This window comes from Colius striatus, chromosome 9 (genome assembly GCF_028858725.1).
Source record: "Colius striatus isolate bColStr4 chromosome 9, bColStr4.1.hap1, whole genome shotgun sequence".
NCBI lineage: Eukaryota > Metazoa > Chordata > Aves > Coliiformes > Coliidae > Colius > Colius striatus.
In genome coordinates this window covers 30322521-30465335 of record NC_084767.1, presented here as the reverse complement: position 1 = coordinate 30465335, position 142815 = coordinate 30322521, and the positions used below count along the sequence as shown (strand labels likewise).

The 142815-nt window shown below is 39.5% G+C and overlaps 1 protein-coding gene across 4 annotated transcripts; it reads right to left on the bottom strand.

Moving 5' to 3' along the window:
- Window positions 1-24376: 24376 nt before the first annotated feature.
- Window positions 24377-137795, bottom strand: MYO1B (myosin IB). Of its 4 annotated transcripts, XM_062002197.1 has the most exons (31): window positions 137712-137795; window positions 121756-121896; window positions 107503-107618; window positions 88345-88439; window positions 85058-85162; window positions 82670-82716; window positions 79644-79707; window positions 71257-71355; window positions 69698-69801; window positions 68689-68836; window positions 67955-68073; window positions 67080-67166; window positions 66693-66758; window positions 53419-53523; window positions 51919-51981; window positions 50959-51159; window positions 48695-48921; window positions 48326-48526; window positions 47027-47120; window positions 46443-46592; window positions 44266-44334; window positions 42914-43000; window positions 42546-42632; window positions 39784-39870; window positions 36670-36744; window positions 36161-36295; window positions 35183-35289; window positions 32433-32565; window positions 30828-30980; window positions 29807-29934; window positions 24377-27322 (listed from the first exon to the last, which is right to left on the bottom strand). In XM_062002197.1, exons 2-31 carry the CDS (start codon window positions 121888-121890, stop codon window positions 27199-27201), a joined length of 3411 nt encoding a protein of 1136 aa, XP_061858181.1. In that variant the 5' UTR covers window positions 121891-121896; window positions 137712-137795; the 3' UTR covers window positions 24377-27198. The 4 variants fall into 4 exon arrangements, with proteins under 4 accessions (XP_061858181.1, XP_061858182.1, XP_061858183.1 ...); XM_062002198.1 differs by lacking the exon at window positions 42546-42632; XM_062002199.1 differs by lacking the exon at window positions 46443-46592.
- Between the last annotated feature and the right edge of the window lie 5020 nt (window positions 137796-142815).

Below are 142815 nucleotides of genomic sequence, written 5' to 3'. Positions count from 1 at the left end.
CACCATGGTTGCTTTTCCTCTAGAGCTCACAAAGGCTCTAAGGTTATTTTTTTTCCCCTTGGGAATGAAAATAAATCACTCCAATTTTTTCTCTTGAGGTGCTACAAAACAAGCTACAGTGGAAATGTTATCATTGGTAACAGATTTAGCCTGCAGGACCATGTATTCTTTTAAATTGCAACTTTAAAAATAGTTTCCCATGGCACTATATAAATGCAAGGTATGGGCAGCACAAGCAGATACAAATTGAGTGAAGTTACATTGCTTGAAGTTATCTCTGCATTTGACAGCTACTGATGAAAGCTTTGCCTCATTACTCCTCTGTGCCCCCTATGTGTTCAGGACACTGGAGTAACTGAGAGAAGGAAGAGCATGCAGGAGATATTACCATCTTAATGATTACACTGATGCCTTTATCACACCGATGCCTTTATCACACCTACCTGCCACCTAAAAATCTGGGAGGAATAAACCATTTAATATTTTGACAAACTGACTGTGCAAGATTCACACTGCTGCCAGAATTATAGCAGTCCCTGTGAGCCCAGAGATGGCATCGTTACACTCCTGCTTACCATGCTAGTACTACATCTGCTGATTGATGGGACAGCAAATGGTTCCAAATCCACTATATTCTCAAAAATAAATCAAGCTTTTTCTATGAAATCTGTGAGCTGAAAGGGGGAACCTGAAATATTTTGTATCATTCCCCCCAAAAAACTTTAAATGCATCTGCTCAGTTGTACAAATTAACCGGTTCGGGGAGATCATGAAGATGAGCAGGAAAGACTCCAAATGGAATGCTCGCTCCTTGGTGGACAGCCTGCATGCTGGAGGCTGAGGCACTCCAAGCAGCAAACCTCCTGCTTTACCTTCCCAGGGCCACAGCAGCAGCCAGCTGATCTGGATCAGTGCTGCAGGAGGAGATCCTATTCATGCTCACCCCACTTCCTGAGCCTGGAACCACTGCCTGCAGGGCATCGGCTGGCCTCCACTAATCACATGCTCTTAAGGCTGCCAGGCTGGCCAAAACAGACCAGATCGAAGCCACATCCCTAGTAGAAGGTATCATTCCTCCAGATGCCAAGGCTTTGCCCTTTAAAACCATCACGGCTTTTCAAATAATAGGTTTTTCCTCCTCTTCCCTTGTCCACAAAAACGATACTTTCCTAAAATACAGTCACTTTTCTAAAATTCTCGGCCTCAGTCCTGCCTGGAACAAACCAGCTCAGGCCATAGGTTAATCTTGCCCAACTTAGAACAAACTTAAAGCAGGATCCAGAAAGCAGCAGCCAAACAATTTGTCCCCTTAAATTGAAGCCACTAAATAGCAAAAGGAAAGCGGTCTATGCCTTTGTACAAGCTGAGGACAAGCAAGAGCCAAGGAAATAAAGACAACACATAAGAGGTGCTGCATCCTACTTCAAGAGAGCTTAGAAAGTAATGCAAGGAGTTGGAGATGCCAAAGGCTTCAGTGCACAAAGCACAGTGCACTCAGAGGAATTTCTCCCCCCTCCCAGTTTAACAAAGGGGTGACTGATCTAGGAAAACAGGAGGAGATCTATGCTAGCATCTCCCAGCTACACCTAGTTGGATAGGTGTTCCTCATGGCATGATTTTTTTGCCCATGCTGCATCTTCCCAACCAGTCATGCTACCTAGTGTAGCCAAATGATATCCAAGGGCTGCTGTCCCGTAACAGCATCATTGTCTTTAGGGAAATAATGACACAGGAAGGGAGGAAGTAGCAACATGGAAGACCAACCGTCAGAGCCCAGAAAAAATTTTCAGGCCTGGCATTTAGGAAAACTATTTCTGAAGTAAACTAGATCTAGAAAAAGAAAATATACAGAAGCCCTCTGGCTTTTCAGAGAAACCAGCTTTTAGGGCCATGAACTAGTCTGCCAGGCGGCACACCTTTTTCAACTGAACCCTTACCACAGATGAGATTTTAGCTGAATTTTTTACAAAACCCCAACCAAACCAAAAACCAAACTCCCAAACCACACGTGCAGTCCCATGTGTGTACTGCTGAAAAAACTGTCCCAAAATGTTAATGGCTTGCCATTTCATATCTTCCTTAAAACAGAGTTTCTTTCATTAATAATCAGGGAAATGACAGGTCTGTATTACAAAAGTTTCTGTTACTTTGCCTATTTTCATGAGTCAGAGCAGCTACTAAAAACAGGCAAGGTATTTGGCTTTACATATCTTTCATTCAGAGCATTAACAGCAACAGTAGGACATCAAGAGCCATATTAGCTGTGATGTAGTTAATGCTTCCATAGAATCATCCCAAATACTTGCTGGAAGTTGTGCTTTTATTCATGTTTTATTTATTTATAACATTTAATAAAAGATGGTACTGAAGAAGCTGGAGAAGAAGAGACACCAGTCATCTCCTCTAGAGGCTGTTCCTGCAGTTGGCAGGTAATTACCATACTTACCCGCGTCCTTATTTAACGCTTCAGTCATTCTTCACACTCCTTTGCAGGAGACTGGGGCTTTGAGACAGGTCTGCTAGTGGGTGCATGAGGACTCAAGTGTGCTGTGAAGGAATACAAACACCAGCTAATTAAATCTATTGTTAAAACAATTTGTTTTCACAGGGGCTGAGTCATCTTAAAGCCTTTAAACAAGACAGGATTCATTTTTGAGGGCAGACTGCCATCTTCACACAGGAGTTCCCCATCCTTCTCACTTCTTTTAGATTTAAAGTACAGATCAGCAGCAGGGAAAGGATTTACGTTGAAATAATAATAAAATAAAAAAATCCAAGGCCAAACATCCAAACTCCCCCTAGAAAGGGCAGTGTTTGGTGGGAAAACCCATATGTAACAAGGCAGCATGAGCTCCTAGAATAAACCACAGCAGCGAGCAGTAAAATCTCCAGCGCACAAATCCGAAGTGTCTATTTCCAAGGAACACCTGCCCCAAGAGGGCACTGTGATATTGCAGATCCTTCGTGGCTTGAGAGCACCCACTGCCTGAGCAGCAGGGTGCAGGCATGCCCATCCCTCCAGCCCAACCCAAGCTGCCCTGCTCGGCCCCCGCACTCGGTAAATCAAGGGGAAGGTCTCATTTATGCTTTCCAATTAATTATTCCCTTTTAGGGAAACACACAAGCAGGAAAGCAGCAAAAAGTTCGTTTTTCTGGAAAGCAAAGTAACAAACATAATGCAAGGTCTTGTGCTATTCATGTGAGCACGTCAGTCCAGATTCACTGCTCACCAACAGTGCCCATCCTTGTGTCTCTGCCTGTGATAAGCTTCAATTTGCTTTGTCAGTTTTCCTTGCAGGGTTATGGCTAGTTTCTTGCTTGGTTTCTCAGGTAGTTTCTTCAAATCCCACAAAAGCCTGTCCAGTTAGATGTTGGATGAAGCAGATAGAGGCTGTTCACAGAGACCTTTAGACCCTGTTGTCTGCCCCCAGCCTTCATTTGCCCAAGTTCCTGCCTGCTTCCCTCTTTGATATGTGCTTACCCACACCAACTGTCTGGTCCCAGATTACCTCCTTCTGCTACTTCAAACAGGTCTTTACTGTTCCCAGATCTCAGTCTAAACTTTGTAATCAGTCTTGACAGCTCTGGAGCTTTTTGGGTTGTATGTCTAGTCTGTTCTCTCCTTTAACTCCAGCCCTGACAGGCTCTCAGACAGGACTGGCTCATCCAGGACTAACCAGATCTGGGAGAAAAGCCATCTCAGTAATTAGTTGAGCACCTTCAGAAGTGTTTTAGTATATGACTCTAGAGCAACTCATGAAATCAGCCTCTGACAAAATCAATGTCATTTAAAGGCATTTAAGTATCAGTCCCATAGCCATAACACTTTGCCATCAGCTTTCCAACTGTGTGGCATAGGCTGTCATATCCTAATTACAGGCCAACTTCTGCAGTACCTAATTGGACATAAATTAATTATGATAGGTGCCAGACAACTAAATCTCTTTCTGAATGCATAAGGCTCTGAGATGAGGTTCTTCACAGACAGGTAAGTAAATCAGCGTAAGGAAGAAATTTAAGTATCCTTCATTTGGGATAGTTAACCATAAAATGCTTATCTGTTTTTCTAACTCAATGGTGTTTGGATTTAATGGACATAACTTGATGTGGTGTGAAAAACTTCTGATTTCCCAACTTTTATCTTGACTCTGGTCATCATCCAATTCCAACTCCATTTCCACTAATCCAAGAGGCACTTGCTCTAGCTTTTGAATTCTCTGCCTTGCTTAAAGCTTCACCTGAAGCCTCTCTCAGGAGCCAATCATGATAAAACACCAGCTAGCTCTGCCTACAGACAGAGATAAGAGGCACACAGATAGAATAAGCAAGACAACAGCTGTGGTCATCCACAAAACTTTCCATCTGGTGTTCCTCTCCTCCTGCTGAATTTCTAGGACATCTCTTACTAGACCCACAAGCAGCTTCACTAGCTTATTCTGTGTGATCAAGAGGCTAAGGGAAAGATATGATGGCAAGTGGCTGTGGGGATCAAGGCTACTTCTGAACACCAGCAATCTCCTTGTTTGCTGAAGGGTTAAAAACCTAACATAGCCAAAGTAGTTTAAACAAATGCCAGTCCTTGAAACATGAGAGGAAAGGAAAGAAAACAAAAAGCAGATTACCAAGCACAGCTTTCTGACTACCTGCTGCAACTATGGTTTTCCCCATTGCCAGCGCTGCTGTTGCTGCCATGAGTCCACAGCCAAGTGTAGGCTGCAGTTGTATACACACATGCGGAGCTGGCATCAAATACTCAGAGACATGGCTTTGCAAGTAGGGTTGTACTTTTGACTTCCCACGCTTGTTTAACACCAGGGCCTAAAACACCAGGCACACTGGCTATGCCCTATCTAATGAGTGGCTGTGGCTGTTAAAAGTTAGCCCTAACTTGGCTTCCTTGCTTTGGCACTGACACCCACAGATCATGGTACAGTTCCGTGGGACTGCAGGACAGTTCTTGTCTGCAACACATTCACCAGCCTTCAGCACCTGCAGCATCCAGATAGATGAAAAATAGTGCTATGTGCAGCTAGTTTCTTTTCAGGACAGTGTTCTCTGTGAAAGTAAACCAGCCATATTTTTAAAAAAATACAGTACAGGATAAAACATGGAAAGCTTCTGTTTGAAGAGCTTTCATTGCCCATTGCTGGCAAAAAGATCTTGATAACTTCAGTACCTGCTAGGAAAAATTGTGGCTACTTTTTGTTCTACCTATAAGCAGGTATTCAACAAAAATATCAACGTGAGTTATTTTTACTTCTTGTGCAGCTGTTTGCCCATGGTCACATTCACAGGATGCTAAGCAATAAGTTCTGGCCTTAGATTGGGAACACTGAGGAATTACTTGTCTAATCTTGAAAGTTACAACCCCTGGGCAAAATATTCCTGCTTGTACAGACATAGAGGGATTCAAAGAAATCTCAAGGGCTCCATGCAAGTACAGAGGTCGCCCTACACATTGTAATTTCTGGCCTCAGGGCATGAGGTAGAAAACTATGGTTTGTTTTGGTTCCTAGGACGAGGAAGAGGATGAAGAGGAGTCATATTTGGGTATGCTTGTGCCAGCAAGACCCACATTACACTCAGCAGCATTGGTTCATATGCAAAATCTCTGTGCCAGAGGCGGCAGTCTGTCAGTGGATCACTGGCAGGCATCCTGAGCACAAGCAGCCACTCTGTCCCCTCCATGCCAGCAGGACTCCCACAGCCCTGCCCCAATGAGCTACGTCAGGGAATGGGTGGCTTCAGGGACAAGGGGATCCCAGCGAAGAGGGAGAAGTTTCCAAAGTGCATATGCCTTAATGGCCCTCTTGTTTGCTCAGTTGTTTCCCATACGGCTCGGTAGCTGGTGTCTTACTGGTAAATGCGCTGGTGTAGCAGTGCCTCTTTGAGGTTTGGCAAGAGGGCAGACACACAAAAAGACACCATACAGGCATGTTTGATTAACCCCGATGTTCGGATAACAGGCTGGTGATTCCCCAGCTATCACCTGTAGCACAGTCAGGACTTTCCTGCAGAAAAAGACAATTATTAGCGCAAAAAAAAAGTGGATAGCACAGAAAGCTCATGTTACAGCTCATGGATGGTTTGTTCTTCTCTGGTCAAAGCTAGCTGTATGCAGGTTGGAGACCTCCAGCTGTGTTAGGTCCTCAGCCAGAATGAGCTGTCTCCAGGGAACCATGTTATGCAATTGTAGTGCAGTCAGGACCCAGGCAAGACTAACTCAGAGCTCCTTCTGGTTGTGGTGTGAAGCAATGCCCAGTACACCTTGGTCCAGCCCTTGGGGATGAAGGGCTCACCCTGGTTGAACTTACCCGGGGAGGTACATTAGCTTATGCTGTTTGAGACAGCTGAGTGGATTCTGGGACACCTGGTAGCTCTCTGGTGTCCCTGTGTGGATGGTCCTTCCCAAATTGATCAGCCCTTTAGCAGAGGAACAAATTGCATGTCAGGCTGAAGCACAATCATGCTGCCAGGAAACACCTCAATAATGAAAACTCTGACAGTGAGCTCCAGTAATTTTGTACCTCTGCAGACCAACTCCTGTTCATATACCAGATTTAACAAACCAGTACTTGCTGCCTGATTTCTTATCACTCTCATTTACAAGAACAATGGAATAAGACAGTCCTACAAATGTGGTTTTGATGCAAAAAAACAATATACCAGAAAGCTCAGAAGCTCAGAATTCTTTTATATGTTGGTATTGAGTATCCTACCAAAGTATACTAATACAACCTAAACATTTATACCACAGATAACAATACTTGAGGTGGAGGAGTTGGAAGCAAAACAGATTGTTTTGGTGCAGTTTTTTACTAAGAAATCTGTTTCTGTGAGATCTAAGCACAGGTTAAAAAAAGCTGAGCTCAGATCTCTTTCCTTCTTTTCTGCCATACAGTGTTCTGCCAAACTGAAACCTGTCATTGATCCTCTTGCTGCCTGTCTGGAGTGTTTTCCAGCAGTCTCAGACCACACTGCGAACTGTGGGTCAGGAGTGTGGAAATGCAGGGTGATGATGTCTGCATCCCTAGGAGCAAAGCTAACTCACAGAGGTTTAGCCTGGAGTGTAAGAGGGGAGGTGTATGTTTCTATGATGGTTTTCCTGGGCTTGGAGGAGGACTTACTGAGTCTGAAACTTTCCACCTCAGCCAAGCTTGCTGAAAACCTCTCCCAAGAGACAAGCTCCCTTGAGCAGATGGGGAGCTACCTGAAATGCAGAACTCCACACCGCTACTTCTTACTATCGCAATGTGGTTTTGCTTTGGTTTTTCCACAGCAGTTTGGACACCACCTCTTCTGCTTGCATAGTTACAGCGTGCTTAAAAGAGGTTACCCATAAATGAGAATTTTACCTCTGGACTTAAGGAATGTGTATATAACAGGCTCCTGTCCTTGTTGCAAAAACATCTTTCTCATTGTCAGAGCATGGGATAATGGCATTTTCAGGGGTGCTCTGATAGAAGAAGAGATGCCTCATCTAATAATTTTCTCTTGTAAAAAAGCCCACATTGGTTCAGTTATGTTTAGTCACTCCAAAGTTCCTGGCTGCTGTGAAAAGTCCTGCTCAGAACTCTGCTGAACTCACTGTGGTTATGACTCACAGGCTAAATAGAAGTGCCAGGAAATCTTACTCGACCAGCAAAATGGTGTTCTGCAGCTGGCCTACTGACTGCTAGGTGGGATTTTTTTGGTATTTAAATAACACCACTTAAGTTACTGAACGGGAACACCTCGAAACGGCTTCTTTCTGGTCTGCTTCAAAAGAGAGAAAACTGGGGGAATTTCTTTGACAGCCCAAACAGAAAGGGAGCACTGGCTGGGCCACATCCTACACATCTGTGTGGGTGAGGGATTTCCTCCGCTTGATCTCCATGCAGACATCAGCCCAAGCAAAGTCCTGGCCATCAAACAGAGCCTCTGCTCTGTGCAGAGGAGATAAAGATGGACCAAGGACATTCCTCAGTGGCCATTGTAGAATCACGGAAGGTTGGGTTCAACGGGACCTTTACAGGTCCTCTAGTCTGACCTCTTGCCGTGAGTAAGGATATCTTTGTTCTGGTTTAGCAAGGAGCAGCTTTTGCGTGGTAACAGGGGGAGCGGGTTGCAGTGAAGACCCGGTAAAGAGTTTGCGGACTCTCCCCCGGCTCCTGGGTTCACACCCACCTCCGGCCCGGCTGGGCCGATCTGGTGCCTCTGCCAGCACTATCTAGGGGACGGGAATTTGAAATACGAGGCAGGAGGTGTAAGAGTGATACAAGATAGAGGCGACCACGCGGACCCTTCAGCCAGAGAAGGAGGAAGGAAGGAGAAGCAATAGACCAGAGACCCTTCTGCAAGCCGTGGCGAGAATGCAGCTGTGCCCCTGCAGCCTATGGAGACCCATGGCAGGACTGAGAGTTACCCGCAGCTCCGTGTGAGTGAGCCCGGACGGGCGAGGGACTGTGTGGGGAGACGGCCATGGCCCAGGCCGTGTTGGAGAGCCTGCACGCAGCAGAGCAGCCCCACACGAGAGGCAGAGAGGAGCTGCAGCCTTTGGAATAAGTGCGCGTCGGAGCAGCCCGTGCAGGGCTGCCATGCGTGTGAGTTACCCCATGGACTCGCAGGGAGGACTGGTGTGGAGTTCACCCGTCCTGAGGAGGGACAAACGGCAGAAGCTATCGGGAACAGACTAACTGAAACCCCCACTGCCTGCCCCCCTGAACCGTTCAGGGGAGGACAGGGTAAAAACCCCGGGATCAGGGCTCTGAGCCCGGGAAGAGGGGAGGGGTGGCAAGAAGGTGTTCTTAAAAAGGCTGGTTGGACTCTTCATTGATGTATTACTCTGTGTTGTTTCATTTTGGTTATGTTTTGGGTTTTGGGGGTATGTTTTAGTTGATGTTGCATTAAATTATTTTCTGTTTTCTTCCCCAAGCCGAGTGGCCTGGTCTGTTTTGTCCTGAACCTTAAGCGGCAATTAAGCTCTCCCTGCTCTTGAGCAATTCTCAGCCACTTCGGTACTGGTACTCGAGGCTAATCGTGGCCTTTGTTCCCTGATGGGCCTAAACCACGACAGTGTTTCTGAGGTTTAGTGGTCCTTTTAATCCCTGGGCTGCCTGTCCATGGAGCAGATTTAACTTAAAGCACTGGCAAGACCCTCTGTTCTTGGAAGGGGGTCAGATCCCTCCACAAAGGGGATATGTGAGCCTGGGAGCTCATGGTAAGAGCAAAGCATGAGACTACTTGCACCAGCAGCAGCTGCCTGATCACAACAGGGGACCAGCATCTCATGCCAGGCAGGTTGGGGCTCTTCCATGGAAGGTCCAGGCAGGGTGATGAGGGAGAATATGGAGCAGCACAGTCCTTTGTGTTTTCTGCTCCGTAGAACATTCATGAGGACCCATACTCCCCTGCAGCCACCCCTCTCTGGCACAGCTCACACAGGGCACTGCCCAGAGCTGCTGAAGGAAAGCTGTTCTAGGTGGCTCTTGTTTTGTCCTCTACTTTGGCCAGCACCAAAATGCATTTGAAATGGTGGGAGAGAAGTATTGATGCTCCATAACACTGCTTCAGAGAAAATGTCCCATTTTTTGTACACCACCATGTAGATCATACAGTCATATTCACAGCCCAAATTCACAACAGGGTCTTTGTAGGCAATTGATGGCTTTATTGAGCCCAAAGTTTTTGTGTGGGTTTGAGATCTACACCTCACATCCAGCTACATCTTTCAGACATTGATTCTTACCAACAGTTGATGTTTCTGCCAAAAGATAATTGATGAAAAAGAAATACCATTAGCAAAGGAGGACCTGAAATGGGGAAGATCAAAACAGATAAAGAAGGACTGCTTCACTAACACTATGCTGAAGCTGTTGAAGCCACCAGCTTCAACATAGAAAGTTACCAATTACTCTGAATACAGCCCATAAAATCTAGATCCCTACCGGCAAACCTTATTTTCAAAGGTTAATCAATGGTAGGAACTGGCATCTGAAGTGTGCTTCGGGAGATATTTCAAATCCCTTTTGTACAATCTCCAACCTAGCTTCCACCAAAACTGCAGTCAAAGAGCAGCTTTCCAGCAGAGTGGCCTGCCAGGCCTCATGCTGCAGGGCCACAGGAGCTCACGTGGCACAGCCCTGGCTGCAGCTCCTACAGTCAGGCTGCCTCTTACACGAACAACCCAACACACATGGTTCTGCTGAAAGAGGAGGAAACATCTTTGGCAGGGTAAACATTTAGGTTCTATTAAAAGCAGCAGTTTAAGTAGAACAAGATGTGGCAGCAGAGCCAGCCCACGGCTTTTCAGCATGCAGGCTACAGTAAATTTTGCCACTCCCTAAAATGAAGATTTATTTTATTCTCCTCCTTGCAGCTGCAAAAGAAAACTTTATAAGAGGCAGCAGCAAAGTCCAAAGTAGACAAGGGAAAGAAAGGGTGTCCTGAGGCCACCTGTGGCTGGGGAAACAGGCTTGGGAAGGATCAGGAGGATACTGGAGGTGGAAAAGGAGGAGAGAAGTCATAAGGATGTGGGAAGCAAGGAGGTGGATTTCAGGGTAGTGAGATTTTCAGCAAGGCTCGACTCTTTTTCCTATTTGCCTTCCAACAACCCTGTCAGCCTCATACCTTTCCAAAGGCATAATTTCCCTTTGGGAGAGCTTCCTAATCCATACCCCAGGATATCCAGGTAATTTCTCATCTCCATTCTCTACCTCACCCCAGCCCTTGCATACCTCCAAGTACCTCCCCACAGCCTGGGAACCAGCAACCTTATGTCAAACCTGGTGCTACCATATTGCCTCTCTTTTTGCTTTCTTTTAATTTTATTTCATTAAAGATAAAGCTAATATAAAATGAGTTGTTCTAAAGCCCAGCCCCTATTAATCTTCCCTCAGCACCATGTTCTCCTAAACAATAGCATCTGTTGAGGACACAGGTTGAGATGGGAGACTAATGTTTGTCAATGATGTCTCCCCTTGAGTGGCTTGGGCAAGCAGCTGGGGTTCAAGCGGTGTGAGTCTGAAGGAGGCCAGGGAGGCCGCCTCGCAGCCCTCCTCTGCTCCATGCAGATGGTGGTCTCACAGGGTCCAGCACTAGTGACCTCAGAGTAGGCTCAAGGCTGTGAAAATAGCCCATTACAAGTCTAATGGCACAGATTTAAAAAAGAACAAATCATAATTAAAAGCTCTGTACAGGAAATCAGTTTTGGAGGTGAGTGGGCCCAGAGGTGTGGAGAAGGCTGGGGAGGTCACCGTGCCCCAGCAGCAGGGCCATGCTCCACTAGCATCCCTCACTCTGCTCCAGACTCCTGAGACCTCTGCCCATGCTAACCCTGCTGCTTCCCTTGGCTTATTTTCTCCTCAGGAGAGTTAAAAAGGTGCACAGACAATGGAAGTGCACAGTCCCTGACTTCTGGCAGATGAGCCCCAACTCTCCTGGTCATGAATCACAGCACACTGCATTTGTGGGAGAGCTGTTGAATTTTGAAGGAGTGCCCAAGGGAGGCATAAACAGCCATGCTGGATTATCAATATCCTGATCAGTCCCACCGGTGTCGTTCTGCAACGCAGCTCTGTCCTCGTCAGGCTGTTTGTAACATACTGTTGCAGTACAACCTGGAAATGAAGGGTCCTGTCTAACATAGCAGCAAATAAATGACTTTCAATGGAGGAGCTGATCACCATGTAAGTTACACAATAAATCTCTTTAATCCTTCTTCAAGGACAAGAAGGAAAACATTCAGAGACCATATAAGGCAGCTGTGTGGTATGCCACCATCTAGGCCTCATTGGCTTACTACACGGTCTGAGCATTACCCCATCATTTGTCTGTCATCAGCCGTTGTCATGCTCTATGACACCTGACAAGCTCACTGGAGAGTCTTCTAGATTTTTATATCCGTGTCTTGAAATCAGTTGGTGGGACTTTCCAAATGATATTCAGCATAATAGAGAGCTTAGTATTTTATAAAGATATTTTCTAAGCATCTTGAAATAATTTTACACCATTTAATCTGAAAAGAGAGTTAATAATTTCAAAGGCATCTTCTGGAATTTTAGTATAGCTTTTCTCCTACTGCTCTTTTGTCTAAATTCAGCATCACCTTGCCTGAAATAGACTGTATTTCAGTAGACTGTATGTCCATTAAAGCACCCTTTTCAGCTAAACAAAATTTGTTTTCAATATTTTAGGTCATAGCTGAAGTGTTTGATAAGCTTTAGGACTCAGCTGTTTAAAAGCCTACGTTACCCAACTTGGGAGAAAAGTATATTCATGAGTTGTGGGAAAATGCAGTTGAGTAACCAAAACTCTCACAAATTCCTGTATTAACTGTGGAGCTGGCTCTCTCAGGGTTGTACCCTTCCGCCTGCAGCAAAGTTGGGATGCCCAGCCCACAGCTAATGACCAGCTTCCATCGCCCTTGGCTGAGCCCGTATGGGCAGGTTGGGAGAGACAGACCTGGGTGACCCTCTCTCATTGTGAAGGCACAGCTTCCAACAGGCAATTTAGCAAACAAATGTATCTCACTATGCTTGAATGTATTAACCTTTCCATAATTGCAGCCTTCAGTGTTGGCAGTCTGTAATCCAGCTACCAAGAGTCCTCCTCCCTCTATTCAGACCCCATGTTATACTCAGTTATGGTTCCCCATACTTTTGTGTGCATCTTGACTCTTCTTCAGTGTAAGATCTCCTTTTCTCCTTTCATAGTCTATCGCTGTGCTGGTCTCCACACTTGTCCAATGGAAGAGATGGGGAGGGAGAAAGTAGACAAGGGCCATTTGATGCTATTAAACATAATTTAAAAAAAAAAAAAAGCTAACAAGAGGCTGTTGCCAAAGGACAGGATCCAGAGCTTTTTGTGCACGTAATTTTCCTTGCAGATGTGAGGCTTTTTGTGAATAACATTTCCATTTTCACAGCACCTAGCAAACATTAGTCCTCGCATCAGCACCAAGTCTTAAATATTATTCTCCCCGTGTTGCAGTGAGCAGACTAAGTGGCTCACCTCAAGCCAAAAGGATTTCATTCGACATGACAGTTCAAAACTTCCTTGGCCCCCAGTCTTCTGGTCAGATCATGTCTCTGGCTCGAAGTGATAATAAATTCAGTAATATTTGACAATCTGGAAAGGCATGTGAATTTCCTCTCCCCAAACTGTTTCCAAATCAATTTCATTTTATCTCATAAAAGAGTGAAAGGAAGCATGCTGCAAAAGCAGACAGCTGGAGTTTCTTTTCCATGCTCTGAATAAGGGATCTGAATTTCTTAACTGCATTTAACACCACTTACCAGCAGTCAAGGTGGCACACATCCTCCAGGATGTTTTATGAGCCCAGGTTCCCAGAGAGGTTGTGTGATCTCCATCCTTGGAGGCTTTCAAGGGCCAACCAGACAAAGTCCCAGACAGCCTGGTCTAACCTCAGAGCTGACCTTGCCTTGAGCAGGACGTTGGACTGGAAACCTCTGAAGACCCCTCCTGCAAGCTACCCCATGATCTCACAAACCCAGCATTCTACCACGATTCTTTCTCTCACCGATGCACAGACTTCTCAATGATCTTGACTGCAAGGGTGATAAATAACTGTATTTTCTACAGCTTTTTGTGGAACAGCAAGTGGTGTCTGCATCTGCCAGTTATGGTTTGGTTCTTATTGACTTCTCTTATACGTGGCAACATGACATAAGCACCTAAAAGACAGAGCACAGAGATGAGCATGGTTGTTAGATGTTTCTCTGTGGAGCTAAAGAGCTGCACAGTGGCGGGTGGGATGTCTGTTCTCCTTCTTCCCACGTTATTATCAGCCACAGATGTAACCAGCAGATTCCTTGAGAGCCATACATGGCATTATTTCTTTCTCTCAGCTGAGATATTCATTATTCAGATAGCATCTAAATGTCATAAGAGCCCTGTTGGGAGATGACCTGTGTACTGATGTTGTTGTTGACCACCCCTACCTCAGAAGATCTTACTTCTTAAATGAGACACACCTTGGCCACAGCAGAGGACCTTCTCTTGGACCATGCAATCTACAGGTGGCCTTACAAAGAACAGATGATAGAACACCACAGTGAATTACTTGCCTTATGCTTTAAGACCAGAGAAGCATTTCTAAGCAGCATGGCTCACAGCATGCATTACCATACAAGAGATTTCTGGTGAAAAAAAAAAGGAAACTAACTAATTAAATGCCTCCTAGCAAACCCATTTAACACCAATAGTGAGACAAGGTATCACCTCAGCATCAAAGTCAGCATGGTAGCTAACAGGCTCACAGCTCACCTTCTACCCTTGCAGGAATGTATTTAGAAAGGGGCCAGAGCCCACCAGGTGCTGAGAGCTCTCAAGTCCTACAAAATGGTTTTAAAGTAAACAGTAGCTGTGGGAACAGAGCAAGCCTTTAAGAAATCCCTGATCACTCCTCCTCCACATGGTCATGTTCCTTATCCTCCATGTACTGTATTGACCCACTGGAAGTGTAACTGGCAGCATTGATTTTTTTTTCCTAATGCTCTGCACAGCACGGCCATATCAGTATGTCCTCCAGAGGGGGCCAAAGGCACCATTTCCATTAAAACCTTCATTAAAAATACAGCCGGAGCATTTACTGTAGACTTTAGCTTACACATCGACATTGGCATCCCTAGCCTGAGGGCTGGTGAGATAGTAGGCGTCCACCCCAAGTACAATGTAGGGCCAGGAGGGAGGAGGCAAAAGGCAGTCTGCAAAAAGGAGCCACAGGATTTGCACAGCAACCAACCAACCTCACCCAGGGGACGCCAGCGAGCCAGACAACATTCTCATTCATTACAAGCAAAAAAACCCCAAACTAGGCATTATTTTCTCAAATATAATGATAATCCTTGGCTCCTCATTTGCTTGTTCATTAGCTTATTAATAGGATACCTATTATGGAAGACCTAAAGCACACAGTCATGCACATATGCACCCAGTCATTTATTATAACAGTAGTTTCCTCTCTTTCTACTTGAGATATTTTTCCTCTGTTCAGAAAATGGTTCAAACTATAATTGATGAATAAATCTTGAGGAAAGCAATTTTACTTTCTGTGCATTGTACAGCCAATTATCTTTTCCAATGCTGTTACGTTTATTTACTAGTACTGGATCCAGGGAACTACTGGAGGAGGGAACCATGGGAGAGTTAGACCTACTAGTAACCTTCAAATAAATCCACACAGCCTTCAAACAAATGCATATATTCATATAAATAGGGGGAGAAATATCAAAAGCAAGTCCTCACAAACAACAGGTCTTCAAACCACTGTGTCAGAGAAGGAAATTACTACCAGTGAAGGAAGCCCCTGTTGTGCAGAGCGGTGGCCCAGGCCCAGGTGAGGACAGAGCTCTTGAGTCTGAGTGGGGAGGACAGGGAGCAATGCACCTGGGGAAGCAGTGTGGCAGCAGGCAACACAGCAGCAGTGGCACTGGTGGAGCTGGGATAGGGAGACAGGGCTCAGCCAGCCTGGGTAAGCAGGACATCTCGGACATCTTGAGCTCATTGTGTGTTTCTGATTCAGCAGCTTGGTTGCTATGAAGATGTGAGAGACATTATTCATGGCAGAAAAATACCCAGGCCGTTCCCTGGAGAATAATTCACATTGGAGACCATATCTTTTCCTGTAGCCACCATGTATTTCATTTAATCTAAACAGCAGAAAAAGTGACTTTGGTTTTCTATCTTTTGTTAGACCATTTCAGGCAGTGCCTGGCAGAAACACATTCATGGAGATAACTGTGCTGGTGGTTTGGGGATGGAACATCAGTCTGTCAGCAGATTAAATCTATTACAAATGCTATCTTCCAGACATCATGCAGGATCTAAACTTCAAACCAACAGCTCAGCACAAACTCAGTGTTCATTATAAAACTGAAGCCTTTTCATATTTTGCCTATAACACTTCCAAAGCATTTGCGTTTTTCATTGCACACTGCTCCATTTCTTTGGTTTTACTCTGCCCCTAAATTTGCTGCGTGCTTCAGATTTTTGTATGGGCGAGGAACAGCTGTCCCTCAGACGCTTGGCTAGCAAAGCTCCACAGCCACACAGCAGTCAGAGAGAACACAAAAACGGGCATCAGCTGATGACCTACCTGACAGCGGGGCAGCCACAGAGGTTTAGGTAAGTGGGTCGGTGGCATGTGGAATTTCTTATCAAACAAAAAGTGTCAGAGGAGACTTTGGCATGTAGGACCAGGGCTTTAACTGAGTGCACGTGTTAAAATACTGACAACCTCAATTACTGACTCTGCTGAAAGTTTAAATATTGCATTCATTGCAGAATGGTCAGAAAATACAAATTGCTATATTGAGTTGTGGTTGAAATCATTACTCGCAAAAAGATGATCGCAATGCGTCCCTGAAGTTGAGCTCATGTTTCCGAGATCTTCCCCTAAATTTATTGGCAAGGAAATTGTAAATGAGTATACAATGCAATTTGTGCCAGGATAGGACAGAATCTATAGGTAATTCCAGGATCAAAGGAAGACAGAAAATAGTACACAGAAAGGCATACGCAGTCTCACTCTGGGCAGGCCAAACAATTCCACCACTTGTCATTGCCCATGGATTTTATCATCTCTGCACCAGATGTGCAATTCATTACTGCTACGTAAGCAGACTGTAGCAAACCACCTCTAACCACCAAAAAACCCACTTCCACTCAGTAAACTGTGAAGTTCCCAAATGGGACCTGACCTCACCAAGCATGGCAGGGGAGAACAGTCTTGGGACACTCAAGCCTTCTGCCTAGGGGACAGCACACAAAGTAGAGTACCAAACCCTTGCATGGTGGTTGCCCAGGCCGTGAACAGAGAGCATTGGAAAGGAGTCCACAGTGACATAGGCTGGGCATGGTCAGTAAAGGACTGCTGCTCTTAAGAGTGGAAAAGGTCTCCTAGTGTTATTGCTATGTGTCCTGTGAGCTAGCTTTCCCCACACCTTAAAAAAAAAAACGTTCTACAAACTTGCAACAACCAGCCACTAGGAAGTTCAAGGAGTGCAGGAGACTGTTTTTCACACTGATGGCTAATGGGCAGTTCAGCACCTGCTGCTGGGGCTGGAGAAGCTGGAAACATGGTTGCTTGGAGCTGACAGGAGGAGCAAGGGTCATAAGAAAAAAGCCCAGAGACCAGTGGAAGGTTGAAGAACACACACACAAAAAAGGAGCACGTTGTGTCCAAAGAAAGTTCAACAATTTTCCCAGCTCACTGGATTGTGGGAACTTTGCATTTCCAGTGAATAACTATGCTATTTTTAGCATTTTTATTATACAGTTTGTCATGAGCCGTCTCAGGAGACTGTTAGCAATCAGTTTCAGGCAGCATCTGACCACAAACACTTCTCCACATGTGATTTAGAACATCTGGAGCAAAGGAGTCGGCTTTCAAAGCATGCCTGCACTGTGCTGCCTCTCCACATTTCTTCTCTCTCCTTCCTTCCTTCCACTTTCCCATCTGTTGCCAGACAGTGCCCAAAAAGCGGGCTGTTGAGGGGCCAGCTCAGATGCTGCAGCAGCACACCAACACACCGTGTTTGCCATCAGGGCGTGGGGCAGGCGGCCACCCCTCGCTTTGAAGAGAAGTGTTGTGAGGGATGGCTGGTGGCACATTCTCCGCATTGCTGGGCCGCACTGATTTAAAAGTCCTGTCCCCAAAGGACGGGAGATGCAATTCTTGGCCTAGAACTATCTCAGTGTGAGGTCTCTTGCCAGAGTGCCACTTTATGTCGTATCCGAAGACCCGAGGAGGTGGTGCATGCTTTGCTCTGCACCAGCTGCAGGCACTGGCTATTTGGTGCACGGATTTCTCCAGCAACCCAGGGAAACCTTTTCACCAGAGTTATCTGGAAGGTAAATTGTAAATTCAGAATGCAGTTCTTCAGCATGCCTGAGGAGAGGATGAGAAGATATGAAGAAGGAATCTAGGCAAATAGCAGAGGAAATGACATTATGATCCCAGCTGGGAGCTTTGTAATGATCTGCTTGATGTCTCTGCAGAAACCTGCCTGAGAACAGGGAGGGGTTCTGGCCCCCATGGAGCCAAGGAAAATTTTATCAATAGCTAGAGGGGGGTGGAGGTTTCACACAGTCATTAATTTTGTGTTCATCTTTAATTTCTCTGAATGATCCACACAGATGTGGTGCAATCATACAGTGATCTGCATTCACACCACTGCCTTGCACATCTGGCTTCCCCACGCAGCTTCCAAAAGATGTGCTCATTAGGGCATATGCTGTGGCACTACCAGTGCTGACCAACCAAGGCCCACACAGATCTTATTTGTAATCCTAAAGTCAGCACCAAGGGAGAGAGAAATATGGACCTGCACTTTGTAAAGAGCTGGTGACATTGCAGCAGGATCTGTATCTACTTCTTGTTTTTTATACATTCTCAAATAACAGCTGAAAAATTTGGGGCTATTTGTCTTAGTTAGAAGACCTGTGATTTTGGCACACAATGACCTTCAAAAGAGATCACAAAGTCCTTGAAACCTGTTATGACTTTTATGAAAACACAACCACTATCTCAGAAAGTGGGTTTGTATCACACCTGAGCTGGAGTCACAGCTCTTCACGTCCTCTCCTGGGTACCTGCCTCTCCTCAGGGAGCTCCTGTCACACAGCACCCTGGCTCAGTTCAAGGTCAGGGTAGCGTGGCTAGGGATGTAGGCAGGGGACACGAGCTGGAGACACAGGCAGGAAGGACCAGACCACATGCTGTGGTGGCAGGAACCACACTGGTTCAGATCATGCTGAAACCAAAGACCGTTTTTCCAACCACTCTTAGGAAAGAAATAGTTATAAACACAGGTCTTGATTGTAGTTGCTGGGATCCATATAGTTTCTCTTTTTTTCCATAAATGCAAAAGAATCCCAAAACCAAAAAAACCCCTCTGTAAAATCACGTATTTTCATGGGGACAAAGATACATTCATAAAGCCACAACAACCTTTACGTCATAATCCAAAAAAAAAAGAAGAAAGGAAAAACTCCACTTCACCTAATTAAGGCTTCCACAAGAAACTAGGCACTGTCTCAAAGAAACAAAGGGACCAAATCCATTCAACAATGAGGAATTGCATCCAGCGGACATGCCAGGCTGAAGCTGTTCACTCACCACGAACATTTTCATTTCTTTGAAGTATGTACGTTTGCACACCCTGGTTAAAGACACCAAAAGCGGGTTTTGAGGTGCCACAGTGAGAACAATGTTTCCTCAGTGCTGTCCTGCCACATACCTGCAAACAGACTTTTCCGCTGATTAAAGTTGTCACTATGGACTGGGATTAGACAGCTAACGCAAAAAAAGAGATGAAATCTATGACAGGCTTTGCTCCACCCTGCCTGAAGGAAGACACAGGCCCCCAGCCACGACATCCTAGGGTCTGGCAGCTGGAGAAGATGCTCTGCTCTCTTTGGGAAGACTTTCCTTGCCCCTTGGTATAGAAGAGACTGAAGATGGGACTGAAACTTGAAGCATGGATCTGGCTCACAGTCTTCCTTCCTTTTCCAGTTTGTTGTTTGATTGTTCCACCCTTAGAAATCCCACCTGCACCTAATAGAGGGGAGAAAATGACCCAGGTAGTGAAGACCACATCCCAGATCTGAGCAGTGTGTGGTAGCCAAGCACATGTGGGACACCACATGATGTCAACATATGATCGCTTCCCAAGAACAGGGTGCTCAGGGAGAACCTCTGTGCCAGTAACAGGTTGGCTGGGAGATGGAAACAATCCTACATTCACGTTGCAATGAGCTTTCTGTTGGTTTAAGATAAATGCCTTTTTCCTGTACCAGAAACAGCTGAATTTTTAATTTTTTTTCTTGCATTACCCACTGAACAGCTCATGAAAACTCAGAAATCTGTCATCACAAGGCCACAAACCCCACGTAATATTAAGTTTAGGATGCCATCAACATTTAGGACCTTCCACTGTGAGTTCATCCGTACTCTGGGACTTCACCATTAAATATTAATCATTAGCTTATGGTGATTTTGGTCACACAGCATTGCTTTAAACACCTCCAATTGGAATCCTTATCTTTAAATTTACACCAAGGATCCTTCTTATAGCTATGGCAGCATACAAGCAACTAAAAGCACATGTGTTTACAGCTATTTAATTCCCCTTTGCATCTGAATATAAATGAGTTCCCTCCTTTTGGCACCACAGGAGGAGCAATCCTGAAAGCTGTGTGCAGTGAATCAAGCCAGCAGGGACTTACTTCAAGTGGATTTCTCTGCCAACAGGAAAAGACAGAGCACATAACACATCAGCTTTTCATGTTTCAGGCTTGCTTCTTGCCAGAGTTTTGGGAAACACTGGTGATACTGATAGAGCTAGCAAGTAAATTCGGAAGGGAACAAAGCATCTTTCATTAGAAACAGCTCTTAGTTAGAAGGGAAATAAAACATTTCCTGTATGTTCAGTTGAAACCAAGGTGCCAAGATGCAATGGTAGATAATGGAAGAAAACAATCTAAAGAATGCACTGCTGCTTTACCCCAGAGACATATGTCTCCCTTTATCACAGCAGAGAACACCAGAAACAGGAGGGAACAGGGCAGGAGGAAACAGAACGTGAAGAGAGCCTAAGTGGGAAATGGCACCCAGCATCTCTGAGACCACCTCAGCACTAAGATACTTGGTGAGGAAAGGATTTTTAACAGCCACAAGGGATCACAGAATAGTACGGGTTGGAGGGGACTTTTAGAGTTCACCCAGTCCAATCCCCCTGTCGAAGCAGGTCCACCTAGACCAGGTCACACAGGAACATGTCCAGGTGGGTTTCAAAAACCTACAGAGGAGACTCCACCCCCTCCCTGGGCAGCCTGTGCCAGGGCTCCCTCACCCTCACAGTAAAATAGTTTTTTCTTATGTTTAAATGGAACTTTTTGTGTTCCAGCTTCATCCCATTACCCTTTGTTCTGTCAATAGATACAACAGAAAAAAGGGATGCCCAACATCCTGACACCCATCATTTAGATTTGTAAATATTAATGCGATCCTCCCTCAGTCTCCTCTAGACTAAACAGCCCCAGTTCACTTTTCATTGTGGTAAAAAGCATTGTCTCCTACTTTCAGAGAAGAGCCTAAAAGGCACTCAGTGTTTCAGAGACCAGGCAGCAAAGTCCTGGGGCTCTGGGCAAGGACTCCTACAGAAGGACTCCCTGCAGATCCCCAGAACTTTGCCATGTTTCCAGGGAAGTAGACTTCTTGGCCAGAGGAACATGTAGTTTTCTCTAAAGACCACAAATAGCAGAACGTTATACAGCAATGAGATCCTTACCCAGAGTTAAGTGCAGGGTGCAGTTTTGGAAATCAGTTGAATTCTTGTGCTTTGTACTTCAAAATTTTGCCTAGTCAGATGTCAAAGTTTTAAGAAGGAGAAAGGGAATTGTTTTTTAGAAATCTTTTACCACTCAATTTCATCAATTGATCATAATCAAAGTTATGGCCTCAAACCGCCCTAGCTTCATTTTAAGTTAAGCCCAAACACCCAAATCATCCATGTGTGCAAGGGAACAGGAGCAGAACTGGTTCTAGACAGTATCTAGATTAAGTTGATATTCCTCCCACAGACCCAGTCCTTTAAACAGCACTACTTTTCTGTGGACAAATACAGCCAGACAAGAAACAGTGATGCATTTCATGAAAAGCAACTAATTTGTAGGAGCACTTCTTTCCTCTTTGTATTCCACTTGACTCTTTTGAGACTGGCCAATCTGTCCCAACCCACGTCAACACATTCTTACAAGAATTATTAACAGCCACTGTAATTTCACCACAATCCTCTATATTCCACCTCAAAAGTGCAGAACTGAGGGATCCAGTGCTGCTGGCCAAGGACCCCACATTGAAGAACGTGGAATTTTGATAACTTTGGGGGGGGGGTGTTTACAAACATGGCAAAAGGTTGTACCTCCCATTCACAGTCTTATATCTGTATAAGCAACAAAATACTCCCATAAGGATGGAAGCTCAATAGTAGGAAAGTCAGAACTCATCCGTTAGTGATGCTAGAGAGTCCTTAAAACTCACTCTTATCTGTAATGTTCTAAGTTGTCAGCATCCCCATAAACCACTTTTAATTCTGTCTTGGAAATGCCCATTTGCTGAGAAGTTCTTGTCTCCAAAGAAGCACAGACATGTGTATCCATCATTTTAGAACAATCATGGAGGACAGGTGAGGTGCCTGAGGACTGGAGGAAGGCCAATGTCACACCAGTCTTCAAAAAAGGCAGGAAAGACATCCCAGGAAACTACAGGCTGGCCAGCCTCACCTCCATCCCTGGAAAGGTGATGGAACAACTCATCCTGAATGTTATCGCTGAACATATGAAGAATAAGATGGTTATCAGGGGGAGTCAACACAGATTCACCAGGGGAAATCCTGTTTGACCAACCTGATAGCCTTCTATGAGTGCATAACTGGCTGGCTAGATGAGGGGAGAGCAGCAGATGTCATCTACCTTGACTTCAGCAAGGCTTTTGACACTGTCTCCCATAACATCCTCATCAGAAAGCTCTGGCAGTGTGGCTTGGATGAGTGGACAGTGTGGTGGATCGAGAGCTGGCCGAATGACAGAGCCCAGAGGGTGGTGATCAATGGCACAGAGTCGAGTTGGAGGCCTGTGGCCAGTGGAGTTCCACAGGGATTGGTTCTGGGGCCAGTCTTGTTCAACATCTTCATCAACGACCTGGATGAGGGGACAGAGTGTACCCTCAGCAAGTTGGCTGATGACACCAAACTGGGAGGACTGGTTGATTCCCCAGAAGGCTGTGCTGCCATTCAGCGGGATCTCGACTGGCTTGAGAGTTGGGCAGAGAGGAACCTGATGAGGTTCAACAAGGACAAGTGCAGAGTCCTGCACCTGGGAAGGAACAACCCCATGCACCAGTACAGGCTGGGGATTGACCTGCTGGAGAGCAGCTCTGTAGAGACAGATCTGGGAGTCCTGGTTGATAATAAACTAAATATGAGCCAGCAATGTGTCCTCATGGCCAAGAAGGCCAATGGCATCCTGGGATGCACCAAGAAGAGTGTGGCCAGCAGTTCAAGGGAAGTTCTTCTCCCCCTCTACTCTGCCCTGGTGAGGCCTCATCTGGAGTCCTGTGTCCAGTTCTGGGCTCCTCAGCTCAAGAGGAACAGGGAACTTCTGGAGAGAGTCCAGCACAGAGCCACCAAGATAATCAGGGAACTGGAGCATCTTCCTTATGAGGAAAGGCTGCAGGAACTGGGGCTGTTTAGTCTGGAGAAGAGGAGATTGAGGGGAGATCTTATTAACATTTATAAATATCTAAAGGGTGGATGTCAGGAGGTTGGGACATCCCCTTTTTCTGTTGTATCTAGCAACAGAACAAGGGGTAATGGGGTGAAGCTGGAACACAAAAAGTTCCACTTAAACATAAGAAAAAACTATTTCACTGTGAGGGTGAGGGAGCAGTGGCACAGACTGCCCAGAGGGCTTGTGGAGTCTCCTTCCTTGGAGGTCTTCAAGACCCATCTGGACACGTTCCTGTGCGACTTGATCTAGGTGAACCTGCTTTTGCAGAGGGGTTGGGCTAGATGATCTCTAAAGGTCCCTTCCAACCCCTACCATTCTATGATTCTATGATCTCTCTCCTGCCAATCACCAACAAACTACAGTGCAGTCTTCCAAAATAACCATGATCACATCCTACAGAATATGGAAGATATGTTGTTCTTCAAGATGAAGGATCTGAAAGCCTAAGACTTAACAGTCAAACTTACATTGACTAGGGAAATGATCTCATTTCCTATCAAAATTTGCATTAATTCTTCCCCCCCCTCCATGTGACAAGTTTAGACAAGGTCTCTCATTTTGTCTACAAAATCAAACCTGGATTAAAACTGAAGATGCTTTTTCTGCTTTTATATTTTAGTTTCTATCTTCCATAATTTGTACAGTGAACAAAAATATCTATAAATCAGCATAAAATTGTTAAGGATAAAAAGAGGAAAAGCATCATAAGACAAAACTTGTAATATGATGCTATGATTCTATGAATACCATAGGTGTGGGGCTCAAAACAATTCTTAAAAAAATCAAGGTATTTTGGCTAGTAATACTGCTCTTAGGGAACTGGTCAAAATCTTAATATCAGCAAAGCTGAGTTCACAGAATTTTCAGAGAAAACCATGTCAATGAAAGGATTTGTACTGAAAAAGTGTAATGTGAACCACTGAGGAAGACATTCTGCCTCTTATAGAATCACACACAAAACACAAATTTCTTCTCTCTCCAAGTCACACACAAGCATTACATACATCTTCCCTTAACACCCAGTCACCTGGTATTTTTGGATTTGGCAGCAGTAAGGAAGATACAGATATAGAGAAAGTACAGGTCTAGGAAAAGAATTTTATTTGATTCTGGAAAGTATTATGCAACACATGTAATTTTTCAAAATGATCCTTGCCCAGTTTTCAGATGACAGATTAAAAATTACAAGTATGTGTAAGGTTAGCACCACAGAAGGAATAGTCTTGTCTTTACAACTTTTTTCCCCTCAGAAAACTGAGGGAAAAAAACCACCAAACCTTGGGTGACCTCACATTTTTATTTTCAACATCCTAGATACTTAAATCTAAACATCAAGATACCATGATTATCCTGGCGTATCTAAACAAGTCATGTTCAGCAAAACTTGCTCTGTACACTGAGAAATATTTAAGTGTCAAATGGTAACTAGGACAAAGTAAAAATTGTAAAGGACTAGAAAAAGAAGTGAAACAACAAAAATTAAAGTCAGGAATTTGTCCTTCTTCCAGTCTTTTACAGGTATGGCTATCATGACCTGCTGCAAAGACCAAAAAAAAAAGATGTGCACTGGGTCTGTCTAGAGTGGATCAAATACCTTAACGTTATCCTGCAATAACCTCATTTCACAGGCCAAACATTCAGTTGTACTTAATCTACATTCTCCCATTTCCTACCTGCAAGCAACTACAGGATTCCATCAGACTTGAAATATACTCCTTGTGGTTCTTACTGTAAGGTTTACCAGATGGTGGATAGTTTTACCAACCCTCCAATCTTTACCAAGCAGGAACTCTAGTACAGGATTTAGGAGTCTTAAATGCTGTTATTATGTGCTGTCTTCTTAAGGCAACAGATTAATTCCTTTGAAGTATCCTAGTTTTGCATTACAAATGAATGCTAAGACTTCCTTCATAAGTATCTCCAATTACAACACATGTAAAATTATTTAAACTTTTTAAGCTATAAACCAAACTCAATTATTAAAAAAGGTCCAAACTAAGATCATAAAGAAGAACTTTTTGTCATAGTTTGGGAAATAATATTTTGATTATTCCCACCTTGCAAGGTCATGCACAGGGACAATTAACAGCAATATTAAAGCAACCCGTCAAACAAGGGCTTTGTATCCAAACCACAGCAGGAGCATTGACTTTAATCCAAAAGCAAGATGCAATATAACCCCAATGAGCTGTTTTTTTCAGAATGATAACCACCAGCACCAGAACATCTCTTGCAGTAAATAGCATTCCTCCAGCCACAGAGAACCAATGTCAATGCTGAACTACTCAGAGGAGCCTTTGCAGCCATGAGCACTACAGCACTTTACCATCAGGAGAGTAACAAGTCTCTGAGCTTTTCTTTATCTTTCCTTTATTTATGATTGGACTTCCAGCACTGCACATCAGACACTCCCAGGGTCTTAATCTGTCCTCTATCAGCCTGCAAAAATACAATGCTTTCTCAGCTCTCCTTGCATCAACAAATCAAACAGTCACATCCAACAAACCCTTCACTTGAGTAGTTACCTCTATCTAAAAATGCATTTCTCCTCATAAGGATTCCAAATAATGCTTCTGTCTTATAAGAGTTTAAGTGCACTCAAGTTTATAATGCAACTTTTGATTGTATTTTCTGTGCACACATTTACATCAGGCACACAAGTTATATAAAATAGTTTGGAGTACAAAAATATGGTTATAACACGGGAGTACCAAACAGCACAGAATTAGAACAGTTTATTACCAAAAGATCAATTTATATACAGACCCCCAAATTAAGTAAGGACTCTCTAAGTATTCTTTCCAAATTGACAACTGTAGTGTACACTCTAAAAAACTGCAAATTAACAACACAAATCCATGTTAATCCCTACATTGTCTATGCAGTCTGCATCAATCCTCTCTCTTGCACACAGAAAGGTATAAATATTTTTTTCACAAAATGTCACGTATGTTTTATTGCACATTGTACATGCCAATATCTAAAAGAAAGGCTCAGATCTTTCACTTGATAGCTAACTGTTTAAATACCTAGCATTTACTTGTGTTATGAATACTGTTGCATTTTTCAGGCTCTAATCTTAACTGGTAACTTAAAAGAAAAAATGCAGAACAGAGAATGCGCCTTGAACTGTATAGCTTTTGTGAAAGAGACAAGCTATTTTAATATGACTGATTCCTGCTGTATAAAGTCATTAAAAAAATCTGACCCAATTAAAAGCCTTGCTTCAAAATTTCTGCATTTTTACTATAGAATTATGCATATTATGCTTGTGTAATCCTATATTCTTCGTGTTTTTCAGAATTAGATGTTTCTGTGCTGTATTGACTAGAAGATACACATACATAGTTTCTAGTGTCAACTAGAGGAGTCAGCCTGTCAGTCTCTTTTCTGCCAGTCTCTCCAGCAGGGCAAGTCAAGATCCTGTCAGAACAAGGGGTTATAAAAAGACACTGGGCATGAGCGGGCCACCAAGCATCAAGGCCACATACTGTTCCTGTTAAGCAGATCTCTAGACTAAGGAATACGAGTAATTGATCATTAATATGTAGGCTTAAGGTATGATGCACTAAGGACCTGCTTCTGCAGAAGGGTTGGACTAGATCTCTAAAGGTCCCTTCCAATCCCAACCCTTTTATGATTCTATGATTCTATGAATGACCTGTGTAAGACAGATATGTGCCAGCAAGTAAAAATGCCTCACTGGGTAAAATTCTACAGTTTGAGGATTAAAGCTCTGGCATGAATAGAAAGATTAAGAAGTCAATTGATTGAATCTTTGCCAGGGGTTTCTAAAGCTATTAGTCATCAACAGCTCCATAAAATAACAGAACCATCAAAACCAAACACATAAAATTGCACCATTACAAAGAAACAAGTCCATAAAGTGAGAGCCACCAGCTGCAGTTAAGGGACAGCCACTTCAAGAAGCCGATTGTTTTTTCGCTTGCAAGTTGGGATGTTCCCATTTTTCTGGCTGCCTTGGATGAACTTCACACACACTTTGTCTTGTCTGAACTGCACCAGAAACCTAGGAGAGGGAATATGACACATTTTAGTTAAAGGTGGAAAAAATCCACATGAGGAGCAGAAGTCTTTTCCTGTTGGTTCCGAGCACCACTCCAAAATATGTCATTTTCAGCTCTGCATTAACACTAAGAGCAGGGAATGAAAAAACCCCACAGGCTTGAGTCTCTTTCAGGTAGTATTTCTGAACTATTGCCTTTTGTCTGTAGCTGTGGACCTTTTACAATAGCAAGTTTGCTGTTCCTTCAGAAAGAAGGCAGTTTAAAACGGAATTTCTAATGTACCAGAAATACAGTAAAGACTATTTCCAACTGCTTCACCATCATCTAGAGGGACATTTCTGTGTTAAAGTTAAATACTTCTATAGCAACATTGGAAGTGCTGCTGTTCTTTATGCTTAATCTAGCAGCTCTCATATTTCTAATCCTTAGCTGGCCTTTACAGCTCCCTGCTCTGCAACAGGGAAAATTCCCTTCCTTCCCAGAAGTCTCCAAATTTAGATATTTTCTACAGTCCAGGATATATTAATCTGAATTTGGCTCTTCATCTGTTAGTGGAAGACAAACTTTCATTGCATGTGGAGAACTGCCTTAAAAAATCCCAACACAACAGGCTCCTGTGGAGTCTCAAACTTCTCACCGATTTGGATAGCAATATTAAGAGCAATAAACAGGGCAGACTTTTGGATTATTTGCAGCGGTTGCTGACCTAAGAAGTTCTTTGTAATGCAACAGATTTTCCCTTTTAGCATCCTTAAAATGTCCTCCAGCAGAGGCCAAAAACTTCAAAGAATTTGTCCTCTTGCCGGAAACCACAAATCAAGCTGACGGCAGAGCTCAGGGGAGGAAGTGGCCTCTGCTGTGTGCTGCCCTTGGGTCCCGCTTTCCTGCGGCACAGCCCAGACACTCAAAGATTAACTCGTTCAGTGCTCCTGGCCATGCAAGCATACAGAAAATGGGAGTAGGTCTGACAGCCACCATCTCAAGAAACGTTGCACTTTCCTAGGCCCATTGTTCCCATACGAAATATGTATATAAATACACACACACACATACACTCGTACTAGATATACCCCTGGGTCAACAGCATTTTTCCTTATATCAGTCTTCTTCCCCAAAAGTAGTGCACAATGATTAAAATAAGGCCAGATTTTCTCTTCAGTCTCTAGTTGTGCTGGTATCTAAACTCTTAGCAGTCAGAAGACAGTACTGATTCACCATCAACACAGATGGAACTGCTAACAACTTAAAATTACTTAGTCTGGATAAACTCAATAGCAATACACACTTCAATGTTTTCAATCTGAAAGACAAGAAACAAAACCATATCCCAAAATGCAAGACTCCCAGACTTTTCCAGACCTAGGGCAGGCAGCCAGTCCAGACTAGTGCAATGCATGTTGAAACTGTTTTAGTAGTTTTTTGCTTTGTAGCCATCATTAAAGTAGAAACTTACTAGGGACAGACGCTGAACATCCTTGAGCAAATTAAATCACATTTGGTTACAGAACAAAAGGAAAATGGAAGACTTAATTTTCAAGCAAAGAGCAAAATTGGATTTCAAATAAACCCTCAAATCCAAACTGTACTTGCCATCATGACTCTAGAATACAAGCAGTGTGGTGCAGCCAGATAAAAGGTTCAATTTTTGCCTACAGAAAATTTCACTACTGTTAAAGGGTCCCAGATTTTTCTTCTTTATTCAAAATGAATAAACGCACCCACCAAATCAACACTACTGAAATCAGGGGCACTTCACACAATAAACAGTGCATAACAATGAATGAGGGACTCTTACTCAGCAGCCTTTGGGAGTTCAGCATACTAGCATTTTTTTCCCCATAAACACTGCAAGTGCAGTCCTTACATAAGGCCAAAATACAAAACTGCACTGAGCAGAAATAAATGGCAATTAGAGATACAAGTTTTTTATCAAACAAAGATTTTTAACAACCAGAAATCCAAAACAACAGGTGGCTCAAACATTTTAAAAACACATTTTTTACCTTCACAAAAGATAAGGTACAGCTTTATACACCTACGATATTAGCATCATCATTATGTGTATTTGGGGAAAAGCTTTTAATTCCATTTTGGTTTTTCTTCACTAGAACTTGGCACCTATTGTCCATTTCAATCAATAAACATCTCTTAGGAATATGCAAACTTTTCAGTCACACACAAAGGAGTGTCTTAAATGTTGTGTCTCTTCATTATTTCTACAGCAGCAATTCTGCTTCATAGCCTTATTTGAAATTGCCTCAAGAAAAGCAAATTTTCTGTAATAATTTTCACGGATTTAAGAGCCAAAATGAATACTAGAAATAAGTACACATTGAAAATTGGATCATTGTTTACAAGTATTCTGTCAAGAGAAAAGAAGTATTAGTTATACAACAGCGTTTTGTTTTTCTAACATTACATACTTGACTTTTTAGCATGTTGCACTGAAAGAAATGAATGCACTTTTAAGCCAACAAGAAACATACTCATCAGATATCTCAATGTTGAGCTTCTGTTTGGTCTGGCTGAGAGTAGTGCGGTAAAGTTTAGTGGCCATTTCAATAAGGTGATCACTGCTGAGCAGGAAATCTCCTTTACCAGCTGCTCCGGAACCCTGAAACAGGAAGGAAAGCAGTTAGGGCTACCCAAACCTAGAATATGAAAAAATATTAAATAGCAGCTAAGCAGAAGGTTTTACAAGGAGACTTCTTTTCCATGCAAAGAAAGAACTCAACAAGTCTTTTGGCTCAGAAATTAAATAGGAATGCAGTGCAGTGTGTAGGATCAAAATGCAATTCATTCTCAAATAAAATACAAACCTGTTGAGAAAATCCCCTCCTGACCCTAAAGAAGAGTCACCTTTACTTGTCCTACAAAACTGTTGTGTTCCTGTATCCCTCTTCTGGCTACACTGCAGCAAACTCACAATATTTTCGGAAAGTAAGAGAAACCAAATACCAACACCAGTATTAGGATGACATTGTTCAGTATGAAAAGACACTTTATATGATGTCATTCAAATCCATTAAACCTAGAATACAAATATCGGCTTAAAGAATTTGGTAGAGCAATGCTGACAGTGTAATGAAGCAAAACCAATACCAAACTGAGTTCTTTAGAACTGAGGAACCAAATTAACTGTGTGATAACATGGATTTCTTGGCATCTCATAAAGGAGAGAGGAATATTCTGCCAGTGTGCCAGGAAGCAGCTAAAAGGAACACGTTGCCACATAGTATCCAAACCAGATTAAAGACAAACGGAAAACTCCAGTCCTGAAGAGACTACAGTGAAATATGAAATCTGATGTTTACAAGTAAATGATTGTTCATGGTGTAATAACTCTTCTCCTTTGGCTTCGGTAGTTTCAAATCAAAGGGTTTGCAGATATGTCAAAGTTCAATAAACTTTGATTTAATGCCACAAGATAGTCAATAATCTTTTTTTTTATATATATCACTGCGTTGTAAAATGGTCATGTTATTATATTCCAAAATTGTAATCAACCTCCTTGAGGTGCACCGCAAAGAAGCCATCATTTTGGGAGCTCATGGACACTTTGGTAACATCTCCCAGTGGAACCTCTGACTTGATGTTCCCAGATTTTTGATCCGCAAGAAGAACATTATTTTTGGTTAACAAGAAAATCCTGGATGTCGCCTGTGAAAACAGAGAAATGCAAATCGTTACTTAACAAGAGAACTGGTCTTTATTGGGCATCTACTAAGATGCTAAGAGGCAGTTCACAGAGTTCATAAGCTTGTCTCATATTAGTAAACATGAACATTTGATGTTCAGTAAAAGCTGCAGATCAAATCAGGTCAAATTTATTTATGTGTCTAATTATAGATTGAGAAGCTTAGCTCATTTTGGCACAAATGCTTAGGTATAAACTGTTCCTTTAATTACTAGCTTACAGTTATAAAATTCAGAAGCTGAAACTCAGAAGCTATACAAATCAGGATAACCTCCTTTCTCATGCTCTGTCAGTCTCCAGGAAAACAAAAGTGCTAGTTAATTTGGGACTAAACCTCACTATTTACTGTTATTTACTAAAACTATAAATGCACGTCGGATAAACGCACGTCAGAGCAGCGTGTCTGTGTGATACCCCAAAATTATTTTCTGTTTCTTCCCCAATCCAGTAGCCTGGTCTGTTTTGTCCTGGACCTTAAGGGGCAATTAAACTCTCCCTGCCCTTTGGCAATCCTCAGGTCTTTGGTACTTGAGGCTAATTGTGGTCTTTTGTTCCCTGATGGGCCGAAACCAGGATAATTATTTTAATTTTTTTTTAAAGTCTTGAGAGCTGTAGACTATGCCAAGTACAGGAAAGATACTGTCTCCATTTAATTATTTCTTCTAAACCTGAAAATTAACTTGGCATCAACAACAGGCAACCTAATTCCACTCCTACAAATACATAAATGACATCCACTACTTCTAATATTTAGACAGATATGGTGAAAACAATTACATTTAGTAAGAGAGGATAATACTTCCTGTTTTAATAAGTATAATTTAAATGCAAAACAAATTCTGTGTTGGCAGAATAAAAAGTACCCAGCATATTTAACAACTTTATTCAAATGACACAAGAGACTTGCCTTTTCATTTCAAAAAGCTCAATCAGAAGACAGGCAAAAGCAGCAGTGTTTGTCACTCAAAATTTCAAGACATAATGAAATGCGCTAATCAGGAGCTTGAATGGCAGTGTGAACCTCTAAAAGGCTAAGTTTTCTAAATACTTGCAAAATATTCTCCAAACAGTTATTTTCTTCAATCGGCAACTAGAAGATCTAAGTGTGGTACACGGACTACCTTTAGTTGTGAATCAATACAGTCTGTTATCAGTAGATGAGACTCCTTTTTTTTTTCTGGAAAAGTCACTGAAAACTACAAATCCAACCAAGATCTTAGTAATCTTTATGTAAATTTAAAACAGGTGCTTAAAATCATCAATTTACAGAAATCCAACATTTCCAGTGTTGACCTTAAAAAAGGACATTTAAAAAATTCCTCAAACTATTACACAACAGAAACAAAGTTTCCCTTCTCAGGTTACCTATAACAAAAATTATCTACCTTCTGGACATAGCAATTCAATTTTATTACCTTCCCATTAGCTCTATTGATCTTATTCACAACTTCCGCAATTATGATCTTTTCATCCACAGCATCTTTCAGCTTTTTATACTTAGGGTTCTTGCTGATTTCCAAGTAAGCCCCTTGGAACGGCTGCCCAACACTGCCCAACAAAAAGACAAGGGAACACGAGTTAAATATTCATCTTGAGGAAGAAGCAAACCTCCTGAAACCATCATGTTCTGCTTCAAGCTTCATGGAGCCAGGAGATGCACCAAACATCGTTTTTTTCTAAGATTCTATATTGCCAGCAGCTTCCTTATGATTTGATACAGTCTCTGACAGAGAATGTCTTTTACTGCTTTGTTTTTAGTGAAACTACCCAGAAACTTGTATTCACAATTTTTACCTGTATAAACAACAGCAACACAAAATAACTTGCTACTGTCTAACAGTGGAATTAGAACAATACATAACTTAATACAAATAGAGCTCTTAATGTGTTCATTTAGGCAGTATAGTTGTCAGTCCTTCTGAGAGGCTGAGAATCACAGCACTCTGCCCCAAGACTCTCCAGGTAGGTGTCACCACTCACAGTAGTATGTGCCATGCAGGCATACTATAACTTGGGAGTTGCTACAGAGTAGTGTGGATGTATCTCGCAGTACCGTATTCCAGTGGGGAGGACAAAGGAGGAGGAGGAAGGGTAAGAAATATTATGTGTATTAGATACAAACTCTAGTATATATTAAGAGCATAATGATGGTGAATATTGAGAAAATTATCATCAAAGACAGTAATAGGATTTCTTTTCTTGCTCTGGAAACATTTTCCAACAAAATGGGAGAAATGGCTATGGATATTTGGACACAAGTACATCCTTGTTTACACAATCAATTTTGATTTACCATCACACAGTTAAGGTCTCTCTGAAAACAAGAAATAAAACTGCTACCTCTGCTCTTTCACAGTACTTCAGAGTGACAGACAAGAACTTGCCTTTAAGATCTACTGTTGTTTGTGTGTCAATTCTTCCACAACCTTAGATGCACTTCCAAATCACCTCATCTTTATCCAATAAGAGCTTCATTATCAGTTAAGAATTGGTGAATATAGCTGTAGCTTGCTTTGCTTGGAAGTCACTTTAAGGGATCTCTTTGATTACATCACAGTCAAAGTACTAAATGCAAAGTTTTGCCAAGACTAGAACCCAAGAGGAACCAATATATTATGTGGAAAAGCAGATTACCTTTGCAATTGCACCTCTGGCACAAAGGGAGATGGGAGAGAGGTTACTAGTAGCTTAGTACTCTCACAAATGCCTTCTGTTCTTAAATAATTATATTAATCAGAGAAAATTAGCCACATCCCATGAATCATTACCACCCTAACTAATCAGAAACTATATAGTTATTTCCTTTATCCCTAGGCAAATAAAACCCCATCAGGAGCTAATCAACACAATACAAGACAAAAAGAGAAGGAAATGTTTCTCAATGAGTGCAGGGTGGGAAAAGCATTCAAACTTTCCAGCACATTGGAGCTTTTAGGATTTTTTTTGTTTGTTTTATTAATTAGCATTGGGAAACCACAGCCACCCAAACAGTAGCTTTTCTGTGAACTTTGTCCCTAATCAAATGATGACTTACAAGCTAAAACTGAAGTGAATCAGCAGTTACTCACTATCACATACACCACTTGAAAATGTCTTGGATAAAGGTAACTCATTTATATATTTTGCTGCATAATATTTCATTGTTCAGTCTGGTCTAAAAAGTATCAAACCACAGATATAAATAAAATGTCTTCCTTCCCAAGGAGCTCTCTGGTGATCAGATATACAATGAGTCAAAGCAGAAAAAAAACCTGCTTACTTCTAGAAAAGCCCAAAGGCAGCACTTTCTCTTTTCCCAGCAGCATAAAAAGACATCCCAAAGCAAATAAGGAATGAACCACAAGCTAACATACACAGTTATTAAAAGCAATCTACTGAAGGGAAGAAACACTGAGCCCACATCCAGAAGGAAAAAAAGGAAATGTCTCAATAAAACATTTTCAAGGACATCAGATCTCTATTGTGTCACTTTTATTGCATGCAAAAAAGAAAAAAAGCAGTGCATTCCTTAAGTGAGATACTACTTCACTTTCTTAGTAACGTTAGCTCTGCAGATAGCATGGACAGGGATTTGTCAGTTTCTAAGAACTCAATAATTTGAGAAACTAAAAAACTTATTTGGAGAGATTATTTTTTTTTAAAGTCTCCAATTAAAAAAAATATTCTAAAATGGAAATGAATTTCTCAGCACTTGTTTTTAAAGTATCATTTCAAAAAGGATATACTGATGTATCTAACTGTTAAATTACCTAGTCTTCCCATTAGAGTATTATGCTGAATGCACTAAGTTTAAACATGAGAGATCTCTGGCACATCTCATCTGTGAGTGACATTATCACAGTCTCTCAGTTCACTCTGCATTTATTAGTTGCAGGAACCAGCGTGAGGGAAACCAGGGGAAAGGGTGAGAGTCATTCCCTTTTACTAGCTCCACAAACTTTTACGATGTGAACAGCTCACGAGAGGATCAGAACAACAAACCATCATGCTTCTGGAAAGAAGTGCTTAGTCCAGGATTGGCAATTGAAGCGATGGAGGGACACTGTCAAACTAGAAAAATGCACTTTCCTGCCTAAGATAAAGAGTAAAATCTTGCTAAGTTTCCTAAATCCATGTAGGGGTACTGAAGTTACCGTGCACTAAAAGCAACAGAGTAAATCGTTACCTGGCTGGATATAAAGCCTTCTTGTCCTTGAAGAGTTCGCTTGCTTCAAGTTTTTCCTCATATATAAGCTTCTGCTGATCTGTGAACTGGTCTCTGTATTTTTTACACTACAAAACATGATATATTAAACAAACCAAAAGATTATCCTTCCAAATCTGATTTGAAGCAGCAGCATCACAGACAAATGTTTGCCTATTGCTCAAGACGCACATTCTTTGTATACTTCTGAAGTGACTCAGCTCCGTCCTACATGCCACTGTAGCACACCATCAAGGAGTAGAGGTGTTTTTCTCCTCATCCGTTCTACATACTTCGGAATTATACCAAAATTTTAAGCTTAGTTACATTTGAACAAAAGCTTAAGCTATCAGATACCAGTCATTGGAAAATTGTGCTAAAAAGGATCACGGAACTAAATATACAGTTCCACGACTGTGGAACTTTATGTAAGCACAGAAACAGAACAAAACAGCTGAGGGGATGAATTTTGCAGGCTCAGAAAGAAAAAAATATTCCCTGACAAGTCACAGAAAACATAGCCCACAAAATCGGTAAAATGTCTCATCAGCACTTATAAAGATTCTTGCTGTTCTCTCCATCCAAACATCCAAACCAAATTTCATCTAACCACCCCTCATAAGTTAAAAATTCCATTGGGTACTTCCAGTGTCAGTCCCAGTCCTGGCCATCAACACAAGTATTACAAGCTACCGATTAACAGGCATACTGCTTTACCAGTAAGTTTCAAGCTGATGGCAGGAAGCAATACTCTCTCCCTAGCCCCAGAAAGGAGACAGAATAGTTATAACCCCTTGCAGGCCAAAGACAATGATCAAAAAGTCATATTTCTTCCAAAGAACTAAAATCACCCTGTCTAGAACAGGAAGAAATACATCCTAAAAACATGCTCTTCATGGACAAAACTACTGAAAATTCTATGATGAAGTTCTGTACAGACTGGACCACAATGTGTCCTACCCTCCACAAATGGAAAATCCTCTTTAGTTCCTTGTGAGTTGAATCCAAGAAAAGGTAAGGTCTTGCTGGCCAGTTTTTATCTATTGGTGATAAAGAAGGCATCTTATTCTTCATTTCCAGGAAGTATTTTTGCATCTGTGGTAAAATTGAGGCAAAATGTTTTAGTAACGTTCAAACAGCAGAGTTATTCAGATAAGAAAGGGAAAGCAGATGCTCTATGAACTCTCAGCTTTAAAAAACCTGAATAGGGATTTAAAAGGCCAGGTATATTGAGAAATTCAGATTTAGATATCATACAAGTGAGGCAAACCCTTAGTTAGTACCATTCCCACGTCCTCAAAACACTATCCCTATCCTTTCTTTACAACATCAGAATACTTAAGTTGTCAATTTTCCTTATGCTTAGCTTGGACATTTCCTTTTAAAGACTGTCAAGGCCATAATACAGCTGTTAGTTCCTTTAAAAAAAAAAAAAAAACCCACAGAAAAATGTACAGACATATACATACAAGTCTCTGAATGGTAAATTCATAAATTTTTCTTCCAGCATTGGCTCTGAAGAATTTCCTGTACTCTCTACGGACCTGAAAAGTTAAACAAACCGTCAAAGTGAATACAAAGAATAAATTTGTTTGCACAAGTACTCTTTTACAAAGCTCTATGGCAGAAAATTCTAAAAAAGTATACAAATATGCAAAGTGTTCCCTGAAATTGGAACACTAACTGGGTACACTTAAAATACACGAACCAGACTGTGGACTAAGAGGCCAGAAAGTTACCTTGGCTGGCCTTAATACAGGCATTTGCAAATTTAACAGAGAATTTGAAATACTTCCCTTTGAAAAGGCAAGCTATTAAAATATTTTTGAATTAATGGCATGAATCTATTTTCATAGGCTTTTGCATAAAGTTGGATGGAAAAAGTTTGGTATCATCAGTGATACATCTTTTATTATATCTGAAGTGACACTGAACTGGTGTTAATTATATAGTTAACTGATGAACTGCTTCTGAATGTTCTCATTTCAGATTACTATACAGTTTTCTAAAATAAAAAAACAGGGTGATTTTTTTTTTTTTCCAGAGCAGCACTATGCATGAAAAATCTCTTTTCACACATGCAGTCTTCATTCCAAATGGAACACAAGATTTTGGTGCTTGATAAGAGCAGAGAATCAACACCATGGTTGCTTAATGTCAGTAACCTGGTACTCATTCCTAATTTTTTTTTTTTTAAAGTGAACACTGAGAACAGGTGATACTCATTTTTTTAAGCTTGTAAATGGAAGTTTCACAGTACTTGTTTTGACCTTTGTATTTCTATCAGTGCTAATTAGCACAGATTCTAAGTTCCTCCCTTCAGGAAAAGCAAGTCAGAGACAGCACAACTGGTTTGCACTTTTATGCAGGGGCTCACATCAACTTAGTTGAAACACCTCCAAACTCTTCTCAAACTTTGGCACAGCCTGCAACACACCTGTTTGTAAGTTTTGAGCAAAAACCACAGAAAACGTCATGGCCTTGCAAAATTTACCCCAGAGCAAACTTAGTGGTTTTTGCTATGTGTTGCTGAGTTCACTGTAACCAGAAAATAAAGGGAAACCCACAGAGCAAAAATCCACATCAACTTACAAGAAAAAGTTTGCTTGGCTTACCCTGGCACACCTTCTGTGCCATACTGTCACAAATTTTAAAATAAGCCTGCATTTTGAAAACCACTCTGGGATCAAAAAAACCCCATAGATAATGTGTAATTAAACAAAATCCATTTAAGATGCATCAACAAAACTGCCAACATTCAGCTGTCATCACTTTATGCAAATACAGCACATTTTGTATTCTCTCTTCACAAGAAAAAATACTAGAGCTTGTAGTCAGTGATTTTGCATAAGGTTTAGTGTTCTATAATTAGTGCACATTCATTATGTATTATTCAAGGGTGGAAATTAACACTCTCAAAGCCACTCCAACCACAATAATCTCAACTCTCTTTAATAATGTTGCTCTTGGTGAGCTGCAAGGTGTGTAAATTAATTTGGAACAAAGGGACTAATATATACCCACACATCTTGTTGGTGCTGCAGGGAAGGTGCAAAGCAAGCACTGAGAAATGCAAGCTGTTTCAGAAAAGCCTAATTCTGGAAAGTACCACAAATGCTATCAAAATCTACTTATGATACAGTAAATAATAATAATAAAAAATTACTCAAGAATTAACAGTTAAATCTTGGTCATTTGTATCAATTTCAGTCTTCACCTTCAGGTGTCATGGGCAAAAATACTTTGCCATTAGAAAAATGAGAATTGCCTGTGACAACAGTGATATTTTAGGATTACAGATCACGTTCTTATTCAGGAAAATCTGCACGTTTCAGGTGAGACAGAAGAGCTGCTTACACTACTTAAAAATACACTGAATACATTGACAAACCACACTATAGGCAGTAATGTACTCCTGCTGTAATCTGCCTTAAAGGTTTTGGATTCATCAGTTTCCATTTAAATACCACTATTACATATAAAACAGCACCTGAGTTCTCAGGAGAGATGTATTCTTGGTTTAAAATCATAAAACCAGACCCACTTTGGCAGTAGTACCTGAAGTGTGATTCTGATCTGCAGTGATTTCCTAAAATAGCTTCTTCGTATTTCCACCTCTGGTATGTATTGTAATGCATCTTTTAAATACACATAACATACCTATATTACATATATGTTTTGTATTTATTTTTCCCATTTCATTATTGTTAGAATAAATATCAGAATATGAAAGCTGGACTTTACTCTGCATTATCAAGTAAATTATTCCCTTTTATACTTCTGTACTTCTATGACGCCCAGCCAAACAAAACTGATTTAGATTTCTGCAGTTCTTCAGGACTGTATCAGTAAAGCTGTGTTTGAAAACTCTGTTATTTGTAAATCGATTGGGCACAGACCTAAAACACCTCAAGACGCCATTTTCATAACCTGTTTACAGACCAGAACTACATTTTTTTTTCAGATTACAAATGTGTTTTGCATTGCCAACCAGTCCTTGAATGCAAGTCAGAGAAAACAAAAAGACTTGCATGTCTCAGTTTTTCTGGGAATTCATGGTTTCCAGAAGCCATAGGTAACTGCATGCAGTGCCATGCCCTGAAAAGGCTGACAGAAGCCACAGGACATTATCATTAGCTTTATACCATGCCCTCAACACTGGGGTCAGGGGTCTAACGTGAGCCATAGTGAGAGTTGGGCAGCTCCACCCTACTTCCCACTCAAACAAGCGGAGGTCACAACAAGAAAATACATCCTTGTACTTTTTCCAGATAGGACCTTTGCCAATGTAGGTCAGGTTTTTAAGTCAACCATCATAATAAAGTCCCTTTAACCTGACATTTGTCTTCCATTCGAGAACTGAAATTCCCGATACAACAAAAAACACTTAAATATTGCTGTAAATGAGGCATTTTCAGCTCACAATTTTTGTGAACTCCATGACAAAATTAAGCAATGTAATTCTGTGTTAAGAACATCCCTGCTAGCTAGCAAGCCTGCATAACTGCTTGTTTATTAAGTGTTAGTAAGATGCCACGCTTTATTGAGTTCATGTCAACAGACAGGAGTGTTTGAGAAAGTACCTTCAGTCCAAGCCAGTAAGCCCAAATGACTGCAACAGCATGCTTACGCCTAGCCTCCTCCTTCAAGCGTTTCAATTCCCTTCGAGCCTAAAAGGTTTAGATAGTGAACAAAAGAGACAGCCCGATGCAGATAGCACAATGACCAGGAAAAGCCTTCTCCCAAATAGAACAGCCAACTTAAAATCAAGATACAGAAAGATGGAAGAACAGCTTTTAACCTTTCAAACCAAATATGTCTGTGTGAATTTGTCTAAAGCCACACAGGAGGTCAAAAAAGCCCCCAATGCTGATGAAGTGGAAGGTACAGGTAAGAATTTTTTTCAGCCCCATTCTTTTCTATCAGTGTTTCCATCTTCTCTTCTGTGCACACCTCCTAAGCGGTGCTAAGTATCTTGATTCTATTGGAGAACTTTGCCTACAGTTGCACAATCAAGAAGATGTGTATGAAAATCAAGAGTCATTATCTAGTCATCTCTTCCACTGGCAAGTGCCGGGGCAGAGCAGAATCAACTCTGAAACACTGTATGTAATGATGAATAACCAACACCATACTGAGAGCTTTCATTCTGGAGTTTATTTTGGATTTTTATCTTTTTGTACTTTACAAAAAAAAAAAAATCTCCAGCCTGGCAAATTTTATCTGTCTTTATGGAATGAAGAGATAAACCCCCAAATCCCTTCCTCATGTACAGAGAGATAGGCACCTACCTACATTTTATCAATCCTTCGCATTTCAGGAATGCAATTTGCAAAGTATTCTAAACACAGAAGCATGTGTGGGCAACTTAAAAGGATCTCACATTCTAGAAGATACTAGTACATTTGTTATTCAGTTATCTGATGATAAAGGTCAAGTAAAATAAAGAGTTCCAGTATTACAGGATCAGTCACTGCAGCTCTAGCCATCTATCTGCACTTGTCAAATGACACGTTGTCCAACAGACTTGTGTAACAGCAGTTCCAGCCTGTGCCAGTTACACTTTTCTGGCGTCGCTAGAAAGGTTAATTTGCATGAGATGTAGGCTTTCAAAGAATATGGTTTCACTCATCTGCTTGGAACAAAACATCCTACTATACAGCACTGTAAAAATAAGGACTCTCCAAAGACAAGTATTTGCCTGTCATGTAAAAAGGAAAAAAAACTCAGTACTTGAGGTCTACAGCTCTTTTGTTGTGTTTTGGGGTTTTTTGGTAAAGAAAATTATATCAGATGATAACTTTCAGAAGCTTTCGTTTAAAATATTCTCCTGGGAAAAGACAAAATCATCACACCAATAGTAAGTCTTATCTCTTATCAGACACTGCAATTATTTTTCTAATCTTAATTCAATTTAGATTATTATCTTTAGAGATATGTATTATTCTGTTTAGAGGATTTATATTTAAGGAATAAGAAGGAAATTTTTCATGAATTCCTGTGAGCAAATTGATAAAAATAACTACCAAAACATAATAAAATTAGCCAAATCTACAAAACCTTTAAATAAGGAGCTCAAATACAGTTTACACTACTGCCTCTACTATCTGGATGTGCCTTTTTTAATTCTAAAGAACATCTAGGTTCTAAAGAACCTAGGAAACGAAATATCACTTTTGCAGTACCAAGTGATTTCTTTTTGGTGAAAGGAACTCCAATTAAAAATAAAATCAATTATCAGTGTATTGGATTAAAACAAATGTAGAGGAAACAGTGCATCTGTCAAATTAGATAGCTATCAAGCTAGAACCAAAAAGTTCCAGTGTCTCTCTAGTATGAGGGAAATGCTGTACGTGTTTGTTTGGATTCCCAGAGCTGCCATTCCGTAAGAAATCTAACAGATTTATATCAAAATAGCAAAGGCCAAGGTCAGAATTATGCTCCAGACGTAATTTCAGCATGTTTCTCCATCTAGTTGGCAAGGTGCTCTGACAACACTCCCCCACCACCCCTCCAACCTATATAAAAACTGGAAAATGTTTTAAACTTCATGAATTTACGGAATGTTTTTTTCAACTAAAGTACAAACTTATTAATTGAAACCAACAAATTTTTGACCTCTGGTGAACAGCATTTCAAATGTTCACATAACCCACAACTGCAGGCTGGGGATTAGCAAGAATCTTTCAGTGGGACTTTGCTTCTGAAAACAAACAGCTGATGCTGGAATTCCTGGGATTTTTCTAGGGCTGTAAGTTTAGAACCACAAACCAATATAATTTTCTGCTAAAAGATTAGGTCATAAAACCACGCAGTACTTTCAATTAAACCAATTAAAACTAAAATTTAGTAGACCAGTACCCAGTATTGGATTGAACTTGCAAATGAAGACTGTTCAGTGTGCAAACTATACAGTCTTGTGAAAAATCTCAATTGGATCACTAATGCAATGTCACTGAAAGCATTTGTTAGAGGGGAAAAAAACCCCACACAAAAACCCCAAGCTTCTCTCCCCCCTGTACACCATGCTTTGCATATTCATGTGTAGTTAAATGCATTTTCTAATCTGAAAAGACTATAGTCATTTTTAATCTAGACTAATGGCTTGTTAGTGCAATCACTACCTGGTTGCCATGCAAAGAATTTCCTACTCTACAAAAAACTGACATACAGAATGTTGTCAGTTCTATTACGGGTGGCATGAATGGAAATGGAAGGAATCAATGACCATGCTCTATTATTTTCAAGTCAAATGTATTAGTCATTAGTTCTCACTATTTACTACTGAGTAAAAGTTGATACTGTTGGGTAATGAAGGGGGGCATGTGATATGTGCATGAAGTACCTTATATCCAAGCCAGAAAGCCCAAATAACAGCAATAGCATGTTTATTTCTAGCCTCCTCCTTCAGTCGTCTCAGTTCCCTTCGGGCCTGTGATGCATTTGAAAATGGGATATAGAAAAGCTTAGGAAAGAAAAGGTTACTGCAAGTTCCCAGTGGTGCAAGAAAGAAAGGCAGAAACCAGTCACTACAAACAGGAAATATTGAAGCGTGTTCCAGCTTCCCAGATTGCACCAGCTGAAACATGTTAGCAGCAAAGAGAAATCAGCATTTTAAGCCACCAAAAATATCCCCAGATAACATTATCCTGAAGAGCCTTCCTCATTCTATGTAGAAACAATTAAGTGCATAATTTGTTGCCCTTTTCTTACCTGGGTACCATGCCAATACGCAGCAATTATTGTGGCTGCCTCATTACAGCGCTTCTGATGCTTAAGTTCCCGAAGAAGTTTCCGAGCCTGTAAACAATTTCAAACATTATTTTAGTAAAAAACCCCAGTAATTTAAATTTCTTAATGATTTTAAACTAAGGCACTGCAACCTGTAAATCGAAGTAAACCCAAAAAACAGTGCCTCCAAATCTCCAAGCAAATAAATTAATAAATGCTACACAGCCTAAAATTTGTTGTTCCAGGGAGGATTCTATGCACAAGTGAGAGCTTGGGACTGGCAGTTCTGGGGATCTTTGTTCAATGCTTAGTTTTCTCCCAGATTTGCTGCATCACCTGAGATGTCTGTCTGTGCAATGGCAACAATACTTTTCCCCCACACAGTGTATGTCTTATCCATTTGGACTGCAATAAAGAGTAAATAACAAGTAAATTGTCTGGCTTCAGGTCACACTAAATGCCACACTATCAGGCTTTTATCCATGGCACTGCCACCACAAAAGAGTGTGTTCTGCAATGACAAACAGAAGACCATCACTCAGGATTCAATGATGCTTCTACTCAGTTTTCCCCAAACAACGCTTAGGGGAAAAGACAGTTAGACTGAGGACACTTTGAACTCAGTTAAACAAAATAATAAAGACAAAGTGAAAAACCAGAAAAATAATAAAATCAAATTAAGCTAGCTTATTGCTGGCAGACGTGAAAACCTCCTGGGCAGGAGAGGGCTGTTTACGCCTATAGCTAGTAACTGTAGCCCTTTCCTTGTCTGTCTGACAGGAAGGGAAATGACTCCAGAATTAAAGACAGTTCTCTCTTCCCTTAACAGAGGAGAAAGACACATTTAATGGGGTGGAGAAAGGTTAACAAGAAAACAGAGGAGCCCAGAGACATTTTTTCTGAAGCTGGACAGCAGCAGTTACTTTAAGCACTGTGGCTACTTTTATGTGAGCAGTTAACCTTGGTTTTACCTCTTATTACAGCACCACTCCTTAAGTCTCTACTATGGTGGCAAGATTACTCCTTCAAGGAGTACAAACTTCTCAGAAAAGAAGCAAAATTGTACTAAACTGAGGCAGAGGATAAGCAAACAGCAATAAAGTACTTGTTCAACACCAGCACATTCCTATCCCTCAGCTTAGCAGAACCAAAGAGTTAACTCAAGTAACATACTGCCCAGGTCACCCAAACTCTTCTATTTTAAGCTTGCTTTGCATTTTATCTATTATTTCAGAATCCAGTTAGCCAGGAGGCTCGGCACACTTGGAATGTGCTTCCTGACTTGCTCCTTACCTTATCATGCAGACACAGTCTTGCATCAACAAGAAACTCACCTTCCATCCTCTGATGTAAGACTGTACTATAATAGCCGAACTCTTTATCTTCTGATACTTTTTTTGTTGCTGTATTCAAAATAAAAATGCAATGTTTAGAACAGAATATTGTATAATTAAACTACCAGTACTAACATTTGAAAATGTGATTAAGGATGCAAGCACTAAATGTAAAAAGCAAACAATTTATGACCAAGCAGGTCAGAGTGTAGATTCTGTGTTCAGCTTGAAGGGAAACAAAGCACATCAACAACGCTGCTAATACAATGTCTCTCTCTGTAAACAGAAACACTCAGTTCATGGTCAGCAGCAAAAAAAGTGACATGGATTAAACACTAACAGTAGCAGCTTTATTTATCTTTCCCACCAACAGAGTAGCACACAAACCATCACAAATGCTTTGGTTTGTTGGCTAAACTTTTTACCATCTTTTCCTAACACTTGTGCTGCTCCTGTTTTCTGCAGTCCCTTTATAATACCAAATGATGATAACTCAAGAACAGAAAAAAGGACAATCCAGGGCTTCATGAGTGACACGTTGGGAGTATTATCCAAGCATGCCAGTTTGAACAATAAATTTCCTGGAGAGGTGTGCACTTTCCTTCTAAGAAGCTCAGTTCTCTAGCAGACCAGTGGTTAGTGTAATACTAAATGAATAGTTGACATACTTTTGTGTAGATAATGAAGCTTTTAGACTTCACACTCAGCCTACTCAATTACAATGAACATCTCTGCAAGCAAACTAGAAAGAATCCCCTCTAGGCCATGTTCATGCCTTGCAAGGGAACAGACAGGCAAGTGTCTGCAGATCCTTTAAGCATGCCTACAGCACAAGGAGTTGTCAAAAAGCTTTGTTCATGCAAGTGTTTTCTTATGAAACCTTTCAAATCACAATGCCTAACAGTCATGTTAGGTTAGGAGAATGGTGCCCTCCATCTATATGAAAAGGCTGAGGAAATATCTTTGTCATCACCCCTAATTCTGAGGGTCTTGGTATGACTTCATCCTGCATTCAAAGACAACTGCTGCCACATTTCACAACTGAATAATCAACAATGATATGAGCTTGGTCACTTATTTGTTTTCATTTCATATTAAAAGTGGTGACAGTCTAGCTGTGGTAACTCCATTTTCAGTTCATTAAAATTTTATGAGATCATTGAGAAGCCATATGGGCACGATACAACTCTGCAATGACGCTGTTTGTGGAAAGGGTGCATCCAGACACAGAAATTCATAAAGAAGAGTTTTTGCAGCAAAAAAAGCACTTCTTCATTCTTTTTCCAAATGATCTCTGGTTCTCTCTAATTATCTAAGATAACTGAATCAAACATTCACAGCTTTCAAGTTGATAAACGGAACTGCTTGTCAACTGAAAACCAGTGATTGGCAATTCTGCAACTTGCAGTTTAAGAAGATTATTTTTTTCTATATCATATATTTTAGCAGTTTTTCTGATGTGCACACAACAACAACATGTAGTTGAGATGTTTAAGAAGTGTTTAAAAACATACAATTTAAAAAATATTGGTTTAAGTCAATGCTATTTACTAAATGATGAAAAGATTTACGTAACAGCACTGTTCAGTACACGACACATAACCAACAGATTTGAAACTGTTTTAGAACTGTATCAATAACTATATTGAATAACAAGTCTTATGAACTATAATTAAAATAAATCCCTGGTATCCTCCCAAGCAGCGTTCTTGAGCTTCAAATGCAAAGGTTCCAAATAAGGCAAAAATACAAAAAGCCTTAGGAATGACTGAATTCCACAGAATTGCACACGTACATTACTGAACATTCTTTACACATTAACCATATGTTTTGAAAGCACTGTATGTTCCAGGAGGCAAGACATTTTAGCTGAATGAAAAAGACTCTTCCTAGCTGGGCAACAAAATCCTACTCTCCCAGAGCTAAAGTCTGATAAGCTTTTTAACTAATTAAGCACAAGCCCAATATAAACTCGAGTGGTATATAGAAACGAAGTTTTCTTTGTTCACATTATCGATGCTTAAATGTTATCTTAAAATGCAATTCTCCCAACACTTCTCCAGAATTATGAAGGAAAAAATATTGTATGAAAGTTAAATGAAATACCATATCAAGGTTATAAAGAAAGTATTAAATACTTAAAAGAAACCCTCATTTTAGTAAGGGTAGTATCTTACTGCATATCTCCTGTACCAGGAAGCAATCACAATCTGGCTTTTTTTCATCAACAAGAAGCATGTGCGGCACTTCCAACCTCTATAAATCTTCTCAATTAGAGTAGCCAAGTCCTCCAACCTCTGCTTTCTCAGATCTTCTAGTTTGAAGAGCTGGGTGAGGGGTTTTTTAGGGTTTTGTTTGACATTGGAAGAAAAAGAGTAGGGAAAAAGAAACCAGAAAAAGCTTATAAACACAGCTATTGTAAGAAAAATCTGAAGTCATCCTTCAGACATCTTTTGGTTTATTCATCTCCAAAGGTATAAGCAGACACATCAGGAAAGTTTGTGGCAGATACACTGTCACAAGTCCAGCGCACGGAATTTACATTAAATTTAGGCTGGCAGCTACTGTAGAGTCTTCTTTCACAACCATTTTAATGGGTCTGAGATTAAAAAGTGCCTTTTAAAATGCTATATTCCACAGCAAAATATCAAAGCACTGTATCTAGAAAAATCTGTATTAACCAGTTTGTGAATTATGGAGTTCATAAGAAGGTATCCTCATGAAAGATGGCTTGATTTTGCAGAAGACATTTTCCACTTACCGTTCTTGGGTTGCGGATAAATATCTTTGATCTCCCAAATGAAAATTCTTCTTCAGGGATTTCCAATTCATTAAACAGTACCTCTACTCCAGCCCTAATGAGAAGAGTAAATGAGCTTAACGAACATGACCCCCAGACCTAAAACTTATTTCACATATTCAGATAAATTTATGGAAAGTGTATGAAAGCATATTTAAAATTCTTAAATAGTGTTTGACATAGTGCCAACTCATTTACTCATTGGTTATTTAGCTAAAGGCAAAACTAATCACTGTGACGACTCAGAATAATTTTATGAAAAAAGAGCAATTTTTATTTAACAGCATCAGTAATTATGTCTATAATGATTCTACTCTTTAAAAAATAAAAGGAAAGAAAAGGGAAAGGCTCTCACACCAACATCAAAATGTGAAACAAAGACTGATGAACTTGACAAATTGATAAATGCTAACGTTCCATATATTCTACCGACTGCATTTTATAAATGTGAACAAAAAAGAAAAGAGAGCATTTGCACAGGTCTCTGTGGCAATTGTAACAATGCTATTGTTATCAATATTGCACTTCCACCGTTATCTTGATAATCTAAAGATTTAAATTATAGACAAATATAAAATTTATTATGAAAGAAATCATGCTATTGGTGGCCGCAAGTAAAAAATTAGTAAGAGGAGCTAATCTGCCTACCCAAGATATTATGTCTTGTAAAAACACATGTGAATCACAGGCAATTTAAAGTTATATATTTAACAAAATTATTTACAGGAGGTATTTCCTCATAGCTGTTCATCAATCATCACATAAAATTATTCTTGAAAGGACAAAGGAAGATCATGTGACTGTCTTAAAAAAAATGGATACTCCTATACTTTGAAAATTGGTTATTAAACGTAAGTGTCTCTCTGATCATTCCAGACCTTCTAGCCACTTGGATTCCACCCCAGTACTTCTCTCTCACCCTCTCTTTCCAGCTCAAATCAATAAAGGCTGCAATATACTATAAAACCGATGTGTTCTCCTTCCTCATTTGCAAAATCTTTTACTTTAGTTCTTCACTTAAATCATCTCCCTTGCCAATAACTATAATTTTTAGCCTACTGAAAAGTATAGGTTTCCAAAATCTGGAACAAGATGCAAAAGAACAACATATAGGTAAAACACTTGAGGGACACTGGCCTACTTTTTAATTGACTTTAAAAAATATTTGAAAGTTCATTTAAAAAAAAAAATCATATCATGTGGTAGACAGCAATTTCAACCATTGGAACAGGACAGGTAAGAACATCGATGTTTTCCTACCTGGCTGGGCCTCTCCAGTGGGGCCATGTCTGCTTACACAGCATTTTGTACCTTTCCAGGCAAGGCTCGTACGCCTGCCTGAAGGCATAACCTGCCCTTCTGACCCGGACATTCTCTAGAAGACCAAGGTAGCGGATCTGATGGCATACCAAGGCATCATTGAAAATGTGTGCAGCCTTTTTGTCATTGGGTTTGATGCATCTGGAAAGTGAAACAAACAAGGACGTTTTTTTGCAGCACTCTACATGCCAACAATTATTATTGTGAGTTTAAACCATAGATTTAATTAATACATCCTTGCATAACAAGACTTTTTTTTAAACTTTACCAAACATAAAATTCACCAGAGCTTTGAAGAGGGTAATTTACCTGATATAGTTCGGATTTTTTGTCTGAAGATTTTTCATAAGGGTAGCAACTGAAGCCTTGAACTGTGAACCTGCTGTTGGTGGTCTTTTTAGATTGATCTTAGCAGGGTTACCTTCTGGGAACAACGCTTTGATAAGAGAATGACTGGCCTTCCACATGGCTTGGGAGAGGTCACGGTACAGAAGATCATTATTTTTGTCAACAAATCCTTCCACCTGGTACATAACCTGAACAACACAAAAGAGTCTCATTAGAGCATGTTCTGAAGTATAACATAGGCCAGTTCAAAAGTGACCCAAGAAATGGATTTCTCCTTCTTTCTAACTATCCAAAACAAACAAACAAAAAATTTCAGTTCTCATTTTAAATTTGACACTAGGAATTTTTTTTGTTGGATAAAATTTCTGTGAACACACTACCTGAAAAAGATGCATTTTCTCACACTGCTAACAGTTCCTTGCGCATATCAATTTTGCTTTCTGAAATGGAAAAAAAATCTCTTCTTCTGTGATAACTGATATACCACCTCTTGCCAATAGTCCAGTTTTGGCAGACAAAAGGTTTTCTCCCTCTCTTTTGAATCACAACAGCAAAAGTATCCTTTCCTTCCAAAGTACTAATGCTTACATTATCTGCTAACTAAAATAAGATATGAATTATCACCTTATGATCCGGCAACAGCAAGTTGCTATCTGTACAGTCCTCAAGAGATTGTTATTTTAAAGGACTTTTACCAAGAGTCCAACAACAACAAGCGTGAATGCAGTTTTGACCTGCAGCTGGAGACCAAGGAGGCATCCAGAGAAACTTCATGTAGATCTCAGATTGCTACTGGCTTTTTAAATTTTTTAACTGTAGTTGGAATGATTGTGACAAATCATCTGGCTGGTAAGGCTTCTTCTTGGTCTTGTGCAGATATGTACTATGTACACAGAATATTCAATAAAGTACAACCATATTTTACCCAGCAGCAAATGACTGGGAATTCAGGCAGCATTTTTATTTGGAGTACACATATCTGTTTCTGACAGGTGTGGTAAATGCTACTAGTGAAAAAAAACCTGTTCAGATGAACTTGTTTATACTTCATAAAAGGACAGTCAAGCTTTTGTTGTCCAGTGACTAAATTAAAATGTTCTGAGGATGGAAAAACAACATCCCTCCCAAAATAGGAGGAATTTGCGGACTGCTCTGCTGGGTAAGTGAATGCTAATAATGATCAAAGACCCCCACTGCCTGCTAAGACACAATCTGCTTGCAATCCTTCTCATAGTACTGGAGTATTTTCAATTTGCTTTGAATTTTGATAGCCAAAGAAATACCTAAGTATTAATCTTGGACACATTATATGCAATTACAAAATCTTGTTGGCAAATACATCACAAAGTTCATGAATGGCTGACTCAAAGGCTGATATTTCCAGTGCTATTTTAAATGAGAAAACTATTGAGCTATTAAAAATTGTAAGACTGGGAAAACTTTAACAACTAGGGAAGCATTAAACAGTCCTAGGAAAACAAAATGCTTCCCAAATATTCACTCTGTGAAATCGACAGTTCAGTAAATTCAAACAAGAGGTATACTTGCAACCTCTACATTTACTTTTATATTTTTTAAAAAATAGTCTTTTTACAAATCCTAGTATTTTTAGTTTCATTAATAAAAAGTCACACTGAATTCCACATCAGAAACTATAAGACCTGTGTTCATTTATTCTGCTTATGCTGTAAAAAGCAAATACATTTACAAGCCCTCTATAAAGCATTGTCCTCCATCTGTTTAAACACATAGACTGTCAAAATAAACTCATTTCCTTCAAAAGTACATAAACTTCATTTTCTCATCAACATGACTAAGGACCTTGGCTAATTCAGTGACAAAGAATATGTTTTCCAAAAATTCTAGCCTTCAAATGTGTGTGAATTTTTGTAATTCTAAACAACACTTTCCTTCCAGAGATCTAGCAAGACAAGCAGTTCATCACACCAAAGCACTTGAGACACCTTCCTCCTTTGATGAAAGGAGAATTGCCCTTGATTTCAGCTACAGTAGTGGGATCTTTGAAAACCTTCCAGCCCAAATCACAAATTTTAGGCTTAAAAAAAGAAAATATTAAGATAGGTCTGTATATTTTGATCAACTATTGACTCACACAGTTCTCCCCAACATTTAATGGATACAGAGCCTCCCTATCGTACCAAAGCTAAGCTTCACACAGGTGCAACACTCTCCACACATCACACGCTCCTGGCTTCATCAGATACCTTGCCAGCATAATGTTGAATCCTGAAGCAGCTGTGAGGCAAGGAAGTGTCATTGAGGAACCGGGAGCACTTGCTCATCCTGCTCTCAAAATGCTGGTGAGTAGCACAGACTTGGTTCAGTTTTTCTAAAAAGGTGTCATCGGTAACAGTTCCCGGTCTCAGGCATTCTTCATCTAGCATGGCCAGGATTCCAGTTTGGTTCTGAAGTTTCAAGACAAGAGCTTTAGTGTTAAGTTTCCATGACATTTTCATCAAGGCATAAAAAGGAGATTGCTCTCTCCTGTTTGACTTTTTCTACCCAGAAAAAAAGTTCTTCAAGCCATCTCAAAGTTTGTTTCTTTTCCTCAACCCCATTTCCAACAGATTTTCAGTATCCGCATTTTTGAAAGACTGCTGCTGAGATCCGAATCTTGAACTTCATGTTGGAATTTTGTGACATTTACTCTGCCTGTAGAAATTCCAACTCAACTGAAAGTAGCCAGTTTATGGGTAAATCCAACAAACGCTTTATGTTAATGATTAAAAACTGTTTTTTCCCTAGTTGTTAAGGAATTTTATCTCTGATGCTGGGTTAAGTGCATAGGAAGTCCTCTTATTAGATACAAGTACTTTCTGTACCTAAAGCACTCATTAACAAGTCATTCAGCTTTCTCATTTCTATATAAAAAATTTTATTTACAATGTGGCATGTGGTATCTGCTATTGAAAAGAGCACCAAATGTTAACATCTAATTATTGTTTGGACTCAGGTTTTGTCTAGGTGCTGATGAACATTTCTAATAAAGTAACATAGTCTTATAACTTTTTTTTTTTAAAGAAACGTCTACGATACATGATGACTAACACAACAAGCAGCTTGTTTTGTAAAATCAAAGTGTGTGAGATTGTGTACTAACTTTATGGTTAAATTCAATCCACGCACTAAAAAAATATTCAGAGTGATTCTTGAATATAACTCACATTTTCTATCAGGTCACAAATTATAGCATTGTTGAAATACTCAATATGGGTCCATTCAATCCCCTGTAAAGAAAAAGAAATAAATGTACAAACAAGAAAAAAAAAATCAAGGGCGCTCTTCTCCTAGGCAACTTAAATTATATTCCAGTTAACTAAGACACTACTTTCAAATCTAATCCTTTATGCTTACCAATACTTAATTTATTAAGAAAGAAAAGCAATCATCTACTACTAACATTCTCTTTGCAAAATGAATGTCCTTGAGCAGCTGCCAAACCCGCTCTCCATTCCTTTCCCCCACCCGTGTCAGCTTCCCATGCACTCCCCTGGCCCCCTGCCAGCCTCCCCCCACCCGCCCCAGCACAGCTTTGCCCATGCTCCCACTGGTTGTAAGGAAATAAGCACATTTCACTGCAAGCATCCGAGATCAACATTTCTAAGCTCTTAGTTGTTGGTTTGGCTTTTTTTAACAGGAGGAAGAAAGAGGACTATATTTAGATTACATCATCTAAAAAAATCCAGAGTCTGTCTGTTGTTCGGATATTCCTAATATCCTTTTTTTTTCAAATATCAGGATGTAACACTGGTAGGGCAAAGGACTGGAAAAAGAAAATATCAATTTCGTTCTCAATTTGCATTCTATAGTACTTCTTACAGTTTATTCAGAGCATATGAAGTATCATTCAAGAACAGAACTGCAGTAATGATGTTTCAAGGGTTTTGCCACTGAATGCAATAAGAAAAAAGACATGCCTAAACTTCATATTATCCTCAGGATTATAAGGCTGGAACTTTATCTAATTTATAACAAATGTTTGTACACCAACATGGTATAACCTAATTTGAGTATAGACAGTGTATGCCACTTTCCACAGCTGCGAGTTGGTATTTTGTCTGAGCTCTGTGTATCACGGGGAGTACTGCTAAAACCTATTAAAATTTTAACTCGATGTTCACTCAGAACAAAAAACAGAGTCTGGGCTCCAAAGCACAACCTAAATTTACTCATAAAGCTCACACAGCTCCTTTCAATACTTAACTGAAAAAAAACTAGAACTACAAATCTATTTGTAGTTTCTTTCATCTTGCATGCTATTGTTTTACCCACCCAAGTCCTTTTTGAAATAGGATGAGCTGTGAGTGCTGTTGGGGTGTATCCCAGACACTACTGTGTAAACCAAAACACAGGCTGTAGGGTAACGGCAGTAATACCAGAAAGTGGTATTAGTCTTCCAACAATTTGTCCTTGCTCAGAACCGCCAGTCATTGTTGCCACTTCCATGTGAGTTTGGTCTGGTTTTTACCTGGAGAACTCATAATGTGAAACAAAACCAAACCCAACTTTTTTTTCTTTTTTGTGCTTATTACAGTTATCATGCCAGGCCTGTGATCAAAAAGTGACTCTGTTCCCCAAAAAGAGGTTCCAGAATGCATATCCATGTATCATTACAGGAACAATGGGAAGAGGAGAGAATTAGTAAAGATCCGTTCAAGTCTTACCTCTCGGATGTATTCCTCCTGTTCTTCTTTCAGAGTAAGTTCAATGAAGATCTGCTGCAACTTCTCATTACAGTAGTTGATAATGAATTGCTCAAAGCTGTTGTCCTGTCAAAAAAACATGTTTGTGTTTGCTGTTGTGTAAATATCCTGCCACTCAGCTGGAGTAGGTTACTGCAGCAGTTGCAAGTCAACAAGCTGCTTTATTAATTACTCCTTCCAGCTTTGCATAGTAATGATTGGAGTAGTATTTTATTAAGACTATTTAGGCAATTTTCGACCAAATCCTTTCCTGAGGCTTTCCCTACTCAGAGGGACAAAACCACTGTAGGTTATATTCATGATGCCTCTGTAGTGATTCCTTGGGACAAGTCACAAGGTAGCCTGTGGTGTCAGGGAACAAGTAACAAAAGTTTTGTCTGCACTAATCAGTTCCCATTTATCAAGGGTAGTCTCCTTCAGGTTCTGATAAATACAGTTATGACAGTAGCATCAGCACTTTTCCACTCAGTAGCTAAGAAAGTATCCTATTTAGCCACAGATTGAGGCCGAAGCTGCTGCTCCCATTGCAGCTGAGCCTAGGTTAAGAGATTATTGGCCCTAGAGGTCAACTCACCTCCTCCCTGCCAACAAATTTCTCATGTAATTGCCCCCTGAAAGATGGGAATTAAAAGAACTTTATCAAGGAAGAATCATCTAAAAGGCTAATTCCTATAAAAGTAGGTTAGGAAGCAAGCATGCATGTGACTTTTCAGAAAGGACTGGAGACGAGAGCAGGTCCCAGGAGGGGTGGGCAGTAGAAAGGCTGCTCAGTGACTGTAGCTACAGCAGCCAACTCCCTCATAGCTGTTGCAGGGCAGGAGGGCTCTTCAGGAGAAAGGCTGTGACCTTACAGCAGCACACTTCCACAGGGCTGCGTCTGCATCAGGAACAATGGTTTCAGCAAGTTCCTAAATACCACATCTGAAGCCCTCACACACTCCAGTTGACTGAAGTTTTACTACTAACTTCACCAGGGCCAGGACTGCAACACGCAAGTTGTGGTTCACCAATTCATCTCCATTATCTTAAATAAGCGCAGTTTGCAGGCCAGGTGCCTGTTCTGTGAACCAGTTTAAAATGCCCATTTCAAAGAAAAAGGGAAAATCAGCTTCATTGTTTGTTTTTTTTTTTCCCACTGCTTTAAAGAGTCATGAATATTTTAAGAATTCCATGCATCTATTTGCAGAAATAACTGCCATCAGGAGTAATTTTGGGTATCTGCTGCTGGTCTTCTCTTGGCTTGGAACTGTGGGATCTTTTTTTCTTTTTCTTTCTTCTTAGTTACTAGTCATCCAGAACACTTTGGTTAGTTAGGAAGACTGAAAATATGCAGAATACTATAAGTCTGTTATTCAATACCTGTGAAGATCAAATTATGGTGACAGAATTTTTATAAGAAATGGCAATTGCATCAATTAAATACTTAAGTTAAGGATCTGGTTGCTAAATGAGATTAAGAACACACAAGCAGATTAGAAAATACTGAGGTAGCACAGATTGCTTTTATCATTTTAGTTTGAGGTAAAACAAAATCATAGCTGATCACCAAACTTTCTCAGCCACACCAAACTCTGCCCCTCACACCAATTGCAATTATCAATCAGAGACTGCAAAACTTGCATAGCTCTTGATGAGGAAGTTAAAATTTGTCATGCATCAAAACCAGCACTGCAAACAAGTCATACTTACTGCATTCTGTTGCAAAAAAAAAATTACATAAACTGCAGTCAATACTTATACTACTTCCATAACAACAAAATATATCTATTAGCATTTATTTAGCATATCAAGTAGATAAGTCTCTTTATTACTCTTACTTGTATGTCACTGAAAATGTGAAGTACTACATTAGTGTTATGTATTACTTCTTTGTAGGTAGATGAGTGTATTGAGGCACATAAGAGCACAATACAAAACAGAAGTCTTGCACTGGCATGTCTCTAAATCATCATGTATCTTTTGCCTCAAAAAACCATATATATAATCTTCAACAGACAAATCTCAGTAAAGGGATAAGACAATGGAGAAGAAAAGAGAGAGTACTGAAGGAAGAATGAGTAAAAATTTGACACATGCAGGTAAGGCAGTGCTTCAGATAAACTGAGTTGGAAGTAAAAGGATCCCAACTGACATATCACCATGACAAAGAGGAAGAGTAAAACACACTGCACCCTCCGGCCAGGCACATGCCACCCAATGCAGATTGTTTCTCCAAAAGACAATGTTACTCTTATTACAAGGACAGCAAGATTTTATTATACAGTCTTGATCTTTAAAATGGAATAGAATCTAAACTGCTAATCCATATAACTAAAAGGTCATTAACAATCTATTACAGTAATTGCTAGATGATTTACTGATTTGCTACGCAACTGTGATATTTATGGTTTCATAAAATCATAGAATAGTAGGGTTGGAAGGGACCTTTAGAGATCATCTAGTCCAACCCCCATGTAGAAGCAGGTTCACCTAGATCAAGTCGCACAGGAACATGTCCAGGCAGGTTTGAAGACCTCCAAGGAAGGAGACTCCACAACCCCTCTGGGCAGCCTGTGCCAGGGCTCCCTCACCCTCACAGTGAAATAGTTTTTTCTTATATTTAAATGGAACTTTTTGTGTTCCAGCTTCATCTCATTACCCCTTGTCCTGTTGCTGGCTACTATAGAAAAAAGGGATGTCCCAACCTCCTGACACCCACCCTCTAGATATTTGTAAATATTAATAAGATTCTCCCTCAGTCTTCTTTTCTAGTCTAAACAGCCCCAGTTCCCGCAGCCTTTTCTCACATGAAAGATGCTCCAGTCCCCTGATCATCTTGGTGGTCCTGCACTGGACTCTCTCCAGAATTTCTCTGTCCTTCTTGAGCTGAGGAGCCCAGAACTGGACACAGGACTCCAGATGAGGCCTCACCAGGGCAGAGTAGAGGGGGAACAGAACCTCCCTCGACCTGCTGGCCACACTCTTCTTGATGCATCCCAGGATGCCATTGGCCTTCTTGGCCATGAGGACACATTGCTGGCTCATGTTTAGTTTATTGTCAATCAGGACTCCCAGGTCTGTCTCTGCAGAGCTGCTCTCCAGTAGGTCAATCCCCAGCCTGTACTGGTGCATGGGGTTGTTCCTTCCCAGGTGCAGGACTCTGCACTTGTCCTTGTTGAACCTCATGAGGTTCCTCTCTGCCCAACTCTCAAGTTTGCCAAAGAAAGCCAGACCTAAATCCACAGACTTCTTCACAAATCACTGTCTTGAAGCCATGAAATTCTGTCTGACGTTGCCAAGCCACTGAAAACTGCAGTTCCAGGAAAAAAGTAATTGAAAAGCAGCAGCAATTTTGTTCTTATGTATGATACAGAGCAAAAGGCTAACAATTACAGCAAATGATGAAAAATGTTTGGAATTACTGAATTCGCCAAAATACTTCACTCTAAACAGACCCAAAGACATTTGGTAAACAAAATATGCTTCAGAAAGAGGCATTTTCTTTTACAAGTATTAAAAAATACTGTAGAAAAAACAATTAAGAGAGTTTATCTCTGGCCAAATCTGAGCAAGGCAACAGAGATTGTGAATTTATACTCTCTTATTCTGTATCTATGATTTTTAACTACACAATGGCTTCACAAAGCATAGATAAATGCTCACTAATTAATTCTTCTCCTCTGTTTTAATGAAGGCTCCTAGAAATTAACATGCAGAACTAGAAGGGACCTAAAGGACTTGTGACACTTTTATAGAAAGCAATAGAGAATGGTTAGTATCACTGATAGCAAGTCACTAAATCTAGTCAGGAGAAACAGGCTGGAAGGACCCAGCTGTAAGACTCTTCTTGCCTCTTACGCAGACAGTTCATATGATGCAACAGAAAGGGCTTAGACCAAAACAGAAGTAGCACGGTGAGACCCAAAGAGTAAGTAAATTCAAATATCCTTAAGAAATTTTCTGAAAAAAAAAAATTAGAACAGCATTTCTCAAAGTGTCAGCTTCTCTTCCAGGCTGTAATTTTGATACTTTAACGTTTAGAGAATCACTTCAATCTCTGCACTTTTATAGCAGCATTACAAACTATTCCTTTGAAATCATTGTGGAATACAAAATATAACCCTTGGGGGGGAAAAAAACCCTACTCAGTCTCTCAAATTAAGTTAAACATGCTGAGAAATAGAAAGTCACCTGAGATAGGCTTAAAGTCATGTCAAATTTATAGATACAGATCAACCAACAACCCTCAGCTTATCCTCTCAATCTTATCAGATTCAAAAATACATTTAGACAAGTAGAAAAATTCACTGACAAAAAACAAAGCCAACTTTACCATGTTTTTCACTTCATAAATAACAGTATCTTGGTCATACAGCTTTATTTTTTATCAGCCTTCAAACTACTGGGCATTAGGGTAGCATTTCATGAATAGCAGTTTTTGAACTCCAAAAAATTCAGCCTCATGCTAAATATAGTACCTATACACACAAGCAGATCATGATGTTGTACTTGCTCAGTTTGTTAGTCAACAACAAAAAGATAAAAAGTTCTAGTTTCAAACCACTGCTATTACGCAAATCACATAAAGGTGCTTGAAAATCTAAGGAAATATTTTTTGTTTTTTAACATTTTACCAAACTTCTTGGAAAGATTCTAGTCATGTGTATCATGGAATCATCTGAAAAAAACATATGAGGATATTCCTCACCTTATACATTGTTATACCAGTAAAATAACAATTAACAAACAAACAAAAAAAACCCATGTAAAAAAACCTGCTTAAAGTCTGTTACTGGTCTCAGGCAGAAATGCCTCTATATGCTGATGCTGAGTGTCAGTTCTTGCATTAGATTTATGAACACAAAATATGTAAACAAGAACATTTTTCTCTGAAAATTGGCTACCTTCCAACTTCTCCCCATAGAGAATTCAAATTCACTTTTGAGTACTCAGATTCCAGAGATACTGGGGCAATTAAGATACCTCCTTAAAATTGAAAACTAGGTACTTTTCCAAACCAGTAGGTAGGAATAAATACTCATCTCCCACCTGCATAATCAAGTTCTAGTTTCAGTGATCCAGTTTCTTGTGTCCTCTCCACTTGAGTTTTCCCCATATCAAGCATATGTTGGCCCAAATCTACAGACTCAGCTATGTCATCAGTATGACACCTATACAATGCATTTCTCAGTATTTCCTTTTCTTTCTTAATCTTCCATCACACCAGTTCTTGTTGAGAGTTAAATCAAAGATCTACATGTTGTTCAGTCTGCCACCAACCTGTCAAAAAGGTGTTCAGCTATACCTTTTCAAATACCTTATATGAACATATACAACTAAAAATGTGAGAAGTATTTAAAGTATAATTTAAAACAAAGCCTAAACACTTCAAATCATGACACTGTCTGTTGAAACCAACAGGAACTAATGCCATTAACTTTTACATAAATTGGGAGGAGAGGGGGGAGATACACAAAGACTAGTCCTTTTGCTCTAAGATATATAGTCCCAAAAAGTAACATTTTTCAATATCAACATAGATCTCTGCATCAGAAGTCTCTGACCTCCTCCTAACATAGGCAGCTGATCCCAGGTAGTTCCATCAGGCCCCTAAACTGCTACTGAGGCTACTTGGGAAAAAACCAGATGGCAAAAATAATGATGATAAAAGACTAACATACTGACTTAACTGAGATGAATAGTGAAATGAATGGTGAAACCAACCAGTAAATTAAATTTATATCCTACTGCAGTGTCTGAGGATAGGGATTTTTATGTATGACCACAGAGGCACATGAGTTTCAGATGAAACTAAGAAACACAAATGCTACAAAATGAAAATAACCAAAATGGGGAAACTATATTTAAAGAAAATGAAAAAAGACACCATTTTTATTTAATGAAGATATGTTATCAATATTTATTCTTTACTTTTCTATTTACATATAGAAATATTTCAGTAATCCAACTTAATTAAAAATTATCTCACGTAAACAAGCATAAGCTCTGTGCCTTTGTGTAAGTATCTACATCAAAGAACCAGAGAAGCATATTATTTAACTATAAATATTCCACATATATGTGATCAAACTGTGTTTCAGTCTGTCTAATGGAAGCAAGAGACATATGCCAAAGCTTCAGGGATTATCCACTTTTTTGTACTTGTGTAGGCTTCAGTTCTTATTGATGTTACGGGCACTGGTAGAAAACCAGGTACTCTGAAACCCATCTTGCTCCTAGCTGTGGTGTCCAGACACACAGGTCTAAACCAAACTTGGAGTTAAACAAGCAAGAAAATACAGTGAAACCAATGCACACAATGTGTATGTGGTGATTCACAGAGAAATCCAGGTACTCAGACAGAGAGCTGCTGTCGGGCTAAACATTATTCTCACAGTCTGAAGCAGAACATTTATTTGCTTCAGCATTTCCTCTGTTGAAAACAGTCTTCCAATGGGAGGTACTTCATATACCTGGGTTTTGCAATATAAGCCCTGCCAAACACCCAATTATAATGTGATTAATTAAATGGTCATTAATCCTGGGATGCACCTCTGCTTCTAAGCATTCCAGCACTTAAGGAAATTATTGCTTTCACTGTGTTTTAAAATCTCATAGCACCTAGGATTCCAATCAAACATCCCTTTCTGTAAAGCTCTCCATTTTTGTAATATTTGTCAGCAGATCTGGTTGATCAATTATAGAATAAAAGTCTAGTTGTTCTCTTTCACAGTTGACTGAGACTGGGCTTTGTCCTGTGCTATCAGACTGAAGAGAGGCCAGTGCCACGTGCTCCTATATGACATGTTGATAGGCCTCAGAAAGGGTTGAGAAAATTCAAAAAGCGTATCCGTTGCAAGGCAGAGTTCCTAGAAAAGGTGTCTGGAAATTACGGTCTGGAGATTAAGGAAACTACTGAAACAACAGATAGCCATGACTGAGTTAGAACCCAAGTTAAGACACAGCCTAAAAGAATGGGGAAAAAAAAAAGAAGAAGAAAAAAACCCAAAACTATAAAGGTAAATGAAGATTCTCATAAGCTGCTTTTCTCTGAATGGTTTTTTTTTTCTCCTCTATAAAGTCATCTTTCTAGTGAATAACTACACTCTTCTCCAGTAAAATCATCCTTTGGGAGAAGGCAGGGGAAGTCTCTGTGCTAGCAGCAATCTCTCAGAGCTCAGCATGCTCTGCAACTGTAAGTTCCTTCATGTAACAAACAGGATTGAAAAATGCAAAGTAACTATTCAGCAAATGGAACAAGCTGTCATATAGGCTTATAGTAGAAGTGGAAATACCTTTCCAACTTTTTCATGCCTTAAAAATTTCAGAAAGGTATTTTCAATGTTTACTCCTTCTTTATTTGGTTACTTCCTTCTAAAAATAGGTAATTACCATAACTATGAACATGTCAATATAATGAAACTGCATTCTTCATATTTCTAAAGATATTGGCATTTTATCAATGTCCAGATGACATTTACATTTACATAGTATATATAGTACGATCAAAGTTCTTTCCATCATCACAAGGGACTTCTACACACAAGAAACAAGCTAATTGCTGAAAATAAATAGAAATACTATCAAAGTACATCACAGATTGTGATAAATGGACCCGGTTTTACTACTGGGAAGCTTGTTTGGCTCTTTTGTTGGTGGTATTTTTATTTTCTGCTGGGTTTTACGCAGAATGTAATGAATGATAGGACACAAGGAAATGGGTTCAGGATGCAGCAGGGGAGGTTTAGACTTGACATTTGAAGAACTTTTTCACCAAGAAGGTTGTTAAGCATTGGAATGGGCTGCCCAGGGAGACGGTTGAGTCACCATCCCTATAGATGGTGATCTATAGGCATAGATGAGGTGCTGAGGGATACGGTTTAGTTTAGTGATGGGCTTGGCAGTGTGAGGCTATTGGTTGATCTTAAAGGTCTTTTCCAACCATTAGGATTCTGCGATCTTTGCATATTCTTGTCAGATACTGTTCCCAAAGATGAGGCATTCACATCAACTCAGTTACACCCTCAGCAGATGTCCAAGGACCAAACAGAAATAGCTGCTCTTTTTCTGCAGCCTTCATTTCTGTAGCTCTATCCTCAGTGCATCCCTGCAGGGGATGTGCAGCCCTGTCAGGCTAAAATACATGGAACAAACTGCTCCACCAAGGGACTGTGCAGAAAGCATTCACACTCTGAAACTGTCTTCTCAGGTCCTGGCAAATTTCAAAAATAAGCCTTGTTTGGCAGCTTTAACTTTCATAAAACTGCACTCCAAATCATTAGCTTAATCATATGGACCAGCTACATAGTGGTGCCTGAGGGTTCAAAATACAGCCTTTAAGCCAACTAACACAGACAGATATTTTTATCTCTGAAGGTTAAGTACGATGAAATAGTCACACTTGCTCCATGACATTAATTTTCACATATCCTCACCTGCACAAGAAATGTATATGACAGAAAATGAAATGTCCAAACTGAACAGAATGAGTCTTCTGCTCATCTCTCTTGAAACCTGCCTTCTACAGATTAATTTCTTTTACATAAATCCCACCATTTTGCAGTGATGCTGAAATTTCTTGTGCTTAATAATAAGAATCAAACATAGAATAAAATGGGACCAGCCTTAATCCTACCCCACAAAGTCTGTAATTGAACTAGTTCTCAAATTCTCAGTGTCACCACTCACGATCTCTACCCCACCTCAAATCATAGTCTAGACTGCAGACTGGCTACTCAAGTAGCTGCTCAAAAATGTGGATAAACATATACTTGGAGCAATTAATGTCAGGCTTCAGCCCATTGCTCGAGCTCCACTAGCACTACACAACGAAGCCGGTCCTGTAGCCTGCATTTTCACAATAATCCTAGTCTCTAAATCCTTGCCCAAAGATACTTCAAACAGACACCCAAAATTTCGGTATTTTGCTTTCAAAACATTCAGTCACAGCTTACAGCTTACCACAAAGGGCATGGTAGGATTCAAAAATAAACATAGCTTTACAGAACCTATTTTGGGAATTGTTTAGCCAAGCTTGCTCTTGACATCTGTCAAATCCACAGAGGCTGAGGATTATCAATAGATTTAAATTCCCTAATCTGAATTTTTGGACACCTAAGTCCTTAAATCTGCTTTCTTGGATAGCTTTTGGGTTTGTTTGAAAAATGAGATTTATGTTTGAGTACACACCAGCATTATTAATACTCCAGTATATTTCCTTTATTAAATTTCAAGAAGAATCCAGTTACTTTGTAAATTTACTTGATCTTAAATTACAGAAAATTGTAGAGATTAAACAGTAAATGATATTTCAAAATAAACACAGGAAAAAAGTATCTCATTTCTGTAAGCTTAAATTTGCATATAATAGAACAAGATTGACATAATCATCAGAAGGTGAAGTGTAGGATCTTTTGGAATGGTAAATCTGTATTTCTTTACTTTTCTTACAGGAAGAATTGTAGAATGATCTAAGGAATCATCCTAAACAGGAGCAAGGCCGAAAAATATTGTATGCTCTGACTATTATAAAACAAGCCAAAACCCTAAAAACTGGAATGTTTTTGCAGGGAAAGCAAATTATTCTACAATGTATTCCAATAACTTTTCAGTTATAATCTTAGAACAAAACAGACAAATCATAACAACACTAGTTTATTCTTTCAGTGGTCCTGATGGGTAAGTGGGTGGAAAAAAGGTAGGGGGAAAAAAAAAATCAGCACTCAATAAAAATGTTATCTTGCTACTAATTTCAATGGTATTAAGCTTCATTTGCAAATATTTAGCATGCATATAAAACTTCTTCCTACATCATCTGATTTTTGATACGTTCTGTCTCCAAGGTACAAGAACACTTTAGGTCAAAGAATAGGCACCAAGGATAAACCCACTTGCTCCCAGAGTAGAAACATGGTTAAAGCTGGCCTTTATACCCTCAACATATCAAATAGCTTCAAAGTTTACCGACAAAGCAGGTGTAGAGTCTTGTATCTGGGAAAGAATGACCCCATGTACCAGTATAGCTTGGGGAATGAACTCGCAGAGAGTAGTGTAGGGGAAATGGACCTGGAGGTCTTGGTGGACAGTAGGATGACCATGAGCCAGCAATGTGGCCTCATGGCCAAGAAGGTCAATGGCATCCTGGCGTGTATAGAAGGGCTGTGGGTAGTAGGTCAAGAGAGGCTCTCCTCCCCCTCTACTCCGCCCTTGTGAGACCACAGCTGCAATATTGTGTGCAGTTCTGGGCCCCTCAGTTTAAGGACAGGGAGCTGCTGGAGCGGGTTCAGCGCAGGGACACAAAGGTGATGGAGTGTAGCATCTCCCTTATGATGAAAGGCTGAGGGAGCTGGGACTCTTCAGTTGGAGGAGACTGAAGGGTGACCTCATTAATGTTTACAAATATGTAAAGGGCACTTTTCAGGAGGATGGAGCCAGGCTCTTCTTAATGATGTCCAATGATAGGACAAGGTGCAATGGGTACAAGCTGGAACGTAAGAGGTTCCAAAGAAACAGAAGGAAAAATTTCTTCACTGTGAGGGTGACAGTACTAGAACAGGCTGCCCAGATGGGTTGTTGAGTCTCCTTCTATGGAGGCATTAAAAGGCCACCTGGATGAGTTTCTGTGTGACCTACTCTAGGTGGTCCTGCTCTGGCAGGGGGCTAAACTAGATGATCTTTCGAGGTCCCTTCCAACCCTTAAGATTCTGTAAAAAAGTCTTTCAAACACATTTTTGCCAAAAAGCATTCTTTGTGGAGATACCATTCTATGATTCTATGATGTTGGTTGTGACTTTCAAGAACAGACAAGGATATCAGTCTGACTTAAGGATTAGGTTCAAAAGGGAACTACACTTTTAGTCAGAGGTTTTAAGTAATTTATAATTAGATATATATAGTTACTGCAATTAGGTATGCCTCAGCTAATATTTTGAATATTTAGCCATAGTGTTTACAAATGCACAACATGGAAAATCACTCCAAATTCCACTATACTTTCTTAAGACATTATTGAATTTTCCTTGAGTTCTGATACTGTACAGTGTTAAAATTTCATTCATTTATTGATTGTTTTAATATAATCATAATTTTCTGTGAAGTGGTTATCTACATTCTCAAAAGTAATTGTTCTCTGTAAGCATTTTTTCAAAATCTTTAATGTGAGATTTGATCATTTATTACAAACCTCGATTTACAAATCTTTGGCAGACATCCTCTTCATCACCCTTATTATATGACATTCATTTAAGCAACCACAAGACCAGTTACACTTTGCCTATACACTGTTACTACACAATTATTTTACTCAATTTAAGGATTATGACACAACATCACCTTTTGTTGCAACTACAGCTGTACAGAAAATCAGTTTTGTTTTGCCTATGAAGAGTATCATTGCTTTTGAATTCATTTGAGAATAAATCAGCAGTTTCTGATTATAAATTTAATCTGTCTGGAAACACAGGGATGCCTACAAGAGTGGTACTGGAAATACAACTGATCCAAGATTTTCTAATGTGTTGGTTTTTTACCCTTTGACTTGCAGTCCCAACACCAGTAACTGGAGTGGTTACATCTAGAAACCTAAACCAACAGAATTTATTTTTTAAATACCTTTAAATTAAAATACAGTGTAATACATCCATCTATGTTTCTGGTGTACTACCTGACTCCCATTTTGAATGTTCAGAAATAATGTCATTACTTCTTTGATGCTGAACTAAGCTGCTTGGCTAGTGCTCTTACCACAGGTCTAAATTCAGGAGAGGAAGAGTCCTGTCTTGTATGAACATACTGATGAATTTGATCCTCAAGTCCCACCTTTTTCAGTAGAACTAATACTTGGCATTTAAAGGAGAGAACAAGGAAGTCCTCATTTTAAACCTTTTGAATTTGTATGAACTGGGAAAGCTACTTTGTAATTCGGTATGAAAAGTAAGTTAAAAGAGTCTTGGTTTTCCAATTTTCTTCTCCAAATTTAAATCTCCAGTATTCAGCTACTTATTTATGACCTTCTAAGATTCTGAACAAAAGAAGAAAGTTACACGAGGAAACAACCCACAAACATCATCCCATAAACACAATTACTTGGTTGGTTTGTGTGCTACTACAAGATTTTATCTTCCCCCTCCCCACTCTACATGTTTAACCTTAAACAAACAAAAAAGAAAGAGCTAGTGAAAACAGTGTCCTGACAAAGATGTCAGTAGTACCATCCCAGTGCTCAGTTTTCTAAAGGTACACCAAAGACCAGCTCCAAAGAGATCTGGCATGGACATCTCCATTCAGCCACCTGACCATTTGCAATGTATTTTCATAAACACACTCTTATATTTAATGCAAACAAAACAACCTAGCTGAGTAAACCATCAAAGCAAGTATCACCTTTGTTTCTGTTCATCATAGAGGTATTTCAATTTGCACATGCTTTGCCATTATGCTTCTGAAATAAAACTTACACCATCCTCCAATATGTAATTACTCTTTTCTGAATTATTCCCATCTTCTACACAGTTTAAACACACTACCTGGATTTTCAAGAGGGATGTAGGGAAGTGGGTAAGGATTATGTATTTTCTACTGATTTTTCTCCCCAGATGAGTTTCTAGTTTAAACACTATACAGATTCTAACCAAGATCTATAAATCTCTTAAAATAAGTGGTCAGAATAAGATTTATGAAAACTCCCTCTCCTTGGTGTTCTCTAACCCAATTAAAAACTCCTTGATGATTGTTTGAAATACCACTATTCTAAAAATACCGTCATAAAAAAACAGCAGTGAGCCACAGATCGTTAGCTAGGAATCGGTATAGAATATTTATTTAAGTGAACTGAGATTTAAATGGAATTCCTTGTTTGATTTTGACAGGAAGACAAATGTATACTTTCTCATGAGTTTTTTAAAGAATACAAAGCTTGTTCAAAGACATACACAAAATGCCCCAGGGCAGAAATGACACTGCCGGAGTTTCTCTTATGCTCAGAATGTATATCACAACAAAATATATTTAGTTTATCTGTTATAAATATTTATTTATCTATGGTTTAAAACCATAAGTTTGGCTTTCATAGCTTTTTGTTTCAATTACCAGACATGTTAAGACATCTCTCTTTGGCTTACTTTTCTAATGGGTTTTTTTGTGGTTTTTCTTTTTCGGTCAAGAATGACAAAATTGCTTCAAACTACATATATCCTGATGAATAATGAAGCTTTAGTAACAAGTCTCACATTAAATATTTACCATTACAAAGGTCTTACCTCAAAAATTTCAAAGCCATAGATGTCCAGAACCCCCATTACCTTCTTTCTCACTTTTGTTTGTGCCTTAAAAAATTAAACATTGATTCAGTCATCTATACATTTCATACCCAGGAATCTAGAAACCTAATGTATCTCATGAGTAGCTGTCAAATTTTGTGAACTAGAATGTTAAGTACAGTTTTCCAAAATATACTTCAAATTAATATTTCCATGAGCCTTAAAACAGAGCAGACAGCAATTTGTTTGGCTGTGATATAGTTATTCACCTATACTATATGTAACAATGTACAACCAGAAAAAAATTAATTGGCAAATATCATTATACTGTACACTTTAATCAAAAAGATTTCCATTTATTGTTTTCCAGGCACAAAACAACAATACCTTAATGCTCTCATTGATTCTGGTAACAAGCCAAGAAAACAGACGACTGTATAAATTCTTAGCCAGAGCATCACGGGCGTAATAAGCCTAAACAAAAGAAAGAAGAAAAATGCTATAAATGCTGGGCTAATCCAAATCTCTTTATGTTATTCATGGACATTAAAGGTGCTATGAACAAGTAAGAATGGCTCAGGCAGAAATGCCTCTGCCTAAGCAGGGACCAGAGTCAGCCGAGGGGTGCCAGGACACTTTGGCAGGGTCGGCAGCTTGATGGTGCACCCCTCTGCCTTCCTGGCTGTGGGCTGGCTGGAACAGTAGCCACAATCAGGCACTTTGACTCCCCTCTTGCTCATCTGGATATCCTCTAAACACTCACATCTCCCATTCTAATCTTGAGCAAATGGACTTGTGCAGCTGTGGTCAGGGAAACAACATTCCTGCTAGCTAATGAGACACAGGTGGCAATCACACTGGCTTTGCAGCATTACAGAGAGATAATTCACACTGGTAGCAAAAGTTTTTCAGCAGCCTGGGGCATTCAATGCACTTGAAACTACACCAGTTGCTCTAAATGAAAACAGTCAGCCACAATCTTTTCAACATGTGTTTTGTGCATAACTGTTTTATTTTTTTCATTCTCTGCAACATTCTCTCATCTTTCACTTTTTTGAGGTAATTCACACATAAAACCAAAACATCGAGTATATTTGAACACTTAGAAACTGCTGAAGAAAAAACACACTTATGCCAGTGATATGTTTGATTCTATATAGTCTATAAATTGTAGTTCTTATTTGGGTAGTTACAGTTCAGTTATGTAGCATAAACTGCCATTTAAAATGACCCTTTCCTTTAAAATCAGGACATCTTTTTACCTGAGCAACATTTAGTGTTGTTGAAACTTTCTCTTGCTTGGCTTCAACTGTCCGGAAGCTGAAAGCTCTTTCCAGTACAGATTGGTCTATACCTGTCAACTCGCAGATTTCCTTCAGTTCTAGCATGAAAAAGAAGAGTGTAAATGTTATGAATCTTTCTGTACCATTGCTTTTTCTTTCACCAAACCGTTAGCTTTTAAGCAGTTCAGTATTTTCCCAAAACATGTTTTCTTCAACAGAAGTGTCCCTCATCCACACTCTCTCCCTCTTTAAGCAGACTCTTTAAAAATATGCAGAGCATAAGGAAACAAAGTTAGTGCTTTTGAAAGCACTTTCTATGAGGTTATTTTTGTGAAGAATATTTTCTTCCAGTTATTATAAACTACTTTTCCTGATGAAGAATTTTCAAATGAAAATAAACAAACTTTCAAAATGTATCAACTGCAAAAATGTGACCAAATGCACCTGATGTTACAGGCAGAGATATTCTACTACATAAAAACAAAAAGCCCCCATTGCAGAATAAACAAGCAGTTACAGAAATGCATAGCATCATTTAAGATTTCAGAATAAAGTGTTAATGAAGTGAGGAAAAAAAAAAGGGAATTTCAAACAGAGCAATTGTAATTGCCCAGAATTCAGCCTATATTTGCCTGTATGTTACAGAAACTACAAAATTAATAACAACTTTGGATAAATTAGTGAGTTATCTCCCATCACTAATCTCATCTTACCATTTTTATCTTTGATTTTACTTTCATCTAGGCCATTTACACGAGATTCAGGCTTAAATTCAATATTTCCCAACTTCAGAACGGCTGCAACCACTTCAAAAACAGACTGTGTTTCATGATCCATAAAACCAACAATCTGCATCGCATTCTGGAAAGGGGACAGATAAAATTATAAGATAAAAGAATCTACATTTAAATGGATGATGCTTGCAAAATTCATCATTTATCTGTATTAGTATAAATTAGAAATGTTTTATGCTACAAAAAGAACACGATATGATTGTTATACTTCGCTAAGTAAGTTTTTTAATATAAAAGAGAAGTTAAAGAAGATCTGGTAATTGAGGTGTCATGTCACTCCAGTCCACTTCTAGGATTCATTAAGTTTATCTGTTTCCAAAATGCAGTACTTCTTTTTAGTCACTTAATTTAGCTTACAACCCAACCCAATTTTTCACAGTCAAATGACCAGTTACTACTATCTTCTCAGCCCACTCTGTCGCTCTAAAAGCCATTAACTTTTAGGATCTGAATTTGCATAAGCTGGGTAACATGGTCCCGCAATCTTCTTGTCCCCGAGGACCATCAGGCGAAAATGTCAAGGTAAATGACCTTGAGAATCATCCATCTTTCAGCATCCCTTGGTTCATGAAGCTCAGTCACGCCCATCATAAGCAACTACAAAATATAACCATTTCCATGACCTGATTAAGGGGTCTACGCTATTTTTTCCCTTTTCTGTCCTTTTGTTTCTTTTTTTGTTTTGGTTTTTTTTGCATTCCCATTAGAATACTCCAGAAATTTGGTTCTTTGTATTTTCTAGTTGTAGCTAAGCTTCCTCATGCAAACATGTTATACCCTTGCATGAAGAGTGCTATTGCTCAGAAAATATGTTTCTCCCAGACCAGCCCTGCCCAGAGCAAAAGTGAAGGGCCAGACCAAGAGCAAAAGAACTCTGCATTATTGTTGAGCCCTTTGGAGTTTACACCCAATTCCTGCTACTTCTTACTCTAACTGTTCGGAAGTTTGCAGCATCATCCACTCCATTCACTTTGGCAGAATCAAGGCCCAGGTAGTTGTATCTGCTGAAGTCTCTCTCCAGTTTAAGTTTGCCTAATAAATCAAATAAAAATATCGTAAGTGTAACAGCATTCTTGTTAGTAGCTCTTTTATCTCAGACCCAGTACTGTCAAGAACTGCTGTTATTAGTAGGATTAAGTTTTCTTAAAGGATCTTTTAATTACAAGCCTTTTGAATAAGAATAGGCTTGCTTCTTTGTTAATAATATATTGCAAAGCCAATTCTGACTCAGATATCTGGATAATACCAAATCACAGAATAACAGAATCTCAAGGGCTGGAAGGGACTTCAAAAGATCATCTAGTCCAACCCTCCTGCCAGAGCATAGCCACCTATAGTAGGTCACACAGAAACTTGTCCACCTGTGTTTTGAATGCTTCCAGAGAAGGAGAATCAACAACCCATCTGGGCAGCCTGCTCCACTGGTCCGTCACTCTCAAAGTGAGGAAATTCTTCCTTGCATTTCTTTAGAACCTCTTATGTTCCAGCTTGCACCCATTACCCCTTGTACTATCACTGGACGTAATTCAGAACAGCCTGGCTCCATCCTCCTGACAACTGGCCTTTATGTATTTCTAAATGTCACCCCTCAGCCTCCTCTTCTCCAAGCTAAAGAGCCCCAGTTCCCTCAGCCTTTTATCATAAGGGAGATGCTCCATTCCATCATCTTTGTGTCCCTACGCTGAACTCTCTCCTCTAGCTCCCTGTCCTTCTTAAACTGAGGGGCCCAGAACGGGACATAATATTTCAGATGTGGTCTCACAAGGGCAGAGTAGAGGGGGAGGAGAGCCTCTCTTGACCTACTGCCCACAGCCCTTCTATACACCCCAGAATACCATTGGTCTTCTTGGCCACGAGGCCACATTGCTGGCTCCTGCTGTCCACCAGGACTCCCAGGTCCCTTTCCCCTACACTACTAAGAGTTCATTTCCCAACCTGTACTGGTACATGGGGTTATTCTTTCCCACATGCAAGACTCTGCACTTGCCCCTGTTGAATTTTATTAGATTTCTCTCTGCCCAACTCTCCAGCCTGTCCAGTTCTCGTTGAATGGCAGCACAGCCTTCTGGTGTGTCAGCCACTCCCTCCAGATTAGTTGCATCAGCAAACTTGCTGACAGTGCCCTCTGTTCCCTCAGCAAGGTCATTAATGAATATATTGAACAGTACTGGTACCAGTACTGACCTGTGAGGGACTCCACTAGATACAGGCCTCCAGCTAGACCCTACCTCTGCCTTCTTCCCTTTAACCAGTTGACAATCCACCTCACTACTTGATCATCCAGCCCACATCTTCTCAGTTTTGCTACGAGGATGCTGTGGGAGATGGTGTCAAATGCTGTATTTACTTCAGGTAAATTGCCATTACCACTATTAATTTGAAAAATACATCACTATCACATTTCCCACAAAAGAAGATGTGCATGGAACAGCATATTAAATATAAAGACTTAATTAAATCTGAAAAAGGCACTAGAGCAATACTTACAGAGGAAGTCTTCTGATGCACCAGACAGTATTTGGTAGAAAATGTGAAAGTTTCTTTCACCTCTTGGCTGCTTAACAACACGAGACTTCTCTAGTAGATCTAAACAAACAAATAAAATTTCACAGGTCAGGGAGTGATTGTCAGAGGAAAACCCTTTAATATGAACATAATCCCCCATTGTTTTCTACTTCATTGCTTTATAAAATCATCAGCAAATGAAAAGATGATAAATGGTAGGCACGAACCTTATCACAGTGTATCACATTAGTACGTATTTCTCAAAAAAGCTATGTGAGCAAGCTGTAAGCTTAGTACACATCTAAATGTCACAGTCTGTGAGCTGCAAAGAAAAGTCAGGTCAGTGAGCCAATGTGCTCAAAAGACATCAACCTATTTACAGGACCACCACAAAATTAAGATTTAGTGAGAATGATTGTATGGGTCAAGGTTTGAAAAGAACTGAAATGTTAACAGGGCAAGCACATGGAAGATAGGTAAATGAAAGGGGGAAAACAAACAAAGAATTTAAACAGACTAAATCATGCAGCACTTGTGATAAACAGAGGCATCAGACTCTGAACTAATTCCCAATGGGAATGATAGAAGCTCTGTCATAAGACAGAGTGAAACTGAAGTAATGACTGAGTAGTTTGACAAGATTGCTTTGCCCACCACTGTTAGTGATGGGCACATTTCTAAGTCTTACCAATAAGGGCAGGAATCCAGGCAGAAACAAGTCAATTAACTTGTTATACATTGCAAACACTCCAGGCTCTAAATCCCTTTTACCATGGAGGTAACAATAAAAAGGTGATTCAGCCTGTACTGCACTAAAAGCCTGTAGTGCTCAGCGCACTGAGAGAGGGGAAAGGATGCAATAAGAGAACCTCTGGACATTAATTGGTATCACTATCTGGTTTTGTATATTAAAAAAAGCCCATACATGTATTTTCTTCTTATCTTACTGGGATGAGGGCTCCACACCATTTTTCCAGGTAGCAAATCCACAGTTCCCAGTATGTAGCTTCTCTTAAGCTACATATATTCATTGACATGAGACATGCAGTACCTCATTCCAAGTGCACAGCAAAGGAGTTCCCCCATGCACCAATTACTACTACCCACTACAGCTCTCTGACCGGGGTTAAGGACTCTCTAAGCTGTCCAAGAAGAAAGCTCCAAAAAAGAAATTATCACAGCTTGGATGTCACTCTTCACAAGAGCTTCCACAAAGCTGAGATGTGGTTTCACAAAGGTAAAACACAGCAAACATTGAAGGCTGCTAAACACTTCCCCTGCCTTGGCTACTAAAATATCAGACATGTAGGCTACTTATCTTCCCTCAGATTTCTATTTCTGCTGAAACTGAACCCTTTTAGTCTTAGCAATTCAGAAAGTTAGATGTGGCTCTGTGCAGCCACCTTTGTGTTGCAACCCCCTGCTTGAGCTCTGCCAGCTTTCTAGCACACCAGGCCTTAGCCTGAGAGCGACTGTCCTGGGCTGTGATCTGCAAACACAGGAATGCCACACAGTGTATTAATATTTTTCCTAGTTTTTTGTGTTGTGCATCTGTTGCCCACTGTAATCACCTAAACTTACGTCCCTTCTTGTGGAACAGGAACCAAACTTCAATCCACAAAATCATACAAGTCTTAGGAGACCCTCCTCCAAATAAACTACAGCAAAGCATTCAAACACTAATTTCTGCTCTATTTAGCCACTGACAACGATGACAAAATTCAGACCACACTATTAATCTTCTGGTTAGCTTACAGTAGTATATGTCAAATATCTACAAATAATAACTATGTTATTCCATAAATATGCAATTGCCTGAGACAAGAACAGTAATCAGCACAGCAGATGACAGTGAACAGAGTTGCCAACAACCAGAGCATCTGACTGTACAAAGACTTCACTACCAAATGTCTTGTGTGGCCACATCATCCTAGTTAGTTAGCCTAACAATCTGATCCTGATCCTCTCTTGTTTTTAATTCATAACTGAAAGTAAGAGGCTGGACCACCATGTTAATTCTTGGGCTCAGAAATGCGAGGTGAGTGCCAGGCAGTTAAGAGTCATACTGGCTGTGAAGGTTCTCCAGTGAAGTGTTGGAATGGGTTGCAGCCAAAATTAATCTCAAAGAAATAAACAACTTTAGCTCCTGCAGTGGCTACACACACTTCAGGAAACAGCTGTATTTTCAAAGGATATTGAAGCAATGTGGTTTGGCTTATTTACTTTTTAAAACATTCTACATATAAATTTAATGTAATGCTGTCATAGAAGCTCAGCTACATATCCTGGCATAGTATTATACACAAGCTTTCTTCTAATTACGCACATGTCTTCAATAGATTGGTTTCTCGAACATATGTCAAATTAGTTATGTTAGAAGGATAACTGTCTCAGATTTTTCACCACAGTTTATCTTATTTACATATTTTAGAAGCAATGAGGATAACTAAGAGATAGCTTTCCAAAGTCCCAGTATTCCATATTCTATCAGTTTTCACAATTGAAGAAAAAAGCTCCAGAAAGCAGTTATTGACAGAAAATCAAGTATTTATACCTTAATAAAGCAGCTACTATCTTTTTTTTTTTAATTGTATTGATTCTCTGGGGTTTTATTCCTTTTTTTCCTGTTCATATGCAGATTGAAATCAAACCAGTAGAAAAGACCACCTGCCTTACTCTTAAGAAAACTTCTTCCCTTTGTTTGCCCTAATTAGCATTTTAATGAACCAACCACATTTATTTTCCTTAAAGCAACTACCACAGAACCCCTAACTTTTGTGTTAATTCCAAATTATAAGGATCAAACAGTCAAAAGAGAAGACACAGAGATGCACATCTGATTTCTGCATGCATCCACTTATCTATACATGCTTATCTATAAGAAAACCCACATAAGCAAAACCTCAACACTCTACAAATTTAACATTTTCTTATATAGCCTATATAAATTATGTATCGAGTAGATATAAATTATCTAGAGAGAACATACAGAACTACATAGAATTTATTTATGGATTAGATGTTCTTTCTGCATTATCCAACAATTCTTCTGCTTGAACTGAAACATGTAACGTGTTGCAAGTATCAAAGCAACTGTAAAAATTAAATTGCTTTGGAAAGTTCAGACCTGGAGACACTTCTTAAATGATACCATTTGAATATCCATTGATTCAGATAACTCAAAATCCACCTACAGTCCGCACGTTCTTAAGACTATTTGTTATTCTAAGATAATACTGGTTTAAATGCAAGAGATCTGCATAAGCTCCTGATAAACAATCTGAAATCAACATGAAAAGAAATACTTCTGAAACTCCCAATGCACAAATTTACATATTTTCTTTTTGTTTATTTGACCCATGAACTTGAACAATGAAGAAAAAAGTAGGATATTAGTATTTCTCGAAACATATTAGAAATGGCATCAACACTCGAGAAAGGAATAAGCAAACACTAGAGCTAACAAAAAAAAAAAAAACAACCACCCTGATTTGGTACATTTAGAATAATCCAGGAAAAGTTTATTTAATCGTAGTCTCTTCAGCTGGCCATGACCAAGGACCTTTTTAGCTATTCAACCAAAGTTACAGAAGAGTTTCTAGTCACAGTTTATCTCTACAGTCACATTATGGTAAATTATTTTTTCTGTTTTCCTACCTTGATTCTTCAGCTATCATAAAAAAAAAGTCACTGACGAAAAACAAAATACAGTAGTGGTTTCTCCTACAAAGTTCATAATAAAGTTTCTTGAAAGAAATGAGTAATAATTGTATCAAACAAAAACTACCATCTGGGCAGTATGTGCAGTAAAAATATAACAATCGCACAATTTTAAGAGTGTTAAATCCTGATCACTCAAGTGATCAATGATGTTTAAAAATGAGCTGGTCAAATGTTTAATGTTATTTGTTTTTTTAAACACTTCCTAAATTAGGCATGGCAATGCCTAAACGGTGTCAACAGGAACACCAAGGGAGATGTTGGAACAAGTTAAGATTAGAAAGTATCTCTTTCCCTAATGTCTAATTGTAAAATTTGTGTGTTTTTTTCTTTAAGCAAAGGTGCTTACCAACAATAATCATGTTACTAAAATCATGCTGATTTCATAATGTGTGGCTAATTACTTCTGTCTTTCAAAATGAACAAATAAGTTGTAAAGAATAACAAGTTGTGAAGTTATCACTATCAATTTGCTAACTTTAAAAAATTGTTGCTTTAGAGAAACTATCACAGATTTCTTTCAGGTTGTTCTTGGAAGAGATGGCAACAAAGGGCCCTTAATCACCTGTTATTTAGGCTTTAAGTACACTCTGCTGGTTAAAAATGGCCTTTCAAAAGCAGACATTACATTTGTTGTACTTCACCTGCACCACTGTTGTCTTCTAGTTAATCATTAAGTCACTGAAGGGCTTAGGCAGATTAGAAAAAATTACCTAATGCTAAAAGCTAGATATCTGACAACAGAAAATTCCAGGTGAAATGTGAAAATTTAAGACTTACAAATACTCTGTGAAAGATATGTAGAACCATTTCAACCATAAAATTCAGTGTATACAGAACCAGTCACTAAACTAACAAAACGTGTGCACACAAACATTGCCTTGAATACAAAACAGGCACAGCATCTGAGTCATATTTTAGAGCTGTACAAACTATTGCAATCAGCACCTCTGACTTAAAAAACAAACATACTCATTTTTACATAAAATATATTTTATTCTGTAATTAAAGGTGGAAAAGAAACTATTATTCTCCTTTCTGCTGCTCTTATCTCTACTCTTAAAGTAGTTAGAATAAATGGAAAACTAAAAGTTGCATTGATGACTTGTGTAACTTACTTCCACACTACTACACCCAGGTGAAAGGAGGTTATTACCCAACACTCCAACTGCTTCTCTTTACAAAGTCTCTAGAAACAAACCTTTGAGCACATAAGCGCTGATAAGGCTGTGTGCTGCAATAGCAACAATTGTAAACACCCCACAGGAGTTCAGAAAGAGCAGATACATCTCACAATCATTTAAGTGAGAGAAACCAGATATGCCACTTATCTGTTTGAAAATGCTTTTTGAAGCAGCAGCAGACTGGTGTTTGTTCAAAAACAGTGTTGTCTACAATCACAGGCGACAATATAGCAAGAGTTTAGAGTTTAAGAATGCTCACAAGAGTAATTTGGTCTTCTGAACCCCATACACAAAACAGGTCAGCCCATGAACAGATGATCTGGACTAGCATTAGGACTGTGCAACTCATCTTACACAGATTCCAGCATCTCCTACCCATTAGGAAAATGAGCTGGCATCTTCACAGAAAATTTTTAAAAAGGGAGCGTTCAAAGGACTCAGGTTTACTACATCCCTTAGCTTACTCAGCCTTCTTCACTCTCCTGCTCAACCCCACACCTCAGTTGCCACTGACATAACACCAAACAAGTACAATACATGCTACCTGAAATCATTTTGCTTTAATAGTCTCTGAGGGAAAAAAAAAAAGACTGAATTAGTATAGTCAACAAATTTTCCACTCTCAGGTTTTTTTTATGACTGTACACTACGATATATCTGTTTGTCAAATGCCTAAGAAATGAACACAGTTAGAATCCATGAGCAGCCATGTAATGTACATGTAATGAGTCTATAGGTAGTTTACACTGTTCAAACATAAAATTATCTTCAGTTTGGGAACATGCCTGTCCTCACCTAACTGATGGTACAAAATCCTTCCCTTACAGTTCCTTCCATTTTATTATTCCTATTCTAATTCTCCTCAAAAGATTTACCCTTCCATTTATGGCACAGAAAATATTTCAGATCTATTAGCTCCTGCTAAGGTCAATGGACATTCCCATTCATTGCAAACTAGACATGACAGAAGTGAAGTAGGCATTGTCATGATAATTTTACCTTCTACCTCCACTCCTGAAAGGTTCACTTGTAGGTTAACTCCCAGCATTAAGAAGTAAGAGCTCACCAAAAGGCATCAGAAGAATGGCCCAAGGGAAGGTCACAAAAGCATCATCAGCAAATTGACTAGCCTTTCACAGAGCTTCATAGCACTTCAGAGTAGGATGACCACAGCATTTCAAACAAGATCTTTTAGACTAATGGGTCTTGCCTTATCTTTATCAGTCTGATAAAATTAGTAACTTATCTTCCTTACCTTTCTTGCCACTGAAATAAACCAAATGTTCCCATGTCTGCTTCCAGCCAATGACAGCATGAAACACAGCTTGGTTAGCCCATTAACCTCACTGATGTTTGGAAATCAAGTCATCAGATACAACTATTAAAAGTTTAATCAAAATATTATGATAACATCTTCACATCATATTCACACCAAGCCAATAGATGGTCCGAATGGGCAAAAATATATTTAAAACAAATATATCATACTTTCCCTTTTAAGGTTAGGAAACGAGAACTACTTGACTTCCTACTTGATCAATGAAGAAGACAAATCCTAAATTTGACTACAACCAGATTAAACTGTTAAGTGGTGTAAAAGAATTTAAGCCTTCCATATCTCCAGAATGGTGATGCCTTTACAACAGAAACAGTTCAGTTGCAATGCAATGCTGCAGATGTGTGGAAATCTAAGGCAGAACAACAATCTTGCTTTAAAAGTGTACAGAATTTAAATCCTCTGTCAAAGAGAGATGCGATGGACTAGCTTTTGTAAACACTAAAACAAAGATGAGATATAGTAACACAGAGCTATAGGAACTCAGTATTTACCTGTGACATACCCTGCCAGATATGGGCTGTTTTGTAGTTCAACAAGAAACACGTTTTCCAGGGTTAACACATAAGGCGCTTATTTTAAAATTTAAATTTTAAATTTTGATTTTTATTAAATGTGAGAAGACTGGGAGAACGTCTAAAAAGATGTCTGCCCTTGATTACATATGTCATCACATCATTATAATTGCATGTAATCTTATCATTACAACATGCAAAGATTTATAAGATGAATGAACTATAGAGTAACTATTTCGGTTGCCTTTTGATATGACACAATATTTTCATAAGATGACTCAGCGCAGTGCTTTCAAAGACAAACTGTTGACTCTCTGCTCTACAAAGAATGGTTCATTTTTATTCATTTTATCTATTCTGAATGTAAAAGAAAAAGAAACAAACAACACAGCTTGCCTGCTAGAACCTTTTTGTTTCCATTTAATTATTGATGAGTACACTGAGTATGTTTGACTTCTAATTTTGTTGAGTGCAAAGCATGACATTAATAGAAAGTCATAAGCACAGGAACTGCTTTGGGTTTCAAGATCTAGTCTGTCACAAAAATCATGCTCTTTCAGGCACAGTTCCAAAAGGTCACCGAATCCAGAAAAAAAGTTTGCCCTACAAAAATCAGCATATATTTATGCTTAAAATTCCTTGCATGTTTTAAAATGTTTGTATTACATATGGAGAGTACAGTTCACTTTAGATGATTCTCATTATTTCACAACCACTAAAATGACAATGTAGTCAAACGTCAGTCCTCAGAAACAGCAATGAATTTGTTTGAGTTGGAAGAGAAGTTAAGGTTAGGTCAGTGACACCTAGTGTAGTCACTCACTGCCCTCCTCCATTCTTTTTTTTAAAAAAAAGAAAAACAACCACAGCTTTATATAGCATAGAAAATCATTTTCTTTTAAAAGTTGCCTTTAAAGTCTCCAAATGAAACAAAGTCAAAGCATCCTGGGCTGGCATTCAGATCCCAGCCTCTTTCTTCCCAACAGAGAGCTGGTTAAAATTTCAAATAGCTATAGATTTCATAGCAGCATCTTCACATCCAGTAACAACCTCCAAGGCCTCCTTTGTCTCCCTAAACTCAACAGATGTTTATCTCTGATTATAAGGCTTTTCCTACATTGTGAGGTGTGTTAAAATTAGTATAGAATGCTTTGATTGCAAGTAAAAATACTCATGGTTATCTTCACCATACTTTGTATCACTCTGACCAATTACAAAACACTGTATCTCAGACATTACCTACCATAAATATAGGACCCATCAAATCAAGTAACACAACTGATCCTAGAGATTCAAGACTAAAAAGGGCCTCAGATACGCTTATCCATGTGCTATTAGCTTCAGAGACAATATATGAACACACACACATTGCTCAATACCTTTTAAACAATCAAGTCCATTCATAATTAAGGCTTACTACTTCAAATCTGTTTTCTCTTATCTAAGGTAGGCTATTCAGCACTGAAACAATAAAATGAAAATGCAGAATTTATCATGTAATGGAGAGAGATTCAATTAGACAAAGGCAGCTGATATTTTCAATAATTTAACCATCTTCTTTTTAAACAAAACATTTTAATTTGTTAATACGCTGATACCAGGTGTAATACTCACAGTTGCTTATAACTCCTCCAAGTGGGTCACCCTTGAAATCAAACTCAATATCCATGTATTTTCCCTGCAAAAGTAATGTATTTTAAGACTGTAAGACCCATTTAAGAAAAACTGCTCAAGACACTTTTAAAGAAGTTAGTTGACCATTTTTACAGGCTAAAAGAGTGATCTGGCAATCTCCTGTATACTTCAGCAAACTTTGAAAACGAGAAATGTTTTAAGACAGTTGCATTATCACAGCCAGAGATTTTAACCAAGTTTGTAACGCAACCCAGCAATTTGCTCTGTTTCTAAGGTTATATGAAGACAATATGTGCTATACAAACTCCCACCAGAACACCAAACGGTCCTTGTGGCCATGTAGGTATTACCACACTTATTAACAGAAGAATGTAGGAAAAAAAATCTCTTCCATGCAGGTTTATTTTCTCAGTGTAAAATCTTCTTGAGCATGAATCAAGGCAGCTGAAGGAGAGCCGCTCAGTCTGGCTTGAAGGACTGGCTGGCAGTGATTACTGTTAGTAATCATGGGGTGTCTGTCCCTTAGCGCGTGCCTGCCTTGTAAAAGTGATGGATTTTTCCCACTGAACTGTTCCCCTCGTAACTCAAGAGACCAGAGGCAACAATGTGACTGTCACCACAAAAGTTATTTCATTTTTAGCTGTACTGGCACAGTGTGTTTCCTTGACTTCTGTTTGACTTTCCCGCATCACAGAAGAGTGCTCTGGCCTTTGCTTCATCTTACTTTATTTGACAAGTATTTAATGTAGTAACAGCTACGTTTAACAGTGACAAAATGGACAGAGCCATACTGTGTATAAAAGTAGCGTAGCTCATACTGGCAAGGGAATTTAGAAAGATAAAAACTGATGGTAGTAATTCAAACAAATTCCACAAGCCACTCACAGAAGTGATCTCACCACGCTCTGGTGCTTACTTAACAGAGGACAAAACAAACCTATTGAAAAGAGATGTCTTGAGTTTATACCTCCTTATGCACTGTGTTTAGGAAGAACTTTCTTCTTCTTTTTTTCTTTCTCTTTTGATTTTAACTACAGAGCATAAAAAGCAAGCACTTTACATTGACTTCCTCAAAGATATTTCCTAATTTACTAGGTATTTTGTCAAGGTTTGCTCAACTATACTTAAACTCTGTTATTCTCCTTGCTGGCAGCTGAGGCAAGCTAGACAGGACAGTACTTGTATTTGCTTGTTTGAAGTTAATTCTGAGCTGATTCAAACTTCCGAGATAAAGAACTAAATGAGATAATTAAATTTTAATTTCCCAAGGACTGGGCCAGCTGGATGTTTCCAAAAGTATTTTTAGCTTTGTGTTTATAAGCAAGGACTTGAAAGGAGAAATAGTATCTGGTTGCACTTTGTCCTTGAAAGACTTCTGTTTGCAAATGGCACCTCTTCTCTTTGCTGTCTCCTCCTCCTCTGTGTAGTATGTCATCTCTGATTGTGCCATTTTTTGCTACCTTTTCTACAAAAAAAATTCTATAGTGCCTCAAATTTTGGCCCTGACCTTGTGCTGAAGACTCTTTGCTCCGTTCACAACCGGGGGCAATGACAGCTGCAGAAGCAGTATTCAAAGTTATGTGGAACAATGTCACCAACCCTCAACAACCAGAAGAGAAGGGGAAAGAAGTTTCCCATGTGGAAAAAAAGCCACTCTCCAATGTCACAATATCCCAAGCTTTTATCCATTTGCTTTTACTTGCAATGCACCATTTTTATCAGTATATTAATTTCTCTTCTGTTGTCTGCTTTACACATCTCACAATATTACTTTTCTGCACACAAGAAAGTAAACTACAAAGATGCATTCAGTCTTCTGATTTTAGCAGAAGAAATTATGATGAGTACTCACACTTCTGAATCTCCCAACCCTAGCTTTAATCTTTTTTTTCTTTCTTGGCCAATTGTCAATTCCCATAATTTCACATTCAGTTTCACACTAAAAAAGCCTGAACTCAACCAGCTCATTATAAAGAATATAAGTAAAACAGTGCCATCACAAATCACAGAATCATAGAATCATAGAATGGTAGGGATTGGAAGGGACCTTTAGAGATCATCTAGTCCAACCCCCATGTAGAAGCAGGTTCACCTAGATCAGGTCTCATAGGAACATGTCCAGGCAGATCTTGAAGACCTCCAAGGAAGGAGACTCCACAACCCCTCTGGGCAGCCTGTGCCAGGGCTCCCTCACCCTCACAGTGAAATAGTTTTTTCTTATGTTTAAGTGGAACTTTTTGTGTTCCAGCTTCATCCCATTACCCCTTGTGCTGTTGCTATCTACTATAGAAAAAAGGGGTGTCCCAACCTCCTGACACCCACCCTTTAGATATTTATAAATGTTAATAAGATCATCCCTCAATCTCCTCTTCTCCAGACTAAACAGCCCCAGTTCCCGCAGCCTTTCCTCGTATGAAAACGAGTTTGGAACATCCTAGAAAGAAATCAAAGTAGCAATTTTAACAAAAACTTGTATACATAGAGACAGAAAATGAGATCACACAGAAAAGCTCAATTTGTTTAGCAGACCAGTTGTTGGGCACATGGTCACTGACATTAAAGCCATCAGTGCCAGAAAACTAAAGAATCCAGATGTACTGTATTTTTTTTTTCATCTGGTCACATCCTAACTTTTTTTTCCCCTCTTTCTTTTTTTTCGGCCTATACTTTCATTCTCACTATAACTTTATGCCCACATCAGAAACCAGTAAGATTTCTGATAAGGAGGTGAACTACAACTAACTCACTGGGGAAAGAGAATATGCTCAAATGTACAAAGTGAAATATTGATTGTTGCCAAAGGTGTTTGCCTTCTCCAAACAACAGAGCCCTCAAAGAGTTCCAAGAAAGCTATCTCTCCAAATTATTCATTTTTTCCTTACAGACACCTTGATGGCTGATACAGGGTAAAAGAGATATAGCAAACAACGTAACATAGAATCATAGGGGTTGGAAGGGATCTTCCCTAAAAGGAATTCAAATTCAGCCTTGCAGAAAATACTTACAAATCTAGAAGAGTTGTCATTCCTCACAGTTTTTGCATTTCCAAAAGCTGAAAAAAGAGGAAAACAAATATGACAACCAAATATTTCAGTAAAAACTATTTAAATTATAAAATATCTATGACTGTTTATATATCTAAAGAACTCATGGACTCCTGAGAAACCATACCCTGTTCATTGTATGGGTGTCTGTTACAGGTGATAGGTGAGCATGACAGACACGAACACAGATGTGCAAATACTTATGGAAGTCTAAAGAAGTTCTGTCTCTACTCTTTATTTTAAAATAAGTGCAAGAAAAGTATATGAGAAGAAATGGTTCCAAAACAAAATTGCACTTGGATTGAGCATATATCCTTGGGATTTGAATCTAATTTTAATGTTTATTACTCAAAAAAACCTTAAATATAGTTTAAATTTGGATAAATTAATCACTTATTTCCCAGAACAGAAGATGGAAAAAGATGTAGGCCAGAACTGAGGAAATTACAGAATGGCACTTAAAAATTGTTTGCATGAGACAGTTCAATTAATGCTTTGAAACTGATTTATTTATGCTACTCTAACATATTTATCCTGATGAATCTCAATCAGCTGGAATAAGCCTGATTTAAAACAAAAGTTTAACACATTCTCTTCATCTTGACCTAACTAGCTTTTTGAATAGTTTGTGTTAAATTTCTTTAGCTCAAGCCTTCTGACAATGAAAACTCTCCAAGAAAGCCCTTCCCAGGGCTACATTCAGACAGGCAGACACTAACTTAGAGCATAAGCTGGACAAGAACTCAGACTAGAGGAAACTTCAAGCTCTAAGCATTACACATTGTCAAAGCATGTCAAGTCAAACAGGAGTGTCCCCTACATTCGCTATAGTGCTCCAATAGGAGATTTTATTTATACCAATATTTATTCATATAGCATGTGTATTTTCAAATATCAAGTCAATGTTTTTTGGAGATAAATAAATACATGCTTTTAGGCTTCAACTTGCATGAGTAGACTCAATCTCGATCAAAGAACTGAAGCCAAAGGGAAAAGTTTGTTGCTCCTGAAGGCCAAGGATAAGTGAAATAATTGTTTTTAAAATCTTTTTGCCTTGCAGTAAATCATCTTTTCAACAACCAAATCTCTGAGTTGCATTTTCTTAAGCACAGTGCTGAACAGTGGAGTCATTCATAACAGCACAGAACCAAGCTTTACAAATATTTCATTATAAAGCATGAGACACATTCCTTGGTTTTTCATTAAGATCAGTGTTTCTAAAAGTTAATTTATAGTAGCAACTGTAGTTTAAAACCAAAATCCCATAAGATAAATTACTCATATATAACATTTATGTAATTTTCTCTCACTGCAGCTCAACTAAAACAGGACTACATAACCACAGAAAAATAAGTCTAACCACAAATGCTTAATTTCTATCCAAAAGGTTTATAAACAACCAGGCTTGCTCAGCAGCCTTGTGGAATAATCCAGTGTCCTATCTTAGAAAAAGCTAAATAGGCAGTTACCAGCACACGAAGTAGAACAAATAATACCTTACAATTATAAGGTACTATTCTGGAACCTTAGTCTGTTCCTATGGCATTAAAACTGAGATTCAGAAACCAACAAGAAATCCAATACATTTGGCAATAGCTTAGAGAACTGTGGGAAATATTGAGACAGAAATCAACAAAATAGACCTAAGTAAGTCAATGCTAACTAAGGCACTTCTGAAGGCAGCTATTACAGAATGAGACAAAAACTGTAAGCTTTGAGAATGGAGATCCTGTTTCTGGCAGCCAACATGTTTAAATTAAAATGACTAGTTAAAAAAAGTGTTTTGTGGGAGAGCAATAACGGCAGTTGTTAAGAAGACATGCCAACAGAGTCACCAGACCTAGGGAACAATAAGTCTCAGGGAACAACAGGGATGCATATGGATTGGCTTAGTTTTTTTTTTTTTTAAGATTCATTTCTTCACTCTTTTTTTTCTATAAGAAAAATGATGCTTTACAGAGCTTGTTTGTTTAGTAGAGACTATCATAATTTAATTTGGAAGGAAATGAATCAGAGGGAATGAACTGAAGCTAAGACTTTTGATAGTGTCAAGCATCATCAAGACAGAGTTAAGAAAGGGTATGTCCTCAGAGAGCAGCAGGAGGAGTCTGGGAAATATGACCTAATTTCCTAAGCTCTCCCATCCTGAGTGAAACAGTTTTCTTCTCAAGCAAGTATCTCCATAACTGAGTAAAATATTGTAGTTGTCTTCACAGAAATCATTTCCAACAGTTTTGGACACGAAACAACAATGAAAGAACAACAGACACAATTTTCCAAAACAGTTCAGCAGGAACAGTGATACACTCAGAGGAAAAAACACTTGCACATGCTTTGCGAGATTCTTACCTTCAAGAACTGGATTTGACTGCAAAAGCTGTTCTTTTACTTGATTAACCTCTGCCCCTTTTCCACACACAGCAGCTACATATGACATGACAAGTTTGCTTGCCTCTATGGGGGGAGAGCAAAACAAAACAGTGATAACTATTGGCAAACAGGCCATAAAACTATTTGCAGGCTTCACCTGTGATCTCAATCACATTCACCATGCCAGACAGGAACTGTAAGTAAATTTAATTTCAGTTTTCTTCTACACTATTGTACAACCCAGAAATGAAGAAGGAGCATCTCCTGCTATGAGACCCATGCCATTACATCAGCAGTCCTATTGAATTAAATACCTAGAGCCTTCTCAAACTAAAGAAGCCTCTAGTGGATATGACACATTAGCAGCTACATTTTCATTTAGTCTCACTAAGAGACGTTCAGCAAAGAAAGAACATTATCCCAAGTTGACATGTTGGGAATGTTTTAATCTACTCTGAAAAAATAGGCCCAAGCTGTTTCAAGACACAAAATTCAATCAGTTTATATCAGTAGATGCACAATAACACAAGTATAAACATACAACACAACACACATTTGATTACTACTGTAAAGTACACTACAAGTAACTGAATAACTGCAACATCACAGTATGTAATCTGTTTCAAAGTATAACAAATAGAAAAATGAGGCATTCATTTAAACAATGAAATTAATTTGAAGGCAAAACCTTTTAACTGTCTGGAACAAAATTCAGACTCTAAAATTTGTGTTACAATGGCTGTCAATCACCACATACACACAGAAAGGAATATCAAATAATCCATCCAATCCTTTTTTTTTTTCAGACCAAAGAGCAATTGAGAAAGAATTCTGTTTATAAACTGAGTTTGTGATGTTTAGTATGACACACACTAGTGAAATTTGAGGCAATACCAGCTGATATACAATTTAACTACTAACAGCTGCAATCCCTATCAAGACAGTGGTCATAAAAACCCCATCACTTGTTCTTCTTTTACAAATTTAAGGGTTTCATTTCTGAAAAGAACTGCCAAATCAGAAGTTACCCCATGGATTTTGATTCTTTCGTATTTAATCAGATTTGTTGGCTAGTATTAAATTACTATCTCATACTGTTGAGAAAAATGAGAAAACCTGCAATGCAGGAAGCAAGCAAGCAGTAAGAACTATCGGTAAGTCCATGAGACTCCGTATCTCCTTTAACTGCACCTTGAACCCAGCTCTCATTTTCAAGACTATGTTCCCTTCAAAGCTTGATTTGAATTATTTTGTAAATACTGGACATCTTTAAGTAGAGCTACTCAATCACTGAGAGAAGAAAGCACTGAAGCAGCAAATAAGGTATTATAAAATAATATCCATTAAGACAACACATAATGACTTCAAGATAGGTTTTGAACATCACTGAAAGAAAATAAAGGCCTTTTCTTTTGTTAGGAATTCTTGTTTGGTCCAATAAAGACCTCAGGAAGGAAATTAACATTTTAACATCTAATAACTTTAAAATACAGTACTTATTCTCGTAGTGTACTATGTTTTCTTGCACAATTGTACTATCAAATAAGAATGTAAACATGCAGTGAAACAAGAATAAAATTTGAAATAAATAAAAAACCCACAAATTATGCCAGTTCAGTTTCCATTTTTGCAGTCCACAAGTGCCAAATGTTCTGGCTACCAAAAATCTAAGAGTTATACAGGACTATTCTAGAAACCCTCCCCATCCCCCTGTTGGTTTTTGGGTGGGTTTTTTTTCAATAAAAACTTCTTAGCTAATAGCCCCCTTTCAGCAATAGCTGTTACATAAAATGTTAGAGAGAGGATAGTACTGATTCCAAGATGATTATTGACTTGAATTCATGTATGATTCTATACTCACCTTTTTAAAGAAGGAACATTTCATATTATGTACCATAGAGCTATGAAAATTAAAGAAAAGCCAACATCTCTATAACAAATCTGAATCGATCAGAAAATTCTCTACAAATAGAGATGTTCTGACAGTGAATCACTGCTACACTTTTCAACTGAATAAATAAATAAAAGGTGGATCTCAGTTGTATGAGGTGCTTGATAACTCAGCTCCTGAGGAAATCAATACATTAAACAATAACAGTACAGAATTCCTTTCTAAAGTCTTAACTCCTAGACAGGATCCCTAGAAATCATATTAATGAGAACTTTACTATTTCAATACATAGTTTTACTGAACACACATGTGATTTCACATTATTAATCAGAAAAGAGGCATTATGTTACAAGATTTCAAGACTTCTCAACTGAATGCCACTAATTAGACAAACAACACCAAACATGAAACCTACACATTTTCACAAAAGGCTTGGAAAACAACTTCTTGTTACCTACTTAAGTCTTTCACAGTATAAGCACATAAAGTCTCATGTTTTCTCACTGAAAGAAAAAAACTCTTAAATTACATGGAAACAAATGTATGTGTTCCTACCCAGTGTCTCTTTTTGCAAGTCACCTCAGTTATTCCTGAAAATCATAGAATCATAGAATGGTAGGGGTTGGAAGGGACCTTTAGAGATCATCCAGTCCAACCCCCCTGCAGAAGCAGGTTCACCTAGATCAGGTTGCATAGGAACATGTCCAGGTGGAACAGTCTTCTTCCTTTTTTAAGGTCTATATAAAATGTTCTGCAGTTATGCAATCTTTGCTTTCTTTCTACCATACCAGTTTAAAAATTAGCAGTCAATTTCAAGGCAATTTCAGCTTTGCCTGAGAAACACAGTGTTATGGTACGCAAGCCAATCTCAGAACTGCAGCTGAGCATGGCGTGCAAAAGACTGACAAAATTTCCAAAGTAATCAGCTACTATTATTTACTTTCCGGTTTAAATGTATGTATTTATTAAACAACATGCAAAAGTATCAAAGGATTATCTTCCAGCCAAGAAGACCAAAATCATTCTGTTTTCCTCGTCTTCGTGTTTCCCACCAGGAGTACCTAAAAGTTTTCTTACAGTACTTTTTTGCAAGCCCTTGCACTATCACAAACTAGCATTACTGTAGTATGATTTGCACACTAATGAGAATACTGTATTAACATGCGATAAGACTGCATCACGGTGACAATATGGAAAAAAACACTAGTTTCTTTAAGTTCCCACCTACAGCAACAAGAGTGACAGCACTCATCTTCTGCAATCACCAGAAACAAAATATATCAGTACGTTTTAACTCTTACAGACTCTAGCATCTCTTTGCAAGACTCTGAATAACTCTGAATATTTTTTGAGTAAGATCAAAACTGCTCATTACCTGTTTTTCCAGCTCCACTCTCTCCTGTAATAAGGATACACTGGTCTTTGTCCTGGTCCCTTAGAGATCTGTATGCTTCATCTGACAGAGCAAAGCTGCAAAGTAAGAAAGGGTCAATTAGGAATTAGATAAAAGAAATACCAGCACTAACTTCAATCTGCCCTTCACATCCAGGCAAGGGAAAAAAAATGCTCTGTAGGTGTTGAAGCATTCACTTTTCAGAATATAAAGACCCATAAAATGAAAATGGATGCTCCTTTTCTGTGACTTATGCAGACTTTCTCCTGGAACAAGTAAGCTTAATCTCTGTTTTGCATTCAGCTATTTCTGGATTTTTGCATAAACATGCAGAAGTGTTTCCCAATAAGTCTATTTTTAACTCTGTTAAGAGTGATGTGTCATGTAGTGACATTAAAGAATATAGTAAGAATCAAAAGTTTTCCTGTACAAAAATGTCTTTCCATGGAGCTTAAAACCTCATGACTCTGAAAGTACTGGGCTGCAATTTGAATCCAGATGTGCACTGTCACCATGCAGCAATGTAGATTTTGGACAAATGCAGATGTGTTTTATATATATTTTTTTTCATAGCACTTTTGAGACAAAGTAATGATTTTGTTTCAACTGCATTTTTCAGTTCATGGAATAAAGGATTCTGAAATCTGAGTGTTATAAGGAAAAACTCAAGCAAGTAGTATATGAAGAATGATTAAAAGCAAAATCCAAATAAAAAGGCACACTTGCATTACACAACGTTAAGAAAAATATCTGACAGCCAAATGCAGCATGTTTTTACATGAAATACACATCCATTCAACAGACTATGAGGTTTGTTTAGATTACTGCAGCTAGTAAAATATTTTGTGTTTGTATATACTTAAAATACAGTATTATTTATTATTTACAGTAAAGAAAAACAAAAATTAACTCTCACATCAGCATAATATGCATAAACATTGCAGGTTCGATGCACCTTTTAGAAACTCCATTCTTTATTCTGTGACAGTTTTGGAGCTTTGTGTTCCACTAGTATCTAAAAATAGATCTCATATTTGTTTTGAGCAGCATAGTCATAAAGTGCTTTCACAGGCAGCCACAGCCCCTTTACAGATAAGCAAGCTCTTTGTCATGAAGTCGGTTAGGGATGGTTAGGGGTAGTACAATCAAGACAATGCAAGCAGCAAGAGTGACACTGAGCCTTTAGTAGACATTCCTATTGCTGTAGCTTGAAAGCTTCAAATATTAAACCTATACATATTCAAATTCGTTTATACTTCTTTCTTTCTGGCTATTGTTGTACTTCAGCTTAGGTAGTTCTTCCTTCTGGCTTATCTCCCCTCAAAAGTTTATGGAAAGCATGTCATACTGTCCTCAATTTAATCATCACACAAATGTGCAACACCATTAATGCTTCCCGATCTCCCATCAGTAGTAGATTAATATTTGCTTATTTGGGGTTTGGTTTTCTTTGGTTTTATGGTTGCATCATGCCATCAGTTCAGCTATCCTGTGAGAGACTAGCATACCACTTGAGTGGTATTCTGAAAAGGCTGGAAAGCTGGCAAATGAAATATCTTATGGCTCCTTTACTACTAAATAACCCCAACTTCCCCTCCCTCCCTACTTCCTGCCTATGATGATTCCTCCCTCTTTGTGCCTCTTGACCTCTCCTCTCTCCTGCAGAACATCTCCCTCTGTAGTTGCATGACCAGTCTGGGGCTTTTGTCTCTCTCACAGCTTTTCTCGACAGCATACATTGTCCAAGGCGCTAAATTACAATTCTTCTCTCTGCAGAGGTGGTTGGACCATCCACTTAATTACAGTCAAAAGTCACTGAGTCCTTTTTATACACACACTGATCACAAATTAAGAGTGATCTCTCAAAACTTACATACTGTTATAGCGATTGAAGCATTTGAACTCAGTAGTTCCATTGGAGGTGAAAATGTGTTTACAAGAAAGCAGCAGGCTGTTTTTAGCATTACAACAAAGTCAATTTGTGATGAGGCCAACATACTGGAGAACTAGCAAAAAAAATAATTCTGATGCTGAGAGACCATGACATAATTTCTGGCATCCACTTTAGTGTTAAGAGTCCAAACTACAGTAGCAATAACACTTTACCAGACACTCTTACAGGACATATTTAGGAAATGAATAATATTTGTTGAATGCTGCTGCAGATACACTTGTAAATAGAAGAGTACAATGTGTGGCACTAAGAAGAGCTTATTCCAGCACACATGACTTTTTTGCAAGGAAATACCCCAGAGGCAGGGTCAAGAGGAAAGAAATGAAACTGCACTGGGCATTCATAGGCCATGTGAGAGAATGTTAATGCTAATACTGTGGTTTCCATAGGTTTGATTCAGGAAATGAACTTCTAGCAGGAAAGTATGACTCTGAGATGCCTTTTAAACCTACAAACTGGGTGGCTTATTATGTGGCTGCTGCCCTTCAAACATTCTCAGCCATAAACTACCTAGTATTTCACTGTTGAAACAACTTTCTTGGCAGTAGTTTCACACCAGAAAATTAAGAACAGAAAGTATTATCTCAGTTGATACACTGAGTTATGAGTTAATCGGCTTAGTTACCCAGTCATCTTTTCTGATACAACAAATTTTAGTTTCCAAACAGCCCGTCAAAATATATTTTATTGCTTGATGTATTTAACTCTACCAGCACTGTATAGTTAAAAATACAAAATCACAGTTTTTCTCCTCCCTCAGCAGAGAATCTAATACTACAATGAGACCTCTGAAGTTGGAAAGTGGCATTTCATCTACTTCTGGTTTTAGTCAATCTAGTCAGAGACACTTGGCATACATTATCTTTTCCTCCAATCTACACAATCCAGCAAAGCCTAATACTTAACAAGTATATCAAATATTACCTACTACAGACAAAAGAAAACTAATCTCACTTCAAAAGAAGTTTAGCATATGCACTTAACAAAGTTACTACGTAGAAGTGTTCCAAAATTTACCTCTGACATTTCAACCAATAATCCAACAATTCAACTGGAGAAGGCATAACCAAGACTGTATTTAAATTAATAATTTTTTTTGCCTTTCTTGCACAACATAAACAGCATTAGATAAATTTATGTCAGAGCCTGCACAAAGAAAGATCTTTATCTCAAAGAAAAAGATCTATTCATTTGTCATGTCGACTTTCATGGCAGACCATTACGCTTCACAGTTTCTCCATTTACTGCATCCCATCTTTGCAATATAAAATGAAACAAAACAAACAAACACAAAAAAAACAAACCCAAACTTTGAGTCTTTTGGTTCAAACTCTATTTGTTCCAGAGTATAATTTCATGCTTTTCCCTGCTTGCTACAAACACAGAAAATAATTAAATTTAAGGTCACTTTAGTTTAGAACATGTTAATGATCCATGGACCACAAAGAATCCTTCTATTCTTTTTCTTTAACCAATGTTAAGAGGCACATCTCAGTAAGGTTAGCATTTGCAACTAAAGGCTCAAACCACATACCACGCTTTGAGCCACCTCACTATTACAGAGCCTAAGTAAATTTTTAGAATAGTTTGTAGTTTAAAAAGCAGTTATAAACCATGTGTTTTGAATTAGCTGGTGAGAGTAGCAGCAGTGTCACTTGCCATACGTTATAATAAGCTCTCCTTTGATTTTTAGGTTTTCATGAAAGAAGACAACATTCTCCTACCACAACAAACACAGAAATATTTACCGGAGCTCTCTTTTAGCTAAGACTTAAGTATAGATGCAATTTTAAAATGAAAATGCCACCCACACCTAGCTCAGTTGAAGTCTCATCTTTTTTTTTTTAGCGCAGCTTTTTCAGCCACATAGCTCCAGATGGCCAAATCTGTCACAAAGTCCTAACAGAAAAACTCTAACAAAGGAAAACTGCAAATAGGCCTCCAAGGGGGATTTCCAAAGGGCTCCAGCAATTTTCAGCTGCACAACAGCATCCCTGGAGTGAGGAAAAAACAGCAGCAAGGTTCCCATTCACCCCACAACAAGCACCAAGTGCTAGGGCTTCATTTTAATGCTCAAAATTACACCCACAATTACATCAGGGGTATATCTTGCTCTTATCATCCTAAATTCAGCTCATGAGAGCAGTTCTTCTCTTTCACCACCTTTTTGCCTTAAGCCAAAATCACAAGTCTCAGTATTTGCCAGCTATCATTTTCACTCATTTGCCACTATCATTTTCATTCTTCCTTTCATTTTCTTCAGCATTCTCAGCCAACAGTAATCAGTTAACGCTTCCTTAAACTTGCTCCAATTGCTTTTCTCATGCACTCCTAAGAGCCAGTTCCCTTCACCTCATCTTCACTGACTGTTGCTTTGACACTGAAAGTCTCAGTCCCCAGTTTAAAATATCTACTGCTTAACCTTGGCTTGCAACTGCCCATTTGGTATTTTGAAAGGAAATTTTAAAAACCTCTCTTGACCACTGCAGTTCCTCATGAAGCAGAGCCTTAGTATCACTTCATTTCTGCTCAATTATGTTAAAACACACTGGCATGATAGAAGAAGTCAGTGCTTATCAAAGACTATATACCATGCTAGACTAAAAAGCACAGCAATTAAGTGTAACTTGTACATACATTTCTAATTTAAAATTTACATAAAATGCAACCTATAGTAATTCTTTCGAATTTGATTAAGAGCATAATTTAATTATTTTTTTTCTTTCTGAATGCACAGAAGTGCTCTGTAAGAGGGTAACAGCTAACAAAGTGCAGTGGCAAAACATCAGAATCATAGTTTGGGTATAAAAATTCCTAACAACCTGACTTAGGAACAGTGGAAGCACATTTTATAAAGTGCTCTGAGGTTTTGCATTGTAAATCATCACCACTGCTATATATGTTGTCACCACCCATTGAAGCTCAGTGGAAAATTCACTACTCAGGAAAAACAACCGTAAGAGATTATTTATGGTATTAGCTCACAGTGCAGCATCATTTATTCTAATGGCCCTAAGGATAAACAGTGTACTCTCATTTTCCGTAATTACAAACTGTCTCATGTCCAGCACTTTGACACACTTGAAAAGAAATGGTTGATTAGCCTGCCACTGGATTGAATAAAGTAACAGCTAAATTGATGGAGCATCAGCTAGGATAGATAGACCTTCACAAGCAAGCAGCTGCTCTTTAAAAAAATGCCAATCAGCGGAAAGAAAAAAAAAAAAAACAGAACCAAGTTTAAACACCAGGATAACGAGATGTGAGCAGATAGATGGAAAGCCTTTTCTCCTATTCATCGTCTCCAATTTTAGTTTCCTGGTGAGCACAGAAACCTGTTTTACCAACAATACTATGTGGCTAATATACACAGTGGGAGGGTACCTCCTGTGTACATTTCCACACTTAAAAATTCACGTTAGCAACAGTGACGTTATTAGATGAAGAATAATGCACAAAGCTGTGTAAATCAGCCCCATTTGATCTGTAAGAAACAGACATAATTTATGGACAAAAAAGGGAGGGGGAGAAAGGTGGAGAAAAAGGACAGACAAAGCCACTCTTAATTTTCAAGAGTAAAACACTTTAAACCACAGCCTAATAGTAAACCAGAGAGATTTATTTTCTGTTCCAGTAAACTAGGAATATAATATACCCTCCGATGTGCACACAGACAGTGCAGGTTTAGCAGAATAGTTGATTCAGGCCAATATTCCAATGTCTGGACAAAAGAAGAAAATGTTCTTTCTGAAAATCTTCTCTTTCTCAGGATGAAGCAGATTTCAGATGTGTCCAGTGGACTTCACCTCAAAAACCTCCCTCCAGAGAGGTCCAGACAATGCTTCTTCTCCAAATACCGTGCCTGCACAACCCCACAGCTCCCCACAGCCCAGTCTTGCCCTGATCCTTTTTCCTCTCCCAGGACAGCACACATTTTTCCCTACAAGCAGGAGGCTTTAGCAGTTTTGCTCACTTCCTGACAGTCAAAAAAAACCAAAAAAGGCATTTTTTTAAAAAACAACAGTGGTCTTTCCCTAACACTGTGCACACAGGCCAAAAATGGTGCCTATAATTTTCTGACTCTTTCAATAACATCTGAGGCATTTCGTCAAAGCTGCACATTAGTATGATGGAAAACAAGAAATTATTTTTACCAAGAACCTGTGATCCAGCTGTTGTATTATTTTCCTTCAACCAGTGGAAAACAGAATCTCCAAAGCAGAGGATGACCGTGCTGCTTTCTAATCCAGACCAGAAAATAAATTCACTCTTTAAATTTTTAGCAAACACTATCAATCCCAGTAAGTGTGTCGACACAAGATCAACAGCTCCATGTGTCATGGTTTGACACGACAGCCTTTTCTGGTAAGGGGGAAGGGGCTGTAAAGATGGCTCCTGTAAGAAGTTGCTTACAACTCTCCTCAGCTCCAAGCCAGACCCTCTTCTGGGGCTGAGCCAATTAGACGCCTCCATGATCACTTTTTAAGAAGAAGCCAGAAGAGGAGGCTTCTTCCTCCATCTTCTTCCTGTTTCTTCCTTCTTCTGTCCCTTCTTCTTCTTCTGGCTGGTGGTGGTGCAAGGAGTAGGAACAGTGAGAGAAACAACCATGAGGACTCCAAGGTCAGTGATGAAAGAGAGGAGGAGATGTGCTGGAGCAGAGACTCCCCTGCATTCTATGGAGAGGACTGGTGAAGCTGAGATTTATTTTAATTTCTTTAAAGACTCCACATCAGCAGTAGAGACTTATTTTGCTAAAGCTGGCCCTAGACCAGGGGCAGCGATTCACTTCATTAAAGGCCCTGAGTAATGGACAGTAATTATGACTGGAGGAGGCTGTGTCCCGTGGGAGGGACCCAATCACTTCACTACAGATCCCAAGTCAGGGGCAGTGATTTTCTTCTTTAAAACTATGGCCGGAAGAGATATGTACCGAGGGAGGGACCCTTTATCACTATGGCCGGAGCAGGCTGTGTCCCAAGGAGGGGACCCAATATCCACACCTGTAACTGTGGGAAGGTACCCATGACAAAGCAGCTCAAACTTATGCCCAGAAGAGGCCTTGTCCCGAGAGAGGGACTCTATAACTGCAGAAACTGCAACCGTAGTGAAGAATCCACACCAGAGATATTCACCAAGGACTGTGTCCCGTGTGAGGGAACCTGTATCAGCAGAAGCCACAGGTACCGGGAGCAACCCACACCACAGAAGTTCGTTAAGGACTGTGTCCCAGGGGAGGAACCCCATGTTGGAGCAGGGGAAGAATGCCAGGAGTCATCCTCATCTAAGAGAGAAGTAGCAGAGCCCATCTGTGAGAGACTGACCACATCCCCCATTCCCTGCCCCCCTGAGCTGTTGAGGCGGGAGGAGGTAGAGATATCGGGAGCAGTGAGCTGGGCCTGGAAAGAGAGGAGGGATGGGGGAGGGAGATCTTAAAGTGCTGGTTGTAATTTTATCATCATCCTGCTCCCTTTTTGCTTTTGTTCTGTTCTGTTTCTTGTAGAATAAACTTTCCTACTTTCCTCTCTAAGTTGAGTACTGGAGCCTCTTTTGCCCAGAACCGTAATTGGCAGTGAGCCCTCCCTGCCCTTGTCTCAATCCACAACAACCTTGCTTATCTTTTTACTCCCATTTCACTGGGGCCTCTGTCATCCTAACGAGGGTGGGGGTGAATGGGGGCACTGAGCGAGAGACTGTCATGGTGCTGCTGTGCTAGCTGGGCCAAACCACAACATCATGCTGTAAGCTGACAGTGAAATACACCCAGAAAAAGTGGGCACGGGTCAAAGGTTGGGTCCTCCAAAGTAATGCAGTATGGTGGCAGAGTGGAGCAGCAAGCAGGGCTTTAGTGCTGCAGATAACTGTCCTGTCCTAGTAACATGTTAATGATGGAAATCCCTCTACAGCATAACAAATGGAATTAACGTGGACCAGAGACAGTCATACACACCATTAAAACCTGCAGCTGCACACAAACAAGACATATAACTTGTGACTTAGTTTGCCTAAAGAAAGGAACTAAAATAGTGTACTCTTATTTGGAAAAGGTTTCTGTTGTCAGCTGAAGAGAACATATATGTAAATCAAGGCCAGTGAAGCAAATATTTCCACGTCATGAGCTTTTCAGAAGAGCAGCTTGGTTTGGACTCCTCCTTGACTAGTCTTATTCCTTGAAATTACATCAGCCAGCTGGATGCCACATAAGCATCACCTCCTCACCCATACTAATTTGCAGCCCGTGGTTCTAGTGTAACTTCCATTTCCAAGGCATAGCATTAAGCAGATGAGTTTGTAACCAAAACAGTCTCTCATGCCACATACTGGACTGTGTTACCCAACATAGCCAACCAGCTCCTACATGATCACACAGGAGGATACTGCTGGGCCTCTAACAGACCTAAAGCAAATCAGTCTGCTGTAATGCGCACTACAGGGATATTAAATTTCTTGGAGGAAAAGGCAAATCTGTTTACAAAAATAATAATTTTACTGGGCTATGATATCCTTGAAGGGAAGCACGGGAAGTGTTTTCTATTGTTTTACTAAAAATTAATTAGATGAAGTTTATTTCCTAAGATAAATCAGCACTTGCAGATTTGCCTAAACCAGCCAACTCCTTACATTTGGTGGTTTTACTGCAATTGTATATGCTGAACCTTTTTGGTAACCATATTCTGTGTCAGAAGCTCCACACTTTTCTTTGCCCAGCTGCACCACACAAGAGTGCATGCACCTGCGAGGGAAGCAGGTTCACAGCACACCAGAAATGCCAGAGGTGAGATATTCACATTTCTTCATGGACATTCTGAAGCTTTGCAGTCCCCACGGCTGAGCTTGTAAAGATCAGAATTTATTCCATTAGCAAGCACATTCCTCAGTTCAAAAGGAGTAGGAAGGGGTTAGACAGTTGAATGGGACAGTAAGGACAGAGAGGTGTAAAGTCATTTCCATGCTTGGCTTCTATCAGAGTTTAACATGTTAATGATGGAAATTCCATTTTACTATTTCATCTACACTCTAGCAGATTTGAACTGCATCTGTAGGGTCTTGCATATATGTAGAAATTAAGGGTTGGTGGGACAGGGAGGAAAAGAGGGAGCAGGGAAGAGCAGTCACTCCTTTTCTCCACTGGAATATCCAGACCTTTTAACAGAAAATTTAATTCATTTCTGTATCTAATTCAATATGTGTCTGAAAAACAAGAAAGTTTAATTGTCAAACACCCATGTTCAGCTCATGTCAGCTTTGACCAAATTTTACATAAAAGAAATCTTTTTCTGCAGAACAAGACATGCTTTGAGTATGCTGCTGCACCATGTGAAACACATGCTAAAAGTAAATCCCCTCAACAAAACTGCAATTCATCTTGACATAGCTGGCTAAGCATAGTACATATTCCATCAAAACAGAACACTGAGAAACATCTATTACTTACTTTAAAACTGATCATGGGAAAACACAGGTATTTACAATTACCCATAGTTCTCTCAGAAAACAAAACCAGGCCCAGAGTACCAGTGTTTTCTGGAAAACATCTGATGGGCAACGTCAACACTATGTAATTCCACGGGTATGTTGCTACTTTACTCAGAGGAGTTACTGATTTTTTTTAAATTTTGCAAGTAACTCTTAAGTCCTCTCAATAAAATAAGTAGTTCATTAAGAACCTTTACATAACTTATTTTTTGTCTCCCAGCTCTCCTTTCCAAATAATGTACCTCTCGTGAACCTTTGGACAAAGTAGGCACTGAAGCTTATTTGTGCACCTGAGACCTTGTTAGCTCAGGTACAACATCAAGCAACATGTTGATCCAGTCTATAAAATGGCATTCCGTCAAGTTAATGTATGAGATTTGTGGATATATATATTAAAAAAATTATTTTCATGAATGGTCAAAGCCAGAAATCATAGTTTTAGAATGGTAGGGTTGGAAGGGACCTTTAGAGATCATTTAGTCCAACCTCCCCGCAGAAGCAGGTTCACCTAGATCAGGTCGCATACCAACATGTCCAGGCAGGTCTTGAAGACCTCCAAGGAAGGAGACTCCACAACCCCTCTGGGCAGCCTGTGCCAGGGCTCCCTCACCCTCACAGTGAAATAGTTTTTTCTTATGTTTAAGTGGAACTTTTTGTGTTCCAGTTTCATCCCATTACCCCTTGTCCTGTTACTATCTACTATAGAAAAAAGGGGTGTCCCAACCTCCTGACACCCACCCTTTAGATATTTGTAAATATTAATAAGATCACCCCTCAATCTCCTCTTCTCCAGACTAAACAGCCCCAGTTCCCGCAGCCTTTCCTCGTATGAAAGATGTTCCAGTCCCCTCATCATCTTGGTGGCCCTGCGCTGGATTCTCTCCAGAAGTTCTCTGTCCCTCTTGACTGAGAAGCCCAGAACTGGACACAGGACTCCAGATGAGGCCTTACCAGGGCAGAGTAGAACCTCCTGCTGACCACACTCTTATTGATGCATTCCAGGATGCCATTGGCCTTCTTGTCCACGAGGCCACATTGCTGGCTCATGGTTAGTTTATTATCAACCAGGACTCCCAGGTCTCTCTCTGCAGAGCTGCTCTCCAGCAGGTCAATCCCCAGCCTGTACTGGTGCAAGGAGTTGTTCCTCCCCAGCTGCAGGACTCTGCACTTGTCCTTGTTGAACCTCATCAGGTTCCTCTCTGTCCAACTCTCAAGCCGGTCAAGATCCCGCTGAATGGCAGCACAGCCTTCTGGGGAATCAGCCAGTCCTCCTAGTTTGGTGTCATCAGCCAACTTGCTGAGGGTACACTCTGTCCCTTCATCCAGATCATTGATGAAGATACTGAACAAGACTGGCCCCAGAACCGACCCCTGCGGAACTCCACTGGCCACAGGCCTCCAACTCGACTCTGTGCCATTGATCACCACCCTCTGAGCTCTGTCATTCAGCCAGCTCTTGATCCACCTCACTGTCCACTCAATCCAACCCACACTGTCTGAGCTTTCTGATGAGGGTGACAGTGTCAAAAGCCTTGCTGAAGTCAAGGTAGATGACATTCACTGCTCTCCCATCATCTAGTCAGCTGGTTATGCACTCATAGAAGGCTATCGGGTGAAATGAAATGCATGGGCTTCAGTTCAGCCCATATGGACCATTTCCAGGGACAATGTATTTCATCAGCATCCTTGGTTGGTCTACCAATACGCAAGGAGGATGTCAACTGTACACATTTGAGGTTTTTTGTTCCATGGATACATCCTCACCAAGAATCATCTTGCAGTAATTTCTGTAGTATGTAAAAAGGAAACTGTGTATACAAGAAAAATGCAGATTTGAACTAATTTGCTGAAACAACCACAATCAAACTGTCATTGTAGTTCAGACCTTTGTTTGTAAACCCCAGTCCCAACTCTCTTATCTATTCAAAACATAAGTAAAAGATTGAGTGTACTAGACGGTAAATATTAAGACTGTGCATTTCCTGATTCATAACATGAAAAAGTTTATCTTTAATAACCCAAACTACATTAACCATGATGTACCAAGAGCAGAAGAAATCAGATCCTTTTGCATAAAGTTGCTCATAAAAAGAGACTGAACAGACAACATTCTGCCGCGGGAGGCGGTAGAAGAGCTGGAGTTTTACTGAAGTTTCTTGAAGGCTTTAAATATTAGCCTTGTTTGCACTGTATCTAAAATCATGAGAAAGGCTCCCAGCAGAGCAGATGGGCACTTCCTGGTGTGTCACAAATTGCTTAAAAAAAAAAAAAGGGGGGGGGGAGGAGGGGAAGAAGAAAAAAAAGACAACCATTAAACACAATGGGACACTTCCAATGAAAGAACGACAGCTGCTCTTAATTGTTGTTTGAAATCCCAGATCTTAAGAGAGTACCATGACGTCAGTTCAGGAAAGGCAAAATGAAAATTCTGTTCCATGTACACACAATGCATAAAATGCGATCTCATTTTTGACAAAGCCTCTACCTGCCTCACTTTTCAGTCCACATTTAAGAAGCAGGTCATAGTACTGTCTCCTTTATAAGTCCTTCTCTTTCTTTTCAGTGTGCAAAAAGTCCCAAAATTCTAATTTTACAAAGAAAAATGAAACTATCGGATCCTTTTTAAAAAATCACATCACATATCATGTTCAAAAATGTTTTTATTTCCAAGTCCTACCTACCATAACTTCTGTCAATTTTCTAACCAGAAGAACTTCTTTTGTTAAGTAGCACAAAAAAGCCCAGTTTCAGTTCAAGCCTTTTTTGCTCACAGGCAAAAAAAAAAGGGGAAAAAAAAGAAAAATAGGAGAGACCATCACAGATAACTAAAAACATTTAACCTTTAAACTCTGACATGGCTGGAGTCAAATGTTAAAGTGTGCTGCGTATAGAGGCACAAGAAAATATTTGAAAATAGTCCTGAAAACCAAATTACTTTGTAGAGGGTCTAAGCCAGCAGTTAATTCATGAAGAATGCCCCAAGATTATTTTGCTTTGTACAACATGACAACAATTAGAGTTAGAGAAGCATCTGGACCAGATCTTGAGTGAAGTGTTTCCTTTACAAACTCGCTATGTTTAAAAGGTACCCAGTTCCTGCATTTCTGCAAGCTTCTTCAAAAAGTCCACTGAACACATGAACGTTGTCTAGTATCACACACAGCTCTCCAAATGAGACACTGATGGATGAGCAGGCTCTATCAGAGCCAGGTGGGTACTGTCCAGAGGAGGGGGACTCTGGCAGCAGGACCTCAGGAGCTGCAACTGACAGTACTGCCAACTGGTACGGCTGTGGGGATCGAAATCGCTTGTGACTCAATGTATCTGGTGTTTTTGAGAAATTTTGTCACAGTAGTATATGCTGCTGTAGCTTCTGAACGACAGAGAAATGCTGGAGGATGAGACCAGAGGCAGAGTCCTTCTCTGACTCCTGCAGTATTTTGGGAGACTGTTTTGTTTTAATGCTTTTTATACTCCCTGTAGTCTCATATCTACTCCTTCCTTACCTAGGAAGTGCTGAAATGCCACAAAACCACAAAAACCCACCTGGGCTCCACACCACCAGACTGCTTGAGGTCTGGAAGAGCTTGTGTACAGGCAGCTGTGGCAGCTCCACCCCAGCTGTGCAACAGCTCTGCAGCTATACACAGCATCAGAGATTTTCGTGTTGGAAATGCCACGTCCTGGACACTTAGAGAAGAACGACAGCACCGACGCCATACAAAGAACATTTAAAGGGCTTTTTTATGTCTTAATTTAGGCAGCACTACTTAGAGGGATGACAAAAGGGCTCATTCCAGTGAGCTTTGGAATCCAATCTAAATTTTACTTCAGACCACTTAAAAAAAAATCAAATAAAGCACAACATTCACCTATACTTTACTTTTCCAGGCTGTTTATACTCCTTGGGTGCTGGGTGCGTTTTCTGAGTCTCCTTACAACTGCAAATCCTGCTATCAATCAGTTTCTGCATTATTATGCATTTTTACAAAATTTTATGCAATCTAATGCTGGCAGAAAACAAGCAACCACTATTCTTGTCAATAAGGCTATATTTTCCTCTGAAGCACTGGAATAAGATGGCTACATTATGTGCTCTCCAAACCAACTAAAATAGCCTCGCTAAAATTTCAGGAGAAAGCTAAATGTGCTGTTGTATGAAAGAGAAATCTCACTCTGTAACTTAAGCCTGCACATTCACAAATAACTTCCAAAATGTTCTTCAGAGAATGAGAGCCATTTCAATAGGAACACATCACAACTGCCTTCCTCAAAACTTTGTTTGCTCAAAAGGACTTCTGAGGTCTCCTACTGAGTGTAAAATTCAGGAAACTGCATCCTATGGGTGGTGTACCAGGAGCTTGCAATATAAGAGGCTCTTCTCAGGCACAAAGTCCTTCTGACTCTTGAAGCAAGTGTGATGCTTCATTCTCTATGCTTTTATCTGTATGCTTGAGGAATTTACATTCATGGATACACCATATCCACTACTGTCTTACTATAGAGGTTAACAGTGCAATAAGCCTGACCTCTTCCAAAATAAGAATTCAATATTGTCCAGAGGTATTTTTTTCTCCCTGCTTCTTTCAACTCATTCCTAACATGAATTTAACAATTAGGTACTGGCAGTCCTCCCTAATTGCTATTTATAAATTCTGTCAGCCATAGATGTTCCATCTGTGTCCAACAGTTAATTTGGCCAACTGACCTCTTGACTATCGATGTCTCTGAAAGAGGCAATTTGCTGACCCACTTGAACAAGTCCAAAGACCAACTCCTGGTGAAGTCAGGAATTATTAGGAGTAAGAACAAAAGGTTTCTAAAAATGGGATACTGCAACATGAACAAAATCATAGCAGGAGGTAGGACATAAAAAAAACAAAAAACAAAAAAAAAAAACCCAAAAAAACCCCTCAAAAAAATCCCACCTTGAAATGAAAGCATTTAAGATAAGCAAAGGACAAACTGAAAAAGAAATGTTAAAACAAACATTCTGGAGCAATGAAGGCCACTAAACTATGGCACAGGCTCTCACCTCACCATCCCCTTATTCAACAAATAGGGATAGCTTCTGTATATCTTAAAACTCTACTACCTATGGGGAAAAGCTTCACTTTACATATAGGCAAAAAGTACCCTTCACAGCTGGGGGTCTGTTGTGCCTCAGACAAAAATACTTGCTTTAAATCCAGGAGGAAAAAGAGTTACTGTAAATTTGGTGTTTCTGAAGACATGCAATCCTGGAATGCCAGCAAAAAAAACCAGAAGCAAAAGCTGAACTTCTATATTTACTGCTTATACGGGCTCAAAGCTTGAAAAGGAAACAGAAAATTGCATCTGTTGTCAGAGTAATTGCAGATATCTGCAGGATAATGGTTTGTCCCAATAATTATTAATACGGTGATCACCAAAATGAGGAATATTAATAGGTTCCTCATTCTCGCATTTTAATAAGCGGCAGGTTGGTATCTTTGTGTTTGTATCCAATACAAATACAAATTGTTTTTTAGGAGTTGCCTGCAAATGTTTAAATCCCTCTAAATTTGAAAGCTTTTAATGCAAAACTATTGTCTCTTCAAAAATAATTGATTTAAAAGAACTAATGACAATAAAATAAAATATACAGCAAAATTACTTAGTCAGACATCAATAGACATCAACAGATGTCTGACTAAAGACTCCTCTAGATATTTTCTTGCTGTCCCAGTTATTCACCACAAATACTTCAGGCATAGCTAAAAAACTCTGAACTCATATTCGTAGCTTGTGTTAGCAGTACCATTTCCACTTTCTGTTTTGTCTCTCAACTTAAAATTAACTGTGATTCTTCAAAGTGAGCAAGTATGGCACAAACACAACGGGGAGCAAAATGCCATGTGTCTCCCTGCTTCTCAGAAATGATGAGCTGCTAGTAGCCAGCAGCTGATGTTAAAATAGGAAATGAGAGAAAGCACCTACACTGCTTTCCCTTAAAATAAATGTTACTAGTAGGAAAGTGATCTGGCATGGTGGTTACAAATGAATGGTACAATATGCTATTTATAATGTATTTCCTGTTGCCTTAACTTCAAAGATGACAGTAGCTGCCTTTGTCACTGGTGGAAGTCAATGTAAATTAGCAAGATGGTTTGGTTGTCTCTCATGTCTAGCTTACCCACAAGGTAAGCGAAACAGCAATTACATCAACTGAAAGAGTAATTACATCAATGGAAAGAGTAATTACATCAACTGAAAGAGCAGAACAGAAGTGTAAGAAGTGCACAAATCAAGCAGCAAACTGTTAGAACACTGAAGTGTCATATTCTCCCTTGTCAACTCAGAGACAATTTTTATCCTGCCTTGCAGATAAAGACAAAACCAGCAAGATTAAAAAAACCATGCAAAAAACAATTAAAAAGTGTGGTAAACTTCCTATTACAGATATGTAAATAAACACAGATTATGTAAACAAGCATTCCAGGAGACCTAGGAAAGTAACACATGGCATCACAACAACAGTGGTGTATTTAGAGAGGAATGAACTCTTAAAATAAAATATCTGTGATTAAATTTTACCAGGTATAATGCTATCTAAAACTCACCTGACCAGAAACTTTCTCCCAGAAATACAGTTTGGCTGCCCATTCAAAGTGTATCCATGGCTTTACTTTTATTTCCAAAGATGATTTAAAAAAACCCTACCCAAACCCTGCAATTAAGTATTCACTAGCATCACCGAGAGCATCAGTCACTCTCACAGACGCCTTTAAGAAAACACAAGAAGATGACTAGGTGTTCCCTCCCCTCCTCTTTCAGATTATGGCTACAGAAACATGTGAACACCTTTTCCATATTTCCTTCAATGACCATATATGGAAAAAAATCTCTAGGTATGTATTTCCTTCGTGTCATTATATACTTCTCTTTCTCCTTCCATTTTCATTTGCTCACCAAGCTTTCTATTTTACTAGGACAGCTGGCATTCTCAAACACATCTTCCCTATACCCATCTGTCATGCTGAAACACTTGTTTGTACCTTGAGTGTAGACAAAAGGTCATGTGAAACTACTGGAAAATAACCAAAACACAATTTAGATTCTTTGTTTCCCAGGAGCTCCCACACAGAGACAGAGGTCTATCAGCATCCCATGATAGTCTGCTCCAGAGACACTGATGCTTAAAACATGGAATTCCCAAACTTGAAGGTTCTCTCCAAAATTACAGACCTTGGAGAATATGAGCTATCTTGCCAACAAGTGACAGGACATGTATTTCTGATGGCAGAGTGCCATACAGATGTGGTTTCTGTAGGAATCTCAAACCAAATCACTGCTAGAATTTTTTTGCAATAAATTGTTTGCATTTTTCTAGCTAGCACTGTTAACAAAATTAGACTAGTTATTTGTACAAAGGAGATGCTGAAAGAAGAAACACATTATGTATAGTTTCATTTCTAGGCACTTTTTAGGTCATATGCATTGGTTTCTTTTTAAATAAAGAGTCAAAGTGCTTTGCTTTGTTCAGGATTATACAATAGGAACCAAAAATCTTTTCCCTAAACATACTTTAATGGTACAGTGCACTTACCCACAATCAATTCTTTTGAAAGGGCCATGGCTCAGCAGAGATTTACACATCAGAGAAAAATAAGTATGTGTATCTCCACAAATTAATGTGGAGTTTTTTACCCCCATGTCAGAAGAAATACCACAAATTGCAGTTTGTCTCACTGCACCTCCTCATTAAAGTTCCTAAGCAGCTAAAAAAACAACCTTGAAGATTGCAAGGTCTCTGTGGAAGTGTAGCAACCTGTACAGATATGCCTGAATCCTCCTTTTAACAGTGGCCTGCTACTCCCTGATCAGTCAATCCTAGAATTAGCTGCAAGCTCCAAGGCTGGGATGATACCACCGCTGTCCTAAATCCAGTTCTTGGCCTTTACTGACCTGCTTGGTAGGTAAATACCCTGTTGGTGAACAGCCTAGGCTTGGCCGCAGCAGGACTCCATGATCCTCCTGTAAGCTCACCTCATGATCTCTTAACCAGCATTCAGGTATCAGCTCTGTGTTCACAAAGTGAACAACCGGACTAGCATGAAACTTTAGGCTACAGCAAAAGGCACTACACATCAAAGGGGATAAAATGTTGTTTAAGCTTGTAAAAGATGGCATAAGGCAGTCTACATAGCACTTAACTTTATATACCTACAATATCTGAAAAGCATATTTTAAATGTGGTGAGATGTTACCAATTTTAGCAGAGAAAAAAGTGACCATCTTGATTCTGAAGTTCAAATAAGCACCTACAGACAGGTGGGAAGACAAGTAAGGTCATCATAAAGTAAGTTCATTTTATATTGCTACTGTTTGAAAACACTGTATATGTAAAGAAAACAACAACAAAAATTATTTCCTAATCCTGTATTTTTAAAGGTAATGTGTCTACTTAGCAGGTGTCTGAATCCATGTAAAAAAAAAAAAAAACATGGAGAAATCATATTTGTCCAAGACAAATTAGTCTTACACTCCTCATGACTGGGCACTCTATCTACTTGAAAGAAAAATCCATTACTATTACACAGTCAAAATCTCCCCACCAAAGTTAAAATTCAACATTTTCTCAATTCAGCCTACAGCTCTTGAAGTAGATTTCTGGCATCTGGACTCCAGAAGCCCTTGCTCTGAGATGGCAGTGTGGCCATAAGATTTTTGCCATTAGTGATGAATTCTACCAAGATAAGACTCTCATAATACATACAAGAATCAGTGTTGATTACTTCTCTGGTTGGAAGATCATCTCACAAGAGAGAAGAAAAAATTTGGAGATCAATATATTACTATGTACTCAATCCAATATGTAAGCAAGTACTTACTTTCAGAGAGTGTCGGAGAAACTTTTAACTCACAGATTTTATTTTTAAAGTCCTCCATTATATCACAGAAATTTCTACAGTTGAATAAGTTAGCTGAGCAGAAAGATCTTTTAGCAAGCAACGGTGTTAATTTAGCAAGCAATCGTGCCTGCTAAACAAAACTGTGAAGAAAGAAAACCTGAACATTGCCAAAGTTCAGACCCAAGAGGGCCATGAACTAACGGGAGCTTATTTGATCTAATTAATCAGCTGTTAACATTTCAGACAATGCATCTGCAAAAGTTACAGATGAAGTGTGAAGGTAAAAAATTAATCAGAATAAAATAACTTCCAGAACACGTAACATCCTTTTAACCTAAAAGTTGACACTTAAGGAATATGCATAAATTTATGGCCACATTTAGACACATCCAAACACTGATCACTCAAGTCAGTCTCCTGAATATGTGACTGCAAAGTCAGGTGGCAATCTCACAACACACTGGAAACAGAGAGTTTCAGATATCAGAAGTAACACTATATGACATTTAACAACTAGAGGCTTTCAGAAGGCAATCTGGACTTTGAAAGAAATAGATTTCCTTGAAAACAGACTACTTACTTAACAGTGCAGTTATAAAAGCTATTGCTAACAATTACAGGAAAATGCTGTGAAATGCATATATCAGGATCTAAATGCGTGACACAAAGAGTAATTCACCTGAACCTCTCTTTAAAATAAGGATGAACTAATAAAAAATCATTTGGGGGGAGTGGTGATTTTTGTTTGCTTTAATCAACACAGACCTTTTGAGGAGAGACACAGCTGGTACCATCTGTTTTGAGGCAGAATGAAAACTAAAACTTCTTCAAAGTACTTACATGTGAGGACTGAGTTCATAAAAGTTTCGGTTTCTGTATTCTTCCACTTTCTCTGGAGTATAAATGGGTAGAGATCTATATGGGTTTATTGATATCACCACACTGCCAATGTATGTCTGTTGAAGGAAAACAAAAAAATTATCGTACATTTTTACTTACTTCTGCAGCTTATTGATTATTCCCCCATTTAATATTTATGCAAAACCACAAAACCATATTAATTATAGTAATGAATAAATGTGCATATACACTCTGAAACACCTTCTAGATATCTCTCAACCGTCACTGCTGGGTACCAGGTAATGATTTCTAGATAACTGAAAGTGTTGTAGGAACACTTTTTAAAAGAAAGCCCAATTGTATAGTATTTATGTGACTAACTCAGCTTGGGGAGGGAAAGTAAAAAGGACACAGATGTTCACAAAGAACTAACTCCATCTGCATGGTAAATATCACATGAGCTTTGTTGCTGCCCTCAGGCACTCACACAAAACCAAACTATGTAAAGGCAAGGCCAGAATTGGACTGCGCTCTGTCACCAGAGGAGGAGTGACAGTCTCTTCAAATCCTCAGGCAAAGAAAAGCTTCACAGAGAAGAAACCTGGAGGCTAATAATCTCTGACAGATTTCTGTCAAGGGAGAGATTTAGTGTCAGGATTCAAGTCAGTCAAAGTTCCTCAGCGGTGTGAAGCAGAAATTGTATGCCCTGATTCTAACATAATTGCCATTAAACCTGCAATGCAGATGGAGTAAAGTATAAACCATTGTTTTACTCTGTTAGGTCCTATTTACTACCAAGCTGACTGAAGACCAATACTGTACACCATGGCAACCATGCTGGTACGTCACACAATTACTTGCCTTTGTCAAGCCTACTGACAAGTTCCACAGTCTTCCTCCAGCTGCAAGAAGTGCATTCAAATATACCTGAGTGACAAAAAGGCCAAAACCCCATTCCACTCTTCCTGCGGATACTGATAAATCATTAATTAAATCCCAAGTGTTTGGTATCTTTCCACAAGTATGAAATAAATAACATCTGGTGAAACACAATTTTCCAATAGCCAGGGACCCTGTGGGAAGTGTAAAGACTGTACATAAAAGCCACAAGTTCTTGTCATTTGGATTTTGTCTGCTAGTAACTACAGAAGAAAAACAAGGGTTCTTACTCAGATTGATGATTTTAAATTGCTTCTTTGCAATGATACCTTAGTGCCTTGCAATCACTATTCATACTTCCCCCCACAATTCTTCTTACAGAGAAGTGTTGCAATATCCATTTTTAAAATGGAACAGAGGCACAAGGAGCCTGAGTTACTCACCAACAGGTTCAACAGAGCTCTGAATTACCTCCAGAGATGCAGTCTCAAATTTAAAATATTAATTGCTGTAACCCTTCCCTATCTAACTTTCATGTCTAAAGCAATTTTCTGCTAAATATAACCAAATTTAGTCCAAAGCAGAAAGTCAGGAGAGCAAGATTTCCCGTTTTCCATAGCACACATATGTTCAGGAAAGCTGTGAACTAACGTGGCATTTACTGTCCCACTTAAAGCAGAGTTGAACAAACTAGACTGCCGAGATAAAAAAAGTAGCATGTGGCTTCCAGAGAGTCTCGTTGTTGATCCTTGTGGTGTTTTACTACTCACAGGATGAAGCAGAAGCAGCCACTGCTGACAATTCATTGTACAACTGCTGCCACAATGAAACACAATGCCTCACTAGTTTGGCTCAAGACTCACTATTTCTAAACAACATATACTTTCTCCTCCCCTTTGGAACTGGCCAGAAGCCTTCCGCAAGACATTTCCCTCACGCATCCCAGCCCAGAACAGACCAAATGCTCTGGAAACAGGCTGGTTTCACACCAAGAGCCCATGCAGAGTGCTGTGAAGGGGAGCAAGCCTCAAGGCCCCTCACATCTTGCCAGCCAGGATGCAACTCCAAAGAGGGACAGCTCCAATCTGCCTCATACCACAATCCCAGCGGGTAAACACCCCCAAAGATATTCAGATACAGAGTGCTGATAAAAAACCACAAATAATTAAGATTTTTGCTTCTTTCATACACATACCACAGTGTGTGCTTTTATATACATTCCTGAAATAAAAAAATACTTGTTCTAGTTTTGTGGTCACCCTCCCTCTAAGGACGAAAGTGTTTTCCATCCACGTCTAATTTCTTCAGCTGAACAAGAAGAAAATGCAAATATTGTGTTTCTACAGTGTTTGGTTTTTCAACACACATGGCTTTGGCAAGTCTACATATTCTTAGCGAGAATAATAGATACTCAAGAGTAAGAAGCTTTCTAGTCTTCATAAGTGCATGGCTACCAGTATTAGGAGTCTTTCTTGATAAAACATTAGTGTATTAGTCTCTTCCTAAATCTTAAGAATTTGTTAGTTCAGCCTGTTGTGAAATCAGTGCTTGAAAGTGTCAGCAGAAGACAGATGAAGGCCAGGTACTGAAGATCATACTCTGAAACAGGAGCTCTTTGGAACTTGAAGGCTTGCTGTGTTCAGCTATTCTGCTACCATAATAGCATACCATTTAATTGCTAAGTTCCTTGAAGTAGCTTGAGATGTCAATATAAAAACAGAAGAGTGAAAGTGAAAACTTTGATTTTTCATTTTGAATACAGACATTCAAATGAGATTTATTTGGAACCATCTCTTCATAGCAAAACATTGCTTAGATTATATATTCAGGGAATTGAAGTCAACTATTTATTGTAAGACATCAACAAATACAGATCATTTCCTAAAATACCAATATTTCAGAAGGTCAAATGACTATATAGAAACAGACCATTTTAAACACCAAGCCAAATCATGCAAAGATCTCACTGGTTTTGCTGCAATGCTGCTCTAATACACTTCCTCTTCTAAAAATGACAATACTTCAAAGCTCATGCCTAATAGCTACTTGCTACTGGTGGTCTGTGAGATTGTACGTAACGGGGATAAACAAATCCGGAAAATAGCTTTCCCACATAACATCTGCCTTCCCACCAGAACTCTAATATAAACAAACAAAATAAATGGCTTAAATCCTTAAGCAACAAGCACAGAAACATTCCAGTGCTGAAAGCAAAATGTCCTAGAGTAGTGGGAGACCATATCCTTGCACCCCAGGGACTAAAGAGATCCTTAATTTTCCCTGTTTAAGGAAAAAAATGAAACCCCAGAGGAATGATGAACGCACAGAATGCTGTCAGGAGATCTGATTTCCTTCCTAGCTTTGACATAGTCTTGTTGCGCAAGTCTGAACAGGATCTGTTGTCTCCTCAAGTTTTACTAACCAGAGACTTGATAACACCCTTCCTCCAAATTTATAATTTATTGCAGTAACTCACAAAGGTAAATTCTACCTCCTTGGCGTGTTTGTCCAGAATTCAAACCAAAAGGACTCTCACTCATCATTTATCAGTGTATCTATCACATAGCAAATCAACGCTCCCATGAGATAACATTTCATCTGCAGAAAATAGCATTCAAATTTCTGTCAGGTCAAACAACAACACATTCTGCATTCTCCACCAAAATAATGCATACTCCTGATTCCTGTTCAGTAAAGGTTTAACATCTCAAGCAGGAAGAAAATTCTAAATCACAGTTTAAACTGGAAAAGCCGTTGTTACACATCACTTCAAAGTACTGTTGGAGATGCAATGACCAAGACACTTCAATGCTCAATTTTTTCCCCTCTACTACTGAAAGTCAACATAAATGCTTGAGGCGAGATGGTACCACTACTCCAAGCTTGTATTTGCCTTGCAAGGCCTTCTGTGCCTTTCTAACCCAAGCAGCTTTAAGACTGGCTTAAGAGGAAGCCTGAATAGCAAGATGAGGTGAGGTGAGACTCCTGTTGCTTGGGAGAATCTACAGGCAGCAGCCTCTTCTTAGTCAAGCACTGGTGAAATCTATTGCTAGAAACTGGCAAACTGCCTGAAATGCCTGTGGATTTTTTCAGCTAAGAGGTTGAAAAAACTTACAGAGAGCTCATCAGAAGGTCTCAGCATGTGTCTGCAGCCAGTTCACAAGCATAGCACCACAGTGAAGTCTAATACTCAGGGAAGAGACAGATCAGGCCAGCTCAATAATGGGAACTTTTAGAAGACCACGAGTAGAGTTAATGGGAGGACACTTCACACTATGGGACACAGTATATTAATAAAGCTATATTTTCTCCTATGGGCCCAGAAGATTGAAAATTGCAGCTGCAGAAGCCAGAGAACATTATCAACAGCAACTGAGACTGCAACACAGGAGCTTCAGAGCTGGGGTTATCATAACAGCCCGCTCCTTATCTTTTCTGGATCTATGACATGCTTTGCAATGTGTCTTCTTCTAAAGAATTTAAAATGATTAAGCAGCTACACAGACTTGCTGCAAACCTTTTGGAAGTGTACCCTACATCACCTTCAGTAGCTCTATTAAAAATAGACCCACTGATTCTTACTCATGGTAGCCCATAACAGCCCAGAAAAATTGCTGCAGCACACATCACTCCTGCTGTAAAACGTCCAATTGCTAATGTAACCTGCAAATATGATGAATTCTCGGGGACCAAAAAGGTTGCTCTATTTACTTATTTTTCACACCCCAGAGCATAAAACCAGAAAATAAATAAATTCTACTTTAAAAAAAAAAAAAAAAATTAGTGTGGTTACCAATCCTTCCACTTATGCAGACCAATTTTAATACCCTAGGTATGCATAATGCACATTGCTTCACTATTAATTATGCTTGAATGTACTGAGTTCCTATCATTTTGAACAGTTTCAGATCATACCACTAAAACAATTGATCAAAGATCAAAGAGAACTGTGATTAGATTTTATTGGAACAAATAGAGATCATTTTCTTTGCAGGGGGAGGACTGTGTTTTGGTTTTGTGGGTTTCGTATTTCCAACATATTATTCATTTTCATATGTATTTGCCTGAACTGCTGTGGTCCTGGATCTTGCCAACTCATAAGCCCATATGCTGCTGCATGCTCAGAACAGCTGAGGCCAAGAAGGTTGTAGATGCAGAGGAAGCCTGTACTTGCATGTTCCCAGTTGTCTGAACAATCTCAAACTCAAACAGAACCTGGCAAATTTAACACTGCATTGTTAATCCATAACAAAGTTTTTTAACAAACACTAGCAACTAGATCAGTACCTTATTAAAATATCATATCGTATTTGAATAGTCATGCTGTGTGCTCAAATTTGTTTTTCATTGTGGTTGGCCACAATAAAATAGCTAAGTGCACCTACTCTGGTCTATTGTCTTTTTCCAGTCTGAAACACTCGCAAACTTACATGACACTATGTTTGAAAAGAGTAATGAAAAAAGTAGCATCAATACTAAAAGCAAAACCACCTTAGGCCAGACTATTATTACTATTTCTGGGGCTTTGATTTACTGTCTTACTGTGTATACTGATGTAGATGTTTACGTTGTTCAGTGAAGAGAAATGGGCTGGGTACTTGAAAAACACAAATAAAGTAGGATTTCACCTTGTAATACTCCAGAGTTTGCCTGCACTGTGTCATAACAGCACATACAAAATAAATTCTGTGATCCAAGCCATGCAGTTGCACTGTGTTGAGCCAATGCCTCCTGCTTCAGTGAGCTCGGCGCATAAGCCTCCAGGTACCACTTGAAAGTGACTACACAGGCCCAATCCCCAGGATCCCCAAGGTAAAGTGGAAGGAACAGGAATTAACTAAGTTTAATTTCCTTAAACAACAGCTGTGTGGATTTTCCCATATCCAATAAGGGTTGGACTCACACAGCCTCACACAACACCTAGTCCTTACCAAAAGAAACTTCTGTACTTTGACTGTTCTCATTAGTATTTCCCAACAAATACAGCATCTCTGCAAAGTTCCTGATCAGCTTTAAAGTTGCCATAATAATCTGTAAATTGCTATGGTCGAGAAAGCCTTTTTCCATTCTTCTCACTGGAAGTAAATCCAACACTAAAAATTTACTTTTCCAAAAGCTAGTCTACAGTAATCTGAAAATAGAAACCAGACTCTCATATGTGCTTCCCCCTTCTTTCTGTCTTTCCATATATATATATGGAAAAACCTCTCCTTCTCATTGATACTATGTTTCACTGTAGTTTTGATGCAGTCCTTTCTAATTATGTTCATATGAGTGAAAAAAATATAATACTGGATTTCTGACCAAACACAGCCTATTCCCCATGATGATTAAAACTCTATCGGTCAAGACCACCCTCTTGGACACAGCATTTTTGCCCCAGAAATGTAGTGGACAACGTCTGCATGTTGTAATAGAAAAACAAAAAGTAGTCTTGGTAAGCTGTTCTATGTGTTTAATGCAGTTATTAATCATGATAGGCAGCCTTGTAAAACCTGGATAGGACAGTAAAGACTATAACGAAAACTACTTAGTAGAGCTCATCATTTGAGGATGAGTTCCTCAAATTTGGAAACGAGGGATGCGAATTCAAGCAAAAGAAAAAACTGAGGCAACAGTATTCACAGTTCAAATAAAATCATCTTATTGCTGGAGGAGACAAAATTCAGCATTAGTATGTACAACAGTCATGTACCAAATATGTTGATGGTTGATATAATGACTCAAGAAACAGAGCTCAAACAGGTAAAACAAGGACAGAAACACACATCTGTATCTCAAAGCAGACAATCATGACATAGGTAACCTATGTCAAAAAAGGATAACACCACTGCTAAAATATACTTCAATAGGGGCTTGATCCTGCAAGTCACTGTGCAACAGTAGCAGTCTGAACAAGCTACGTGTAACTCACACCAGCCAGGATTGTGTCCTTAATCATACCGCAACCTGCTTTAGATCTGAGGTCCTGAACTAAGAGCAGAGTGTTTGCCACAGAAAGACACCCACATGGCAAGTTGAAGCGAGTACTGAAAGGGGATGGATGAACACAGATTATCGCATTTCTCTTCTGAGTTTCTTGAGGGCACAGAAAATTCTCTGCTGCTCAGTGAATATTGCTGCTAACCTCATGATCATTATGACACAGACTCTAACATTATTAACAAAGCAAATTAATCACCAAGGTAGCCTCTCTGACTACCTTGGGATGTTTTTACATAAACAAACACAATTCCTATGCAGGACACAATAACAGATGAAATTTGTAAATTAAATGATGAGGAAATTAACCCAAAGCAGACACACAAGTAAGCATTTAAATACTCCAGAATATCTGTCCTTGGTTGCTTTTGAAAAGATAGACTTGCTTTTGTAAACAAACAGGAGATGGAGACTGGATAGTATCTATGCCAAGAAACCATTGGTGAAAATATTAGTGAGCACACTCATTCCAAAATGTTTCGTTATTTCTGTACGAATAAAACATGGGAGGGAAGTCTCTTGCCACACAACAGCCAAGGTTAATATACATCCTTCCGAAGATAACCACATTTTTACAGTACCTGAACACTTTGCTTCTCTTTCTGTTATTCGTCAATCTTCCTTTTGTGATTTTATTTCCTATAATGTCCATTGAAACCACTCATAAATGCCCAAAATGTCATCATCACCTTAGTAAAGAAACACACATTTTGGAGCGGAGACAATACTGTAACAGTCCCTGAAAACTTACAGGAGGCATTTCCCACTCCTCCTCTTTTTTTTTTCAAAGTATCATATCAGAGGCAAAAAGGAATATGTAGAGATGATGACCTCTACACACAGCCCACAAAGAGGCATGTAATTTTCCATGGTGCTTATTCACGTTTTCTTACTCTTTCATGAAGATAGTGCATGCAGCCCTACAAGTAAGTGCATGCACTATGTTCAGCATTGTGGGAGCTGTACAAAGAGGAAAGGAAACAAAGCACTGCCTTAAGTAACTCTCCTCCCACAAAGCACTTCAAGGTTAAGAGTAACAAACCTGTTGGCTGCAAAAATCTTTACTTCTGACTCCAGGCAAGTTCTAAAGTTTGTTTTACTACAACAGGATGATGCAAAGGGACAGAGGACCAATGGGATTTATATCTACATAACAAAACAAAGCAAGATTTACAGAGAGGCAGAATGCTACTCTTAGATTTCAAGCTATCACAGGAAAAGAGGTGCCTTGGGCACATAAACCCTTGTTCACATCTGAAGCAGAAGCAGCAGGCTTCAAGGCCCTAGCCTGTGGCAGCTGCAACAATATTATTACTACAACTCAGTAGCTTCCCTCAAAGAGGAAAGCTGTTGAGGCACTGCTGGGAAAAATCATTCAAACTCATGCAGCCATCTCCCGAGGGAGGAAGAGAAGGAGATCTGAGGAAACTTGGGTCCCCTGGGCTCCCATTACAGGCACATGGCTGACTGCCCAGCTCCAGCTCTCAAACCATCCTGCCTTTTAAGAAATGACTCACTACACCTGCCACTCCTCAAACTCCCAAAGGAAGATCAGGCGTCCTGGCTGGACTTGCTGGATAAACACAAGTAAATCATGGAGGTACAAGAGAGCAAGGCCAGGCCTGGCAGTGGGATAGATTGTTCTGCGTGTTGCTGCAGAAGCAGCAAAGGCACAGACCTGCTACTGACAGGCATGCATACAGCAAAGACATACCCAAAACCACAGCAGACAGCAATCACTTGCAATCATCTTCAAAACTCAAGTGACTCCACTTGGCCTCAAAACCAACACACTAATGACCAACATGGTAATGAAATTGAGAATAAAACTGAACTTCAACAATAACTTGATAATATTATAATGAAGATTTTCCCCAGCAAGCTGCATTTGTGTTTCCCGTATCACAAAACTCTGTTCTTCACAACAGCAACAGTTATATGGAGTGATGGTCTCACAAGGCCAATGCAAACCAAGACAATTGGTCTCATTCACATAATTCTATCCCCTACTCTTTTCTTCCAAGTGTAGCAGCTGCAATATCAGGTGTGAGTGCAGCAGAACAAAGCTGCTATGCTGACATCGATTCGGTAAACTCCTAAGTACTGTAAGGTAGCTGAAAAGTACAGACAGACATAGTGGAGTAAAGTCAAGTCAGAAACAAAAAGGTTGCCGCCAAAATATTTTTTTAAAATAGAAATTAACAGGAAGCAGCTGAGCCTGTGAAACAAGCACATCACAGTAGCCACACCACCAAAAGGCAGCCACAAGGATGTTACCTCAAACAGCTAACACCAAGTTATTACACTGGAATGCCAAATATTTCATGTTTCAGTGATAATACAACGTGTGTTCAGTACCATAAGGCTGTTACTGCCCAAAGCAGCCCACAAACTCCATACACAGAAAATACAAATTGAATGCTGATATCACAGAATGGTTCTGTTTTGTTGTAAGAACAAAAAGCAAACAAACATTTTTTTGTAAAGAACAAAATGTTGACCTCTGCAAATTTGAGATGAATTCAAGAAACAACATAACTGTGGGGAAAAATGTGCAGGGCAGCAGAATAAAGCTGTGTCTGGCCTCTAAAGGCTGTCTCTCGTGAGCCTACGCAGATCCGCTCTCCTCCAGACTTCTCACACTTCCCTTGACACTTCCACATACCTCACAAAACAACAAAACCAAGTATAAAAATGTTTCAGAACCATATATACACTACAATTTATCAGAAATCTCCTCCATCCATGAGTCACCATAAATACACTTGTAGAGAGATGCCCTCCTCTCATTTGTCAGCATCCCAAAATACAAAGGAAAAATAACCTGCTGAGCTGGATTGGATGAGCATATTTCAGTCAACTTAATAAAAAAAATTGTTCAGGGAAAGAATTCAACAGAATTAGTAAAAATTCATCAGTCACATACAAACTGAATTTTATTAATGCATTTCAAGTTTTCCAAGTGGTTTCCAGGTCACATGTTTTAACTGCTCCCTGGAACCTTCAAATAAGCAACATTGTGGGTTTTTTGACTTGCAAACTGCATTGCCCATGAATCATACTTTACTCTATAAAATTAAAGAAAAACTCTCACAGGCTTTTGTTCCTAGTATTTTTTTTTTTAGAAAGCAATGTAAATTTTATGAACAAAAAGTTTAAGGATATAGTAAACAACTACAGCTTTCTAATGAGATTTTTCTTGGTCAGACATACTCCAGACATGACTAAACTCCAAGATTACCAATTTCAATTAACACATGCATGTTACCCAGGGAGCCCTTCCCCCCAAAGCCACGCAGCATGAGATGACTGCAGAATCTGGTGGTCTTTAGTAAAATATTTGGCCTAATTCCAGCTCCACCAGCCTTCATGCTTAATTTTATAGGCACAGCTTCCAGATTTGTGCTCTGGTATGCAACCTAACACCCAAGTCCATTAAGCTTCCCATCAAATACACATATAATCAAACAACAGGTAATCAAACTGTAGTCTGTTCTCTAACTGTTAAGAGTACACTCAATGCCCTGCTTGCAGGATGCCATGAAACTTAGTTAATTTTCATAAAGGGCTTATAGTGGCCATACCCAGGATGGTACAACTGGGCTATCAGGGGAGCCAGATCTGAATGCTCTTGCCAGGAGAGCTCTTATGGAGAAGATCTGGAATTTCAAAGGTCTAAATGGTGCTGGCACTAGGATCTCTGACATCAAACATTCAGAATCAAACATAGCTACTGTGAAAGAGACAAAGAGAAAAATTGTATTCTCTTCCATCTTAATGAGCCCATTTATTTTGTCATCTTTGGTTATATAGGGAGATACATGGTACCATTCACTGGTGGCTCGAGCTGACTCACGTATCATAGAGTCACAGAATAGTTTACATTGTAAGGGACCTTTAAAGGTCATCTAGTCCAACCCCTGCAATGACCAGGGACATCTTCAACTAGATGAGGTTGCTCTGAGCTTCATCCAACCTGATTTTTAATGTTTCTAGGGATAGAGGATCTACTACCTCTCTGGGTGACCTGTTCCAGTGTTTCACCACCCTCCTCATAAAAAACATCCATACATCTAGTCTAAATGTTTTCCTACTTTAAAACCATTACTCCTTGTCCTATCACAATAGGCTCTACTAAAAAGTTTGTCTCCATCTTAAAAGCCTTCTTTGTTGGTTTACCTATCAAGACTGGCTAATACAACTATGCAGCATCTGGCCACCTACAGCATTTACAAGCTATCCATGCTACAGGTCTCACTCCTCACAATAAACCCTTCTGAAGGTTATAACTGCAACTCCATTTTAAAACTAACATATGTAGCACACATACAGCCATCGGTTTACAAGAAACTGTTTAGAAACTAGTGTTGAGTAAGCCTTAGTTTACTGCTGTAGAAACATTTCAATCCATTCATATGGCTTCAGTTTGACTTTATTTAAACTTAGACATATTTTTTGTTAATGCTTATAACACTGACATGACAACTGAACAATTGAGCCATGAAAAGACAAAACCATTCCTGCTGCTCTCTGAGAGGACCCTGAGAGATCAATGTGTATATAGTTTGTTAGAGCTGAAGAAATCTGCAGTCTTTGTAAAGCATCAATAGTAGCTCTTTAATAGTCCAATTTGGTTTCCCCAGGATAGCATGTGAACTATGGATTTTACATGGTGAAACAATCATTACTTCCAGATTTAACAGAGCCTTTACAGTGCTCATTTGAGTCTAAAAACAGAAATGCAAAGTGTTAAGTTTGGGGAGAAGAGAGTAGGTGGCAATAAGGAGAAGGGAGAAAAGAGTTTGCACTTGAATATTAACGTTGTTGCAGTGAAGACCATTCCAACTGTTACTGTTTAAAAAGATTTCTAAAATACACAGCAGTGGCATGAAATTCCCTGGGCAGTCAAACTGAATTGATCAGAAAGAAGATAACGTTCCCCAAGCAATTTGGCAAATAAAACCACGCAGTTTCACAAACTAACTCATAGATTTCATAGCAGCATGTGCCACAAACATAAACATCTATTCTTTCCACCACTGAAGCAGTGAATGCATTAATACTTGCAAAAATCTGCAACATTTTGCCTTCATAGGGTGGCTTCAGAAACAACACTTATAAGACCTTAAACAAAAAAAAAAAAACATGATCAAATAAATCCACAAATAAAAAAAGGTAAACAATAGTGAAACAAACTACAAGTAAATGATTCAGGAAAAAAGCCCAACAAACCAACAACAAAAAAAAAATTAAAAATTCTTTGGTTTAGTTAGCAGTTCATACTTCTCAATAGGCAATGTTTATAAGTTTAAGGCAAAGTATCCTACCTTGTCTCAGAAAAGTGACACCTTGTATCACCTGCCAAAGCACATCATAGAGCTAATTACATTGCACCTCAGTGTCAGGCCCAGCTGAGTCAGGAACTGGGAAATACACCCTTCACTCTCACTGTCTCAAAGAACTAGCACATTAGAACAGACGGGGAAAAAAAACCAAACAGATAACCCATTTGTCATTCAAACTGATTTCTTTCAAGAAAAAGCTATCCAGTCAAAATTACGCAGAAACAAATAATTAAATACTTAACAATCCATAACAGTTTACAGGAAAACAAACAAACAAAAAAAAAACAAACCCAAAACCCCAAACAACCTTGAGAAAATCATTCCCATATGAATTATAGCAATACTTCTTAAGAAACTGTATGGTCTAGGGTACCCTCACAGAATAGGTTTCTCTCCTTAATGCTTTAAATAAAACTGTCAAATATGACTCAAAGATCAGACAAGGTAGTTCTATCTTCTTCAAACCCTAGATAAATACCTTAGTTCCCTTTCCTCCTCATATTTTCTTGAGTTAAAGTGGAATGAGATAATGCAGTACCACACCCCTTTAGTGTAGATATTAGGAATATGCCACTGACTGGAAAAAAAAGTCTGAATCACAGAAGAAATAGCCACTGCAGCTGTTAAACACGGGGGACATGCCAGAAGCAGGACCAAAGAGCAGCAAAGAGGAGTCTGATATCTACCCTAGGGTTATCAAGAGAGAGCAAACTACGTCTTCAAGGAACAAGCAAAATTTAAGTAAAGGTATCTGGAAGATATATTTTTTTTTTAACCATTGTGTAAGAAATCTTTCCACAAATACAGATCATTCTGGTTTCTTTTCCAACAAGGTTTTAATGGATAGTGAGAGTCCTTGTCATACTTTAATTTTCTGGTTAATTTGAATTGTCAGTCCAAACTTAAGGCACAAATAGATGGAGATGATACAACAGCAGATAGGTGTGACTGTTTTTTACGAAGCTAATGCCTCCAGAAAAAGGAACAGGCACAGTTGAGCAGGAAAATTACTCAGGGAGAAAGATGAGGCAGACAATGAATAGCAGAGGTACAAAAGCACAGACTACAACTAAGGAAGAGAAGAAGCAAACAAACACAGATTCTTCCGTACTGGAGGATGGAAAGGCAAAAGCATAATGAAACCATGCAGGTTCAAGTGCTTAGCAAGAAGGAAAAATATAGCAACACTAAAAATGAAAAGGGAGGGAGGGCTAAGTTATAATTAACTAGAGAACACATCTACTTGATTGTAATAAGCTGCAGACACAACTGCTTGCAGATCATAGCTATACTTTGCCTTAAAGATTTCAGTTTTACTCTTAAAAGACTCATGTTTCACCACTGTTCTTGGAAAGTCTCCACAAATCATCAAGTTCACATAGCCCCAACAGTACAACAGATATGATACTGCACCCATTTTAACAAAAATGGAACAAAGAGAGATGAAGCAGGAAATGAAAGGCCTAACTGGAACCACAATTTGCCTCTTCATTCCCTGACCTTGTTTCAACTATCAGTTCAAAAAATCTTTTCTATTGATCATCACTCAGAGATTAATATGCCTGAAGATTTTTATTACTTTCACATCTGTTCAAGCTCACTGTTTCTAGCTTAAAATCCAATCATTCCAAGAAACATAGTTTTTTTGCAAACCAAAGATAGTAGGCAAGATCTAAGCCAGCCCTAGCATATTTCAAGCATGCATTGTTTCAATATCAACCTGTTCTAACATCCTGGAAGTGCCTTCCCTAAGAGTGAATTATTTATAACTGTAATGTCCTCTAACAACAGGAGTATCAAAGTTATTGTCATCATCCATTCTGGAACTGTTTTTTATGAAAAACCACATGGTGCAATGGGGAAAGAAAAAATATCCCAATTGGACAAGATCAAACGCTTGACTATGGGACAAGTAAGGTTTAAAATATCCCTAATACAATAGCTTATATTCAGGCATTCAGCCTATGTGTATCCTTATAAATAAACACATATGTTAAGAATGGTAACATAGCTCCTCATAGAATATTATTTGTTAACATATACTCACATATACTTCATTGTGATCAAAGCGTTTTTTCAGATTATTGATGAATGAATCTTCATCAAGTGGCTCTAAAAGAACCATATCTCCCACACCTATCATGTCATCCAACAGTGATGTCTTGACCTCCATATTGGCCATTTTCTCCTGCAAAGAAAGAAACAAGAATAAAACAAAGAGCAAAGTTACTTCAAAATTACTCTGATTGCTTATAGGCATTATCCAGTAACACTGTTCAAGGAACACAAGTTAAAAACCCATTGAATGACACTGCTTTAAAATTATTTTTCCAAGAACGTTCTCAAAGTCATTCTATCTACCCACATAGTCCACAGAATTCTAAAACTTTAACTTCTAACAGTCTACAAGTCCTTTTGGTCCACTACACACTAAATATGAAACTGCAGGAACCAAGAATGAAGGTTCCAGTGGGCATTACCGGATTACTTCAATACAGTGTTCAAATATAGGCAAACCCAAGTTTCAGCAAAAGCTTCGTAGTCTCTAGTGTATCAAATTAGGGTTTAAATCTGTCAATACTCTGATTTCTTTCTCATCCTTACTTGCATTTCTCCAACTTTTAAATGGAAACTAAGTGAATCCACACAGAGACAAAAAACACACTATTTTATCACCTTAATTCCTGAACTCTGTACTCAAGAGTGCTTCTGTTCCTGTACAGTACTTCCGGTTACATGAGGTTAGCAAATTACTTCATTTCCTAACAATACTCAATTTAAGTTATGGATTTATTTGTAATTTTATTGCTTATGTTTTTATTGGGCAGCAACAATCCAGTTGACAAGTGGAGACTCTGCATCTACACAACCAGAGTGGCAAAAGGCAGAAGAAGCTGGGCTTAAACAGGAGACCACAATCAAACAAAGTAACCAAGTCTGATAAAGGAAGTAAATCAGACAAAGAAGTCAAGGTCAGGCCAAAACTTGACATGTATTTGATCCTCCCAGTCTTTTATCCTTCGAATCCAAACACTAGAGAAGATTAACCAATTTCCTCAAGAACTTCAGGTGCGCAGTTATTGCTTTCAGCTTTCATGACAAGACTGAAGAATGAACGTATTAGCAGTGGCAACAAGCAAACAGGGACTCAGAGGTGAGAGAACAACTTTACTGACAACAGACACTAAGAACTACACAAAACAACAGTTAAACTTCATTCACCAGTCAGCTGTAATCTCTCAGCCATTAAATGCTATCAGGCTGTCCTTGTTCCCCCATCAATGACACATATTTGAATTGTAATTTTTTCCCTTGTTTTTTGAAATGCTTCTGAATAGCTATTTACCTTACATAATCAGTCTTAACTTGCCACTGTAGCTATCCATCAGATAATTAATTTAAAACAAGTAAAGCCTTTTTCAAGTAAAGCCCTTGCTTCTAGCCACAGCATTATTACAGGTTATTTGATTTTTTTCAGCAGTGAGTGACATCTGAGGGATAGTAGATCAAGACTCAAGCCGTGTTTGATGTTTTTCCAAATACAACGAAGAGAAGCGCAGCTCCACAGGCAGCTAACGGAAGTCATACAATCAGATCTCCAAAACCTGAACCAAGCCTGGGAATTACTAGAAACTCTCATGGAAATGCAAATAACAGTGCTGAACTATGGTAATCAACCAAAGCTGAGTCAACTCTGCTAAACAAACAAAACTGCATTTATTTTAAACAAAAACACAGGACAAATATTTTTGGAGAGAGAGACATTCTTATTCTTGAAAGTTTACCTCCCTGAATCACTCAAAAAATTTTAAACCCTCACAAAATCTTTTCGGAGGTATCACTTCAACTTCTGGATGCCATTAAGACAAATTCTTTAAACTATTGTTAAAATGACCTAATTACTTCCCATGCATTAACTAATGCTCAAATAATTTTTGAATGTTGAAAGAAAAAAAAAAGTCCTTCTCAAGTATGGAACTTATTTAATAATGAGTTTGTAGCTAAAAAAAAAGGGGGGGGGAGTGTAAAAAAGCCAATGTAAAAATCCTAATATGGGCAATTTCAACCTAAAAATTAAGTTCTAAGTAGTATACCTCATCTACCATTGTGAAATTACATACCACCTACCACACCTCATGCATCAGTGCTCAGGAATTTCAAAATCAAGAGCAGCCAAACCCATCAAGGACATTCATTGTATTCTCAAGCTCAGAGGCATGTTTTGCAGAAGACATACACAAAGGCACTATATCTACTACTAAAAGCTGAATCAGGAGGTGATATGCAAGTATTAATTTATCAATATATTTGAAAAGCCAATGGTTAATTTTAAGCTTGTTTTTTTTTTCCACAATAATTCAACATTATACTACAGTTGAAATATTTCCATTAACTTGCAAGCTAAAAAAGATACTAGAAATATAGGTGAAAGAAAAAATGGACAATATGCCTACCCATTAGCTAGCAATAGGACAAGGGGTAATAGGATGAAGCTGGAACACAAAAAGTTCAACTTAAATATAAGAAAAAACTATTTCACTGTGAGGGTGAGGGAGCCCTGGCACAGGCTGCCCAGAGGGGTTGTGGAGTCTCCTTCCTTGGAGGTCTTCAAGACCCGCCTGGACGTGTTCCTATGCGACCTGATCTAGGTGAACCTGCTTCTGCAGGGGGATTGGACTAGATGACATCTAAATGCCCCTTCCAACCCCTACCATTCTATGATTCTATGAATTCTCAAAATCATTTGCAATAACTCTAGACTTCGCTAGATAACCACTAAAGATTACCTCATACACTGATGTACGATTCATGAGTATTCTGCCATATCAATGCCAGTGGCCCTCACTTTGGTGCAATCCAATCCTAATCCCTGCTCTGGTTTGGCTAAAAAAAAAAAGGAAAACCCAGACAGTTTGTAGGATATTTTGGTTGTCTATCTGAGGTAACAAGTGACTGTTAAGAAAAGCCAACAATGGTTAAATATGCATTAAACAATTGATTTAATAAATAATTTAATCTACTAGAAGAATTTAATAGATCAATGTATATAGCATTTTCAAAACATAAATGCTAATTGTAAAAGCTTTAAAATAAAACCTCACAAATCAACAGACTACACAATTTAAAAAATAATCAAACCCTTGGTGCACTGCAAGACTAAACTTCAGTCAAGAGTTTTAGCAACACATCACTAATCCAAATCCATGTCCAAGTACTTGTATTTGCCATATTTTCCAAGACACCTTACAGCTCGAAATCTTTTCCCATTAGTGCTGGTGACAAGGTGCTCACCACAATTTAGAGAACAGCACACAAAGGCAAGCAGCTTGTAACTATAGATGTATTCATGCACCTTTAAAAAGATAAACGTTTCTCAAGAACTGCTTTTAAGAATCAGAACTACGACAGAGAAGGGACTAAAACATGGTCCCAGCGCCTGAGAGACCTGTAAGGATTGAAACAGCTGAGCTGGTGAGAGAGCAAACACTAGCAAACAGAAAACTAGGTTCCAGTAAAGAACCAGAATGGGTTGTGTCCTTTACAACAAGGACACGTTTGGCAATTTTCACATAAAGACTGCTGAACAGGGGATGGTGGATGGAGATATGGCTATGATGCTCTATTTGAACTGTGCTGTAATTTCAAACTGGAAATTCAATAAAAAATAACTTTAAAAGATAAGTGGTACTCTCTCGGTCTAACTACTACTTTGCTTTTGTGACTGTAACATCTCATTCTGTTGACTTCAAGAAAAACAAGTGTTGTATTACAGAATCATAGAATGGTAGGGGTTGGAAGGGATCTTTAGAGATCAGATGATCTCTAGAAGCAGGTCATCTAGATCAGGTCGCATAGGAATGTGTCCAGGCAGGTCTTGAAGATCTCCAAGGAAGGAGACTCCACAACCTCCCAAATAAGAATAAGAATAGAGTTGCAAATTATTAATATAGCAACAAATTAGCTCAGAAAAAAATCCAAAATTCTTGTAACACTTGCAGTCTGCAAATCAGATTCTTCCGCAAACATTCCCTGATATCTCTCACACTCACTTACCACTTCAGTCTTCTCCCAAATTTACCCTTCTTATTCCTAAAAGAAACATCGGCAGCATCTTAGAACATCTCCCATCCGTCTAGTCATTTTTTCTCCCTCTCTTTGGTGTCATATCTAGGCCCCAATTCCACAGAGTGAGAACATTTTCAACACATTTTTTATCTCAGAGAAATGAAAAATATTATTTAGTATTCCTTCACAGTTTGATCTGTTTTCTTTTGGAAAATATGCTTGGGAGAAGCGCTTTTTTTCAAAATGCTTTTTTCCCCACATATTCTCATGTTACACATAGCCTTTTAAAACACTGTTGTATCTACTTCTTTCAATGCCTGAGATTGCCATCCAGCCAGGTCACTTCAGTCTAAAATCTTCTTGTCCCTTTTGGACACAAGGATGGCAAATTAAAAATTACACTGTTCCACAGCCACAGCAGTCTTATCAGACAATCCAAAACAAAAGCTAATGAAAATTATAAATAGAAGATGATAGGGAGATTAGGCAAAACCCCAAAATCCTTGTACAATTAAGTTCACATATTCTCTAAGGGGGAAATGAAGTAATACCCATTATTGGCATACAGTATGTTACAGAATTGCCCAAGGTTTCCCACACCACCCTCACACAGTAAAACAGCAACAACTGTCAGCAGCTTCCTACAGATGTGCAGTTAGCACACATTTGCAATTTGCTGAACTGGAATTACCGCTGGCTGCAGAGGTGGTTTGTTCTTCTTTTGTGCCATTGTGACAAAAGTACAATTTCCCTACCATTAAAACTGACACAATAGATGTATTCACATATTCTTCAAGCACCAATATTTTTTTTTAAAGCCTTTGGTCTCACTACCAGCAATTCATGGTAGAAAATAGCCACCTTCTTTTATAAGACTTACGAGCAAAAACCTGCAACATCAGTAATTCAATCGCAGAGTTCAAACTCATTTAATTTTTCAGGTCTGATCCTGAACCCCTGTCATGCTGCAACTATGCTTGCCCACTCATTCCCTTTCTCTGTCAGGAAGCAATCAGCACACACAGAATGGGGACACTGATAGGCCACTCAAAAGCAGCTAAGCAGCTAGGGACACAGTGTCATTACCTGAACAGTACAAAACCAAAAGGGACTACAACAGTCATCTTGTACTACTCACAACAAGTCGAAGTACCAATTTAGCAAGAAGTGGGATTTAAATACATCTTGTTCTGTTGCCCAACAAGCCTTATCACTGACCTCTGACTGATGCCCCAAAGACATCAACACCCCAAACACCCCAAAGAGGTGTTTCATTGGAAACACCTTGGGCTGGTTCACCAAGTAAAATAAGGCAGACTCTGCAGTTGAGCTATTATACCGCCCTTTTCATTCAAAGCTAGATTTTCCAACATCAGCATGTTTAAAAAAATGTTAGCATGATCAAAAAAAACAATTTGTTTTTCTTTCCTTCCAGACTCTCTAACTCTTTAGTCTCTGGATGCTACAGAAGAGCAACATACACTGCCCAGCCACCATCTGCCAGGAACACCTGCACCCTCCTGCCTAGCTGTGCCTGCTCACAAATGTTCCTCTGTCACCATTGGCATGCTGAAGAAAAAAGCATGCAGAAAACAACATACATAACCTTGCAGTTCACTATTTCTTCCTGCAAGAAAATGGACCTTGGAAACCTGACACGCAGATTGCAGGAAGGAATGTTAATTGATATCACAACTGCAGTAAAATCACTCTTAAATAAAATGCTCCATCTTCCCTTTTGATTTGGCTAACATCTGAATATCTTCTGAAATCCTTTTCATCCCTTAGCCCCACTGAACAAATCAGTGTTCTCGAAATTGAAAAAGTTTCCAATTTATGGCTTTTGCATTAGCTAATACTTCTTATATCTTACCTACCAAGTAAGAGTGATTGACAGCCCTGTGCAACTTCTGTTCATTTTCTGTAGGCATCGAATATTACACGTGTGTAATAGATCCCTTGGGAGTATTTAACAACAAACAGGTCTGGTGAATTACAAAAGTACAATTCTAAAATGTGGTATTAGGGAGTATATTTGTATTAGACTGCAGGAATGTTTGCATTCAGCATCAGCTAAATGAGAACAGCTCTTTAGCAACATCAGATCAGGACAGATTGACTGCAGTTTAGATGATGAAAGATGTGCCCAGCCAAATTCCATAGGAAGAAGGAACACTGTGCTGGCTCCTGCTACCAAACACCACATATTTAGCTCAAGATTGGGTAATTTTCAAGAAAGAAACAGGCCACTTGAAGCACTGCTGAACAAACAGCTGGAATCCCATGAAGCAACATTATCTTTTAGTAATATAACAACAGAGGTTTAACTGCAGTTTAGAAAAACTGATAGTGTAATAATTAGACTTCATTAGGATGTGTACAAAATGTTTGCAGGGACGTTATCTCCTACTGACATAAACAGCAGCTGAAACTTTCTTCATTTCTTCGTGAGATCTTGGTGGTTGTTGCTAGAGTTCTTTGGGGTTTGTTGAAGGGAGAGGGGATATTGTTGAGGGGTTTTTTTGTTTTGTTGCCAGTTTGGGGTGTTTTTTAATTTTACTTTTACATCAGGTTGATTACAATTTACAATGAGCTTACAGTAACTAGTAAGTAGTAACTAGTAGGCCTCTTTGATGCCTCTGTTTATATCCTTCATGACCAGACTACACATCACTCTTTTGTCAAGTAAAAGCTGTGTAGTATCTCACCACAAGATCAAAATAACCTGAGCCATGTATGCAGAAGATACAGTTTTGCCCTCCTTTCTCCTTTTAATAAAAGACTAATTCACGAGCCTGAGGGAAGGTGTGAGTGGCTGTGTTAGCATTTCTCTAAGGCTACTTTCTGTTACTTTTACATATCAGTCTGGAATAACATTAACATGGATATTACCTGCTGTAAGATACCAAGGGGTATATCTATTCTACTATTTCTACTGTATACTCCCAGCAGTATATATTGTCAAATTAATTCTAATGATTATTTTGCAACCACAATACAATACTTGGCACTAGTAATTGCACTTATGGGTTGCTCTGTTTCCTAAGTCAACTCGCAGCCTTGCTTTAACTCTTCTAAGTCAGTCATATAGTCACACTAAGTTTTAGGTCCTTAACACTGCTAAGGCCCCCTTTAGCACCTGCTAAAATAGTGTCTTAAAATAATCAAAAGATGTCTGGTAGTGCATTTTTCAACCTGCCAAAGTTGCTTTATATTTTGGATTATATTGATAAGCTTCAAAGTTGATAAATGTGAAGCAGTCTTTTCTGTAAATGTTTATTCTGGAGCTTGATTTTTTTTTTTTTTAATGATTTCTGATAATGAGGAGAACACCTTGGGTATTTTCAATGCATCTGAAAATATGTCTTCACTAACAATGCTGTTTGCAGTCCAGAATTCTGGTTAAGTTCCTACTGACTTCAGCAGAAACAGGATCCATGGTGGTTTCTTACATGTAAGCTTTTCTTAGTCCTGGCCTAACCATAGAGTTTTCTAATCATTCTAGGTCCGAACCTACAGACAGGGATAAAATATTCAGCAATAAAGGCAGTCTCTTTTTGGAGCATACCTTGCCACGGTTCTCTTGAATCTTTTTTGAAATGTGGCAAAATGTGACTGAAAAACCAAAAGTTATCAAAGGTCTTGCTTTCTTATTCTATACCAAAGATAAGATTTCAGACAGAGTGTTCTTCAGACAACATGATTTTTTTATGTTGTTGGTACAAAACATAAATAAAACCCTCAAAAATTATCTTTTACTATTGGATATCCAAAATCCACTAAGCAGAAGGTGCCCTTTTAAACTGATTATCTTGATCTTTCAAGCTGCCGCTTCAAGTTTTCTGCCAATTTTTTGGGATCCTGCCCAATCCAAAGGTTATATTTGCACAGCCGTTGCAGAACAGGGGCACAAAAACCAAGGTAGCACTTGTTTATTTTGGGGTAACTTCTTTGTTTGTTATAAGTCACACAACAGTAGCTTGCTACCAAACCAGAGCTTGTGTTCAAAAGATCACACAGCAGCAGATCCTCATGAAATACTACTAAAAACCAACTATCCCTCACAAAGTCAAAACATTTTTTTCAAGTGAGATTTCAACTCCTGTGGGATAGATCCAGCAATCAGCTGTAATCTATATTTTTCATTTAAGCTTTCATTATAATAGGATTTTTACTTTCCTTTCCACACAAGCGTGTCGGCAGAGCAAGTCTTGCTCTCCTCCAGTCAGCTCATGGACCACACATCTCCAATACAGAAAAAAGAAATCTGCTTATAGCAGAGCAACTGAAGTGAACACTGATTTGTATCATGTCAGTAAGGTGGGTATTAAGAGATGCCTTAATACTGCAGGGTTAAAATACCAGAGTGCACGCTAATCATATCCTCAAATGTTTGTATGTGTTTCCACTTAAGCAGTCAGTGATAAGTCTTGAAGATATGTGCAGTATGAAATAACAGAACAGGTAATGCAGCAACTTCACTCAGCTGCCAACAGAGGATGAAAAGCAGCCACAGAAAGTCATCATGGGAGTCACTGAACCAGACTTAAAACTGAGCACAGACAAACACAAAGCCAATTAGAGCTTTTCGAAATTCAGATCCCAGAAGCATTGATGCCCCTATCTACCCACCATGAAACCATCCACAATAACTGAGCATATCCCACACTCCTAGAGCAGCTGACAGACATCATCACACTCACAGAGCTACCCACAAAAAGTTCCAAGTTTCCATGCAGCCGTATTCTCTTCCAAGCAGTAAAAGTCTGGGTAAAGTTAAAATTTGCATGTCTGAAAGCATGTGTACTTCCACACCATTCACTTTACTTTTCCATTTAAAACATAAGGAAAATAAGTCACCCAAACACCACAGCATAGATCTTATCTTTTTCTATTGCAATTTATCTCTCCTGGAAATCTGACCGACCAGCTCCTTGTAATATTTAGAAATAATATTTGGAATGTTTTTAGCCTAGTATTTTATAAAAACAAGACAATCAGGCATATCTGGGTCTGTGCATCTACCCTCTCATACATGCTTAATGCTACATTTCATTCAAAGGACAGAGGAGTAAAGGACAGTCAAGCAGCTAATTTCCACATGTCTGTAAAACCAGGCAGGAGAGGAGATCTGAGCTTAAGCATCCTCATTAGAGCCATGAGTTGCAAGGAGAACAAACATCTTATTAAGTACCACAGAGCCATTGCAGAAGAAGGGTTCCATACAATTCTCCAGCCATAGAAAAGCTTCAAATGTAAATTATTGCTTCTTTGCAAGTCAATCTGTCACAAGAAAAACCTGCAGGAAGTCAGACATTATTAGTCCCATTTCTCTCAGGACTAGCTGCCAAGGTAACAGAACAGCACAAGGTTTCACCCTCCCATTTGTCATCCCTGTCTATTCTGCACATCAGTTTCTCTTCGGCAAAACACTGATTTTTTAACGAAAAGCTCTGGAGGGACTAAAAACAATTCCATGCAATTCACACAGAAAGAGAAAGCAGTATTTGTCCAAATCAAAGCTAAAAAAGTATCAGTTTAAGGGCAGCGAAGGCTTAGATAAATTACGTGCACTGTTCTAACCTGTTTGCTTGTCTCAAGTGTTGATCTATATCCACAGTTTTGTCACATTAATTCTCAACGCTCATTTTCAGTAAGACCCCTGAAACCACAGGCTAAAATCATCAATTTTTAAATCAAGGTAAAATCAAAGAGAAATTCTGGACAACACTTTGTTTCAGTGAAAACTATCACCTGGCAGTTGCAAAACTATCTATTCGCATGAGATACAGGCAAGCTTCCCCTGTGTCAGAAATCTGGTACCAGGTGTGAGGAGCTCCAGCTCTACCCTTGCTTGCCAAAATTTTCCAGGGTTTCTCTGGAGTAAACTTTGTTTTAACACGTCCTTTGATCACTGAAGGTAATCCCCAGAGTCCTTTTAACTCCTGCAGCCTGACAGCCTGCAAACTGAACAATGGCAATAGTAGTTGTATCTGTTCTGCATGTTTGAGAACAGTGCCAAAACCACTGCATCATACAATCGTGACTACTAATTGCACTACTCCAGAGTGCATTTTTTCAGCCTTCAAACGTTTCACATAAAATAATTTCTACAGCATCCGATTTTTAGCCCAGATTTATCATCTCATGGTCCTTATTCTGAATAAAGCATGGCCAGTATTGCTCGTTTTCCTTTTGGTGGCTTCCTCATACCCCTGACCACTCTGATAGCCCTTTTCTGCTCCCACTCCAAAGCAAGCCTATCTTTGCTGAGCAGGGTTAACCAAGGCTGTACAGAGAATTCCTGGTACATCATGGCAGCGATATTTCCTCACCATGACCAGGAATATTCCTTCAGAGAGAGAAGCATTCACTTTCATTTGCACCTCCTCCACTACTCTTGTAGGTTTAACTGCTTCCAAAAATAATCTCTCCTTCAACCCCTTCCACCTTCCTTGTGACATCTCTCCAAGCCTCTCTTGATATTCTTGCCACAAGCTGGACATCCCACATATTCCTTCTTTTACAACAGATAAGCATAAACTTTCGTCTTGCAAAGCTATGTGGTGGACAGTTAACTGGTCCCTAGAGTCCCCGAAGAAATGGCATCTCTTCATTTCTCAGCCAGTGTCACTAGTGCCTCTCTGTTAAGCTGCTTATTTGCTTCCTCAGAACAACAATGGAGATTAATACCAACTTCACTCCATTCAACAATTCTCCTAAAAACAGAACTAACTTCTCATTACAGTGCCATCCAAAGAGTCCTCCTATGCAATAAAGACTTTAAGAACACCTCCTTGAACTAAAAGGACACCTTTAACTGTCCTACCAATTGTTTTAACACAAAGGTATTCAAATACAGAGAGTAAGTGCAACTTCCTTTGCTCATGCTTTCCCAAGATACCAGCTTCAACACTTTACCACCCAGTGGCTTCTTACTTAGTTTCGGAGGTGTAGGTTTTCAAAGGTCAGTGGAAAAGTTTAAAGCACAGCACCAGGGCATTATGTATGCTCCACTGTGCACAAAAACTGTTTACCTTAAGGCCAAGTCTTTACAAAGACATTCAAACATCAGCACACTCTTGTAGGCACAAGGAAGAATGGATTCCGTAAATACATACAAGAGAGCAGAAATATTTCAGGATGTAACTGCTCTCTACCTGTTCTTCTTCCCATTGTAGTAAATCCTTCAGTTTAATTATTCTTATTCCTAATTTAAAGTACCCCTAGTAGCACTTTAGAGCATACAAACCATTAAAATTATGAAAAAATACAGAAAAAGATGCAGAAGGCAAAAAGTAAGAGAGCTGGCACACAGAGCTTATTTGTGGGCCCAGGAAATTTATACTATTGCTGACGAGGCTGAGGTCACAAACCTTTAAATACAGCTTTTTGCTGAGAGTAGTGAAAAAATGAATCTCTCATTGCTGCCTGAATTTAGAAAACAAAAAAATCTATAGCAAATCATTCTAAGAGTACAGCACCCATCAACCCTTCTGTTACACAGCATGACTCCTCGTAATTAGCTCCTCTTTTGTCTCATTCTTATCTGCTTTTTCTTTCTTCCTGGTATTTTTTCCAAGGTCCCCTTCCCCAACAGTGTAAGGATTTCCACCAGTATAGGACCCTTGTAAGGACTGCTGCCTCTACAAGAGAGGGACAATAAGGCAAAGTTTATTAATACACCCACACCAAAGTAACTCTAAGGCAGCATTGCAGGGATAAGTCAAGGACAAGGCAATTACCTAAACCCCAAGACACATCCACTCCTCATCCTTTCAAAGGAGAAAACATTTGTGACAGTAAACGTTTCTTGTCGTAACTCCTTGTGACTGTGGACATTTGGATTCCTTATTTTGGGCTCTCAGCTTCTTCGCTGACACATTAAATATGGGTGCTTAGGCTTGAGGCCACCTCTTGATTGCGTTCATCTCAAGAGCTGGAGTATTTGTGTGTGTGTTACACACATGTACCAACGTTTTCCACTGGAGAGAAAGGATGTTGCCCTTATCTCTGGGGTCCATTACTCCCGCTATAATGTCTGCACAAGATTCCCCATCCAGTTGGCATCTGAAAGGAGGACTTGGTAACTCTTCATCTCTGAAACTGTATTTTGAAACTTCAGTCTTCCCTACCAAAATGCTTGCATTGCCACACTACCTTTGCTAGCAAACCTAAAACGCATCAAGAAATGTAAATGAAAGTTATTTCCTGGCATCAAATGGGAATTTTGCCAGTCATAAGCAGTTGGTAGAAACAAAAAGTGTCTGCATTAGCACTTCAATGGACAAAATCAATTTGGATGGTTCTAGCCCTGTGGCCAGATGTTACATTAGTCTGAAATTTCAACTCTGCAAGCAACTCCAAAGGCTCCACAGTTAGTTAAATGAAAACTGCTTGGTTTTACCCAGATTTCTTCAGACAAAGAGCAAAGGATCAAAAAAATGGCAGAAGCCAATGAAATGGCCATGCATACCATAAAAACTCTACTGAAAGAGGAGTCTATGACAGGCCAGGTTGGTCTCTGAGAATCAAACCACACATTTCAGTTAGCAGCCTCCCACATACAACATATGATTGCAACAAACATGACACACCACTGGCTTCTGGAGGATGGCTTCATCATTTTCCCCAAAGACAGGACTGAAATCCAACAGCAAAAAAAGATGAGATTCTGATCTCCACATTTTGTTCAGACACCAAAAATCTAGAGTCATACAAACCAGAAGACCAAAGCTTTCCCAGTCTACAAGCAAACTGGGGCACAACTGCAAAGGATGAATGTTTTGCAATTAATGCTCAAATCCACCAAGAAAGATCCATTAGGACACCCTTGCTGTAGTTCCAGCATCCTCTTTCAACAGCTACGTCAAAGCATATGCCAAAGAATCACAGCCTTTTCCACTATCCCATCACTGCAAAATAAACATATTTACTTTTACCTTATTTTTATTATTTTTTTATTCCAGGAACGGCAAAACAAAAGCAAATTAACATTATTCTTTAATGCTTCTTTATGATAAAGCATGCCTTGATGTTAGTTTATACATCAGAAATCAAGCTCTGGTTTGCTTCTTTTTTCAAGGATATGAATGGAGAGGTTATATAAGGGTGTAATACAAGCTGTTACTTCCTTTCCCAGTTGAAGAGAAAAGATGTGGATCAGGTTACAGACTCAAGGGCTGGTCATCGCTACTTCAGCCTTCCTAAATTTTTTGCCAGTAGTCCCCCAACAAACATGAGAAGCTACTTAGAAGGCTCTGAGAATTTAAAAGACTAAGTACACAGCTATTAGGGGGAGAAAAAGCCTTTGTCTTTCATCAAACTCAGGAAACTCCCCAAGCTTGACACATACAATCACTCAAGTCTCCATTTTCCATTTCAGTTTGTTCTTCATTAGCACAATAAAAATGATGAATTAAACATAATCTAAAATTTATAGGACACTCTGCCACGTGAGCTGTACTAAACAAGCTCAGCATGCTGACAGAACATGCCTAACTTTGGTGAGTGGTGAGTGGGAATGTTAGTATTTGTCCCAACTCTGACCACCAAGGGCAAGCCAAAGGAAGAAAGGCAGTGTCCACATTGGCGTATGCTAGCAATAAGCTGTTCCCTAAACAGTCTCACTTGCGCTTTCTTCACCTTCCTCTCTGATTCCCAAGCCACTGCTATTACTGCTGCTGAAGGAAGATGAGATCAGACTCAAAACGAGGAATGTCTGTTCCCACAGACCTCAGAGAAATGAGATGATCTCAGAGGATCATGTGAAGCAAGCCCATGATGCTTCCATGAGGCAGAGTACCTCACAGTATATCACCAGCAGTTTCTTAAAGAGTGCACAGTGGGAAAAATTAATGGCTTTGCTTACGTTTCAGATTTCTCTCTCCCACTTCCTTCCCTCATTTGCCAGACTTTTATTTTCCCTTCCTCCAGAAGCACTAGTAGACTTGCAATGTAAATTTGCCCTTCTAAAGGGAATTACATCAAGTCTTGCACAATGTTTTAAAGGGCTAACACAAATAGTCCAATTAAACTACTGTCCCCTGGCATTGTCTCCTCACTGAGTTCCCCCTCACTGATGTGATTTAACAAGGTCTTTTACAAAAAAAGGAAAGAAGGGCATGTTCCCATGACCTAGGATGCTTTCATGAGTTCTTTCACCTTCACCTTGCAGAGCACTCAATCTGTTTGTGGTGGCCATATGGAACCAGCAAACTTTAAGATGTCCATCAAATACACTACCTAACACCACACTGGTGATTTTACAAACATTTTCTTTCCTAAAGACAGGGTGAACTTGTGGTAACCTAACACACCAGTTAATTGCTGGTGATAAACACTGACATGAGCAGTGACCACTGTGTGTTGATGTGGGATTAACCATTACACCTTCACACAGAATCAAGCCAGAGGCAGCCCATTGCATTAAGCATTATATTAAAGACATTCTTAAAATCAGGCCCGGGACAGCTGGAAATAAAAACATATGAAGAGAAGAATGTCATTACCTTTAATATGCTTACAGGCGGCAAAGCACTGAACTCTACTTTAACAGATAGATTGGACTGTTTCTGTTTCCTAACACTGCTCACTTTGGGAGAAAGCCTTGTTTTTGACATGGGGCTTGACAAAGTGATGATTCATCCCGGGAAGGAGGGGCAGCTTGTTGGCAGCCTTAATTCACAATTAACAATGGGACAGACAATATGGAAAACTCATGATTCAACACAAAAATTGCAAAGTCAGTCATTTTACTTAACCTTTATATTTTCCAGTGGCAATTTCTAATCTGGATATATTTTCTCCAACATACATTTTAGGAGTAGTTAGTCATTTCTGTTACATTTATCCTTTGTGGCAGTAGTCCGGATTAAATACATAGCAGTTGACTTAATCACATTGTCTGAAATGGCATAGGTTTAAACTACTCGAAAAAGCAAACAACTTGTGTGCAAACGGACAGAAGAGCCCATTGGTACAATAGGCAAAACAAGTGAGTGCTGCATCTATGCGCTTCATGACTCAGGCCCTGCTAGGATGGCCATAGTTTTGCGTGGGGGAGTCCAGCCACTCCGAGGAACAAAGGGATGCCCTTCCTAAAACACGGCGGCAGCACATGTTCTACGCTGAATCCCAACAGCCTCGGCCTCCACAGGCACAGACAGACGGTCTTAGTTGGGAGGCTACACCAAGCTATCCCGTCAGGGAAGCTCTCTGGGACAACGACCCTGCTCTGGGAAGCCCTTCCTCAAGTTTCTTCGCCAAAAGTTACCCTACGGCACAATTCATCATCCTGCTCTCCAAGTTACCAGTACTCTTCCCACGGTCCTCTCCTCTGCTTACATCTCAGCCCGCCCTTTTGAAATGAGCGAAGCCGCACACACACGGTAATTATTTTAGACAAGAAGAAACAGATGCCATGGTTTCTTTCCAGAAAAAGCACGCATACACACATTCTTATTTAAAAGGGCACGATCCGGACCGTCTCTGCGTGTGTGCACACACATTCATGCTTCAATTAAGCTGCCTGAAGCCCACAGTCATTCACCAGATGGTAGCGAAAGCTACAATGCCCGCAAATCGTCCCAAAGCAGCAGTTTTGCTCCGGGAAGGACGGCACAGGAGACGCTGCTGTTCCCGTGTTCGGCACCCGGACCCTGGTACCGCCGCTCCCTCCTCGCAAAGGACCCTCCTCGCAAAAGACCGGACGCCGATTCCCCCAGTACTCCAGGCCTTTGCAGCCTCGACCCCGCGGGGGCCGCAGCGGGTCCCGTCCAGTCGCGTCCCATCCCGTCGCACCGGGTTTCTGGTGCTGGAGCCCAGCGGGGGCGCAGGGCTCCGCTCCGCGCCTCGCCGCTCCCCTCTCCCCGCTCCCGCATGAGAAAGGTGGCCGGTGCGGGCCGGATCCCGTGGGGGTGCAGGGGGTAGCCGTACCTGTGCCGCCGAAGGGCGCTGCCCGCCGTCCCGCGGCCGCCCGCCGCTCCCGCCCCGAGCCGCCGGCGGACGCTGCCCGGTCGAGGGGGCGGTGGCGCGGGGCGCAGCCCGGGCCCCTCCCCGCCTGCGCCCGACAGGGGCGGAGGCGCCGCTGCCCGCCTGCCCCCGGCCGCGCGAGTCCGCCTGCCCCGACCTCGCAGCGCCGCCCGGCGGGCGCCGCTCCCCGCGCCCGAGGGCTCGCGGCCCCGCCCGGCGCGGTCCGGTCCGGCGCTCCGCTGCAGCCCCCGCCCTACAGCTGCTTCCAGCCCCTCTCCGCCTCGCCTTAAGCAATGGCAGGTCCCCCCGGTGCCCCAGCGGGGCTGAGCACGCGATCCCGAACGCTGCCGGGGTATGTGTGTGTTCCACCCTCCATGCGTGTTCGGCGATTCAAACCTGACAGCATCTGCAGTTCTCCGTTTATGTCCCCGTCTTAATTTTTTTTTCCCGTGTAGTTCAGCTTTAGACTTCAAAACTAACTAAAAAGACAAACTGGCCTATTTTAGCATGAAACGGAACATCCCCGACTAGATTCCTGCAACTGCTCTCAGCATCATTGCAAAACATTTGAACATATTAAATGTAAGCACCCGAAAGTATTTACAGCCAGCTTTGAGTATCTTATCAGCCCAATCCTGCCCTTGATAAGCACATAAGCCATCAACAATGTAGGGCGATTACCCTACTGTGTGAAAGGAAAAACCTTAAGGGTTGTATTCTTACTATATCTTAGCCATTCCTGCCTGAAATGGGGTCTGAGGACAAGTGAGCAGACATTTCTCCCCACCACCATAAAAAAATCCCCAACACCCAGATGAGATAGGGCAGCATTTAGGTCTGCATGTTACACATTTCCTGGCAAAATATCCTTCATGAAAAGTTTTACTGCATGTGCTTCATCCATTTTCCATTTATTATCTTTTTTGTTTTAGTAAGCTTTTTCCAAGCTGGGTTGGTTTTAAATAGCAATAAGCTTAATTCAACTGCAGGGTAACACCCTATGTTTCCTAGATAGCAGTGAAGAAGACCTGAACTGCAGACACATTCCAGTATGTAGAAGGAATCCACTTGACATCTCTAGATTCAATATGACCAGAACTATACAGTAAAAATACAAAGTGCATTTTTAAAGCCTTTCTCGTTAAAACATGTCAATTATTCTAAAGTAAATATTATCTTTTCAGATACATATGATGTTCCTTGGTGGTAACACTTGGTGGTTTCTGTGTAAATAGATTGTATTCTTAGACATTTTTTCAAATTGGTAATGATACAAACATTTGAGACAGCTTTCAGAGGAATCCCGGGTACTGGAGCCCTGCTGATTCATACATTCATTACTACTTTATTATCTATAGATTTTTAGAGAAAATGCTTAGCTGCTAAGATTTATCTTGCCCTTAAGATTTTATATCTGAAAAAATAATGGCTGCTTTCTTTAGAAGGGGTCAAAAACTACTTCAATAAAATATTATCCCACTAAAAAATTGAAGGCTCATTCAAAACTTGGTTTTACAGAAATAGTGAGAGTCTGATGAAGAGATTATCAGGAAGATAATTTAGGTTTGGAGTGGTCTTAAAGAGACACAGGCAGGAACCATTCCTGAGCAGCACCATGACCTCGTCCTTTCACTCCATTCTCCATTAAGGTGAGTGTTTTGCTCATGATTCAGCTTGCTGTTCTGGGGAAGAATTATTGCATTCTTTCACAATTAATGAAGAGGAGAAAAAAAACCCCAACACTTTAATTTCCTTTTACTCCAAATCTAAAATAAAACTAAATTCAAGCTTTGTAAGGAAAGCCAACTTTTGTTACTGTCCACCCAACACTATTTATCAACAATGCATCCAAAACATAAGTTGCATCACAAGTCAGTGACTGCAAATATTTAATAGTGAAAGTGTCTACTTCAACTTTACTCATTAAAATTGCCATAATCCATTGGCATGAAAATACAAAAATTTCTAACTTAGAGGTTTAAGTTCTCCATTGAACCTAAAGAGAAGGGTCAACACTGTAAAAAAAGCAGTGTAGCTTTCCTTTCATTGTCCTATCACTACCCTTCAAAAGGGTTAACAGTGGCTACTTCTAGATGTACTCTTCGTGCCCATTTGATGCTTAGATTCCTGTAAATAAGAAGGTCCATCTGTAACAGTTGTGATATTTGGTACCATTTATATCACAGATAATACTAAGCACCCTTGTGGAGCCGCCTTGTCCTCCAGGACACAAACCAAAGCTACCCAGAATTTTCCCCTAGCCTTCCAGCCTATCTCCCTTTGTTTCAGAGCTATGCAACTGATGGTATCTCATTACCCATCCTTATTCTGGGGCAATTTTCCATTCTCACTCAATATAAAATGTGAATTAGCAGCTTGTCACTATATCTTACACACTTTTTAGAGTAAGCACAGAAAGCAACATTGGTCCTGGAATCTGTGTTCTTTCTCTAAAGTAAAATCGTGTAATGCAAAGGGTACCACAACTCAATAAAAAAATTATCTTTTTCCTTTTGCTTTTTTTACTACATCTACAGGACTACTATAATCACCACTGACACAATCTGCAGTAAATGAAAAAAAAAAAATCTAAAAGAAACTAAAATACAAACCTGGTCAAAAGATGATCAGGCAGATACCAAGAATTCTTTTCTTTAAGAAGTGGCTCATTTTTAAAAGCCAAATGGTATATCCTGGACCATATAAATGATCAGGAACAATCAGTATTCAATACACATTCAGATCTCTTTTGAACATTAGATATAACCTAGAGAATATTTTAGGGGAATTTCAAAGTACTGAATCATTAAATACACTTTCTTTAGCTCGCATACATTCTGAAAGAGCACAAGCAGGGGCTTTGTTTAGCAACAGCCTACAGCAATTTCAGAGAGAAAAGGGGAATGTGGCTGCATCCCTGTTTTGCAGCTCCTGAATCAGGACTCACCAGAAGCTCTGGCAGACATTCGTGTAAATTAGAGCATTTAGGAGCTGCCTATTTACAGATGACCCTTTCTCTTCTCTTTTCTTTTCTTTTTTCTTTTCTTTTCTTTTCTTTTCTTTTCTTTTCTTTTCTTTTCTTTTCTTTTCTTTTCTTTTCTTTTCTTTTCTTTTCTTTTCTTTTCTTTTCTCTTCTCTTCTCTTCTCTTCTCTTCTCTTCTCTTCTCTTCTCTTCTCTTCTCCTTTTCTTTTCTTTTTGACATTTCCACAGGGTGGATTAAAGTTTCTTGATTACAGCCCTAAGGCCTATAGCTTCCCAAGCCAAGCAAGTGAGATACAAAACCAACTGCAAAACCAGCTGTTGCTACAACTGCAAAGGCAAAATTGTGGAGATCCAGGGTCCCATTTAGGCTGACAAATCATAAATCAAATACATGACAGTACTGGGATTTGCCTGTGACAGTCTACAGGAATAGGAAGAACACCAGTTAATGGCTAGAAATATCTCCTAGCCAACCTTGCCAAAGAAAGAAGGCAAAGAATAGCAGAGCCAGCCACTTCAGAGAACAAAAACATAAGTACTGTGAACCCTAATTTGTACTGCCTCAAGGCTGGCAGCAAGGCAGGGTAGAAATCTAGATTCAGTTGTGTTCCCGGCTCTAGGATAAGGTTAGCTCACTAGAAATACAAAAACACCTGATATTATTAGATAAAACTGAATGGAAGCAGAAGAGCTCTCAAAAGCATATAATTGGTTGAATCATAGATTTAAATACCATAGTTAACAAATCAGTACTTAAGAAAGATAGATGCAGGGGGAACCATAGTTACCAAGGATGAGGAAAAGGACTTAAAAAGGTACTTAATGACATCTTCACCTCAGTTTTCAATAGTAAAACCATCCGATCTCTGACTACCCGGTCTCCTGAGCCAGAAGATGTGGAAATGGAACAGAATGAAGCCATCTTAGTCCAAGGGGAAATAGAATGTGACTTGCTGCTGTATCTTGACTCACACAAGTCCATGGAGCTGGATGAGATCCACCCAAGGGTTCTGAAGGAGCCGGCAGAAGTGCTCGCCAAGACATTTTCCATCACGTGCTAGTAGCCCTGGCTCACCAGGGAGGTCCCAGTGGGCCGGAGGTTAGCAAATGTGACACCCATCTGCAAAAAGGGCCAGAAGGAGCTTCCTGGGGACCACAGGTCATAACCACCTAAGGAAGCTTATAGAGCAGATCATCCTGAGTGCCGTTGTGAGAAACATGCAGGACAACCAAGGCTTCAGGCCCAGTCAGTATGGCTTCATGAAAGGCAGGTCCTGTGTGACTAACTTGATCTCCTTCTATGACAAGGTGATGAGGGAAAGGTTGTGGATGTGGTCTACCTGGACTTTAGTAACACCTTCAATGTGATCTCTGACAGAATCCTCCTGGAGAAACTGGCTGCCCATGGCTTGTATGGATACACTCTGCATTGGATAGAACTGGCTGGATGTCTGGGCCCAGAGAGTGGGGAATAGAGTGAAATCCCATTGGTGGCTGGTTGCCAGTGGTGTTCCCTGGGTTCAGTGTAGGGGCCTGTTGTGTTTAATATCTTTGTGAATTATCTGGATGAGGGGATTGAGTGTATATTCAGTGAGTTTGCAAACAACACCAATCTGAGTAGGCATGTAGATCTGCTTGAGGGCAGGAAGGCCCTTCAGAGGGACCTGGACAGACTGGAGCAATGGGCTGAGGCCAAGTGTACAAGGTTGAACATGGTCAAGTGCTGGGTCCTGCACTTGAGCCACAACAGCCCCATGCAGCACTACAGGCTTGGGACAGAATAGCTGGAAAGCTGTACTGCAGAAAAGGGTCTCAGGGTTTTAATCGACAGCTGGCTGAATATGAGCCAGCAGCATGTCCAGGTGGCCAAGAAGGCAAATGGAATCCTGGCCTATATCAGGAACAATGTGACCAGCAGGACCAGGGAAGTGATTGTCCCTCTGTACTCAGCACTGATGAGGCTGCACCTTAAGTACTGTGTTCAGTTCTGGGTCTCTCAATACAAGAAGGACACTGAGGTGCTGGAGTGTGTCCAGAGATGGGCAACAAAGCTGGTGAAGGGTCTGGAGCACAAGTCTGATGAGG

Coding starts and splice junctions, on each gene's coding strand:
- MYO1B (XM_062002197.1), bottom strand. CDS start 121,890: ATGGCCAATATGGAGGTCAAGACATCACTGTTGGATGACATGATAGGT. Junction 82,717..85,057: donor GTCAAATCCAGTTCTTGAAG/GTAAGAATCTCG, acceptor CTCTTTTTTCAG/CTTTTGGAAATGCAAAAACT. Junction 46,593..47,026: donor TTATCCGCAACCCAAGAACG/GTAAGTGGAAAA, acceptor CCCCTCACCCAG/CTCTTCAAACTAGAAGATCT.